Here is a 117844-nt window from a genome sequence, read left to right as displayed (position 1 = left end):
TGATTAAGTTAAGGTAATTAATAGCATTTTGTGTTTAAAATTATGATGAGAAAATAAATAATGGATTTATAATGTAAGATTCGTGTAACTTATATTTGCGATGGTCTCTCAGTGTTTATTTTAAATTTTTTTAATAAGAGTTTATCTATATCAATTATTCTATTTTGATTACTATTATTATATATAAGAGATCATGAAATTAAAACATTTTAATTTATAAAAAAATTTAATATGTAAAATAAAAATGTATTAAACAAATAAAAATTGTAACTTGCTCGGCAGATAAATTAGTTTTATAGTAATGCTCCCCAAATTGAAGGGGTCAAATGGGCAATAGAGTTGGGCTAAAAACACGTGTAATCATTTCCTTTTATTCATCTTCAAAGAAATGCATGTGTTTTGGAGCGATTGGTTATTTGTCACCAATAAAGGCTTATGACTATTTTGGCAATTGAATTGGACCATTTCCGCTGTTTGAAACTTGTGAACAGATCACAAGTTGCAAATTTTAAGTTACATTTTGATTTGATGCATAGACTACCTTTATGCTTTTGAAGAAATGTTAATCTTAGTTAATTTATTTTTGGGTTAAATATTTCTTTAATATATAAATTATATTTATTTTTCAAAATTATACCTTTTTTGATGAACTCCTATATATACATAAAACTTTACATATAACGTATTTTTAAAAAAATTAATTTTTAATTTATTTAAAGTATAATGATAAGATTAATCTTCATTGATTAGTTTTTAGTTTTATTTTTAAATTTAAAAAATAAATATTTATTTATCTTAAAAATTATTATTATGTATATGAAATGTGTTTGAAACCTTCTCGGGCGTACAATGTTTGTACCTTTAAAACCCTTCTTCTACCATGACGTTTAACTTTCATTTTCTTATTTTAGGTTTATGGCAGTGCTTTAGAACAATTGCTCCCATCTGTGTTATATCGCCCTGAGTAACGATCTTTAACGGTAAATGATCAATTTATTATAGATTAATATTGCTAGTGAATAAATCGTTAATTTTAAAACTTCAAACATTATTGATCATTTATATAATTTACTTGAGTAATATTAATATCGTGACATTTTCATCAAATCATTATTTTAAATGAAATTAAAGGGTCTTTTATTTTTATTTTGCTCTCAAATCAATTTATTTGTATAAAATTTAAATATTTTATAATTATTTATATGTATACAAGTTAAAATTTATTTTTTTTCCTTTTTAAACAAGCAAAGCCTTTTATTTAAATTGAATTTTATTAACCATATTGTTATAAATTATGATATTACATTTTTCATAAATAATAATTTTTCTTTCATAAATAATAATTTTGTTAATGCTAACATGGGTTTTAAAGAATTAATACTTGTTAACAAAATTCATTTGAATAATTACATTTACCATGAAAATTATGGAGCTCCAAAATATGTTAACTTTAACGAACAAAAGGACACTATCATAAAAAAAATGCATATTTAATCTTCAAAGTTGTTGATTCATTCCAATATAATTTTACCAATTGACAGTGAAACTTGAAAAAGAAAAGAACATAATACCTTTAAAATAATAATTGTAACTTGCATAAATAATAAAAATGATTAAACAACACGAAAATAGTCAGTAATCAATAGATAATAATATGTATTACTGTGGCAGTGAAATTTGAGTTAGACACATAAACGTATGAATACTCACAAGGGACATTTATAATGATTCAATTTCACCTGATCTGGGAGCTCAATCATTTGTCGGAAACATTTTACTTGATTTTGTTGTAGTTTTACGCTTGTTTAATCACAACGAGAATGAAAACGAAGGCTATAACATGTTTAGTATCATAATTATCAATTTTATTTTATTTTGGTTGTTTCGTTATTTTTTTCAAAATCATGCCTAACATTATGTTTGGTTTCATTTTGCTCACTTACAGTTAAAAAATTAATATAACTATTGATGTGATATTTTTAATTGTTTCAATGATGATGTGACGTTACCTTATAGTGACATATCAACATCACCATCACCATTAATATTTTAATGAGACGACTAGAATGAAACTAAAGCTAAATGTTAAGTATGATTTAAAAAAAAAAAGATTCGATGATCAAAACGGAATAAAAATGAGAGTCGGTGTACTAAACATGTAGTTTACCATATTTGTAGCCAATAATATAACAAATGAATTAGGAATATCTCTAAAATGGGCACATGAAAGGGAAATTAGCAGTGATGCACTGATAATACACATGAAAGAGGATGGGGGAAATGATGGAGGCAATAAGAAAAAACTTAATCTGGAGGAACGAGGATGGGACCATGGGTCCATGGGACAGTGTGGTCCTTGTTTGGCATATTTCGTAGAAAGGGGATTGCCGGACGTTTCAAATGCTCAAAGCCCATCATGGAATGCCTTTGGGCTGGTGCCTGCAATTCCAAATGGTGGGCTGGATTGGATACACTCCACCTATTGCTTTACAAGGAGTGTCGATTTCTTCATTAAAGATGGAAATTCCTTTCTAATGTTTCAGAGTGATGATTTTGTATGAGAGGAGACGTGTCCCACGAACTCTTCATTTCAGCCCTTTAATGTGGATACTTGATTTATTTTCGTGGAACAATATTCTCATTTTTCTATCAAAATCCGAACCAGATTGGGCTTCACTTATTGAACCCTTGAAGTTAGCAAGCTAGAGACTAATCGTACTCTGATTATTCATATGAAAAAAAAGGAACCCGCATTCTATAAAACGGTAGGGCGTACTGATTTAGTCATGTTGCATAGTATCTTATAAAATATTAACTTGATTTTGATCGAATTATATACATTAAATTCTAAATCCTTCTCAAATTAATGATTTAGTTTCTCTAAACCTAAGGAGTTGTTAAGTGAAAAAGGGTTTTTTTATCCTTGATTCAATAATCATGTTACCATATATCGTTATAAACAGCACAAATTATTGGAGGGAGAATGATTAATGTGAAATTTTCAGCCAGCCAGACCCACAACCACTCTAAAACAGTATAAAGAAGGTTAGAACCAAGGAATCCAAAGCCGCCTTCTTTATTATTTTATCACCCTCTTATTTTTGTTATATATATAAAAAAAGAATCCAAAGATATTTCCTCTCAAAAGCCAACAAACAGAGAATGGGAAAGTGGAGAAAGATCAACCTCCTCCTAACCCAGTGAAGGAGAGTGGACTTTGTTATATTATTTATAATACAGTTTCAAATCGTAACGTAATATTAACAATCTCGGATGTAGGTAGAGTTTAAGGTGGGTTAGTGTCCATATTAAAATTTGAATTTCTTTATATTAATTGTTTATTATTATTTTTTGTTTACTAGAGAAAGACAGATAGTGCCTAAGATACTGAACCATACAATAGAAGAGACAGAGATAGAGAAAAAATTACTATTTCCCACAACATTTGATTTATGTTTACGGTTAGGATTATAACCTTAAATTTGCAATGTTCATAATTAACTTCAAGATAACATGGAAATAGAGTCATTGTATTTATTTATTTACTTACTGTTTCCCCTTAATTTAATAACAATAACACAGTAATATGTACTGAAAGAACCCTTTTTGCATAAAAAAAGGAACGAGTAATGATATAATTCGTTAATTGCTTTTACATACTAACAGGAAATTTCCCCACAGAGTGGCGAGAACAGGGTATCCACAGGTAATGTCCCACTAAATACTTTATGATCGTACGATACTATTTGTTCCGTTGCTTTGCTTCAACACTCTTCAAATAGGTAAGGGAAGCTTCATTTTAGATAAGGCCCTCAAAACATATCGTGCCCATATTGAATAACGTATACAAATATATAGTATTTAAGTGCACAATTACGTTTAATTTATTAATTGAAACAAGCAAGGGAACAAACCAAATATATATAATATATATTTCAACTCAACCATATAAAGTTACTACAATAGACTTCACAAATACTATATATAATTATATTAATTAGCCTACTTAAACTATTTTTTTTACCGCGGGCTACATTACTGTGCAGCCGCGTCAGTCTTTGTCGCTTACATATTTGCCCCTTTTCTCTTTACCAGTAAAAGAGGGACCATAATGGCTAAAACTTAAAAATGGGAACCACATAAAGGGTAAAAATGGGGATGGATAATAGCTGGAAACATTCTATTTTTTTTTCAATTTTACTGCTGACTTTGGGGTAAATAACTTCTTTTGCTTTTGCAAATTGGTCCTTCCTCAGAATCATCAGAGAGGAAAATATAAATCAAACTCTGAAATTCTTGCCGGTGAATGTTTGACCAAACTGCCAATGGGCGGGGACGGTGTTCCAAGAGGTGGAAGTGCGCCTGTCACTGCCTGTGACTCTGAACGAGAGTGACTGACCAACCAGAACAGCGTTTGATTGCCAGTTTTGACCCCAGTTTCGGCTCATGCTCATCCAACCTGTCCTAGATCCTTTCACGCTAACCTTCACGATATCCCCTGCACCGGCCACGTTGGAGATCAAAACCAAGTTGAAGTAACGGAAACCGTTAATCGTGAACCGGATTCCTCCCCTCTTCCGGCATGGCACCCTACGTAATTTATTAAATGAAAAAAGGAGTGCGTTTAGCATAAAGCGCGGAGCATGATTGTATGTGTGGAACAGACATTTACTCAACAAGACAGGAGCTTGGGAACTTTACTGTCTGTCTGATTACATGGTAAAAGGGAGAGAAAAAAAACTAATAACAAGGACTTTATGCATTATTAATAATTAATCTACGTATGTTGATTTTTTTTTTTTAAATGCAGTAAACATTAAATTATTTAGTAGCAAATGTAGTGGGCTTTAAGGGGAAACGAAACAGAGTTAAACGGAAACGAAGGATATACCGGCGGTAAGAAATGGGGACAATCCCGGCACGGTACTCAGCAATCTTAAGGAACATGGGCATGGCGAGGTCAAAATGAGGGCGAGGAGGGTTGCACCAGCCGCCATTGTCGTTGGGGAGAGCGTAATTTGGCGGGCAAAAGTTGGTTGCTGTGATGAGGATGGAAGGGCTTCCTGAATGACACCATTTTGGATCAGTTGCACATTTTATCTCAAAGCAAGCGCCGCAGCTTAACCCATTGTTGAACAAAGCTGTGCTCAACGCCGCCGTGTTAACTCCGTAACCTTGGCTGTACAAGTTTCCATAGCCACAAGCTCCTCCTGCAAACCATTATTAGAACCAAAATAACAATAATAATAAGTGGAGAGATTAAGGTAATAATGTAGCTCAATTCGCGCCATTTAAAAGCCACGGACAAAAGACAGAAGTTGAAGGAAGAAGATACCCATGGTGCCAGATGCATCGGAGCCGCCATAGAAGGTTGCGTGGGCATTTTGCCATGCACCACCGGAGTAAACTCCTGGAATTCTTGCTTCACCCATCCAAATTAAGGATATTAAACCCACAATAATGCATACTGCACTCAAACTATTCATTTCCTTTTCCTTCAACTACTTTGGGTTAAATCCCACGACTCTAATAACCCTCTCTCTCTCTCTCTTTTCAAGGAAAGGTAAAGTAAGGCTTGATAGATTTAAGGGAGAGGGAAGGGAATGAGGGGGCACTTAAATAGATGGGTCTCAGCCTCTAAGGGATGATGGTAAGATAGAGAGGCCCATTATTTGGAAATTTCAAACAGGTCATCAGTAGCGTTGCTTTCTCGTGGGTTAATTTTCTAAATAGTGTTAAATAAAGGAAAATCGTTTTATTTAATAATAATAATATACAGAAATTCCAAAAGGGAGAAGCCTGATCTACTGCTATAATATGAGGCCAAGTGGAACAAGACAAAAGGATTTGGGTGGTATGAGCTGGACCCACTCAGATTTAAATGTAAGCCAACCGATAGACACTTAAAAAGGGAAAATAATCCAACGTGTGGGCTGTACCTACTTAATCCCGCATTCATCGGCCCTTATTACACTAAATCTCGAGCCACTCCCTCCCGCACTTGATTCCTGCTCCCCAATCCCCATGCATTATTTCGTCTCCCCCCTCCACAAAACAAATAATAAAAAATTAATTAATGAGTAAATTAAAATTTTCATAACTGAAATTTTATCATATTCCTATTTTACTCAATATACTTTAAAATTTTTTAATTTGCTCACTAAACTTTAAATATTGAATTTTTAGTCACTGTGCTGCTAAAAGTCTGACGCCGTGTTGACGTGGAATATTTTAATTGTTAATATACTACAGTGGATTTCCACAATAAAAATTATATTAAAATAGAAATAATTTTTAATTATACTTTGGTTCCATTTAAACCTTAGAAACAAAATCCCTAACCTTAAAAAACCATCGTGAAAAGGGGAAAATTGGGTGAAGAAGAAGATGGAATCAATGGGTGAGTCAAAGTCCATTCCGATATACAGGTGTGAAATTCCGACAGCGTTGAAGATGGCATGGTCGTATGACAATCATGGAAGGCGATTTTTCGACTGCAGTAACTATGACAATAGATGATGTAGATCGTGCAATTTTTTTCAATGGTATGAGCCACCAATGACTCTCGTGCGAAGATCATTGTGCTTGGTCTTTTAATAAGAATTCGAGCAGTTGAACAGGAAAGAAAAAAATGAGAGACTTATTTAGGTTTTTCCTATGATTTTTATTGTTTTTCTCACCTATATTTTGTCAAGGTGATTGACATTTTTGTCGCAACCGTCTTTCGGTTGGGCCCTGGAATTGGGCTTCGACGTGAATTAAATGAATTGGGTTGGAGTCGCCACCGACCACTTTAAAACGAATTTAGGTGGGCCAGACACCATCTTACCTGATCTGCGTTTCACCAGACATATGTTGGGCTCGGGAGTCGATTACGGTCAAGGAAGGATTAGCACCATTGAACCGCCCTTTCGGTACCAATTAATTTATTGATTGTCTTTATATGCGAAAATTAAAAATTTAAATTGAAATTTTTTTAAAAAAACTCGATTCGAATTGCTTACCTTTGATTGGCTGGAATTTCTAAAAAAATAGGTCGAAAATGTTAAATAAAAAAACTACTTAAATAAATCAGAAAAAAAAAAAAGGGAAAAAAAAAAAAAAAAAAAAAAAAAAAAAAAAAAAAAAAAAAAAAAAAAAAAAAAAAAAAAAAAAAAAAAAAAAAAAAAGAAAAAAAAAAAAAAAAAAAAAAATGCGAATATAAAAGTCAAATTCGAATATTAACACAAAAATATGCAATACAGAAAAAATCAGGGCTAAAATATAAATACTGGAAATTTAATGTTCAAAATAAAATAAATCAAAAGTTTAATCTATGACCAGAAAGCAACATTACAAGGGACGAAGGACCCGTGATGCGATAAACCCCTGAGCAAAATTACGAGGCACCCCCCCATCGAAACTACGTCGTTTCATGGGGTTATATAAGTTCCACATGAGATGAAAAAAAATCAAATCTCTCTCATTTTACACTTTCGTTCCTCTCTCTACCACAGAGAGACTTTTATTCTCTCATCTCTCTCTAGCCTTCCTACCGATGGGAGGTCGGCCACCATCTATAGCCCCCGCCGGCCGCCATTCGCGGCCGTCGGAAAAATCAAACACGCGTCCCCGGTTCCTCTCAACCTCGCAAGGTGAAATTCGAACCCAAAACCCCCTAAAAACGTCTTATTCGGTGCAAATCTAAAAAAGAAATTTCGGTTTTTACCCTTAAACCGTTCGGATTTCCGGTGACTCCTCCTCTTCCGACGAGCACCACGACCGGAGCCTTTCCTCTTGTGCGAATGGTTTGCTTTGTATCTTGTTTTTTTTTGTGATATGTTTAGTTTCGGCTTGTGTGGGTTTTTTTGTGGGTTGTGTTGTGTTTTCGAGTGGCTCTATTTGTGGTTCATGAATGTTGATGTTGGTTCTTTGGTCGTGTTTTGACTGTTGTGGTTTTGTGATTGATCGATTTCGTTGATGCCTCTCTGTGTATTCTCTATTTTCGGTGATGATGGCCCCTGTTTGGTCTCGATTGGAAACGGTTGATGTTTGGTGTACTGTCTTCAATGGTTCTTCGTTTCTAGGCTTCTGGGTTTACGGTTCTTTTGATGTGTGTCTGTCCCCCCTCCCTGATGGCCGTGGTGGGATTTATACCCACCCCACCGGGGGTCTGCTCCGATGATAACGGTAACGTGCTCGTGGTTAGTTGGCCGGGGATTTCGGGATGGGTCAGTCCCGATCTCCTCGGCCGGAAATCTCGGCGGCCGGTGTGACTGACCCTTGACCTCCTTGGCTTACGCGGCGCCTGTTTGAACATACGTTGGAACCCTAATCTGAGCTCTGGGCTGGGTCAGGCCCAACTTAGCTCACTTGGACCCAAAATAGACCTAGACAATTAAAATAAAATTAATAAAAATAAATAAAAAATAAATAAAAACGATAATAATAATAAAATATTTTCTAAAAACTATATAATATATATTTTCAAAAGTATTTTAAAAAACGTTTTCAAAATTATATAGTTTTCGAAAATGTTTTTTTTTAAATTATATATTATAAGTTTTCAAAATGATTTCAAAACTATATAATATATATATGTTTTCAAAATGTTTTTTTTAAAAATTATATTTATTTTCAAAATGTTTGAAAACCATATAATATATTTTCAAAAACGTTTTAAAAACTATATATTTATTTTCAAAGTGTTTTAAAAACTATATAATATATAAATGTTTCAAATATGTCTTCAAAACTATATATATATTATATATATGTATGTATATATAAAAAATAAAAAAATAAAAAAAATGAGACGAAAATGGGTGTCTACAGCTGCCCCTCTTTGTCCTTTTTCGTGGAACGAATTCGTGGAACGAAAAATAGGACAAAGAAATGAAAAAACACAAATTTTCGTCCGGTGGAGTTGAAGATTGAATAGAATAACTCCCTGTCGGATGGGGTTATGAATGGCTCATTCGTAGCGAAGTCGAGTCCATCTCGAAATGATATAGTAGTTCGGAATTTGAATCAGAACGTGGCTTCTCGTTGCCAAATTGTAGTCAACTTCGGTCTTCTTCTCGATTTAAAGATCTTGGTTCAAAAATTCGACAGGGAAAAAAAAATAATTCTTTGACTCCACCATGTGGTTGATAGGCCCTCGAGCTGAATGAAACCGAACTCACAAGGTCTTTGACAGATAACCCTTCTTGCCTTGAGCTATTCTGTAAGCTTGATTTGCCTCTAAGTTGATATAATCGAACTCAAAGGTCTTTAGCAGATAACCCTTCTTGACTTAAGCTATGCTGCAAATGATGTGCCTTGGAGCTGAGCGGAGTCGATCTCAAAGGTCTTTTGGTCACAGATAACCCTTCTGGCCTTGAGTTATGCTGTAAATGATGTGCCCTCGAAGCTGAGTGTAATCGAACTCGGGGGTCTTTGGCAGATAGCCCTTCTTGACTTAAGTTATTCTGCAAATGATGTGCCTTGGAGCTGAGCGTAGTCGAACTCAAAGGTCTTTGCTAACAGATAACCCTTCTAGCCTTGAGTTATGCTGTAAAGGTTATGCCCTTGAAGCTGAGTGTAATCGAACTTAAGGGTCTTTGGCAGATAGCCCTTCTCGACTTTAAGCTATTCTGCAAATGATGTGCCTTGGAGCTGAGCGTAGCGAACTCAAAGGTCTTTGCTAACAGATAACCCTTCTAGCCTTGAGTTATGCTGTAAAGGTTATGCCCTTGAAGCTGAGTGTAATCGAACTTAAGGGTCTTTGGCAGATAGCCCTTCTCGACTTTAAGCTATTCTGCAAATGATGTGCCTTGGAGCTGAGCGTAGTCGAACTCAAAGGTCTTTGCTAACAGATAACCCTTCTAGCCTTGAGTTATGCTGTAAAGGTTATGCCCTTGAAGTTGAGTGTAATCGAACTTAAGGGTCTTTGGCAGATAGCCCTTCTCGACTTTAAGCTATTCTGCAAATGATGTGCCTTGGAGCTGAGCGTAGTCGAACTCAAAGGTCTTTGCTAACAGATAACCCTTCTAGCCTTGAGTTATGCTGTAAAGGTTATGCCCTTGAAGCTGAGTGTAATCGAACTTAAGGGTCTTTGGCAGATAACCCTTCTCGACTTTAAGCTATTCTGCAAATGATGTGCCTTGGAGCTGAGCGTAGTCGAACTCGAAGGTCTTGGTGGCAGGTAGCCCTTCTGGCCTTGAGCTAAGCTGCAAATAGTTTGTTTAAAAATGGCTTCCCTTTACGGGTCGAAAACGGTCATGATTCTTCCGGTGGTTCCCCTAAGCTGGTCTGGGAAAACCTACTGATAAATTCTGACAGCCGGATATCTTCCGTCGTGGAATTGAAATCTGGCTTGGAAGTGTTAACATGTTGCTCCTGGTGGGTTTGAACCGAACTAGATTTGATCTGAACTGGTTCTCGAACCCATCTGAAATTGGTTCTGAGATCCGTATATATGTAAAGTCGGTTGAGGTGTAGTTTCTTGCTGCTGAGTTACACCATCGTTCTTTAAAGGTGCTTGCAAGTCGAGTATATCTTGAAATAGAATTGAAACCTGACTCAAAGGGCTGTAAAAAATGTATGCTAAAATGATGAATGTGATGCACCTAATTATGTCTAAGATGCATGCCACATGAATGAATTATGCTTTATCTCTTAGACTGGAGTCCCGTATTTTGCCTGCCAATTAGGTCCTTGGAATCGATCGTGCCCCCTTTGCTTCTCGGGCTTTGGCTTTATATTTCAAATCTGAGACTGTTCTGTTTGAAAATGTTTTTCTCCTTTTTCTTGTTTCAGGAGAGAGAAATGATAAAAATGTTGTAAAGTATTGTTCACAATTGAATCAAATTGTAAATGTGAGTTCAAAAAATATCAAAGGAATCAAGAGCTCTTTTAATGCTTTCAGAGTTACAAATCTTTGACAAATGTTCAAAGGGACGAGTCGGCTTTAGGTTGGCCTCCTTTCTAAGGTTTTTTGGTAAAAATGTCATTTTTTAAATATCGCAACATGCTTTGGCACTTTAATTGGGTGCGGACAAAATGACGCAACTAGCATGATCAATTACTAGACCTTTTATCTCAGTCCTCTGAAATCTTTCATTTGTTCAAGCTTTGTAGGCTCTTCCAACAAAGGCAGTGCAAAAAATATCGGTCTAAAAATGAAATTCTTGAGTGCTTGTGTGTAGTCAACTATAACAGGTGTTCCTTAACTCCCTTAGTCCAACATTACCGAAATTTTTTTAGATAAATTTCATTTACTTTGCCATTGTCTGGCTAGCAAAATCCATAAAGCCGGGGCGTTCAACCAATTGCTTTAGAGGGACAGCTTAGTATTATAATCACTTTTATCAGGTTTAACTGAAGGGTTCGTCTCATCACAAAGTCTTCAGCCTGACAAAAGCAGTGGAGCAAACACCGAATCGCCAAGTTTTCGAGCAATGTCATGGTTTGAACGTAATCTACTCATAAGGCCAGGGCCTTCAAGTTTCCTCTATAACCAATTGCCTTAGCGGAATAGCTCAGTTTTTACGGATTTAATTTCTTAAGATTGTCAAGAAGAACCTGTTATAGCCTAGGTGTTTTTGAAAGTCAAGGAATCTCATATTTAGAGTTCAATTTTCAAGCAACTGACCTAAACTGGATTCACTTACTCGACTCTTTCATTTGTAAAGATCATCATCGTCATTGAACGTCTTAAATAAAAAACATAGTAATTGTCATATGCAAATGATGCCCCATGTTGTCCGCACCTTATGAAAGGAAAAGGGTATATTGGTTAATTACAAGAGCGGGGTATGGTGTTTGAGGGTATATTCTGGATAAGGTCAAAGTCCTTGTTATTAAATCATGTTACTTCGTCAAAGATTCATAACTTTGAATCGTTTACAGAGTTTCTTAATTCAAATGATATGCAAAGAATTACAAATTTGCAAATATGATCCATTGCTTAACATCTTTTAAAGTAACATAAATTTGATTAAAATGTTCTTACAAAAACTTTGAGAGAGAAAAAAAAATGGAAGAAAAACAAAGTCAAACAGAATGCCTCAAATGATGAAATCATATTCCTCACTTGGATGCCCCCAAGTTGTTGAAGTCGATCCAGTTCTGGTTACGCATCTTTTGTACGACCCTCTTAAATGCGTAACAGTTCTCAATTGTGTGCCCTGGGACTCCGCCGTGATATTCACAATACGCATTCTCGTCATACCACTTGGGGTATGGGGGCTTCATGGGTTCTACTGGATATGGTGACACCACATGGGTGTCAAGAAGTTGCTGGTAAAGCTCTTTGTAGGTCATGGGAATAGGGTCGAAATGTTCCCTTTCCCTCCTGGACTCTTGTTTAGAAGTACCTAACGGTACAGCCGCAGTTGATTTTGGGTTGGAGATTGTAACACCTTTGCTGGAGTGTTTGATGTTGTTAACCTCTCCATCCTTCTCCCTCATAGGAGGCTTCTTACTGGCTTCCCCATCCTTAATCTTGCCTTGCTTTATGGCCGACTCAATCATTTCTCCGGCCATAACCAAGTCTGAAAAGCTTCCTGATGTGATCGCCACCAGATGCCCGAAGTATGGAGCTTTCAGAGTCTGTACGAAAAGTTTCCGGGTTTCTTTTTCATCTAACGGTGGATGAACTTGCACAGCCACGTCCCTCCATTTTTTGTGCGTACTGCCTGAAACTCTCGTTATGCTTCTTTTCCATGTTTTGTAGCATAACTCGATCTGGCCTTATGTCATTGTTATGCTTGTATTGTTCCAGAAATGACTTGGCCAGGTCCTTCCAGGTCTTGATATTTGATCGGCTTAGCTGGTTGTACCACCGAATGGCTGATCCCGACAAACTATCCTGAAAGCAGTGGATCAAGAGTTGGTCGTTTCCTCCATATCCTGTCATCTTTCGGCAGAACATGGTGATGTGAGCGGATGGGCAACTATTCCCGTCAAACTTCTCGAACTCCGGGGACTTAAATTTCGGGGGAAGAACCAAGTCCGGGACTAGACTAAGTTCCGTTGCATCGATTTCATGGTAGTCACGGTCTCCTTTGACTATATTCATTTGGTTCTCCAATTGTTTGATTTTTTCCTCCATCTTCCTCGCTTTTTCCTCTTCGTCCAAATCCGGTATATGGTAATAACCCGGATTGTTCCTAGGGTTAAATACAGAGGACAAGGGCTTTGATTTTGCAGCAGATGAGTCCCCTCGAAGTTCTGGTAGGATTTCAGGCGAGATAACCACTTGCGGGGTAGGTTGTATAGTTACCCCTTCCGGTGAACCTGCCCCGGGCGTACTGGTCTGTCGTAGGCCAACTAACTTGGCAACGATCTGATCAACCAAGGACTCTTGGTTCTTTGTGATTGTTTCCAGAGTATTTCGACTGTTCTGGTTTATTTTGTCTTCTAGCTCCCTTTGTAGTTTTAACATATTCTCCTCGATTTGTGTAATTCTGGCTTCCATCCTCTTCTTCTTCAAACGAGTGTTATGTGGAAGGGGTGTGTCCAATACTTGAGGTGGTGTATCCAGTATTTACTCTTTTTGATGAGACATGTATATATTAGTTAATGTGAATGCAAAGAAAATAACAAAATGCAAAGAAAATAAGAAATGAAAAATGTCTAAATATGTGATGCATGAAATGTCCGAGGCATTGATCCAAAAAATGTGCCTGTTATTCTGAATAACCCTTATTGGTGACAAAAGTGTTACGTCTGAAGAGACAAAAAACTCTTTTTGATGGTACAAATCTTATACAGCTTCTGACAAGTTAATTCGTCTTTTTCACTTAGTTGAATATCCTGTCGCACCATTCCGGCTCCTTTGGCTAAAATGTACAAATAATGAGATGCTTGCCCCAAAAAAAAAGATCTCGAAGGACTGCATCTCCGACTTTCACTTTCTACCGAGCTTGTTTCTAACGAAAGTGTCATTGGAGCCTTCCATCGAGAGAAACTATCCGAAGCTTGCTTCTTGAATTCGTCAGTAATGGCATCCAGCTCAGCTAGTGTTTTACCATCTTGTTCTTGTAGTTTTCGAAAGGATCGACCGGGTCAGTGACCTTTTCCTCGTATTGCCCCTATAACTTTGCCTTTGAGTATTCTTTGACCACGGTTGGACTTCTGAGTTTTTTGTTTTTTATCTCTTTGTATTATAACCCATTCGTCCATTAATGCAGATTATTCGTGTTTAATAAACACATTTTTGGTGGATCAACACATCGTTTTAAATGATGCAAACGATGAACACAAAATAAAATAGAACAAAAAATAAAAGGGTTAGTGAGGTAAATCAAAACAATAAAAAAAATGAAAAATCCTACCCCACATGATATCTACCCCACATGCTTTAATTCCTACCCGGACATGATCTCTATCCCGCATGCTAATTTCAAACAAATCCTAACCGTATATTTGTCTAGTTCGCATGCTTTTGAGCAGAAAATAAAGTAGGAAATAAAATAGCCTAAGGTTTGGAATGAGGTTTTGGGGTGGGCTTTAATTCCCTGCACTCTCCCGGTTTAGGTTCTAAAAAGGTACTCGAGTTCCCCTTGTCGGTGCCCCCTTGGGCTTGCCAGACCCTTAGTCCTAAGCCTATTACAGGCTTGCGTGGACTAAGTTAAACTCGAGAGGACACATTCCCTTATGCCCATACGGAGAATAAATTCACACGAAGACATAAGGTATATGAATCCCGAAGGTTACTTGCTAGGCCCATACGGTGAATAAATTCACACGAAGGCGTCGCTTTCACCCCCATATAAAAGGGTTCAGAGCTCGGGTATAGAGCTAGAGATGACAATTTTGAAAAATCTGAAATCATTAAAAAAAGTTAGTACAACTATTTATTTGAAAAAAATAATCAAAGATAAATAATAAGAATCGAATAAATAAATTAAAATTTAAACTTGTAATTTTCGCTAAAAAGACAACCAGAAATTAATTTCGGCCTGACTCACTTACCTGTCCCCAGCGGAGTCGCCAAGCTGTCGCAACCGTCTTTCGGTTGGGCCCTGGAATTGGGCTTCGACGTGAATTAAATGAATTGGGTTGGAGTCACCACCGACCACTTTAAAACGAATTTAGGTGGGCCAGACACCATCTTACCTGATCTGCGTTTCACCAGACATATGTTGGGCTCGGGAGTCGATTACGGTCAAGGAAGGATTAGCACCCTTGAACCGCCCTTTCGGTACCAATTAATTTATTGATTGTCTTTATATGCGAAAATTAAAAATTTAAATTGAAATTTTTTTTAAAAAACTCGATTCGAATTGCTTACCTTTGATTGGCTGGAATTTCTAAAAAAATAGGTCGAAAATGTTAAATAAAAAAAACTACTTAAATAAATCAGAAATAAAAGGGAAAAAAACAAATCAAAAGGAGAAAATAACAATAATAATAATAAATAATAATAAAAAATAAAAAATAATAATAAAAAATGAAATGTGTTTAAAAAAATAAATAGAAAAAAAGACAAGGAAAATATGGTAAAATAAAATGTGTAAGAACATGAAGGACTAAAAAATAGTTAACCCTAAACATACATGCCAAATTAGTGACCAGAATCGAAGATATGCGAATATAAAAGTCAAATTCGAATATTAACACAAAAATATGCAATACAGAAAAAATCAGGGCTAAAATATAAATACTGGAAATTTAATGTTCAAAATAAAATAAATCAAAAGTTTAATCTATGACCGGAAAGCAACATTACAAGGGACGAAGGACCCGTGATGCGATAAACCCCTGAGCAAAATTACGAGGCACCCCCCATCGAAACTACGTCGTTTCATGGGGTTATATAAGTTCCACATGAGATGAAAAAAAATCAAATCTCTCTCATTTTACACTTTCGTTCCTCTCTCTACCACAGAGAGACTTTTATTCTCTCATCTCTCTCTAGCCTTCCCACCGATGGGAGGTCGGCCACCATCTATAGCCCCCGCCGGCCGCCATTCGCGGCCGCCGGAAAAATCAAACACGCGTCCCCGGTTCCTCTCAACCTCGCAAGGTGAAATCCGAACCCAAAACCCCCTAAAAACGTCTTATTCGGTGCAAATCTAAAAAAGAAATTTCGGTTTTTACCCTTAAACCGTTCGGATTTCCGGTGACTCCTCCTTTTCCGACGAGCACCACAACCGGAGCCTTTCCTCTTGTGCGAATGGTTTGCTTTGTATCTTGTTTTTTTTGTGATATGTTTAGTTTCGGCTTGTGTGGGTTTTTTGTGGGTTGTGTTGTGTTTTCGAGTGGCTCTATTTGTGGTTCATGAATGTTGATGTTGGTTCTTTGGTCGTGTTTTGACTGTTGTGGTTTTGTGATTGATCGATTTCGTTGATGCCTCTCTGTGTACTGTTCTCTATTTTCGGTGATGATGGCCCCTGTTTGGTCTCGATTGGAAACGGTTGATGTTTGGTGTACTGTCTTCAATGGTTCTTCGTTTCTAGGCTTCTGGGTTTACGGTTCTTTTTGATGTGTGTGTCTGTCCCCCCTCCCTGATGGCCGTGGTGGGATATTTATACCCACCCCACCGGGGGTCTGCTCCGATGATAACGGTAACGTGCTCGTGGTTAGTTGGCCGGGGATTTCGGGATGGGTCAGTCCCGATCTCCTCGGCCGGAAATCTCGGCGGCCGGTGTGATTGACCCTTGACCTCCTTGGCTTACGCGGCGCCTGTTTGAACATACGTTGGAACCCTAATCTGAGCTCTGGGCTGGGTCAGGCCCAACTTAGCTCACTTGGACCCCAAAATAGACCTAGACAATTAAAATAAAAATAATAAAAATAAATAAAAAATAAATAAAAACGATAATAATAATAAAATATTTTCTAAAAACTATATAATATATATTTTCAAAAGTATTTTAAAAAACGTTTTCAAAATTATATAGTTTTCGAAAATGTTTTTTTTTTAAAATTATATATTATAAGTTTTCAAAATGATTTCAAAACTATATAATATATATATATGTTTTCAAAATGTTTCTTTTTAAAAATTATATTTATTTTCAAAATGTTTTGAAAACCATATAATATATATTTTCAAAAACGTTTTAAAAACTATATATTATATTTATTTTCAAAGTGTTTTAAAAACTATATAATATATAAATGTTTCAAATATGTCTTCAAAACTATATATATATTATATATATGTATGTATATATAAAAAATAAAAAAATAAAAAAAAATGAGACGAAAATGGGTGTCTACAATTTTGTTATGGGTTTTGAAATGTTAAAGATGATTTGATGATGTTTAAGTTAAGGATATTTTGTTAAGGGTATCAAACTTAGGTTAAGGGACATTGGCAGTTTGACGATGTTTTGTGAATTGGGTAGTAAAAGATGAAAATGGTCGAGGGTGTTCAAATGTTAAGGATGCTTTGTTAAGGATTTTGAAATGTGAATGATATATTGTTAAGTGCTTTGAATTGTTAAGGCTAGTTTAGATGAAAGTAATGTGTGAAATGTGTAGCATATTTTGTAACAACTAATGAACAAATGCAAAACAGTTTCATAAATACGCAAGCAAAAGCAAAAAATGGAACATTAATTGAACAGAAAACAACAATTGAACAAGATGTAAAACAGTTAAAATACAAGAACAAAGTGAAATATTTATAAAATGAATTTAAATCATATATAATAATTGAACAAAATAAACTATTGTTTGTATTGATTAATTTGAGCATTTGTTCATACATATCCAAGTCATATTTTGTACAAAAAGGAATCTTCACCAGCAATTTGTAACATTCTTACTATAACTTTGTGAAATAAAACTCAAAAAGACCAATCATTTTTTTATATAAAAAGTTATATTCACCAGCAGTACATTACCCTAAATCCTAAAAAGTTACATCAAATGATAATTGTTTGACAAATTGGTTATCACAAATCACAAAAGTTGTTTCAAAAAAAATCTTGGTTCATCTTCATGTCCATCTTGGCCTCTTTGAAGTAGGATTTTCTGTTTAAGGTTGGATGGTAGAGCTTTGTTGAGAAGGCATCATCCATCTAATTGTCATGCCCGAGCCTTGTGTGTTCTGGCTCCCTTAATGAAGTTGACTTGGACCTTTCAGATTGGATCTTATTGGTCTCTTAATCTACAAATAAAAAAAATGCATACATTATAATACCATAAATGACAAACCATAAACAGAAATAATAAATACTTATGTAAACCTTACAGGTAATTTGACAATTTTATTCACTTGTACTTGAGGTTGTGTGGCAGAAGACATAATCCATCTTAGTATGTTGATCGAGTCTTGTGTGTTTTGGCCCCCTTATTGTTGCTGGCTTGGACCTAATGGATTCGACTTATTGGTCTCATAACTTACAAACAATTAATGCAGTACATATTTAAATGATTATTCCAACCCAATTAATTAAATGTATAGAAATAATTATTAAAAACTTACAGGGTTGCTGGCTGGTACAACAGGTGTGTTGCCACCAATTGGTCCCCCTGTATGATCTCTAGTTGTGGTATGTGTTTCCACATTTTTTGAATCTCATGGTAACTCCTTTTTTGGTCATTTTTCTTGTTACCCCCAATTATTCACCAGCCTTTTTCATTATGCTCTTTTGAGGTCTACTAGGAGACATTCTTATTATAGGGGTAAATGTAAAAGTGACTTGGGTAAATAATAGTAACCCCATTTTTTGAATCATTTTTTTTAAATTTTTATGACCTGTCAATACACCCGTGGTATTTAACGATTAAAAAGCAATTTTTTATGTCAAATCATAACATCATCAGATTTTTAACCGCACAGTGACTAAAAAAATTAATTTTTAAAGTTGAGTGAGCAAATTGAATTTTTTTAAAGTACAGTGAGTAAAATAGAAATCGGACGAAAGTTCAATTGCAAAATTTGCAATTTACCCTAAATTAATTCATTCTCATTATTTTCTTTTAATCGACCTGCGTGTTAGCAACGAGATCAATTTCTTGCATTTTAACACCATTCAAAGCATGACAATAAATTAAAAAATTACTTTTTAAAAGATTTACTAATACAAAATAAATATAATTACAAATTAATATATATAGTAATTACATAATTTGAACTAAGAATGTAATATATTTAAAAATAATCGATATTGATAGATAATGAATGATTTGATAGTTTAGAACATTTTATACAAAGATTCAAATGATTTTATTGAAGATTGATAGTCCATCCTTTTAATAATAATGAATTGTAGATATAAAAAAAGTACAGACTCTAGATGAAAAAAAATCTCAATTATATACTTTAAATTTTCGATAGTCATTTGATCATTCATCCACGTGATAATATCTAAAAAGACTCGATACATGACCTCATTAAATTACATGAATTATTAATTATTAGATCGTAGAAAAACGTATTATATCATGGGTAACTTTGAAGTTGAATCTTTTGGAGTGACAGAGGATATAATAACTTATTAAAATTTTAAATTATAATAAATTTTTTAAAAATCTAAATATATTATATAAAATAAGATAGGCTCACATTAAATTAATCAAAGCTTAATGTAAGTATTCATGACTGCTTGATAAATTGTTTGTTCATATCTGATTAAATTATATATAATTTAAAATTTATATTAATTAAATGTATTTAAAAAATAAGATATATTTTTATAAGTTAAATTAAACAATTAGTATGTTAATTAAGCATGAAGACTTAACTTACTATTATTCTTAAAATTACATGTAGTTCATTTATATACCTTATATGGAGGGAGGAGAATTCGACAATATTTTATGACGACCACACACGAGATTGAAGTTTGTTATAAAATATAAAATGAATAATAAAATTTAAATTACAAGATAAACCTACAAATAATATCAAAACAGTAAATATTAATATTTAATAAAACATTATCTTATGTAATTACATTTATTTCTTATATAAATATTGATTATATATTTTTAATAGTTCACTGTTTTGTGAATAAATACAACTATATATTTATATAAAAAGTAATTCTCAACATTTGAATTTAAAGTACTTATCTAATATCAAATGACTTGACTTTCTTGTTTACATAAGACCAAATGTATAAGCACAATCAATTATATATATATAAATATATATATATATATATATATATATATATATATATATATATATATATATAAGATTTTTTTACCAAACATCTACGGATTCAATTACACGATCATATAATAAGAAGAAGAGATCATTCTGAATCAATCCCTTTGCCCTTTATTCTTCAAGAATCACAAAGATCATTTTCAAGTTTAAATTTGTTCATTTGGAATCTAGGTTCTTTTACTTCATTTTTATTTACTTATTTATTTTATTATTTTCCCCTCTTTTTTTAATTTCTTATATATATATATAACTGATTGCGCTTATATTTTTTTAAATTTTATATAAATTTTAAACTGTTAAATAAGTGAAAATAGACGAATGAGATTAATAGTAACAAATAATAAGATATTCACTGAAAAAAATAAGGAGATAATCTCAATCATTCATTTTTGCTTATCTAATGATCCTAATTTTGTATAAAATAAAAAAATTTACACTATGTAAGTGGATCATAACTAGGGGTGCTTATCGAGTGAGTTAATATCGAGTTAGGTAGTGTTTGACTCGTGCTCTTTAAATTTTTATTACTCGACTTGACTTGTTAGTCGTTAAAAATTTTTGTTGCTCAACTCAGCTCGATGCTCGTTGAGCTCGTTAAAAAATTTACCTTATAGTTTAACCATAGATAAAATCTACTAATACTATATAGAGCTTAATATAAACATAAAATAACAAATTTAACCAAGAAAATTATCAAAAGAGTGTATAAGACAATTTCAATGTATAAACTTTAAAGTGGCATTCCACAAATACACTAAACTAACATATTGAAACTAAAATAACAATTCACAAACATATTAAAAACATTATTTAAAAAAAGAAGTTCAACGATACATTATCAATCCTAAAATAAAATCAACAGTTATTCACTCCATTTTATTATTGCTTGCAATAACCAAACTACTAAAAATTATAAAAAAATAAGCCGCTTGCAAAATTTATCAAGTCAAGTTGAATTTTGTTTGACTCGACTTGTTAAGATATCTAGTTAAGTTCGAGTTGAGTCAACCCAGCTCAAACGTTAAAAAAATTTTAACTGAGTCAAATTCAAATGACTACAAGCTGCTCAACTTATTAAGTATCATTAATCATGACCCTCTATAAATAAAGACACATGGATTTAAACTTGAAAATAATAAATATTAAGTATATTAATAATAAGATACATTACATTCTTAAATAGATATATAAATTTTCAAAACAATATTATTAAGAGAGAAAAGTACAACCTCAAACGTAAATCCTAAAACAACCATCAACAATATAAAAAAACTCCAATCATTTTTTTTAGAGATTAGATTTTATATGAGTTTTTTAAAGTTAATAACGTATATTACATAAATCTTTATTCGTTTATACATATAATTATAATTATTTATAAAAAAAAAAATTTAACATAAGTGACATTATGAGGTACAAGTACACGAACAGAGGAGGTGTGGGGGCAAAATTGGGTGAAAAGTGAGAGACGCGTGAAGTGCAATTCTTGATAGGTGAGTCATTTATCAAACATGAGGCTCTTTCCCTGTTTTTCTTAGCTATGTTTGCCCCAAAAATGATCCATTTTCCCCTTTCCATAATTTACGTCACATACGTGGATCAATTATATTACCCACGTTCTGTACCAAAACTATTGTAGGATTTTATGCCAATAGTACCAGGCTGAGGTTTAGAGCGTGCACTCAGTCGCTACCCCCCGCCTTGCTAATCCTTTTTCCTTGCTTCTTTTGATACCCTTATGTCTAAGATGTAAAAATTACTCATAAAATTACGATTGATTATAATAATTAGTTTTAAAAACGATTTAAAATATTACGAGTTAAAGATATCAAAAAATGAAGTGATTTTTTTTATAATATCAGATGACCAATTTTTATTTTAAAACTTCAATAGAATTGCACGAACCAAGTGACCTATGTGGTAAATGAATTGTTGTTATTCATGAGACCTGAGTTCGAACACCATAGATACCAGGGGTGTAAGCGATTAATGTCGAAAGGTTGAGAGTTTATCTTTAAACATGTATTACCTTGTACTTACCCTAGACTAATAAAAAAAACTTCAATAGAATTATGTCATATGAATGGAAGAATTAGAATAAAATAATACTTATGATTTAAGAGTTCACCTAGAAATATTTTAAAATTTGAAGCTTAAATTATAATGAAAGTAACAGTTTGGGGATAACATGTACAATTATATGTTAATATATAGGCAAAATGAATTTTTGCACTTGTTAAATTTTATAAAATATATTGTTTTAACTCTATTTTCACCCTTGAACTTCAAAAATTGATCAAATTCGACCAAAAATGTTATGGAATTATTACGTTGACATTATCTATTGTCTATTTCTACCAGAATCAAGGTCCTTATTTTATTATTTTGCATAAAAAATGAGTTATTTAAAATCATAAAGATTGCAAAAATGTAAAATGTTAAAATAATATTAAAAATAAAATATTTTTGTGAACAAATGAGACATATATGAAGATTTATAAAAACAATTGAAATACTATAAAAAATAAAAACTGGAAATTGACCTATACAAATAAAATGATTTAGTTTACTGAAGCTGGAGGATAAAATTTACTTTTATGCCATAACGTCGTATGGGTCCAACTCCAACCAATTAGCTTACACCTTGAATGTTTAGGTGGGAATTTGGGTTACAGTATTATTATTATTATATGGGGGAGACGTCCCTTTAGCTGACTTTGATTTCCAATTTCCAATTTCCAGATTTTTGATTTTTTTTCTCTCATAATTATGCTGTTATACATATAATGCATTGGCTGCTGGAAAATTGGAGTGCCCTTGGTCAGGGTAAATTAGTGGCTTGCCATTTATTTGCAATTAATGGATTATAATTAAAAAACAAGGATACCCTTTTATTTGGGTGCATTGTTCCTTATGTAATTTCTGCATTAAATATATATAGATGCTGATATTTTTTTATTAAGCTAAAGTGATTACAAAATAATATCTGTTTTAAATATTCACAATTATTTTTCTTACCAAATCCTTCATTCCATTGGGCTCAATATGATGAAAACCACCCAATGAATCGGCAAAGTCACATTGGCGAGGTTCGGAGGAGAAGAGGTCACAAAAGAATTGCACCACATGTCATTGCAGCGTTGCTTGATCCTCGCACCATTCACCATTCCCGAACTTTAGCATGCGAATAGAGTTCCTCCTTCGTCTGTTAACCGTTGAGGCATAGAAGAATCTTGTATTCCGATCCCTCTTAGTTATCAATGTGCTTCTAGATTTTTGATGCCACAGTTTTTCCTCCTAATCCAACACTAACTCGAGTTCCTTCTTAAGAGAATCATAAAGATCCATAAGGTACACCGAATTGTAGCGCTCCAAAGCAAGTTCGATGCCCCGAATCCTTGCAAGGAGCAAAGACTTGTCTTCCAATGTGTCCAAAGACCTCTTTATTCCAGCGCCTACATTTATCCTGCACCTCAATCAGATTATCAAAAATAGGAACATTATTATTCCATACGCTAGCCATTAAGTTCTCAAAATCCGGGTGCTCATTCCAGGCTGCAACAAATCTAAAAGGGCGATTTCTCGAAACTGAAGAAGACGCATCAGTAGAAAGACTAATAGGTCGATGATCGAACCCCAGTCTCTGCAAATGGACAAAATAATTAAAGCGTTTGAACCAGTGATTATTACAAAGACACCTGTCAAGCCTCTGATTAAGATTACCACGCTGCCATGTATACATTGGCTCATTAAACCCCATGTCAACCAATCCAGAATTAAAAAGAAACAAAAGTTCGGACATCCACCTGATCTCCTATGAGAACCCCAATTCTCTCATGAGGTCCACTAATGGCATTGAAATCACCGCCTAGCACCCACGACTTGTCATCATCAGGTTCAAGAGCACGCAACTGATTCCATAGCTTATTACGAACACTTTACCTACACAACATTCTCTTTAGTATCAATAACAATAACCTCTTTGCTCCCTTTCTGTAGCTTCTTTTCCCTTCAACGTCATCTTTCCTTCCATTCTTACTCAACTCAACTCAGCATGCATTAGCCGGCCAACTTTGCTGCTCGAAGGGCCTGTGGTTGGTCAAGGTATGGTCCCCGTCCCCCGATCTTCACCAACAACTTCCTTACCCTTAGTTGTATCACTACCAACCACCCCGTTCTGATGATTTTTAGCTGCTCTCGATAACAAAGCCGCAAACCGAGTTCCTCCATTCTGATCCTCCTTACTTGGTATTACAAGGTCCGATTCTACCGTCTTTTTATTATGGAGGCCTTCTTCCTTCTCGGGGCCACTTGCATCCAAGGACCAAAGGGATCCTTAGGAGTGATCGCTTCAACTCTTTGTTCCTCTTGTTCGGCATGATTCACATTTTGACAAGCAATCGTCGTATGACCATACATTCCACACGCATAACAGATGGTAGGTAAACCTTCATACTCTACCACCTGATACCTACCATCTATCATCAACCCCGGAATTAAAGGCTTATCCAAGCTCACTACAATCGCCAATCTAGCAAACCGACCACGCCGTCCTTCAGTAGTGTTGTAATCGATCCTTACAACTACACCGCTTGATGGAATCTCTCGGAAAACCAAATATCTGGTATGATGCCCTCCTTTCCAATCTGCACATCACCCTCCAGCAACTCAATGTTCAAATCGGAGATCGGGTTATCACCTTGTGACACCATTCCCCGTCCAGCCGTTATATGACGAAACGAGGGTTTTCCCCTTAGAGCGTTCTCTCCAGCATCTTGGGCATCCTTCATCTCTTCGTCCAAACCCTCCAACCCTGGCCCCCAGCCCTTCGCAGGGATCCATGCCTCCTTAACAACCGGGAAAACATCTCCAACAGGTGTTGTCCCTGACCACTCGGGGGACGTCGGAGCAAAACCAGGATTAATCTCATCCGGCGGTTGTCCCGACGACTTGAAAAATTGCGTACCATTAGGGTTTCCAGAAAAGTCGGAGCTAACATAGGGTTCCATTAGTGAAGATAAAAAAAACCCTACTTATCTAAACCAAGTGAAGAGAAAAAAGACACGAAAATAATATCAGTAAATATAAATCATGATACATAAATTTAATAATATAGTCATAAATGTCAATAATCTTGAAAGCAATTGGTTAAAAGTTTTAAGTTGACTCTTTTTATACTCATAGGTTGAATTGTCCATTTAGCTCAGTTGATAGAGCACAATGTTTTTAATATTGTGGTCTTGAAATCGAGTCCCATTGAGGTTAACTCATAAAGAAGATCTTAATTCATAAAGAAGGTCTTCTATGAAAGTTGCTCTCAACCTGACGTTGGGGGCAGCATTCTACTATCCCACCCCCCTTACCCCATTACATATGGGAATAGAGTCAGCTAATTTTTATTTTTTATACCCATAGGTTGTGGGTTCAATGATTTTGTAAAGAAAAAATTGGTGAACGTGGCGACACAACTATTCTCTTAACCCTAAAAAAAGAAATAAGTAAAATCAGTATCTATTATTTTTCCTAAAACGAAGAACTTTCATCTATTGATCATACTTTTCGTGATTAAGAAATACACGATTAAAATTATACGAAACTGCGGATACATTCCCAATCTTGTGTGGATAAGGCTCGAAATAGAAGTTAGGAAGATTCATGTTCATCTTAACCAATAATATTATATACATATCATGTACGGACACGATCACATGGAGTATTTATTTCAATGCTTTAGAAGATAGCTTGAAAAGGGCATGGGAAGACAGTATCACATGCATTTTTGTCACATACAGATGAGAATGAAGCAATAGGAGATAGCTGCTTGGGGGTTGGAACTGTAGCAGTGATGGATAACAAAGGCCCTAATAAAAGAGACTTGGCAACATGTGATGTTCCATTGTCTAGCTAAATTGATTTTAAATCCATTTATTGTGTGCATAAACATCTTGTTATTGATTTGCATTGTGTCCCAAAACAACCAATGATTTTGTGTGTCACTGAAGCCGGCATGCATGGGATCATCATCAAGACTTACGCCTGCCTGGTCTTTGTCATATCGTTTTTTTTTTTGGGGGGGGGGGGCATATTATATAAATTTTCCTCCCAAAATCAATGCACCCTAACTACTAACTTAACTACCTGTTCATTATTGTAAGAATAGACGTGACTTCACTTCACATATAATCATGTTTCATGTGACTATTATACCGAAAAATCATACTATATAAAAAGAACACCATGATTTTATGTATATAATAATGTTCAAAACCACCATGATTTTGAATATCCTAAATCAGACAGTCCTTGTTCATTTGGACAAGTGTGAATAAATCGCAGCCACTAATACCTTTTCTTGCCAAATGCCAGGCTACACCAACTGGAAACATAATATTATACACCAGTCTTAATTGTTCCAACGTCTTGAGCTCTGTTGGAGAATATTTATAAGTTATTATATACCATGTTTGGTGAATTATTATTACTATTATTATTTATAGAAGCTAAAACTGCAATAAATGGTAGATTATCCTTTAGAGCAATCATTGCCGTTGCATACTATTTCATCCTCATAAACTGTAATGTATTCAACATCTACGACTACGTCGAGTTTTTAAACACTTCTTTACAAATTAATCTTCTCCTATACATGCTCAGTGCATCTATCGTTGACTATAGAGCTCAAAACATACCTGTTGAATATGAGAAGAGCTTTCAACTGATAGTGAGAAGTTTCCGGTTTTCCCGTTGCTTATGCATGTTAGGCTGAGTTGATTCCCGTATCCGATTGACTGCAAAAGAAACAGTGATTAAATGGATAAGACTTAATAAACAAGAGAGCAGCACAACTCACCTCACAATACGCTTCCTCTTGTGACTTGCAGCTCCATGATGAGGTCGGGACACAACTCGGATAATGACACCAAGAACAATGATCATTCAAATTAATCCCTTGAAGTAGCATGATTATGCCGGCTGTGAATCTGAAAAAAAGGGAAAAAGAGAGATCACGATGCCTAATAATACCAAACTCACATTAACTCGTAACTGGCAACAATTAATAGTCTTCCCCAGGGGACTGTTTGTCAACAGATGTATATTAAAGAACCACAGGTGTAAATCTATAGTTTCTGAGAAAAATCGTTTAAAAATCATGCATGCAAATTTTCAAGGCAATAGTCTAATAAGATCATGAAGAGTGATTAATATTTTTATATGCAAAGTTTCTTGAATTGAGGGAAAGGATTCCACAAACTTACCCGGCAATCAAGAGCATCAGAGAGATGAGCCAGAGGACATATTGGTATGGCTTGTGTTTAGGTTTACTAGAAGCCACAATGTGTCCAGAAGGAACATGTTTCTTGCTAACATATCCAAACTGGGGACGGATTAGAAACACAAATCCAAGGAGAAACCCAGAAAGAAATCCACCAATATGAGCAAAGTTATCCACATGTGGGAGGAGTCCCATAGCTAGATTTATTACAATAATGAAAATAAGAGACAGCAGTGCTGCTAACTGCAGAAAGAAAACCAAAACTCTAAGATAATTGTCTCCCATATGAAACAGATTAAAAAGAAAGAAATAACAGAGGGAACCTTACATGCCTTATTTGTGTAGATTGTCCAGTTTGTGATGAATTACGAAAGCATGCTACCTAGTAAACCAAAAAGTGCACCCGAGGAACCAACGGATATGCCGGTTTGAATGAAAAGAGATGACATCAAACTCCCACCAAAACCAGCAATTAGATAAAGCAACCCGATTCTCACTGCGGAAAGATAGCAAAGAAAAATTAGGCTTAAATACCTTTCAACTAGTAAAGTAACTTTTCGGCAGGTAGCATGGAGGTTCGCCAATCCTTATCTACCTATTATCCTAGAACAGTGTTGATTTCGGAAAATAAAAAGAAAGGACGCTTAGAAAGAATCACACATTGGAAAGCATACATATTCCTACTGAAGGTCAAAAAGCATTGAGAAAGGCCTGTCAGAAGGACATTTCTAGCCATTATGAACAAATCAAACACCAGTGAACTGCAATCAATAGTTCTTGGTCAAGCATCTCAAAATCCAAACTCATGGAAAACACATACTTAACCACTAGCGAGGGATTTGACCTTTAACAACGTGCAGAAAGTTCTTTCAATCACTAGGCACTAGCTTAGACTGCATTGTGTGTATTTGTCATCTACGTTTCTTTGTTCTCATCCTTCATTTCTAAAATTTTGCATTGTGAGTTGTGACCCCACGGGAACTAACAACAGTTACAAGCCAAAACAGGTATTTAGTCGACACCAGAATGTCGAATTGAATTTGCCATGGTTGTATTTATCGCAAAGGTAATTAACTCAATGCAGAAGATAAGAAAAAAAAGGATAATAAAGCCATGTAATGTAATATTTTGGAAGACCTAATACGACATGTGGTTATAAGAAAAATGAATTGAAATATATGACCAGTTTAGTGTGTTCTAGGAAAGTAGTTAGTCATAGAAACCACAAAGACACATCTCGGATTTGCAAAAACAATGATTATTAGCAATTGAAACAATAAATGCTACATCATGGACTGAACAGTTAGTTCAGAAAATATAATAAAGCTTGATGTCATCAACACAACATAGTTTCAGTTGGGAATAAGACGCATACCGAACCCAAATTCCTGCTCGAGCCGAATTCCAATGAATACGAGACTCAACATATTGGCAAGTATGTGGAAAACGCCAGCATGCAACCATATACAAGAAATCATACGCCACGCCTGATGTTCATGAACGATTTTGGTTACGTCCAGGGCACCCATTTCTCTAATCTGAAGAATGAAAACAGAAAAGAGCATATTAGGACATGTCAACAATGAGCTTGTACTAGCAACCCTATATATAATCTTCCCAGAGATCACCCAAAACAAATTTATTATATATTCTTCCAAGACCATATCCGAAGCAGAAAATTGTAAAAACTAATCATAAATTTCTTTTTAAAAGTAAATTATAATTATCATGATTGACCATAGATTTCTCATATTGATCTATACAAAATCAAAAATCCAGCTCTACCTATTTTAGAATTGACTGAGAAATTATGGCAGTCCCAAGAATCCAAATTCTTTACTTATTACAGTTTTCCCCCAAAATCATTTTCTAGATGCTAAACCAATCCTCATTTCAGCACAATAAATGTAAAAAAAAAAATCCCACCGTAAGAACATGATTTTCATCTGGTTTGAGAGAGAGAGAGAGACTTACGTAGAAGCAGAAGGGCCAAGGAGAGAGTTCTCTTTCATTGGCTGGAAAGAGAACCTTCCCAGGAACCGAGACACACAAGAACCGGAGTTCTTGGGGCAATTGTTAACAAACATGGAGATTAGAAAAAGGACTACGTTTGCCAAAACAAAGGCCGGAATAAGCCAAGGCACCCAATTTTTAAACGGCATGAAATTCATCGACCGTCGTCCTTGGTGTCCTCTCCGGCGGCTGTGACCCTGGCCCTCCTCCAGCAGCAGCCGCACATGGCCATCATGTGAAGGCGATGACACGGATGGTTGGGGCTCTGATGCCGCCGCCGGTTGCACCGCATTGTCTCCTTTCTTAGGATTCGTCGCCTTGATTTCTATCCTAGAATCCATCCCCACTTCAAAACAAACACACGTACGGGGGGTTTTGTTTGACACTATTTTGAGATTCTTGCGTTTGGTTTTAGTTAAAGGATGAACCAGAGACAAAGCAAAAGCAAACAAACATAACGGGACTTCCCAATGTGTTGTTTAGTATTTAGGTAAACCAAATCTAATATCACTTAATTATGATTTTTATTATAAATATGTTATTTTAAATAAAGTTTAAATTTACTTTTAAAGTAGAATAAAGTGATTTTTGTGGTAAAAGAATTATTGATATTTTTTTAAGCTTCGGACTCAGCATCGTAAATGTCAAGGGTATGAGCGCTGAGCATTCAATATCAAAATCAAAAAGCTTAAAAGTTATATTTGAATAGATATTATAAAATTTATTTTTAAAAAAAATTTATAATTTATCTTATCAATATGATAATAATATTAAATTTGAATTGAGATAATTGCGTCCCGTATATATATATATATAATTAATAACTAAAATTTTAAATAAACATTATTTTATAATTACTATAAATTATTTAATATATATACGATAATAATAGAGATGAATGATAATTAAAATAGAAAATAGACCAAGTCCAAAGGATTGGAAGTTGTTAACCAAATAGGGCCTTGTACCTAACCCGACCTTAGCAATTTTTGATGTAAACAAAGACCCAACCCAATACATCATAGTTTAGACCCCAATTTTTGATAGAATATTATATTGGTTATTTTTTAAAAAAAATTGGCCCATTCAATCCCCAAGTCCAACCCACAGTTTAATTGTTAGGTTTATAACACCAACATGAAAAAAAAAAGAATTAAAGAAAAATGATACATGAACAACCAAACGATTTCAGTAGTTAAGAGATAGTTGCTATGTGAGTTTGAATACGATGTCTATAAGGGTGTCTGAACGTTCAGTGTCAAATGGTTGAGATTCTTTCGAATAATTATTACCTTATAATAAATACTATAATTAAGTCAAGACTCTAGACTTATCTTAAACACATTTAAGATTCGTTTCAAAACTAATCGACCCAAAATACTTATTTTTACTAATTAAAACACATTTAAGATAGTTGTATTAATGATTTTGCAGGTTCAAATTGATAATCTCTAAGTGGTTCGGCTACTAAATGACTCCAATGCTGATGATGATTTATTTCCCCTGGTGCGTGCCATTTCACTGCTTCAAACCGGAATTAGTCTATGTTTCTTTGGGTTCCTCGTGAAGGGAACATGGTAGCAGATGGGTTGGCCAAGCTCATTCTTCCTCGACACTACTTGATGCATTCGTTTGCAACTGCTCGAGAGGACACTGCCCCATAGCTACGAGGGACATCTTAGGCTCTCTTTATGTCAGGTTATGTAAATTCTAGACTCACGCCTACTTTTCATTTAAAAAAATATAATTATGCCAGATAAAAAAAACTTTATAAGAAGAGAGAAATTTATTGAATAAAAGAAATGAAATCGTAAACCTATAAAATAAATGAAAGATATGATCAAATATACCGATCTCATTCGGTGAGGAATCAGCCCTCAAATTTTCTTTCCTTGAAGTTAATTCACAGTGACTGAGAATAAGCTAACCGATTCTCCTATTTGCCGGCAAAGGCGCATTTATATATATAGAAAATTTCCTTTAATAACATATAATTCAACGCACCCAAAAATCTTGAATGGTTCAAACATCTTTCCATTTTCCCCAAGCCTCAAAATTCCTTCATTTCTTCCCAAGCAAATCCCTTTAATGACTTTCCTGATTCTTTCATCCCTTTTTTTTTGTTCTGTAATACAATCTGCTCGTTGATTTCTATATATACATACACATGTATATGATATATGAATAAAATAAGATTTGCATTAATCATATTATTAGTATGAGCAGTGAAACGTTAATGGAGAAACCAACCAGTGGGAAATGTCGATGCAGAACCCAATCCTGGTACACTGTTTTCATCTCTTTCCTTTTATGGTTCACGCTCTACGTGATTTATTTGTATTCTTCGTCTGTGACGTTTAGCAAGAGGGAATATAGTTTAACTGTCAACAATGATACGGCTATTTTAGATTCATCCGAGTCTTTTCGCGGTGCTCTTAGAGATCACGAAACTGAGGATTTTTCTCGTGTTGGTGGTATTAATCTCGAAGATATTGTTGATGATGAGGATGAAACAGATTCTGAAACAGAGGAAAAACCTGTCGAGGAGTTGTCTGAGGATGATGAAGTTTATCAGGCGATTCAGTCGTTGTTGACTGAAGAACAAAATGAAACTGAACCCGTTGAGACCGAGACGAATTCCGGTAATGAAAACGAGGATGTGGCTGGTAGTAAAGGGGTTAAAAACATGGATGAAGATGATAGAACGGCGAAGGACAAAAGAAAGGAAAATCATGCGACCGAACAGAAGAAAGGGACAGCAAATGTTGCGAAACGAAAAAGGGAAGACAATGCCGAGGATCGGGAGAAAGGGAAGGAAGATCGTGTGGCAAAACGGGAAGGGGCTGCAAATCATTTAGAAAGACATATGGGAGAGAATGTTGAAGATCGAGCAGCTAAAGGAAAAGCGGCTGCAAATGTTTTGGAACAGCACATGGAAGACAATGCTGAGGATCGAGAGAAGAGGAATGAGGCAAGATTAAAAGAGACTGCAAATGTTTCAGAACGGCAGAAGGGAGAGAATGTCGAACATCGAGCGGCTAAAGGGAAAGGGACTGCAAATGTTTTGGAACAGCACATGGAAGACAATGCTGAAGATCGAGAGAAAAGGAATGGGGCAGGACGAAAAGAGACTGCAAATGATTCGGAACAGCAGAAGGGGGAGAATGTCGAACATCGAGTGGCTAAAGGAAACGGGACTGCAAATGTTCTGAAACTGCACATGGAAGACAATGCTGAGGGTCAAGAGAAAAGGAACGAGGCAAAACGAAAAGAGGCTGCAAATGTTGAAACACTACCGGTTATTAAGAATCGAAACGAGAGGACAGGGCACCCGAGGAGAGAAACCAGGAATAAACCTGGGGATTCATCTGATCATGTCATGGAGAAAAGGAACGAGAAAGCTGTTGTGTTGCTGAGAAGACCACGAGCTCGGTCGGATCCATGTTCAGGACGGTATATCTACATTCATAACCTTCCCAGGAAATTTAACCAAGATTTACTTGAAACTTGCCGGTCGCTTAGTTTCTGGACAGATATGTGCGAATGTGCATCAAATCTTGGTCTAGGTGCCCCTCTTCCTAGGGATGACAAACTTTATTCAGGAACAGGCTGGTTTAATACAAACCAGTTTTTGTTGGAAGTCATTTTCCATAACAAGATGAAGCAGTACAGGTGCTTAACTAAAGATCCATCGGTTGCTTCAGCGATCTATGTTCCGTATTATGCTGGCCTCGATGTTGGTCGTTACCTTTGGGATCCTGATGGGTTTATGAGAGACTATGATGCAGTTAATCTTGTCAAGTGGCTTGCATCTAGACCTGAATGGAAAAGAATGTGGGGTAGAGATCATTTCCTGGTTGCAGGAAGGATTAATTGGGATTTCAGGAGAGACCCCAGAAACGAATCTGATTGGGGCAATGAGCTTCTGAATTTTGATGAATCGAGGAACATGACATCGTTGGTACTCGAGTCATGTCCATGGAACTACAACGACTTTGCTATTCCTTATCCGACGTATTTCCATCCTTCAAGAGACAGTGAAGTGTTTCAATGGCAGGACAGGATGAGAAGACTGAAAAGACGATTCTTGTTCTCTTTTGCGGGTGCACGGAGACCTGGTCGCCATGAATCTATCCGCAACGAACTCATCGATCAATGTCTCGCTACTAGAAAGAGATGCAGGTTCCTAGAATGTGATAAAACACAGAAGTGCCACAAACCAGCATACTTGTTGAAATTATTTCAAAGTTCCATCTTCTGTTTACAACCTTCAGGGGATTCCTACACCAGGAGATCGATATTCGATTCAATTGTAGCTGGTTGTATCCCAGTTTTCTTCCATCCAGGTTCTGCTTACGTTCAGTATATATGGCATTTCCCCAAGGATTACAGGAAATACTCGGTGTTTATACCGGAAAGAGATGTTAAGTCCGGGAAAGCCAACATCGAAAGAATATTGCAAAGAGTTTCTAGAGAAAAAAGAGCAGCAATGAGGGATGAAGTCATAAACATGATTCCATCGGTGATATATGCAAACCCATCATCAAGATTGAGGAAAACTGAAGATGCATTTGATCTAACAGTTAAGGGTGTTCTTGACAGAATTGAGACAGTGAGGAATCAAATGAACGAGGGGAAAATAGTGAATTATGAATTTGATGAAGAGGAGTCTTGGAAGTATTTTGCATTTGGGAAACTTGGGCCCCATGAATGGGATATTTACTTCTCCAGAAAAAGTGGACAACATGGACCATAACTTTGATACAAATTTCCTTTTAAAAAAAAAAAAAAGTTGAAGGATGAATATCGAGTATGAAGAAGTATTAGCAAATGAAACTAGAAGAAGAAACATAAGGGTAATTTTTTTTAAAATTATTGTAATTGTAGTAGTACCATTTTAGATTATGTGCTTATTGGAGATAATTATGGTCTATGGACTCCAAAAAGTCTTTCTCCTTCCACTGATTAGAGATTTGAAAGTTACATATCATTAAAGCTTGTTTAATGAGGTAGAAAGTACATGGTATTGTGACCAAGAGGAACTCTTACAAGGTAAAATCGTTTGAATTCGGAGTTTAGCTCAATTGATTCATACAAGCTTTCTCAAACGGCCATGAAAATAATAAGAATCTTCCAGAAACGGTGGGAATTGCATGTCCAGCTCAGTTGATAGAGCATAAGGCTTTTAACCTTATGGTCGTGGGATCGAGTCCTATGGTGGGCAATTCATAATTCGGACATTATACAAATTTGCCCAAGTTTCACGCACTATCAAAGAGTTCATCAGCAACACATAATTTGAAGCAAAAAAAGCGTTTTAATTTAACATCAGATCCTTTGTACCCCAACCTGCTACATTCTGTAGCTACTTTATGAAAGTAAAACTTTAATCGAACATGTACTAACATGATAACGGAGAGAAAAAAATAAGCTTCATGGTCTGTGAAATCGGAATGCCGCACAGTGAAAAGTGAAAGGCAATTATAGGCATTTCTCAAGTAAGAGAGTTTTCCACTGTTTATCAAATCTAAAAGTTTCTCATTGTTTTCCGGAATAATGAATTGTTCCTCATCTAAAGAGTTGAATCCTTCGAATGTGACTTACAAACAGAGGACAGCCAAATCGATGATAAAATACATATCAAAAGTGAGCCAAGCTGTAGACGAGAATCCACGCCAACTGAATAGGAAAAAAGAGGGTTTAATTAAGCTATAAACATAGGAAAGCTCCTTCTGCAAATATTATGCTATACTGGCATTTGAACACGAAAGAAATAACAAAAATTTAATTGAGTACCAGAAAGAGAGTTATTGAAGCAAAAAGCCCTTCTTGTAGAAGGGCTGCATGGCCACCAAATTCTTCCTCGTCAATCTTTAGTATCATTGCATAATAACCATATATGATGCCAGTGGATATGGCCAGAAATCTGCAAGCAAATAACAACAAATATTTAACTAAAAGTTCAGAAAATAATAAGAATATATAAAAAAGGCAGGACAATGATGGTGCCAAGGTCAAATACTACTATTATTTGCTTATTGAACAAACACTAAGTGGATATCAGGACATTCAAGATAACTGAAGTTGGCAGCATAAACCCCTTGACATGATATGCATAAACCTCTTGATATGATATGCAGAAACCTCAAAAACTTGCATTTAATTTTAAAAATTGTTGGCACGTGAAGACTACACCATATTCCTTTCAAAGATTCAACGAAATGGGATGGTGACATGCAAGTCTGATTCTCAACAAATGCAAGTGTAAACATCATGTAATTTAACTTGTCAATTTCAAAACATCAATGACAGATACTGCATTCAAAATTGTTAATATCTCCGAGGAAATATACATTGAAGTTAGCAAATTGCGCCATCATAGAGATTAGCTGTTCCAGATATCTACTAAAACACGTTACACGTTTGCCAATGCTAAGATTTATTAGTGACTAGTCCACAGACAATCTAAGATTTTTCCAAACTTTAATCACCATAAATCAAGAGAGCTAGTTCCGGCCAATTGCACCAGTGTAAATTCCAAAAGCCCAACACACAAGGCTCCTGATATATGCAGGGTCATACCAAGTGCACACCTATCATCACAACAAAGCATCTACATAACTAGTGAGACTCACCAAACTTGGGACAGATTCAACCCATCCGATACAAATCAGAAAGCATTGCAATTTACTAATGTAGGCAACATGAATCTGAGAACTTACATGAAGATCCAAATGCCTCCAACCACTGGGATTGCTCCCCATAATAAACCACAGAAAAGAGCTACAACTTGTCGAATCCAATGCAATGCATCTCCTAATTGATCCTGCTTCAACAATGAACCAAAAATCTTTATAATTTTCGTTTTCCACAACTTACCCAATTCAAGTTCATTCATGATAATCCAATTACCCCCCCCCCAAATTTAACATGAAAAAAGAAACCCATTAAATTGAACTACTTCCAGAACTAAATAAGCACAATTAAGAGCATAATTGAAGTAAAAATGACTGTGATTGCAGTTGACCATTAGTTTATGTGACTCTAATTAATAGTAAAGCCTTCAAATAAACAAAATTAACGAATAAAAAGAAAAGCAGATTATTAACCTTGTCCCAAGAAGCTTCTGGATCTAATAACTTGGCGAATTTGAACGGAGAGAAATGACCGTTTTCGTGTTGTTGATGCTTCTGTGCATTCAATTTACCTGATTTCGCTTCTTTCATAGTCAATTTTTTCTTCAAAAAAGTTACAAATATAATATAAGTAAAACAAAGAATTCAGTATAAAATAAGAACTCGGATTTAGATTAATTTGAGGTTAGAATTGAATTAGGGTATCGGATGTGGAGAATATTAAAACTTTTTGAAATCCTTCGATGTCGATCTGAAAGGCAATGGATGGCCAGATGGGATGTCGTGAAGAAGAAAGACTGAAAGAGAATATTACTTTATGTTATTTCTTAAGTTTCATACAATATTTTATTTCTTATTAGTGCTCGGCACGTGATGCAATTTTCATCTCTTTTATTGGGTAAAGTACATATATATTCACTAAATTATAGGATATTTATTTTTTGATTCTCTTGACTATTAAAAATTATAAAATAGTCCTATTATTATAGGGCGACGTTTTATTGAGTTCTCGACTATTAAAAGTTAAAAAATTATCACTCAACTATTCATTTATTCTAAACTTATCATTATTCATTAAAAATTTAATGATCGTTTGAGTTGGACGTTAATATGTTGATTGAGATATGATAAAATATGATTTTGTAATTGTTAGAGCTATATTTTGTGGTTTGACTTTCCGTTTAAATTCTACCATCGAGTCAATGCATGAAACATTATGTTTTTGAGCTAGTGCTTGAAAGCAACATCGGCACTAGTAAACATCATTAAAATATGATTTTATCATATCAAAGTCAACAAGTTAACGTCCAATTCAAATAACTCTCAAATTTTTAACGGAAAATGACGAGTTTTAAACGTATGAATATTAGGATGACCATTTTAAAGTTTTAATAGGTGGGGGACTTAACAAAAAAATATCCTATAACCTTTTGACAATTTTATAAATTTTAATAGTCGATGGACTCAATAAAATAATATCTTATAGTTGGGGATCATTTGTGTACTTTACCCTTTTTCCTACTTGGGATTATGTGTAATTAATCAATCATAATTACAAATGATACAACAGAGTAAAAGGAAACCAATAATTATATGGTTAATGGTTACAATTAAATTAATAATTAACATTTATTTAAATAATATAGTAATATTTAATTAGAATAAATTTTAGAAACAATCAATATATGATATAAATGAGAATAAAAATACACAACTAATTTTTACTTAGAATGTGTATTTAAATTATATAAAATAATATTAAATCAAACTTGTTTCAACTAAAATATAATAATTAATTTTATGTACAATTGAACCAAATGAATAATTTGTTCACTTTTTAGTTAGTGTAGAATTTTTTTAATAATACGAGTGATTATAAGATAGTGTATATTAAGAAAATTGATAAACTATGTGAATAGTTCCCTTTGTTTTTGGTTTTGAACGTGTCGTTGGTTTAAAATTTAAATGTATTTAGTCTCTTACGTTATTGATCTGTTCAGTTTAAGTTCCTCAACTAGTAACTCTCGTTAACCCTCTAATAGAAATATTACATGACAATTACAAATTAAAGAAAATTCACATATTGTTGTGTTCGTCTTCTTCGTCACACCTTTAACCGGGGCTCTCCGTATAAAGCAATCAAAGAAATTCTCAACACATTGGCTGCTTCCATTTGCTTGGGTTTCTTCAGGAATCGTATCTGCATTAAAATGTGTGTTGGCAAATTGAATTCTTAAGGGAAAAAAACAATGAAGGTGAAAGCGGTGACAATTATCGGCAGAATATTAAAATCAAGGGCTGAAGCTCTTCCAATTCTTTCAGTCGGTTCTCCGCAAGTAAAGGGAATTTGGGACTTGATTCGATCTAAAGGGCAAAATATTTCATGGCATAAAATAATTTGGTTCCCATTGCATATTCCAAAGTTTAGTTTGATAGCTTGGATAGCTTTACTGAACAAATTGACAACTAGAGACAAGCTTCTTCAAATGGGAATTAGTACTGACGGTATTTGTGTTAATTGCAGCAACTCAAACGAGACAAGGGACCATCTTTTTTCGCACTGTTCACTAGCAACAGATCTCTGGAACTCAATTCTGAATCTTAATGGGATGAAGACTACTTATTTATCATGGGAAGATATGGTTTTGAAGGCATGTTCATCATGGAAAGGGAGGTCTCTTCTTACTACCATTCTTAAACTCTCTTGGACTGCTTTTATATACTCTTTGTGGCAGGAAAGAAATCAGAGAATATTTCAAGGACTACGTAGAACGATTGAATGCTTGCTCAAAGATGTTAAAGACGTTGTCGGAATCCGCCTCAGGAGAACTAATATTAATAGACTTGATAGTATGAACTTAAGGCTTTGTAAGGTTTGAGATATAGTCTAACCAATCATTTTGTAAGCTGTTTATTTGATTCTTTCGTTGTAGATTGGTGGATTGGTTGTATTTAAACCTTGAGTTGGGTAATAAAATCATAATTATCCAAAAAAAAAATCCGGAATAAGAGTGGAGAATGGAGGCAATCTCACTGCACCCACACTTAGGAGCGGATGTACTAAACCTCTTAGGGGTCAAGTCCATTCATATTATTTAGGAAAAAAGTAAAATTTAATATAATATATTAAAAAATAGAAAAAATAAAAATTTTGCACATATTATTTTTAATAAAAGAAAAATAAAATTTTGAACATTATTATTAAATTTCTAGATCTATCACCGTTTACACTTGTTATGAAAGAAGAGATTATTAAGGTTAAAGGAGGTGTTAATTATTTTTAGGGTCGACAAGGTTACTACCATGTTATGGTATGTGTTTTTCTTTAACAAAGTATATATATATATATTAAAAAAATTAAGCCTACGAGATAGTTTCTTTTATTTTTAGTCGATCGACTTTGATCATCAATTCAAAAATTAAACCCATTTAATCTCTTAAAATTAAAAAAAAAATCATGTCTCTCCTTACGGTTTCTTTATCTACAAAGTCATCGTTATGGTAGAACTCCCTTCTCCTTAAGCACCGCGTTTCTTTACTACACAGAAGAATATGTCTTTAACAAATTCTCAAAACTAGCTTTTAAAAGATGAGTGTTAGAAATGTTAGAAATAATCTTCTGTTATTCGATCCAGAAGTTTTTTCTTCAGGCATCTCTCCATGGCTCCGCATGTGGTACAGGAAAACCTACGAGATAAGGACTTTCCCCAACAGCCTAAACTCTGTTAAAAAATATAGTGAATTTAATTGATGGATTTAATATTTATATTAAATTTGTATTCTTTTTTATTATTACAAATTAGTGGGATAATTACTTTTTTAAAAAGTCAATTAAAAAAAGTAAATGTTATCTTTTTAATTTTGAATATTAAAAGATAATTATATATTTTTGCATATTTTAAATTAAAATAATATATGTTTAAGTTTGAATAATAAAAGGAGTTTAACTTTTAAGTATTGCAAATTAAATATATTATTTAATTTGAATATTAATAAGATAATTACTCTTTGAACATATCAACTTAAAAAGATATTTGTTATCTTTTTAACTTTGAATATCAAAGATAATTATATAATTTTGTATATTTCAAATTAAAATAATATATATTGAAATTTGAATGGTAAAATGAGTTGTATCTTTTGAATATTTCAAATTAAAAGATATTGTTATTTGTTTAATGTTGAATATTAGAAAATATTTAGTTGGATTAAATCTCTCTTGAAAATCTCCTATAAATAATGAGCAAACATGTTAGGTATTTCACATCTCAAATTCAGATTTTGAAGAACTTCTCTTATCTTGAAAAGTTATCTTCCTTAGTTTTTCTGGCGATAGTCGAAGGTAAGGATCGTTTGTGATATGTGCAGAAGTTTAACTTTTTTGGTTTATTTTCTCAGGATTGATTTTGTCTCAAATTAAATAACAATCTCAAGATAAGAGTAAACCCGTTCATCCTTTTTATCACTTTGTACTGTGGATATTTTATAATGATATTTATTCATGATTATTTTTCTATATATTCTCAAATTAATGCGTGCGTGTTTTCTCTAACAAACTCATATCTTATTCAAGTTTGAAATAATCTTCTGGAGGTATCTCTCCATGACTCCTCAAGCTCTAATGTTCTTCTGAGGAATCGTCAATTTTCGCAGGCAAATGGCATTTTGTAGTTTGAGATTAGAAAAATAATGAAAAAAAAGGAAAGAAAATGGACAAATAGAAAGAGATGCACGTGGGGTTGCATGCAGTTTACCACATTGCTCTCACCATTCACTTTCCTTCTTCTTACCTCTTCTCCTCATTAACTTTCTCTTTGTCTGCAAGTAAATGTTAATTGTTTTTCACTCCGAAAGCTTTTGAGTTTGTATTCGAGTTGATTCTCTGCGAGTTAAGTCTATCTTCATGTTATTCACTTGTTCTAACTTGCTTTGGAGGCCGTAAAAGTGTGTTTACCATTTGTTCTGAAGTTTTCAAGTATCTAGCCATTTATATTAATTCTGGAAAGAGAACTTCAATCCTACGCAAGCTTAGTTAACGCATCGACGATATGTACAATAGAGAAAGGAATGAAGGGTGAGACTTGAGAGTACTATTGTAAGAAGACGAAGAAGAAGCGGAAGAAGGCACGTTTAACCTATTCATTATTATTTTTCTATATCAGTTAACCTATTTTTCGTTAATAGGTTAATTGATATTATCGATTACGGGATTTAAATCGAACGGACCAATAACGTAAGACATCAAAAGCATTTAATTTTTTAATCGGTTATCAAGCCGATCAAATCGAAAACAAAAGTGCTATTCACATACTTTACCCATATATATATTATCAGGTTTTATAACATAACTGGGATTTTGCAATATTCTTTTACTGATTATGGATGTGCTTGGACCTAGCTTATGGGATGTTTAGAATAACAAACTACTCGAACTGAGATAAATAACTTTGGACTTGATCTTTTCTTTTTTCTAGACAACATATTTTGAGTGACTCTTTCTTGAAAGATAATGAAAGCAAGTTTAGGAATCAGAAATAGTAGCTGCGTCGGGATGAAGGAAAAAATGAATTCTCAAAGATATTATAAGACTGTTTAAGAAGAAAAAGAGAGAGAGATTGTAATAATTATGGTAGCGGTGATAAGAAAAGTGATGATATGTAGGTCGTTAATTACATCGAAGTCTTGAGGTCAAGTCCTCTTTGTCGCTTTAGGGGCGGTGGGTTTTTTGAATTGGAAAACAGAATCGAAGAATTTTTCCGATGCTAGGAGCTTCGTTTCGGCTGCTCGGAGCTCTGGTTTCAATGACGGTTCGTATTTAGATATTGAAAGTATAATTGTCAATGGTGGTTTAAATGGTGTAAAAACGTTGATGTTTTCACCCAAAAAAGAGTAAATTTACCAGTTATTTTATTGATTTACATGTTAATTTTAAAGTATAATTTAAGGGCCGTTTGATTCACGTCATACAACATTACCAGAGGAATGAAATCCTCATTCTTTCGTTTGGTTAGCTGGTAATCTTATTCTCGGTAATATTTTATTACCAACAGTGGATTTTTTAGGTATATTACCGGGAATATGATTATCCCCTTCCTTTAGGTATTGTTGGATTATCGGCGTTTTGGACTAAAACGCCTTTAAAAAAATTTCCTTTCAAAATTATCATTATTTTGTCGTTGAATAATAAAAATTTTACGAAAGTTAAATTACAAATTTATCCTTAAATTTTTTTAGATTTACAAAAAATTCCATAATTATAATTTTATATGAAGTTCATAGGTTAAAATAAAATTTTACCATTTCATTAATCTATTTATCTTTTAATTCTGGAAAAAAAGTTATATAAATTTTATGAATTTAAATTTTTTAAAGAATATATAAATTAATTATAGTAATATTATAATAGAATTCAACTTGTTAAAAAATAAATATATAATAAGTACAATTTAGTTAAATATACATTCTATTAATCTTTTATTTCTTTAACTAAATACGGTAATCTTACATTCCTACTAAATCAACCAAACACAAAATACAACATTCTCAGTAATCCTATTTCTTAATAATCTTTTATTCTCACTGATAATCTTATATTTTGTGAACCAAACACACCCTAGAAGGTATTTCCCTCAAAGTTCATGAATTTTAAAGGATGGCGATGGGTTTTCAAAGCATCGGGGGTCGGGGGGGGGGGGGGGATGGGTTTTCAAAGCATCGGGGGTCGGGGGGGGGGGATCTTACTTATTAATTAATGGGGTTGCCTAGCCTTTGAAATATTTTAATTTTTGTAAGAAGAAGAAGTGACACGTGGATTTTTTAATTATCAATTTAATTTTTTGTTAACGAGTTAATGAAAATTAACGATTAAGGAATTTAAACCGAACAGATCGATAACATAATGAATCAAACATACTTAATTTTTAAACAAATGATCAAAGTCGGCCAAACTGAAAAAAAAGAGATTATTTGTATAGTTTACCCAAAACAATATTCTATTTATAATATATAGAATTGCTCGAATCTAATCTAAATTCTCTATTTTGTGTCGAAGTTAAATATAAAATTAATAAATATATATTCTAAAAAATTTAATAATATTTTATTTATTGGACAACTAAAAATGATATTTTAAATTTCAATTTTGATTGTATTATATATTAGACTTAAAAAATTATTCTTTTATAAAATAAATTTGCAGTAGAAATATTTTCTTCACAAAAAATATTATAACAATAATATATATATATATATATATATATATATATATTAAAATTTTAAAGTTATTTAATAACAATTATTAAATTATTAACTTTATTTTTAAAAAAGTTCAATAACATACATTCATTTAATAGTTGAAAAAAAAACCATATCGAGGGGGTAAACTATACGTTTGATAATTAAACTTTATTCTCTCTCTTATTTCACTCAACGTATTTTAAATTTTTCTAATTTACTCACTGAACTTTATAGTTTGAATTTGTTTTAATCAAGACAACTTTGTTTTAATGTAAATTTTCATGTTATAACGCGTTTAATTATTTAATAACATAGTGACAAAAAAATTCAATTTACAAAATTTAGTGAGTAAATTAAAAAAATTAAAAATACTATAAATAAAAATTCAATTATTAAATGTATAATTTACCCAATCCACAGTTTAAATGGGCCAAATCCAGCCAAGTTTCTAGATGTGTACGGTCTACCCATTCAGGAAGTGAAGCGCAAACGGCAAAGCTCGGTAGTTTTGTCTTTCACAAAAAAATCAAATATATTTATCTCTGGATTGTCCCATGTTCTTCACGAAGAGCGTGACATTTTACTAGCATCGCATCCTATCAAAAACTAATTATAAAATAATAAAAAGGGACTGAATGTAAAAAATAGGGTAAAGATCTTAAATGACCACTAAATTATGAGATTGTTATTGATACGATCATCATACTTTTAATTTTATTAATATAATCACATAATTATTTAAATGGTTCTAATTAAACCACTCGTCATTAACATTTTAAAGAATTGCTTAGTAACAATTGACAAAATTGATATAATTATAAATTTCATCCTTAATACTTGTACATTCAATCAATGTGGTCTTAATTTTAATTTAGTAAATTAACCCTTCAATAATGAGGTGACACATGTCAACTTATGATATTATTTTATAATTAAATTAAATTTAACAATTTTATATCTTTAAATTAATTTCAATTATTTTTTCATATTTATTTTTATAATTTTATATTTACTTTTAGAAAAATGTTGACATGTGTCACCTCTTGATTGAAGTGTTAATTTATTAAATTAAATTAAAAATTAAATTAAATGAATGTATAAATATTTAGGATCAAATGTATAATTATATCAATTTTGTTAGCTACCATGTAAGTACTTTTGTTAATGTTAACGACAAGTGACTTGATTGAAACTACTTAAATAGTTATATACGATATTGATAAAATTAAAAGTATGATGGTCATATTGAAACTAATATCATAGTTTAGTGGTCATTTAAGTAGTTTAACCTAAAAAATACTTTGAATTCCGTCTGTTACCATCGATGTTTTACTAAAATTACAGATCCTATCCTCCTCTTCTTCTTCACTCCCAAATATTTTCTCAATTATCAAAATCCCGAATTCCCCTTATTATTTTCGTCCCTTTGCTTCGATTTACTTAATAATCAACAATTCAATTGAGCTTTTAAGTTTAATTTATGAACACATTTTAAAAAGGAATTTAAAGAAATGGGAAGTCCAAAGAAGGATCAGAATAAAGGGTTTTTCTCAGCGATGACCTCGGGTTTATCTCTGTTTGGAAACGCCATGCACAGATCTGTCAACGGGTAAATTTCCTTATTCGAATTTTCAGAATAGATAGTCGGCGGTTCCAATTATACGATTTTTTTTTAAAAAAAATCTAAATTTGTTCCATGATTTTTTAGTTTAAATGACTTAACATTTTCTTAATTGGTTAATTATTTTATTGAAATGTTCATCGGTTTTTAACCAATATATTGCTCTTCGTCTGGAAATAGTTAGCTGTTAATTTTAGGTTGACAAAGCGTGAAAAAAATTGTGGTTTTTTTGGCAATTAATTTTATTTTTTAGTTCATTTGAATACATAAAATTTCAAATTAAGATTCCTCATTCACACTTTACTTTTATAAGGAAAAAGGTGTGGGGGGTGAATTTAGATGCAATGTAATGTAATGTAATGCAATTCAATGGTTGTTGAAATCTACTCTACTTGTTTCAGACAATGTTTTTAAGCTCAATTCTACTACTTTTTCTTTAGGGAAGTCATTACATTAACGTTGTCATTTCATTTTAAACAAGAGTGCATGTCAAATATCATCTACTGACTACTTTCAACTTGAAGGCTTTGATTCCCTAGTTTCATCTAGTTACTTTATAGATAGGTTCGTGTCTTCTATAGGGAATAATATCTATTTATTTTTCAGGTTTCTTTCTCTGAAATTTTTTCTGTAAACGGTGTACTTTGCATGTTATTTATTTATTTTTTACTCACTTTTCCTGGCGTCCTGCTTTATGTGGAAACTCAATCTGTGTCATGCTTTTTATCAACCACCCTCCGTTCCTTTTCTCGTGGTAGCTTGTCAAATAGGCCGCTAAATTGTTGTTAGTGGAATTCGTGGTTGATTGGTAACTGCTCAGACAACTTGGATGGTTTTTGGGCAAATTGTCAGAATATCACTATAGTTTTCACTAATAATCAGTAACTTCATCATGGCTGTTAAAGACTGTTGATTGAATAAATCTTGTAGCTTAGGTGTAGAAGTTTTAGTTAGTAATTTACTGCTTCTTTTGTTTGCAAACTCCATTATTCATAATAGAGATTAATCATAAAGCACTCTTTTATGCACTTCTTGAGAAAGATGATCAGATCATAGGCTTGGATTATTTCGTAAGTTTTGAAATTCTTGCACATTGAATTTGCTTGCCACTTGTCATTTTGAATTATAGGGATAACTGATACAATTTGATTCCTTCACCTTTTAGTTACCATCATTTACCTGTTATAAAGGAAGCATTATATGTTTTTCTTTTATTATGTTTTCAGGTTACTTGGTTATGAAGGGGTGGAAGTCATAAATCCAGAAGGAGGAAAAGAAGATGCTGAGGAGGAAGCTCAGAGAGGAAGATGGAAGCAGGAGGTATGCATCATTATAGCCATGTTTTTAGATACAGATGATCCTATTCTTTCTTTGCTCTCTCTATCCTTGGGAATTTTTAGCAATGGTTGAGTTACTTTCTTTCTTGCCAATGTTTATTTGAGTATTAAACTGAGGTTTTATTTTAAAAACAGTATTTAGAGATGGAAAGAAATAGTTCTTTGTACTTGTATCTTTTTCTTTCTTTTGAGACATGAAGATAAAGACACACATTCTTTAATTTCATTAGTTATAGAAGCTGCTATTTTATTATTATTGTTAGGAGCGAGAGAGCTACTGGAGAATGATGCACAAATATATTGGTTCAGATGTTACGTCGATGGTGACACTTCCTGTCCTTCTATTTGAACCAATGACTATGCTTCAGAAAATGGCAGAGGTTTGTTTTACTTTGTATGCAGCATTTTTCTTTTTCAATTTGTGATGTGCTATGCCTTTTGCAGTTGATGGAATACTCCTACTTGTTGGACCAAGCAGACAAATGTGATAACCCCTATCTTCGGCTGGTATATGCATGTGAGTATTCTTCGGAAACTTTATTAATTAATGAAGCAAGTTCTAGTTTGTAATTAATGGGATTCACAATCCTGTACAGCATCATGGGCTATATCTGTGTACTATGCCTACCAACGTACATGGAAGCCTTTTAATCCTATTATTGGGGAAACATATGAGATGGTTAACCATGGAGGAATAACTTTCATTTCTGAACAGGTGACATTCAGCATGCTTTATTTCATTTTTATATATCTGTGCATGTTATGCCTTCCTTTCCACTCTCTTTCAAGTTCTGAAAGCAACACAGTGTCATGTACGTTCAATTTTATCAGTTTGAGTTCATCCAAAGGTTAGTTGTGTTATCATATCAGGTCAGTCATCATCCTCCAATGAGTGCTGGGCATGCTGAAAATGAACATTTTACTTATGATGTCACATCAAAGTTAAAGACAAAATTTTTGGGGAATTCTCTTGATGTTTATCCTGTTGGAAGGTAATATTAGTGTGCAGTTTTCTGTAAACTATCTTTACTCCTATGCTTTCTTCTTTCTCTGGTATAGTTATGGCTAATATCTGTTGGAAGGTAGTACTCATGTTGGCTATTCTTTCCAGAACACGTGTTACTCTTAAAAGAGATGGGGTGGTTTTAGATTTGGTGCCTCCTCCGACCGGTTAACAATTTGATTTTTGGACGAACTTGGGTTGATTCCTCTGGAGAGATGATCATGACAAATTTGACTACTGGGGACAAAGTTGTGTTATATTTTCAACCATGTGGCTGGTTTGGGTATTCTCCATAACTTAATATTATTTGATTTGAATGTCTGACTTGCATCATGTTGTGCTCCCTTGCCATCTATTCTTCTTCTGTCTGACTCTGATGAGGCTCTGTTGCCAGAAGTGCACTCTATTAATTAATTTGTATAATTCATACCAATCAGATACATATGTTTTATGTAATTTGATCGGTCGATTTCTCCCTAAATTTGTTTCCCTGATTGTCTGTGTTTCTAATATGCTCCACTTTACATCAGTTGCATCCTGGTGATTAATGTTGAATTGGAGTGATTTATGGCATTATTTCATTGCAGAGCTGGTCGCTATGAAGTGGATGGTTATGTTTATAATGCTTCTGAGGAACCAAAAATATTGATGACAGGGAAGTGGAATGAATCAATGAGCTATCAGCCATGTGACATGGAAGGGGAACCCCTTCAGGGCACGGAATTGAAAGAGGTTCTTTCTTATAATATTTTTCTTCACTGTACAATAGTAATCATATGCTTTATGTACCTATTCTTTATAATGTTAAATGGATGCATCTTTTTTCTTCTCCTAACTACTTACGGATTATGGCTTCAGGTTTTAGTTTTCCTCTATGGTGGTAGCTAGCCATCTTATAATGAATATATCCTTGAAATATTTTTCGATGCATTTCATGTTTAAATATTTGGTCGGTTGTCTTTTTGTCTTGTTAAAGCCTTGAGTCTTCCTAACCTAAATGTTATATGTGCAAAATGCAACCCTTTTGTTTATGTGGTTGTCTGATAATTTTACTTAAATTCCATCTCATCAACAATACTATTCACATTTGTGACCTCTTTATTGTTTTTGTTCTGCAGGTATGGCATGTTGCTGATATTCCGGAGAACGACTATTTTCAGTTTACATATTTTGCACATAAAATAAACAGCTTTGACACTGCCCCTAAAAAATTTTTAGCATCAGACTCTCGTCTGAGGCCTGATAGATTTGCACTTGAGAATGGTGATTTATCCAAGGCTGGTGCTGAGAAGAGCAGGTCTCTCTCTCTTCCCCCCCCCCCACCCCCCTTTCTCCAAAATGTTTAAAATGCAATGGAAGAATCTGTAGCAATTACTACGTGATGAATACAGGAAACTAGGTCTTAAATTCTAACCATGCACTATCCTTATTTAATCTCCCCTTGTCAATGCCGTTTAGAATATAAACCATGCTTGCTATGGTGATGCAAAAATACTTGCATTTATTGTTTTGCTGTTGAGACCTTGATCAACAGATGCATAAACTTCCTTATGGGTTGTAATTTTGAGAATTTTGAAAGATGAACCCTCCATCTTGATTGACTATTCTCAAATGTTCAAAGAAAACGAAGTATAGTGGTGGCTCCTCAATAGGGAGTTGCTTTCTTTGTATCTTGATCAGAAGAAATGAAAATAGAGAATTCAGTGGAAGATAATAAACTTGATTCTTAATTTTTCTTGCATGGTCAATTTAAAAGGAGATGCTAAAGATCAATGAATTACATATTTAGAATGTTTACTTGCCTCTTATGATTAACATGCACCTTTTGCTAATTTTTCCAGGTTGGAAGACCGACAGAGAGAGGAAAAGAGGACACGGGATGCCAAGGGGCATCAGTTTACCCCTAGATGGTTTGATTTGACAGATGAGGTATCGGCCACACCTTGGGGTGACTTGGAAATCTATCGCTACAATGACAAATACACTGAGCATCGGGCTACTGTAGATAGCTCAGACAGCATTGACGAGGCTGACATTGCTTCAATTGAGTTCAACCCATGGCAGTATGGTAACTTATCGACCGAATAGGTTTTTGGTGTTTTAATATATACCTTTTAAACTTTGCAGTTAGTAACATTTCGTTGTCATATATTAGAAGGAATATGTTTTCGGTGTCATGATAATCATGCTGATTTACATCTGTATATATTTACTATCAAGTGACTTCTACCATATGGCATTTTGAAGTGTTTACAGTTCCCAGTCCCTGGTATTGTGTTGTTTTCTTTAGTAATGACATGATGATACATCAACTTTACTCATTTACTTGGTTTAATTGCATACTGTAATTTGCCATTATCTAAGATTTGATTATAAACACCCAAGTCTCAGGAGAAATGCTAGTACAGTAGTAACTTTGAATATGTTTGTGTATGTTGTACCAAGATGAGGAGATCCGATCAATATGTACAATTAGCTTTTAGCTCCAATGCATTTATCTGCTCATGCAAAATCATTTGAATTCAAAGACGCCTTTAAACCCACAAATCACTCGACAAACCGGAATATGCATATCAATCTCTGTTCCTTCCAAATTCTATCCATATACACACGAACACATACTATTCTATAAAATCTAAGAAATATTAACGCAAAAAATGGGGAGTCAAAGCTTACTAGTTTTAAAACTAGTGGAGACCTATGAAATAATTAAATCAGAAACTGTAATTTTTGTTTTTTTTGGGTCTGCCTTACATAAAAAACTGGGTATTAATAAATAAATAAAAGGTACAATTGTGAGATTGACGTTTGGAATCAGTCTTTTTTAGAGTGATTAACTAAATTAATACTTGGATTTAAAAAAAAATTATGTATATTTTTAACAAACTTAACATTTATATGTTTCAATGAGGATTCCGCTTATATATTGGTGAAAGGTGCAATGGAACAGCAAAAGCTGCAAAACAAGATTTGTGAAGCAGTCGCAAAATTTTCATTGCTTTTATTTACGTCAAGAAATGCCAGAGTTTCTTCAACCCACGTCTCTTTATACGAAAACAATATTTCTGCGGGTTTTCTTCTATAAAGTTGTCATTCGATATGCTCCATTCCAACTAAACAACAAAAACTTATGTTCAGCCTTTTAACTTCTACTAATATTTTAGTATAAAATGGTCCCAGGTAAAAACAAAAGTTAAATGGCAATGCATGCCGCTTTTATCTTCGTTCCATCTTTATTTGATTATTAAAATTTTAATTTATGTTATTTTAATCTTTGTTATATTAATAAAAAAAATAATTTAATTTTAATTTTTATACAAAATATTAGTCAAACACTTAAACTTTTGATTTATTCATTTTTTTCTTCAACAACAAAAAAAAGTCCTAAAAATTTGTATTACGATTGAGATCATGTTTCCAATTAGGTTATATTTCTCGCGATTGCAGTGATAATGGGTGTTATTATGAACATTGTGGGTATGCAGTCATGCAATAATAATTTCAGACGTCACCGATGCTGTTATACAACAGTCGTTATTATGATACTAAATCGTTATTTAAATCTATGATTTCTATTATATTTACAGCGAATTAAATAGATAAATAAAATTAACTGAATAAAAGAAGGTGATACTGAAACAATAACAGGAGCCAAAGCTGAGCAAGTAAACCAAAAGCAACAGGAACAGAGTCAAGGCAAAGCGTGCATCTTCTGTGGCCGAACCAGAGTCCGAAACAACCATCGTCAAAAACAGATGCCAACTCCAAACAAGCGAGCAAAAATATAATGGACTCAAAACACTGCTTCGTCCAGCGGCAAAATATAAATTCCTTAAAAAACAAATAGGACTAAAACTATAATAGACTAAAATAAAACAGGGTTAATTATATGATTGACCACTTTCGTTTATGTTTTATCCACTTTTCTCATTGAATTTTTAAAAAAAAAATTTGGTCATTTTCGTTTTTATTAAGAGTAAAGTATATAAATAGTCCCCAAACTTTTAGAACGCTTGCAATTTGGTCACACAACTTTTAAAACTTGCAATACAATCATCAAACTTTTAGTTCGTTTTCACTAAGGTCCTTGCGGTTACCTCCCGTTAGTTTTTTTTGACGTAATAGTTAACTTCCATTAACCCCTTCTTCTTCTAAAATCCCACATCTCCAAACACTGCTCAAAGACTTCACTCCCACACTCAAATCCATCAGTCATGAGATATCCCATATTTTAAACGAAAGCAAACCAAGTGTAAAACGAAACGCAAACACAAAATCTTTTATCTTTTTAATGTTAAATAAAATTTATAAAATCTTTAGATTGTGACACGTGTTACTTAACATTAAAATTAATATCATTGACGACCTGGGCACTTAAATGGGTCAAAAAATAGTTTGTACACCTATTCAAGAATGTAGATATCATTTGGGCACTTATTTTGGTATGAAGCCAAATTTTTATGTTATTTATATATACGGTTGTTAAAAATACCCGATCTGGTTAACCTGACCAGTCGACCCGCCGACCTTAACTTAAAAAAATTGGATAATTTTCTAAAAACAAATTACCTAACTGGGCAGGGTGCCCGACCCATGATTTTTCCTGGGTAGTTGGGTCAGGTCTAGGCTGAATTTTTTTTATAACCGTATACCCAACCCGACTTGATAGTATTAATATATATATATATATATATATTATGTTCTTTAATATTTTTATCTTAAAATTAAATTTAAATCCCTAAATTTTTCTTGGGTTTGTATTATATACTTTTAAGTTTTGAATTTTTTTATTAATTTGTTAATATGACATTCAAAAGAAAAATCACGATCGATTTTAATACTTTTAATATTTTCTTTTGGAAATAAACTTTATATATATATATATATATATATATATATATATATATATTCTTAAAGCTAACTTCAACTCACTAATTTTTTAGTATGAATTATATATTATGAATTTTTAAATTTTTATATATTTTATATGTGAATTTTAAAAAAAAATTATACATGAACCAAATACATGTGACCTGAAAATACGGATACCCAACTATTAGACACTCGGATTTAACGTGCCCAGTCATGGACCGATAAATATACTACCTGAGAAACCGGATGGCTGATACTTCGGGTATCCGTATGTTTATATATGTGTTAATCTTAGAAAAAATTTAGATCCGTCATTGATAACATGGACCAAAAAGCGACCAATGGCTGTCTTCCTCTTTCCACGTAGGATCATTGTGCTTTCTTCTACGTGGCACTCGTGTTTATGTTTTGAATAATATGTTCACAGTTTTATTTTTAAAAAGTCGCATAACATTTTTATTGGTTAATATTGTTCTATATTTATATTCTAAAAGTTAATATATTTTTATTTTTTAAATTATTAATTTTAATACAGAAGTTTAAGATATAAAGCTTGCACTTAAATTGATAGATTAAAATGCTAAGAAGTCATTGCAGAGTAAGTAAATAAATAAAATATAAATATACGGTTTAGATCTATTGCCCACGTGATAATTAGCTGCTTCATCGTCTTCCTCTTTTTAACGATCCAGCGAGAATCTAAAAAGGCAAAATGGAATATTCTATAAATATATTTTCCATTTTTTTCCGGTACTTACAGATATTGCTGTTCATTTTTTAAAACTGTTATGAATATTAGCATAGTAAATATAGTTATAAGTGATCATGTAAGAATTTTTGTTCTGAAGTAAGTTGAGCCAAAAGTTATCAAAAATTGCATAATAATTTATTAACTATAACATATTAACTTTTTTTTTTTAAAAAAAGGAATCTAAGTGAACATGTCAATAGCTTACCGAACTTCAATTATTAAAGCCTCAATCCCAAGTATAAAATATAAATAAATCACTCTGTGTCACCTGCCAGTTTTATCTACTGTGTCATAGCCGCGGGTTTTACGTTTTCTCCACGTGTCAAAATTCGATAGGAACGAAAGCACTGGTGGGTCGTCCGATAAGGAAGAGCCGGGTCTTTAGGTGGTTCCTTCCTACCGGTTATAACCGGTGAGATTTATAGGGACTACCGATAGGTCCGGTAACAAGGGGTGAATGGTATATGGCCTGGGGTTTAAGCAAAAATTGGACGGTTTTCAGAGGGTTTTGGCGATCAGAGTGAGAAAAAGAAAGCTATTTTTTTTTGGTTTTTGGTGAGAAAAATTAATTGCCCATTTTCAGGGAAAATCCCGAATGGCTTTTGTTTGAAAAACACAGAGAAGATTTCCCTTTTGTCTTCTGGAGGAAAAATGGGGTAGAAAAACATAAGAATTGTTCTTTTTTCTTTCTTTTTCCCCGTCTGGGAAGAGAATTTTCATTTTTTACTCTTTCTGCGATCTTACGTTTGGTTGCGAATTTCATTTTTTTGAGCGAAGAGCTCATAGTTTGGAGGTGAGAATTTTATTTTTTTTTCCTTATTTTCCTTCCCCCGATAGTTTTCGGGTATCTTGCGTTTGGTTACCTCCTAGAAACGGGGAGAAAGGGGAAAGAAAGTTCGATTTCTGTTGTAATTCGAGGACAAAGTTTTTAAATGACCCCAGAGTTTTAATAATATTTTAAGCTCACAACTTTTAACCAATCAAATGCCTGTTCTTTTTCTCTTCTGTTTTCAGTGTTCTTCTGAAAATTCTTAAAATTTATTACCTTTTAAAATTTAACGTCAAATTCTTCTGTTTGTCGACGAATTTGGGTAATAAGGCATTTGATCTGGATTTTTTGACAATTTATTGGAAGAGTCGGGGACATGATATAAGATTCTGTTTTTTAACAGTCCCCCCCCCCACAAAAAAAAACAAGAAGAAGATAGATAATTTCTCCAGGGTTTTAGATCTTAAAAGCAAATTTTATCTAAATTATAAAGAATTTCTGGGATTGACATCTGAGTTGGTTATATGGTTTTTAATTATCTGTGTCGGGGTTTTGTTGTGGTTTAAGGGGTTTCCTTTCGTACTTAAATTTGTTAATTTCTCTTTACTTTCTCTGCAGCCCTCTTTTGAATTTGCAAAATTTTTATGTTTTTGAACAGAGAATTTGGAAGAAAGAAAAAAGAAATAAAGAAAAGAACTTCATGATTATATGCGTCTGAAGTTTGATGTATGGATTTTCCATTTCGAAGTGACATGGATTTTTGCTACGTCTTTATTATGTTTATTTACTTGTTTCTAAAATGGTACTGTTTTTTTGGTTTATTTAATTATATACGTCATTTAGATTAACTCTTACATTCATCTCGGATCAGGGTCTAAGTTTAGTCTAGAAACATTGATTGATTTTATTTTCTTATACATTCAGTCTCTTGGAAATTGATTCAAGAATGCTGTGAGTTGCATATGATGTGTTGGATGTGCTGCTATTATTGAGACATGGTGTTGCAGAAGAGGTTGGAATATGGATTCAGTGGGTATCAGATGCCTGCTATTCCTAGAGCAAGAAGATCAGCCAGGGTAAAACATTTACGTACGATAGTGTTGTATTTCATATTTACTTGTGAATATTCTGATCCGTTTTAAACCGCTACTGTTACTCCTCTTTAGAAAAGAGTTCCTTTTGTAAAGAAAGTTGAAGGCAACCAGATAAGTGCATTTGATTTGCTGGCCACTGTAGCTGGAAAGTTATTGCTAGATAAAGAAAGTGCTCTTGCTCCGAATCATGTATGGAGAGCTGAAGATCAGCATGCAGTTGAAACGAATACCGTGAAGAAGGAAAGGGTGGATGGAAATCAGTCGTTGAAGCTAGAAACTTCCAATCAAGACAGCGCTAATGCTGAATTCTTTGTTTCTGAACTTGTTCCCCAAACTAGTGACCCAAACTATAGTTCTAATGAATCCCCTAGTCTTCGAAACATTGGCCTTGTAGCAACTTCTAATTGCTTAGAAAGATTTGATGCTCAGGAGTTGATGAATGGAAACATCAAGAATGAAATGGGAGATTTGGCTAGTAATGTAGAGACATGTCCCTCTGTGCGTGGGACATCTGGTGATTGTATTAAACCAGTGTCTGAAAATAAAGTGTTAACGGATGAACTGTGTAGAATTGATAAGGCTTCCATTGAAGAAGTGGCTGATAAGTGTCCCTTAGAGTATGCACTGGTCTTGGATGTTAAACCCTTCAGAAACTAGTATTCAGGCACGTTCTTATGGGGACCACAATCCCTTTGTTCCTTTTCCCGCAAAACGGGATGATGTAAATGTAATTAGTAGAGATGATGATGAAAAATCTTTAGAGTGTACACATCCTAGCCCCCTAAGAGAACCATTTAGGTCAACCCCTCATATTGGAGACCGAAGAATAAGGAAGATTCTAGCTTCTAAATATTGGAAAGTAGCTCCAAGGTCGAAGAATGTGACATATTCCAATTACGGTATGTGGCTTCTTGTAATCAAAATCATCACAATCTTGGGTATATCATATGATACCATTTGTAGGATATTTACAAGTGTGTAATTTTTAATTAAATGGATATCTTGATTCTTCAGACAAGAACTTGAAGTTTGGTTACTGCCGTAGGAGTGGTTATAAGCGCTTAAGAGCTGGAAGGAACTATCCTTTCAAAAAACGGAAGTTTTCTTACTGTAGCTCAGAGTCGAATTCGGATGTAGGAACCGGCAGTGAGGGTATTTCTGATTCTCCTGAGAAGAACACTACCAAAAATGCTTCCATTCCATATTCAAATATGCATGGAGGTGACTGAAGTACTTTTCATCTCTAACTATTAGTTTCGTTTCTTGGTGTTTATTCCCAATTAAGCATTTTGCTTATTGGTTCTAAACCTTTTGCAGTCACCAGAGAATCATCTTCATTAGCAGACCTAAACAAATCATTCAACTCTAGGGATTCCCACGGTATGAGAGCGTCTGGTGGACTGGTTCATATGTAATTCTTTTCAGTTTTCACTTTACTATTGTCCGACATTGAAAGAGGTTCTTACATCAAGATGTCTTTTCCTTTACTCAGTGAAGCTCAGGATCAAATCTTTCAGGGTGCCTGAATTCTTTATTGAAATTCCAGAATCCGCAACTGTTGGTTCATTGAAGGTATAATGATCTATGATTCTGATCATTGTGGTAGAAGTAGAACATTTGACTGCTGTTCCGTAAATTAATGGTAGAATGCTTAGTGATATTTCTTGGATTTTTTTGGTACATTTGGACCTTGAAGAATTAAGTCTGTTCTATTAGTATCATTATCAGCATTTGTATTTCTTCCTTAGAGCACCATCTTACTTCAACCCGTGATGGATGCTTGGGCAATATCTTTCATAAATTGTAATTCCACTGTCTGATCTCATCTACCAGCTTGCTTGGTCATTACATTCCCTCTAATGATGTGAAATTGATCTGTAGAGGACTGTAATGGAGGCAGTGACAGCGATACTTGGAGATGGATTGTGTGTTGTTGTACTTCTTCAAGGAAAGAAGGTTAGGGATGACAATAAAACTTTGCTGCAGACAGGAATTTCTTGTGATAATCATATGGATGGTCTGGGTTTTCGTCTGGAGCCTAACCCTGGAGGTTCTCCCTTAAAACTTCCCCGTGACACTCCACTACTTCTAGCAAGGTAATCAAAATAGTTTTAGAAGATTAGCAGATATCTACATGTGTGTGATAGTTTAAGAAGTATGGTCCCATTTTGTTGTTTTCTAGCGCTAAACACAGAGAAAAGAAAAGTCTTTTTTAACTAAGTGATTTTTTTTTTTTTTTGGAAAAAAGGATAATGTTGCAATTACTGGAAACTATCAGAATCTTGATCTTCTAGGATCCTAATTTTCTCCTAAATGCTTCCTTGAAGAGGAGGTCGACTATTTGTCTAATAACAGTATTCTCATTCAAGAGGTGTTAGCCTTGAAGAGGTGGCTGATATTGTCTTCTTCAAGATTCTTATTCATATCTCTCACAAATACTCTTAATCATCAGATCAAATAAGAGTATTTGGCTAATTCGGTTTATGATTTAATACTGTTTTTGCCAGGTATCCAGCAAATCCTGGTTTAGTTAATCAGGTTTCCTGCGACCCCTCACCTGAGCTTCGCATGCCTAATTCGGGCAACTTTATTGAAAGCTATAATGATTGTGCATCCTCACCTACTGACATGTTTGACAAAAGCACAACTGAATATAAAGCATTGGTACCTGAAATGAGCATAGAGACATTAGCTGTGGGTCCAGCTCATAAGAAATCCAAGCAATCTGATGTTGCACAGCGAAGAATTCGTCGACCTTTCTCTATTTCTGAAGTTGAAGCCCTGGTTCAAGCTGTTGAGAAACTTGGAACTGGAAGGTATGTTTGAACCTAACAAAGAAACGATGAATAGTAGTTGAACTCTGCCCGAGTATTTGAAATTTGCTTCTTTGCTAATTTTCAATTGATTCATCATGCTACCCAATCAGAATTTTGCGTGAATGCTTGCTCCAAAGAAAAGTATGTAATCAGAACTCAGAAGATGCTTCAAATGCTGTTTTTTTCCCCACTTGCTCTTTACTTTACTTGCAGGAGTTTACTGGATATTACTTGGAAACTGTGGGCCTATTTATGTGGTTAGACATATGGTCATGGTTTTAATGGCTTTACTATTATGCAGGTGGCGTGATGTTAAATTAAGAGCTTTTGATAACGCGAAGCATCGCACTTATGTTGATTTGAAGGTAAGGACTTCCATAAAACCACTGCAAAACTGTTTTTGTCCATATTTTGGGCTAATCTCTTGACCTGCTGAGTGCTGATGAATCTGCTTCTCATTCATGTCTTGTTATCATGCCTTATATCGGATCATTTTTTGGTTTCCAGTGGTTCTTTGTTTAAATATTTTGTTTGAGACTCAAAAGGTCTGGTTTACAGCTCGGACCACCATAGCCCGTCCTTATACAACAGGTTCACGATTTGTGGCTTTTACAAGTTTTTATCAACTTTGTACCTTTAACTGTAAGATAACTATACTACAAGGGATCTTATGAATATTATATTGCATGATTTCTCACTATATATATATATATATTCCTTTTACCAAGTGACCTAATGCAACTTTATTTCTTTTGGGTTTATTTTAATGCAATTGTATGTTTATAATGTGGCTATTGGCTTGCTGGAACTTTCTGCTGCTTGTGGTCTTTTGGTTGGAAAAAGGAAACAAACAGCATGAGTAGTTGTTTCGTAGACATCCTGATAGGTAGATTGAGAGTATTTTCATGTGGTTGTGATGGTATTTATTGGGCTCGTGTAGGATAAGTGGAAAACACTACTGCACACGGCAAGGATATCCCCGCAGCAAAGGCGGGGAGAGCCAGTGCCACAAGAACTCTTGAACAGGGTCCTAAATGCACACACCCACTGGTCCCAGCAGCAGCCGTTGCCGGAGAGCTGCCTTGTCTATCATAATTCTACTATGATAGCTAGTAGCCAACGTGATGTTGATGAAAAAATCTTAGGTTGATGATGGGTTTAGGGAAACATTGTCCGTTAGTTTTCTTATTGATTTCTTGTATCTGTATTATGATTATAAAGAAGTTATCCACATAGAAGTAGCAAGAAATCTATGTAATATTTTATGGTCTGCTCTGGCAATGACGATACTTGTCCTTTTTGTAAATGGTTGATGAAATAAAAGCTTGGTGGCCTATGCATATGCCACTTTCATTTTCAAATCGAAACAAATAAATAGAATGATCGATTCTTGTATTAGCACTTGCAATGCCACCCTCAGTCTCTTTCACGAAGAGCTATTAATGCATTATTTTAGCTTGAAATTGCTAAAACAATAAAGATACCAGATGAGTAAATTGAAAGAAGATTCCTACTCTTATGGCTGAAAATAAAATGGGCTGGTTTTCTCTCGAAACTTTTTCCTTTTATTTTGACTCTGAAAATGCCTCATCCTTAAAAGGAGATGAAATGTTTAAAGGATAAATATTCTTTTGTTTTATTTAAGGATTACTTCTACAAATAAATTCGCACATTATTCAAGATTAAATATCATTAATATGAATTTATAAAAGCATATCATTCCACATCAAAGAAAAAAAAAGGATATGGATAAATCAGTTATGGGGTCTTTGCCCAAAGTATTAGTTCAAGTATTAAAAGTTTTTTCCCCAATACCCCATGTGGGTAAAATATTTAGGGTATTGGACCTACCCAAAATTTATTTAGCAAAATACGGTATTTGCTACAATTCAAACGGAACTCTAGGTGACGAGTTTTATGGGATATTATTTTTAATGGTCTAAGCGTAGTTAGTCCCACGTAAGCCATTGTTTTAATGGCGTTATAATGACTTGTCGCGCCGATGTGACGAGTCCATTAATTTTTTTATATATTTTAAAAAAAACAAAATTTAGAAAATAAAAAAAATTAGAACTTATCACATCAAGGTGACGAGTTCCTTCAAATTTAAAAAATACTAGCCATTGGCTAGTCGTTGTTCAACAGGCAGGCTGACAGCAACGATCAGTTGGAACTCGTCACCTCAAGGTGACGAGTTTGGCCGAGTATTTCAAAAAACTAGTTGTTTATGGTTATTGGGGGGAAGGCTATAAATAGGGGTTTGATTTTTCACCAAACCCTGAATCCAAAAAAATAGAAAAAAATATGTTATGTGAAAATCTCGAAAAATGGTAAACCGAGAATATATGTTGCACCTGGATAACGTCTATGTTTCGTCTATCGAATGCGGGTCGGACAACGAATGAAATATTCATAGTCGGGGGATGACAACCAGAGAGTCGAATCAGCGGATGATGACATATCTGCATCAATCCGGTCTATTTTTGGCTATATTTTTACGTGGCTTCAAGGTGTTCTGGCATTGATCGAGGCTCTAATTAAACGTTGACGCCTCGAGACGCACACGTTCCATTTCTCGAGTAGTGAAGTGACGAGTACTTTGGAAGACATCACTTACTAACTCGGTGTTCCTATGAATGGAGCCCCCGTGGTGAGATAGAACGTGTACGACCCCTCGACGTTGGTCTTTCAAGTTCTGGGAAAATGACCACCATCCGATGTCATAAGGGGATATCAGGTAATGATAACGTAGGTAGAGTCTGAATTCGAAGTGACTGCTGAGTCTACCAAGGCGGAGGTTGTTTTCGCATCCCGAGCATTTCTTCTCCAAGTGATCGAAGGGATATTATTACTGGATAAATCTGGTAATCTGGTGCACACTCAATATCTACAAATTTTGGAAGACTTCTGTAACATACCAAATCCAGGGTTATAAATTTTGGGCTAACCCGAGATGGGCCTTGGATTAAATCTCTAGCTTGTAGGAAGTCTTGACCTAAAAATAAGTGGAATTGGGCTTATATTAAGCCTAATTGTGGATAAAAATGGTATTGTTATCTTACAACTAAAATCAGAAGGACCAAGAAGCAAATATACCATTATTCAAAGTAAAGGCTGAAAACCAATTAAGATTGGTGATCTCACATCTAGTTTTCATCTTATATTTTTCTTCACTTCCCTTGTCTTATTCTCCCAAGTTATCTTCATCTTCTTCATCATTCTCTTGAGAAAAAATGGAGGCTTTGGTTTAGTTTCAATCTATTTCATCAAACCAAGGTAAGAACCAAAATCAACACCTCTTGAGCTTTCATTTGAGACCTTAATATCAAGTTTTGGCCATGGTTGTAAAAACGAGTTTTAGAAGGCTTTAAGAAACTAAATGGTTCCAACCTATTTTTCAGATATTTCTAGCCTTAGGAAGTGTTTTAAAACCCTCTTTAATCCCTAGAAACAGTTAGTAACCCTTGCATTTGGTTTTGTTTAGTGTAAGAGGTTGGAGAAGGCTTCAAAGCTAAGGGGAATAAAAAATCTGCTTTGGACTGAGTCTTTGACATTTTCAGCAGTATAGCATCAAAGGTAATTCACTCTTGACTCAACTATATCATATGTAAGTCATTTAGATAAAATGTAGTAGGTTTCATAAGCTTGAAGTATTCATATGGTAAATTTATGTTTTAGAGTTATAAACATGTTTAATGCCCTATTTATGCTCCTTTGTATCTTCATAAAACATTAATAATGTTTGGGGACCTCACTAAGGTCTTTGGGATAGTAGAATAGGAGTTTTTGCACATATTTTATGCTCTCTGCAGGTTGAGTTTTGATACTAAAGGGATAGTGTCGAAACTTGTTCTTCTTCTTAGGCAAACTCGTGAGTTTCTGGGCAAGAGTATTGATACTTTGGGTCACAGTTTCGAAACTCCCAGAAAGTTTCGAAACTAGGTAGAACAAAATGTTTAAAAGTAATTGTACTTGTATAAAGTATCAAAACTTTTTAGGAGTATTGATACTCTTGGGTTAGTATCGATACTTTCAGTCTGTTTTGGACAAAAAGGTTGTTTTTAAGGGAGTTAGACTCGAGGTACCCAACCCTTCAGTATATCCTCAAATAAGACTTCAAGCGAGAAAAATAATTAATATCAGAATAGTAGAAACATAACGCTCGAGAAATAATAAGGACACCTGAGTTCCTTTTAGCATAAATACGATAGTTAGTGGATCCAAGTTAGTGCCACATCACTATATCATCCGAATGGACGAAGATGTCCCAAGACTCGACAGAGTAAGTCAGTGGGTGTACGTTCCAATGTAGAATTCCGAAACTCACCCAAGAGTACTAGATGGTGCTTCGGCAGTGCTAGAAGAATACATGAGCTTCGAGATGTAGAATCCCTCAGCTGCACCATGATGCCAACCATAAATTAGCATTCCAATAGTTGTATACTCAGACCTGCGCCACTTGCTATTTCATGTAGTGAATGCATATAGTATAATACAGTTTTTAGTGAGACACTCAGCTCGTAAGCTCAGTGTTCAAAATGTGTTTCAGTGAGCAAGTTCTTAGGGGCAGATTGTGGGGAGCTATCATCATCAGATATTCCAGTGCAGCATATTCAGATTTCCAGAGACATTTCAGAGTACATCTTGAGTCATCTTTAGAGGGCATGTACTGTTATGGACCTTGTTATATATTCATTCATAACTTTTTTGAAATTCAGTATTTTGTATTATTTTATGAATGTATTTTGAGAGCTCTCCATTATTTGTAAACCCAAATTATTATTATATTTTTATATTACTTTATGGATGTCTAAATTTCATAGATTTACAAGCAGTTTTAAAAGAAAATTTTTGGGTCACTATTTCGGTAGTCTCGTGTAACATTGTAATCCATGGATATTCGAGTCTAATAGGGTGTTACAACTTCGTTGTGTGACATAATACCAATTGGGGTTTAACGATTCTAGCCTTTATGTATCGAGATCTTTGCAAGGTTGCAATTGTAACGCTGAGTCGAAAAGTCGATGTAGCATGCTGTCTGATATTGCTACTGTCATGAGCTTGGTATCGCTTCCCATTTTTTACGCCAATTACAGATTCCCCAGTCGAGTTTCCGCTGGCCGGAAGGTAATTGTTTAACTTCATTTATTTAATTTTTTTTAATTTCATAAATTTATTTATTTTTATTTGTTTATAATAATTTTTTTATTTTTAAATATTTTAGATAGTGTCATAAAATAACGGAGACGAAGTTGAAGGGTGCCATTACACGAGATACACGAATGAGGATCGACATTGTCGGTCGATTCGCGATATAACATACGAAATTATTATTATTTTTTGAATATTTTAAAATTTATATGTAATGCCTCAATTTTTGGGTTAGTAGCTTTGGTAAAACCCAAAAGCGTTTAACTAGGCTAAGGGAACTATTTATGAGTTTTGGGTTAATGCATAGTTGTTTTGGTGTGGGCTTGAGCCCAATAAGGCTTAAAAGGGTATTTTTAAAGTGTACATCAATTGTGGAGTACTAGGAGTGAAATTTTCCCCTAAATAGTTTTAAAGGTTGAAAACCTTTAATTACCATGAGATTACATGGGCAAATATCTCTTTTTTCTTCACCATCCTTTTTTCTTGTTCTTCCTCTCTTTTTGTATCTTCTTTGGTTATTAAGAAATTAAAGATGGAAACTTGTTGTTTAACAATTCCACTTCAAATTTGTGAAGGTAAGGGTTGAAATCACCTCTCGAAGAGCTTTAATTCAAGCTCTCAACTTGGTAGTTTGGCCATTGAAATGAGAGTTAAGTAGGGTTTTGAGTTCTAGAACCCCTTTGGACTTTGAATCCATTTTGAAAGCTTAAAGACCTTATTTTCAAACTTCTTAGATCTTTAAATGAGTTTATAACTTACTTCCTTGTTGTGTTCTAGTGAGAGAAGAATGTGAAAGCTCCAAGGGCAAAGGCAAGGAGAATGAAGTGTTTGGGTATTTTTAGGGTTGTTTTTACAACTATTAGGAGTGAAGTAACACATTTCTAACCTTTCTCTACTGTTGTAATTCAAAATGTGAAGCTTTGATGCATGTTATGTATAAGAGCCTTGTGTGCACTTGGGTGGGTTTCAAAGCATGAAAATGAGTTTTTGTTGTGTTCTTATGTAGAATAATAGTCCCTCATATGCCCGTTGTAGTTTGGATAAGCATTAAACATCAATTAATGACCCTTTTAGGGGTTTTGGAATAGAAAGTTAGGTTTTTTCGTGATAAAACAATGTGTTCTACAGGTTCAGTCTCGATACTAGAAGGTCGGTATCGAGACTGTTATTTATCTGGGAAAAAACCCATGATTTCTGAGTAGTGGTATTGATACCAAGTCAGGGATATTGATACCAGGGCCACGGTCTCGAGACCGACTAGCTTGGTATCGAGGCCCATATTCCAGTAACCATTTTTGGTTTTGAGACTCGCGTAAGGTACCGAGACCGGGTCATGGGTATCGATACTGGAGGATCATTATCAATACCAACTGTCAGATTTGGGACAGATGGGACTAAAATTTATGGAAACTGACTTGAGGGACCCAAAGAAAGCTAAGTGTTACCTTTGTATAAGATTACAGGAGAAAAACCATTACCAAATGTGTGATAACATAAGATCTTAATGAGGTAGAATTCCATAAGACTTATGCATTTGTTTGATGCTCGAGAAAACGATGAGGACACTCGAGTTACTTAATGACGTTAGTATCAATGTGTAAGGATTATTCGAATAATTCCAAGTTAGTGCTTAGGCACTCTAATTGCTAGTTTGACATTATTTCGATACTACATGACCCCAAACACATTCTGAGTACTCTAGAAGAGTATACTAGTCGGGTAAAGTACTAATGCTTCGTGACCCGGACTTGACCCGAAGTCAAGGAGACACTGATGCTATATGACACATGTCTTCCTTAAGTGTTGTTGTAAGTAAAGAAGGGTGTGAGTTTCGTGATGCTAAGTGACCCCGAACTACACCATGATACTTACTTGTTTGCTTGAGTGTTTGCAATTGTTCATGACCATAATGTATCATGCTTATATGTTGGATGCACGTTGTATAGTAGGGTTATTTATGTGGCACTAAGCTTGTGAGCTCAGGGTATGAAATGTGTTTTCGTGCGCAGGTCCTTAGGTGTCGGTTCAAGGAACACGTTGCCGATTCAGAGTTTTCCAAACTTGACTACTTTCAGAGTACGTCTCGAGTATTTAGTGGGCATGTATTGGTATTGACCTTTATTTGTATTTGAGTCGTAAACTCTGTATTTGTTTTACTAATATATTTTGGAGACATTTGTCGGGAGCTCCCCCGTATTTTAAATGTGTATATTTTGGTATCGTATGGTATTTGGATATTATTGCTACTTTTTTGGTAAAATGTTTAAAAAAAATGATTAGCTACTTACGTGGTTCCGGGTAACATCATAGTCCATCGGGTTCTGGGTCGGATCGGATTAGGGTGTTACATTATATATACTAACTTTGATATTTAATATTTACAGTTCTCTTGGCTTCCGTATGTCGAAGATGAGATCAACCATGTATTATCGGGGTGATTTTTTTGGGCTCCCACTGGTGTGTCGTGACGTTGTTATTGCACCAAGCGATTGTTGAGTGGCACACGACTAATAGAGTGATGCGCCAGTTTGCGGCGCACCAGCCAATTCTTAGGCAAATGGAGGTTGATATGGAAGCGCTTCATACAATCGATACGTGTGGGAAACATAATAAAAATTGATTGGTGTGATACACTTGCTACATCGACCTATGGAATCATTGTGAACTATCGCTCCCCTATCGTCAGGACATTAGACCGCTGGACTTATATTTCGACCATTCTCCCTATCTCCTGCTTTACAAAGAAAATGGCAAACCACATCTCACGACACCAGAAGAGATGGCAGAATGGAAACATCATCAGACTAAATTCACCAAGTCTATGTCCAAGAAGAAAACATCATCGTCATCGTCTTCCGCTTTAGCATCTGCGGCTGAAGAGTACTATTATTCATGCCAGGCAAGTTTCAATTTCTTTCCTCCATTTCATACTCCAGCCAAGACTCAACCGAATTGGGTTGGAGGTTCATGGGATGCACCTCAGTACACTGAAGCATCTTCGACAGAACATGCGGTTGCGGGTATCCGGGACCATATTCTATATTGTCAACAAAGTAACAGCCAATAACATCGATGATGGCGTCATATATCATAAATCCATCACCGTATTTCGAAGGTAGATCGTAGAGTGTGTTGGGTACACCTCCTCGGCAAGACGACGATCAAGGCCTATGACCCCGGCATACTCGACAACCCCCGCAACATTATCATTCGACCAATACGCAACATCGTCAAGAACTTAGAAGAGATAGATAAATTTTCTTTGTAATTTTCATGTAAAAGTTTAATTTCATCGTCAAGAACTTAGAATAAATAGATGAACAATATATTTCAAATTTAATTTCATCGAATGGTCGTCAAAAGAAATTGAAATATTAAAATATTAAAAATTTGGATAAATTTTATGAAAAATCATTTTAAAGCGATATTGTTGTGAATAATTACAGTTGACGATTGATCGATAGCCATAAAAGAGATGCTCCCTAAACAACTGTAAACTCCATTTGCAAAGCGTGGATCAGTATTAATCCGGATTGAATGATATCCATCCCCCACAACTTCGTCAAACGCAATAATTTTGCTGTCACCATTTTCCTCTTTTTATTATTCGGACATTTCTTCCCCTATCGCTTCGTGGCTATAGACCCATACATAATAAAGCTGTAATCTTTAAGGAAAGTGGTATGGTATCCACATCATTACAGTTGAAAACGAATATAAAAATTACCATGACTGAGACATCAATTACTCAAAAATCACTTTTTCCCATGTAGTCTGAAGTCGTTAATCGGATTGTATGTACATCTTTATTTGCTAAGATTATGTCCCCGTCAGCACATTAAAATATATCAAAATCTCATTATAAGCAATTAAAATCAGTGTAGTGGAAGTTGAATTAATAAGATATTTGAGATATAAAACCTATTTTATATAAGCTAATCATATGAATAATATATCCAACAGATTGTTGAACCAAAGAATTCAAACCGGGCGGTCATTTGCTTTTTCAAGTTCAGTTAACCTGGCAATTACCATTGTTGTATATAATAATTAATAATGAAGTGAGTGCTCGATATCTGATTCAAGACAATGAAATTAGGCGATCCTCAAAGTCAATTAAATAGCCTTCCTTTTGTACTTTAATACCTCCGTTGAATGTTCAGCTTGTTATTACCTGGCGGCTGTTGGGTCTGGCGTTATCTTGGACTTTCAAAGAAGCTTCACACAATTATTGCTTTTGTAGTAAAATCAGAGCCCTGAGTCGGCATCTTCATTCCAACATGGTTCAGAATCCTGTTAATGGAGCCAAATCAGAGCCCCGATTCAGAATCCTGTTAGTGCCGTTTATGACCAAAGAAGTGCAACCGAGCTACTCAGTAAGATCAGGCACTACTCTTCTCCTTACGGTGATGGAACCGAGAGGTTGGATTATTACTTTGCCAAGGGTCTCGAAATACGCTTGAATGGCATCAGGGCACCTCTATTTACCCACATTTCAACCAATGCCACATTGGCTGTTGAAAGCACACATTTTATGTTTCAATTTGCCCTTTCATAAGGGTATCGAATTTGTTTTCCACTCGAAACATTGCAAAGCTAGCAGAGAAGGCAACGACAATCCATGTTATTGATTTCGGCATTGGCTATGGTTTTCAGTGGCCTTGCCTTATCCAGCGCCTCTCAACAAGGACCAGTTTCCGTGCTGCGGAAATAATCAAAGTGACGGGCCGTCGTTTAAGATGTTGTGAGAGAATGTTAATGTCCCGTTCGAGTTCAATGCCATAGCAAAAAGATGGGAAACCATCCAAGTCGAGGAGCTAAAGATCGAGAGAGATGAGTTGATCGTTGTTAACTGAATGTACAGGCTGAGGAATCTCCCTGATGATTCAGTCATGTTAAACAGTCCAAGGAACATGGTGTTGAAGTTGATAAAGAAAATCAATCCGGACCTTTTCATCCACGGAGTTGTTAATGGTAATTACGATGTCACATTCTTTAACAATCGATTTAAAGAGGCGTTCTACCACTTCTCATCAATGTTCGACATCCTGGAAGCCAATGTAGCCAGAGAAGATCCGGATAGATTGCTAAATGAAAGAGAAATGTTTGGAAGGGACGGAGAGAATCGATAGACCAGAAACATACAAGCAGTGGCAGCTGAGGAACAAGAAAGCTGGTTTCAGACAGCTTCCATTAGAGCAGAAGATATTGAAAAGAGCAAGAACGGTGTTGAAATCAGACTACCATAAGGATTTTGATTTGGAAGTGGATGGACGATGGATGCTTCAAGGATGGAAAGGGAGAGTAATCCATGCACTTTCTTGCTGGAAACCTGTCCAGGACTAATCTGCTTTATTTCTTCTATTTCACTATTATATATATAAATAGCTAAATGGATAGATTAACGTTTCTGTACTGCCAATGAAATCTATGACATAAAAGTAAAATACTGCAAAAAGTTCAATCTAGCTGGTTCGTGTAGTCATGAAAAATCTAAAACTTGGGTTTTCAAGATTTGTTCTCGAGTTATGACCCATCCCAGATCTGTGATATGAGCTATTTTGTCCTTGCTTGGAGGCTATAAAGAAAAACTTTAAATCATTTCCTTATCAGCATCAAGCTACTGTCCAATGCAAAGTTGTTTTGTTGTTGGTTTTATAAATTATATACTAAATGCTTTGTTTGAACTTTGGAAAGAGTTTCTTTTTCTTTTTCACCCATAAAGATTCGATGGTGCTTTCAGTCTCTAATGGGATGAGATGTGACACCCTTTCTAATTTCAATGCCGCATTCAAATAAAGCATAAATCAAGTGGGTAAGATTCATTGAATCGAGATTTGAAATATTATTTTTCCACTTTTTCAACTTTGATTGAACTCAGATTAATCTGAAAAAATTACTGTGCTCATCCACCGAATATTTTCATTCCAGATGTACAAGTGGATCACCAGTCAGTCATTTGCTCATCAACTTATCAAATTCAAGCATAAATAGAATACAACTAGCCTATTTAAGCACCAAAGAATCACTGTCCCACTGGACAGTGAATCTATAGGCGTTCTTTCTCAGTTACCCCGCTCTTAAATAGGTAACGGGACTGAATAACGATTTTCAGACAAAAATATCCTTATACATGGACAAGATTTTATGTCATGTGCGAATTTAATAAGTTATATTATAAATTTAATTAATTAACTAGAAAAGTATATACAAATATAATAAAACACAACATTAGTTGCTGGATCAAATGAGCCTGTCTTCAACGAAGTCAATTTCCTCATTGATGACACACATAATCTGTCTCAAAACGGTGGGGACGAGGTGGCGGCTATTCTACCGTAATGGTAGTTTCCTCGAATGTTCACTCATAAAAGCTTATCAGCTTGAGCATTATAAGTGGAGAGAATTTTCAGTTCAATTACTTCAGACAAGGACATTATATAGCTTCTTTACTAGGCTGCCCATTGACTATTCTTGTCGGTTTTGGTTCCTTCATTTGATATATTTCCCTTCTTGAACCAACCTTCATTTTCTCTTCAAAATTTTACCTTCAAGATGAGTTTCCAACTTTATACGGATGGCCTTTTCCAAGATTTACTCGATTTCGAATTTGATCATGGCTCAATGCCAATGCTTACAAATCATGATGGTTCAGCTTCATCACCAGGCACGAGTTTCCAAGGACATCGGCTTGATAATGACCCTTTCGCCAATGAAATGCTTAAATACATAAACGAGATGCTAATGGAAGAAGATGTGCAAGAAAAGTCCTGCATGTTGCAGGATTGTTTAGCTCTCCAAGCTGCTGAGAAATCCTTCCATGAACTCCTCGGCTACCAATATCCACTTCCAGTCCAACCAACCTCTCTATTCCCAGACGATAATCCTACTCAAACCACACGTATTATTAGCATTAACAGCCATATTACTGGTACCGACTCAGTTACATGGAGAGACACCACGACTGAGTCATTTAGGGAGTCCTCTCTCGGGGGTGAATTGGCCCCACAAACCAGCCTATCACCATTAAGGTCGAAGAGAAGGAAAAATTATCAGCGCAAAGATGGTGACTATTTAGAAGAAGGTAGGAGCAGCAAGCAATCTGCGATTTCACTCGAAGATTCAGAACAGTTGGAGATGTTCGACGAGGTACTGCTTTGCAAAGGAGAAAGTGAGGACTACCCAAAGTTTTTTCTTCACGGGCTTAACAATGGTGCAAGAGTGTCACGCAGGAAGAACAGCAGGAAGAAGAGTGAAGTAGTGGATTTGTGGAGTCTCCTAACTCAGTGTGCACAATCTGTAGCCATCAATGACATACGAACTGCCAATGTGCTGCTGAAACAGATAAGTCAACACTCTTCTGATACCGGAGACGGAACCCAAAGATTGGCATATTACTTTGCTGATGCACTTAAAACTCGTTTGGCTGGCTTGGGTGCACCATCCTATTTACATTTGATAAGCAACAAGACTTCGGCAGCTGATGTCTTGAAAGCTTACAGCGTGTATGTTTCAGCTTGTCCTTTTAAGAAAATGTCGAATTTCTACGCAAATAAAAAGATCATGGAAGTTGCAGAAACGGCAATCACGCTCCACATCGTTGATTTCGGCATTTGCTATGGGTTCCAATGGCCTTGCCTTATACGGTGTCTCTCGGCAAAGTATGGTGGTCCTCCCAAGCTTCGTATTACTGGAATTGAGTTTCCCCAACCAGGTCTTCGACCTGCAGAAAGAGTCGAAGAGACGGGGCATCGCTTGAAAAGGTTTTGTGAGAGATTCAATGTTCCATTTGAGTACATCGTGATAGCAAAGAAATGGGAAACCATCCAGCTCAAACAACTAAAGATTAACAAAGGCGAAGTGGTTGTTGTTAACTGCATGTATCGGCTAAAGAACCTCCCGGATGACACAATGGCTTCGACCAGTGCAAGGGACACTGTTCTGAAGCTGATCAGAAGCATTAACCCGGAGTTATTCATCCATAGAATTGAAAGCGGGACATATAACGCTCCATTCTTTGTCACGAGATTCCGAGAAGCGCTCTTCCATTTCTCTGCTAAGTTCGATATATTTGAAGCTAATGTTTCTCAACAAGATCCAGGAAGGATGATGTTTGAGAAGGAAGTGCTTGGAAGGGACGTTATGAATGTCATTGCATGCGAGGGCAGTGAGAGGGTTGAAAGACCAGAAACGTACAAGCAATGGCAGGCGAGGACCGTTAGGGCAGGGTTCAAGCAGGTTCCTTTGGATCAGGAGCTGGTGAAGAAAGTGAGTCATTTGGTCCAATGTAATTATCATAGTGAATTTGGTTTAGATTTGGATGACCATTGGATGCTTCAGGGATGGAAGGGGAGAGTTATTTATGCCCTTTCTTGTTGGAAATCTGCTAGTGATGATTAGTTAAAAAGATGCAAGTTTAGCAATAAATAAACAAATCTCGAGATTGTCATATAACCATTACTTTCTTCAAAAGCTTATTAGATTCAGTTGAGTCACCATTCAAATTGGTGAAGTTCGTCAAATATTAACTGCTAAAACGAACAAATCTGAAAGTTAATAAGCTGGTCTTTAATAATATGACAACAAAGTTACAGACTTAGGGTGCATGAAAACAAATATTAAAGCACTGCTCTGTCGAAAACAATTTCAAAAATCGGATCACCGATTAGGCTTTGGTGCCTGAGAACATTCCAGTGAGCTTCTCATGCTTTGACTGCTTTGTGCAGACGGCTTAGCTGCTGCTTGGTGACGAGTGAACAGCATTACCATTTTTTTGGTGATTTATTCGGATAAGCTGATTTAGAAACCATGTCAGGCTGTTTTCTCTTAAGGTCTCCATTACCTGTGTGTTTATCAGTGCCAACTTTTGAGCAGTCGGTTGCTTCAGATGCAGATCCATTTTCACTGTCACGATTCAAGGACAAAAGGTCAGATAAACTACGCAACATGTGCAAACATGTCCCTGACGTGAACTACACCTACATGTGACTAGCATTTCCATCTCAACATGTCCGTATTTCTTCCATTGCAAGCCCCTTGCTAATATTTTTAATTAGGATTTTCGTTTAAGAATTAATCATTTGGATTAGCATCTTGCATTTAAGGCTTACAAATATGACACAAACAACATAATAATTATAAATTTTTTTAAGGAAATACTGGAACATTAACACCAACCCTGAAAAGGGAAAAAAGGAAAGCCGTACCTTGATGAAGCTCATCCACCACTGGCATCTGGTCTACAATCATTTGATGACGGTTCATTCAGTTTCTACCAGACAAGGCATTCAGATGAGGACAAGAGCAACAAGAGAACCACATTAAGTGAAAAGACATCATCAGACAATTCTTAGGTCACTTGACCTTTATACGCGCATCAATAGAGGGATTGAAACTTCGAAATGACATCCGCCCAACAGTTGCTCCTGGACTAGGATCTCCTTCCATAATGACCACACTGAATATTTGCAAAAAACGTTAAAACAAGTTGAAAATAGGAACAGTCAAGCAAGCAGATCCTGCAAGTAGTACAAGTTCAAGTATCAACTCTGACTATCAGCATTGAAAGAATCTTCAACTACCACGAAAAATATACATATATCAACCGTCCATTCTCTCTCTTGCCTTTAAGTATAAGTTCATGGAACATTCTAACTTCAAAGTATAAGCTATATGCAATCATATTGAAGTATAATAATGCCAAAGGCTTATATCTTATCATAACTAAATCTAAACAATTTCTGAGGAACGAATAATGTATGATAATAGAGATTTCAGATAATTTATAAACAAAGGGTTTTTAGTACCATTTTCTAGTAATACTACTAATTCCTTCAGGTTTAACCTCTTCTTCCTTTACCACTTTCTCCTATCTCTGAGCTGCCCTTTGCATGAACTATTATTGCATGAAATGGAAGAGAGAAAAAAAACCCAAACAAGTTAAAAGATAACATTTTTTCCACCTTGAAAAAAAAACAACAGAAACGAAATCCAGATGAATTAAACAAAGCCAAGTTCAAATTTCAAATAACTCCATAAGAGAAGACAGAATCTATAAATAAAAAGCTTTTTCTCTTTTGCAAATTCAATAGAAAATCAGCAAAAACAGTAATAGTATAAAACCAGATACATTAAAGAAAAACCCAAAAAGATCAAGGAACAAAACTACTGAAAAAGAAAAGAGTTTCGTGCTTTTAGGTTACCTTCAAGCCCCTCAAAGTACTGGAGAGCTCCCGCTTCGCCATTTAAGGAGCCAAGATTGGAATTAAGATTATTTGAATTACTTATTTTCTCTCTTATGGCCGCAAGTAGGGAAATATTTTCAGTATGTATTTTGAAAGAGGGAAATAGCAGGAAACGAAAACGAGGGTTTAGGATTAGGGAAGGGAAATCACTTTATGTTGAGTACTGCTTTTATCAGAATTAATCTTAGGGCTTCAACTTTTCTCAATCTGGGGATGATGAATTGAAACTTGGGGTCTCTGCAACACTAGTTGACCCAATATAAATGGGCCATTAATGGATTCGAGTTTTAGAAGGAAGGCCCTTCAAGTACTACTTTTGCATCCGAACTTAATTACGGATTATGTTTGATTAATGCGTTAATTGTGCATAGAAACTCAAATTTTATTTTAAATTTAATACAAATTTTACCTCCATACAACAAAAATGAGAAATCCCAAATCTTCTCACAAAAAATGTGTTATTGAATAATGATTCAAAAGATAATCTCATATACGTTACAAAAGTTGTGTTATTTTTAATAATTTAGAGTGATACCTACATACGCAACTGTTTGAATTTAATATTTCTAGAGAAAACAACACTCTCGTTAACCACAGAGACCATTTGATGAGTTCAAAAAATCTTGTTTTAACTTTAGGTTTAAATAACTAAAATAATAAAAAAAATATCTAAAGTATAAATATAATATAATAAAAAAAATTAAAATATAATTTATCTAAATCTTTTAATAAAAAACGTATATGAATTGACGTATCTTAAGATATATTAGAAAATTAGATAAATATTCGATCAATTGATAATAAAATATACCGATCCAAAAGTATATGAATCTCATCTGAATATTAAAATGCATCTTAAATAAACTGACGTTATATTTTTTAAGAAAAATATACAACAAATAATCTGGAACAAATTATTTTAACATTCCTATACATGTTAAAAGAAGTCCAGAATGGTCAGTAATGGCTATTGAATAAAACAGTTGCGGAAAATTGAACCAATTTATTGACTCAAATGTACAAAAATCAGGATAGCCTTCCATCAAGGATCAAGTTGGAACAACCTGAGGAACAAGTGGTGCAGATCCATCATCATCCGCAGCTCCACCCTCGGGGGTTTGCGTGCTCTTAGTTTCTTCCTCTTCAAACCCTTGCTTAAATCTGTCATAGTTTGTAGCTTCACTCGATTTAAATGGTCGTTCGCCCAAAACTCGAATCAGATCATCTTGGTGAAGAACTTCCTTTTCGAGCAACAATTCGGCAACTTCAGCTACTTGATCTTTGTGCTCCTCTATAAGTTCCATTGTTTTTTTATATGCCTTGGCCACGCACTTGAGCACTTCACTGTCGATGATAGCACCCGTCTTATTGCTATAAGGCTTCGACATCTCAAGCCCATCTTCTCTCTGAGGGAAAGAGAGGAGGCCTACCTTGTCACTAAAGCCATAAACCGCCACCTGGGCATAGGTCATCTTAGTCACCTTTTCCAAGTCATTTTGACCACCGGTTGATATCTTTCCCAACAAAACCTGAATCATGGGAAAAAATGGTTTAGTTTAATAGTTCTAGTCTGTGCCTCAGTGTTGGAATATTTCGGTATTTGGAATATAAAATATGACAAACCAAAAAGGAAGCATTCAAGCAAATATTTCGATGAGTTCGTGTTTCTATTTGCACTCGGCCATACATTGAAATAGAAAGTTTCAAACTTACCTGTTCAGCTGCTCGGCCACCGAGGGTCATGCACGTTATATCAAAAAGCTGCTCTTTTGTCATTAGAAGGTTTTCATTTGCAACGTACTGGGCAAATCCAAGTGCTTCTGTAGAAATCAAAGTAATTTTATGTAATTTCTTATTCTTTTCAATAGGACAGATTACATATTTATATACAAATCATCTCTCTAAAGTATGACACTCTAAGAAAGAAAAAATATTAATCCTAGGAGATATGATCCCTTAAAATAAGGGATTGTAGAATATTTACAGAATCCCTTAATTAAAGGATATTTACATAATCATATATTTCTATAATTCCTACACTCCCCCTCAAGCTGGAGAATATACATTGTATAATCCCAGCTTGAATAGGAATTTATTGAAAACAGGCTTTGGCAAAACTTTAGTAAGAATGTCTGCAACTTGTTCTTCTGAAGGAATGTATGAAAGTGTGGTTGTCTTTTTGTTAACTTGATCAGCAATAAAATGCCTATCAATCTCAACATGCTTTGTCCGATCATGTTGAACTGGGTTCTTGACAATTTGAATAGCAGATTGATTATCACACAAAACTTCAAAGTGATCCTCTTGATTAGTGACAAGTTCTTTCAGTAGTTTAAGTAGCCAAATTCCTTCGCATATTCCCAATGCTAGTGCTCTGAATTCAGCTTCAGCACTACTTGAAACGACAAATTGTTTCTTACTTCTCCAAGTTGTAAGGTTACCCCAAACAAAGGTGCAGTAGCCACTAGTAGATCTCCTTTCAGTAAGGTCTCCAGCCCAACTAGAATCTGTAAAGATCTTAACAGTTCTGCTTGTGTCTTCTTAAACATTAAACCGTGTCCTGGAGTTTTCTTCAAGTACTTGAGAATTCTATTTGCTGCTGCCATATGCTCTTCAGTAGGATTAGTCATGTGTTGACCTATCACATTTACAGGAAATGCTATATCTGGCCTTGTCAAGGATAAATAAATTAGTTTCTCAACTAATCTTTGAAATTTCTCTTTGTCTACTAATGACCCATCTTCTTTGTTAAATTTCAAGCTTGCCTCCATTAGTGTATCATTCGGCTTACAACCAAGAAAACTAGTTTCTTTGAGTAAATCAATTACATATTTTCTTTGATTGATCACAAGTCCTTCTTTTGACCTTGCCACCTCCATTCCTAGGAAATACCTTAGCTTTCCCAAGTCCTTGGTTTCGAATTCCTTATTTAACAACTTCTTCAAATTGCAAATCTCCTCTTCATCATCTCCGGTAAGAATTATGTCGTCCACGTACACAATAAAGATAACTTTTTTATTTGTAGAAGTTACCTTGATGAAAAGAGTGTGATCGGTGAGGGATTGCTTGTAGCCGTTTTTTAGGATGACTTTAGTGAACCTTTCGAACCAAGCTCTGGGTGATTGTTTTAACCCGTATAGAGACTTGTTGAGTTTGCACACCTTGTTACTTCCTTCAACAGACTTTAAGCCAGGTGGCAACTTCATATAGACTTCTTCTTCTAGCTTGCCATTAAGAAAAACGTTTTTTTACATAAAGTTGGTGTAATTTCCAATCGCAATTTATAGCCAAACTTAGGAGTACTCGAACAGTATTCAACTTCGCCACAGGTACAAAAGTTTCTGTGAAATCTATATCATATGTTTGTGTAAAGCCTCTGACCACTAGTCTCGCTTTGTATTGTTGGATGCTATCATTTGAGTTATATTTTACAGTAAAGATCCATTTACAGCCAACAGCCTTTTTTCCTTGAGGAAGATCCGTAACAGTCCAAGTAGCATTTTTCTCCAGTGCACAAATTTCCTCTTCAACAGCCCTTCTCCATTTTGAATCCTTTAGAGCTTCAGCTATGCTTGTGGGAACATGTTCTTTATCCAAGTTTGCTGTAAATGCTTGAAAAGACGGCATCAATGAATTATAACCAACAAATTTTTCAATAGGATGCTTGATGCACTGTCTAACCCCTTTTCTAATAGCAATAGGGAAGTCATCTAGAGTAGGAGAAGTAAACTTACTGATTTCTTCTTCTATTTCGGCAGCTGGACCCAAATCCAATTCTCGGCAAACATCAGATTGCAAAACAGCCTCAGGAATATGTTTTCTTTTCCTTGTATAGAAACGGAGTTGTTTGATTGGTGTTGTTTGTGGAATATTTTGAATAGGAGTACGTATATTTTCAAGAAGGGTATTTAAAGTGGGTATGGGTGAAGTAGTGATAGGTACTACCGGTGGATCAATGGGAGTAGTTACAGGTGACAAATCTGTAGGTAAGGACAAAATTGGTGGCAATTCTGAAGGTTGAGAATGAAAAATAGGAGGAGATACCTGATGTGGCTGAAAATCCTTCCATGTCTCCCCCTGAATTTCAGCCTGAGTGAAATAGGGATCCTGCTCATAAAATGTTATATCCATAGTGGTAAAAATCGTTTTGAATGAGGATGATAGCATTTATAACTCTTCTTAAGTGAAGAATACCAAACCAGTACACACTTTAATGATTTAGGATCTAACTTGGACTTATTAGGAGCAATGTTTTGGATAAAAACAGTACAACCAAATATTTTAAGTGGAAGAATGGAGGAGATAAGTTTAAAATGAGGAAAATATTGCAAAAATATAGATTGAGGTGTTTGAAATTGTAAAACCTTACTAGGCATTCAATTGATTAAATATGTGGCAGTTAATAAGGTTTCCCCCCACAAATATTTTGGAACATTAGTGGTAAATAGAAGAGAACGAGTAACTTCAAGGAGGTGTCTATTTTTTCTTTCAGCAATACCGTTTTGTTGTGGGGTGTCAACACAAGAACTAATCTGAACTATGCCCTTTTCCCTGAAAAATGCACCCAAAGACTTAGCAAAAAATTCACTGCCATTATCAGATTTAAAGAGCTGAATTTTAAACCCAAATTGAGTGAGAACCATGTTATAAAATTGGGTAAAAACACCAGCAGTTTCAGATTTATCTTTTAGCAAATAAGTCCAAGTTATCCTACTGTGATCATCAATGAAAGTGATAAACCACTTACAATTATCAGCATTCTTCACCCGAGAAGGACCCCAAATATCACTGTGGATCAAAGCAAAAGGGTGAGAAGGCTTATATATAGAAGGAGAATAAGTTGATTTAGTATGTTTGGCAAGAGAGCAAACTTTGCAAGAAAAAGAATTTGGCCTTTTATGAATGAATAGAGCTGGAAAAACTTTTGCAAGATAGTGAAAACTATGATGACCTAAACGATAGTGCCATAACATAACATTATCCACTTTTTCTAAAACGGTGAAAGATTTCGAGATTTCGGTTTTAGTAGAGGCAGGAAGAATGTAGAGACTATTCTGCAAGCTGACCTTACCAATCATCTTCTTCGAGTTCAGTGCCTGCAAAGTACAATCAATATCTTTAAAAATTGCAGAGCAGTGCAAGTCGGTGGAAAGTTTACTAACGGAAACGAGATTGCAAGCCATATTTGGTACGAAGAGGACATTTTTAAGTACAATCTGATTATTGAGAATAGCAGTGCCATGTCCTTCTATTTTGCACAAAGAACCATCAGCCGTTTTGACAACTTTACCAAATTTGGAAAAAAATTGCAAAATAAATCTTTATTACCAGTCATATGATCCGTAGCACCAGAATCGAGGATCCAATTAGGGGACGACTGGAGGAGAAAAAAATTGTAGCATGAGGTTTACCTTCTGGTTCTTTCATGACCAGATTACCTTCTGATTGAGCAGCAGAACCAGAAAAATTTTCTGGATTTGAAGTGATCTCCGGAGTAGGAGAAGAAGTTGTGGACATCGTCTAGGTTGGAAAGAAATAGTAACCTAAGCTGATACCATGTAGAAATCAGAGTAATTCTCTGTAATTTCTTATTCTTTTCAATAGGACAGATTACATATTTATATACAAATCATCTTTCTAAAGTATGAAACTCTAAGGAAAAATACTAATACTAGGAGATATGATCCCTTAAAATAAGGGTTTGTAGAATATTTACAGAATCCCTTAATTAAAGAATATTTACATAATCATATATTTCTATAATTCCTACAGTTTTCTAGTTCTAGTCTGTGCCTCAGTGTTGGAATATTTCGGTATTTGGAATATAAGATATGACAAACCAAAAAGGAAGCATTCAAGCAAATATTTCGATGAATTCGTGTTTCTATTTGCACTCGGCCATACATGGAAATAGAAAGTTTCAAACTTACCTGTTCAGCTGCTCGGCCACCGAGGGTCATGCACGTTATATCAAAAAGCTGCTCTTTTGTCATGAGAAGGTTTTCATTTGCAACGTACTGGCCAAATCCAAGTGCTGCTGTACCGCGAGGAACAATTGTAACTTTCAAGAGGGGTTCAGCATGTTCCAAAAACCAGCCTGCAACATGACCTGATTCATGATAAGCAACCGTCTTCCGCTCGAGTTTACTGATTACCTGATTGAGACCCAGAAGATTCTGGTTATTAGGGTGGATAGAAGAAAAATGGAGACGTAAAATAATGATGCAAAGTTATCAGTCACTACTCTGGACATAACATGCGATGCAACAATCACCATCTCATACTAATGTCTGATAAAAAGGGAATTTTAACTGAACGAAGACATAGGTTCTAATATCATTTTTATCAAGGGTAATATTTAATCATAGGAAAGAAAAACAACTATAAGATTATTACCCTGTTCTTCTTCTCAAGACCACCAATGATCTTGTCTATAGCAGCCTCGAAATGTTCCATTGTGACCTGTGCCCCTTCACTCCTTGCAGCAATTACAGCAACTTCATTACAAACATTTGCAATGTCTGCTCCAGCAAAGCCAGGAGTGAGTGCTGCAAGTCTTTGAGAGTAATATGATGGCTCATGATCAAGCTTTATCTTTCTCAAGTAGACCAGAAATATCTGTTCACGGCCTTTAATATCGGGTTTATCTATTGAAATCTGACGATCAAATCGCCCTGGTCTCAATAAAGCTTTGTCTAAGATATCAGGCCTATTAGTACCAGCAAGCACAACAACTCCCGAAGTAGTTCCAAATCCATCCATTTCTACTAGTAATTGATTAAGCGTACTTTCACGCTCGTCATTAGAACCTGAGAAATCGCCACGACCTCTTGCCCGACCAATTGCATCAATCTCATCAATAAATAATATACTAGGAGCACACTGCATTGCTTCTTGGAACAAGTTCCTCACCCTGGATGGTCCAACACCAACAAACATCTCCATGAAATCAGAACCTGATATTGATAGAAAAGGTACACCCGACTCGCCAGCAGTAGCTGTTGCTAGAAGGGTCTTTCCTGTACCTGGAGGACCCACCAACAGAGCACCTTTTGGAATTTTAGCTCCAAGGTCCTCGTATTTCTTTGGGTTCTTAAGAAAGAGCAAAAATTCCATGATCTCTTGTTTTGCCTCATCACAGCCAGCAACATCTTTGAAATAGACCTACAGATATCAGAAGCTGAAAATATTGGAAAATAATGACCGAGGACCTTCTCGTATTCTAGCAACACAAAGAAAAGCAGGTCAACGAGTTTAGGTAATAAAGACAAAGAAAGCTGAAATTTTCAGACTCTGGTTTTACTTTTACGTAACAGGAGTCGAAGCTTGATAGGGTTCTAATCAATACTACATGGGTGAAAAATTTTCAAAACTCATTTGTTGAATTCCTCGCTCCGGGTCCTTCAGATCATTGTATGGCCTTAGTTTGCCTCAACAAAGAAATTCAAGCAAATAAACCGAAGCCATTCAAATTCTTCAATTTTTGGGCTCTCCACCCCAATTATTTGGAAGAGGTATGGCATTCTTGGCAACCAACTATTCAGGGCAACCCTTTGCATGTTCTCTTTCACAAACTCAAACGCCTCAAAGTCTGCTTAAGGAAACTCAACAAGGAATGCTACAGTGACATAACAATTCGAGTTAAGCATAAGCGGAAGGAGCTGGAACAACACCAACTTTCTACTCTTAAAGGTGAAAACAATTGCGAGAAAGAGCTTATCTTACAAAAAGAGTTAAAAACTCTAGAAGAGGCTGAGCTTATGTTCTTAAAGCAAAAGGCTAAAACTCAATGGATAAAGGAGGGTGATAAATGCTCAAAAATTTTTCATTCGGCTGTGGAAGTTAAACAAAAGCGCGACACAATCAGGGTGCTTGTTGACGAGCAAGGAAGAAGACTTGAATCCTTTGACACGATGGCCTCTGAGGTGACTACTTTCTTCTCCAATCTAATAGGTACTTCAGATCCCAACGTAACCGAGTGCAACCCCACTCTTCTTAAAAGCCTGCTAATTTACGTTGCCTCCTGAAGCTTCATCTGATCTAATCAAGGAAGTATCAAGAGAGGAGATAAAAGAAGCCATTTTCAATCAAGGCAATGACAAAGCTCCTGACCCTGATGGATTCACACCTTTCTTTTTCAAAAAATCATGGGATGTGGTTGGAGACGATGTGGTAAATGCAATAAAATACTTCTTTCAACAAACATACTTGCTTCCAGCTTTCAATGCGACCACAATCGCATTGGTGCCTAAAGTGCCAAATCCAAGCAAGGTTAAAGACTTCCGGCCAATTTCATGTTGCTCTGTTGTCTATAAGACAATTACTAATATTTTAGTAAAACGACTGACCAATTTACTCCCAGGGATGATTACTCCAAATCAAACTGCCTTTGTAAAAGGTAGAAGTATCGTCGACAATACTCTCCTTGCTCAAGAAATGGTGAAAGGCTATGGAAGGAAATCAATTTCCCCACGATGTTATTTGAAGATTGACCTTCAAAAGGCCTTTGACACTCTTCACTGGGGCTTCATTTCATCAGTCCTAAATGCTATACAGCTACCAAAAACCTTCATTGACCGGATTGAAGCTTGTTTCTCAAATGCAAGATATTCCATCTGTTTCAATGGAAGCTTGATTGGATATTTCAAGGGTAAAAGTGGAATAAGGCAAGGTGACCCACTATCCCCTTTCTTATTCGTCCTTGCAATGAATGTATTGTCTAAAATTCTTAATTTGGCTGCTGCGAGAGGTATGGTTGGCTTCCACCCTAAATGTAAGAAGATAAGGCTCACTCACTTAATGTTTGCGGATGATCTTCTAATCTTTTGCAAAGGAAATTTGGAATCAGTTGTTGGAGTCACTATTGTTTTAGAAAAATTCTATGAAATGTCGGGCCTAAAGCTTAATGCGGCCAAATGCGAATTCTATGCAGCCGGAATATCTACTAATATCCTGGAGTCCAATAACAAAACTACGGGGTTCAAGCAAGGATGCCTGCCTGTGAGATACCTCGGAGTCCCTTTGGTCACTAGGAAACTCTCTGAAAAGGATTTTGTCGTTCTCATTGATAATATCAAGTCCAGGCTTTACCACTGGTCAGGTAAACTCTTGTCTTATGCAGAAAGACTCGAACTTATAAGAGCGGTCTTGTTCAGTGTTGCTAACTACTGGTGCAGACAACTTTTTCTGCCTCAATCTATCATTAAAAAGATTGAGCAACTCTGTTCTCGATTTTTCTGGAAAGGTTCGGATAAAGCAGCTACTGGAGCTAGAGTAAGCTGGAGAACTATATGCCACTCGAAACTTGAAGGAGGACTAGGTTTAAAGGACTTAAAAACGTGGAATAAGGCGTGTATGATCCAACTTATTCGAAGTATCCTAGCAAGTGAAGGCTCATTGTGGGTGGCATGGCTAAACAACTACGTCCTTAACGATAAAGACTTCTGGCACATCGATAGCGGTACTAATACCAGCTGGAGCTTCAGAAAATTACTAAAACTAAGGAGAGAAGCCAACGTTGTCTTCTCAACCGGAGCAACATCAATTCGTGCAATTTGGGAAGAGACTAGGGTTAAGAGAGACAAAGTTCACTGGCATTATCTGATATGGTTTCCCCTCCACATTCCTAAACATAGCATGATCGCTTGGATGGCTATTTTGGACAGACTCCCTACTAAAGTTAGACTACAACATATGGGTATTGTTACTGATGGTTTATGTGTTTTATGTAACGCGTTCCAGCAAACGAGAGATCACATTTTCATGGAATGCCCATTAGCAAGCTATCTCTGGAATGAAATCTTACTACTAACCGGCTTGCGGAGATCTTCATTGTCTTGGGATCAATTAATGTCTTGGACAAGTTAATATTCTGAAGCTTGCATGGACTGCATTTATTTATTCTATTTGGGAAGAAAGAAACAAGAGGCTATTCCGAAGAAACTCAAGAACAGGTGATGAAATTCTTAAGGCTATTAAGGAGTTTGTTAGAATTCAACTAAGAGATAGGATAATCAATAGAATAGATAGAGTCAATAACTCTCTTTGTATTCAATGGGGTATTGACTAACCTTATTGCTATGTTGGTTGTTCATGCTCCACGTTGGTTGCTTTGATGACTGTACTGTAGTTGTTCTGATGCTTGTACTATAGTTGTTCTGATGCTTGTACTGTAGCAGTTTACTGCTCCCTTTTGGGTAATAATATTCTTTTATTTATCCAAAAAAAAAAACTAACCTTATTCTTGGAATTTTTATCAACTTTGGTTATATGGGCTTTTCCTACGTTGAAAATTCCACGGCCACCCTTACCACCACCAACACCCAGTCCTTGCAATCTCCGGCCCATATAATAAGAGTTCCGAGAAGTAATAATGTGGGTGCAAACCTCATCAACTCCTGGTACCACATAACATCAGAGGCATATGTCACTGGAACATAATCATGTGGGTCAATCCCTAAAGCATCTTGGGCTTCTTCCAACTTCTCCTCAAAAGACTCAACACTTCCAATAGTGAAGAAGCATTTGTATTCACCTCCATGTCGTCTGACAGAAGTACCATTAGCAGGACCTTGGAGAACATCATCACTTGTTTGATTGTATGGTGTGTTCCTCGCATACACTTTTGCAACCGACTTATTAGAAACAACTATATGGTCAACTAAACCCGGTTCCAGAAGTTTGTTCTTGAACTCTTGGAAACTAATCTGCAAGAAAGATTTCCATAGCAATCAAAGCTTAGAAAATAGATTAACTTTTTTTGGTAAACAAGATAAATGAACTTTTCTTGTATTTAGAAGCCAAACAAATGTGGAAGTAAGAATACAATTTTCAAACTAGCAACGGTTCTGACTCTATATGCATTTTGATCCATTTAAATCTTTTATCTATCTAATACTAAATTCTAGATCCAGATTTAAAAACAAAATGTCACTTCACACAGAACTAACTAGTTACTTTGAACTGTGGATGGCATGGAATGCTAAAACCAGGGGAGAACACCCAATCAGAGATGGACATGCTTTAAAATATGAATCACTTGGAAAAGGAGGAAAATGCTTAAATGCAGCCAAAAAGTTACACAGTAAATACAAAGGAATATAAAGAGGCTTTCTACCATATGCTTATAAAATGATACAAATGACTCAACATTCTGGTAATATCTATTTTCTAACCTCAAAATAAGAATCCTAAAGCATTGAAAAAAGATCATTGTCAAATCAAAGTAAAAAATTAACCCGCTTAAATACGCAGAAAATAAACAAGGTGAAAACATTTAGGAGTTACTTGTTGCTGCTCAACAGTCCAGGGAAACATAGAAAGAAACAATGCAAGAACTAACGAAGGTACAACCAAATTTTGAAAAAGCCTCATGAAATTTTCCTGAAAGTTCCATTGGTCATCTGTGTTGGAATCCTCTGAAATTGAGAAAAAAGAAGTGAAAAATGTTAAAGTCTATACAAGCTATATCTTGCAGGCATTATAAGAGTATATTCATTGATGATACTTATATACATTAAAATAGTAAAAGTAAAGGTAGACACAGTGTTATACTTTAGTAAGCAACCTTAACATAGTAATAGTATAAGCCTACAGGGATAAGAAAATCATTCTACGAGATAATTTCAAAATCCTATCTTTCTGCTTCTCACACAAGAAGATTGCAAGAGGGTAATATCACATACTACGCTAACTGTTGCTATCAGAAATGATGTCAAACCGATATCTTCATGACATCTCTGAGGATTGATATTGATAGCATTGGAAAACTGGTTTGAAATAAAGGGGGAGGGAGATATGGACTCACCTTTCGAGTCAGGTTTCTGGTCATTTTGCTTTGGAATTTCCTTCTTTTTCTTTGGGTAAAAGTTTTCGTAATCAGCAAATAATAAAAGACAATAACAAAAGGTAAAATTATATGTCCAAACCAACACCAATATCCAAAATTTTCTAAAGTCAATTTCTTCATTAACTGCTCAAACTATCAATATGAAAAAACAATGTAAAATATCCTGAAAATGGTAAAACCTGAGCCTGTTTAGCTCCTAAAATTTAAGAACAGTACATTTCGTCTAGAACAAAATAAAACAGACTTAATTCCATTTCACTCACTCACCTCAAATTACTCGAGATAATTCAGTTTTTCTAATAACAAGTAATAAATGTGGCATTCATTAACACTTGATAACAAATTATATAACCAATAAAATTTGAAATAAATAAAAAGGATATATTTAGCTTACTCTTCTTCTTTGAAGTAAATTCCTTTGCAGCTCCTATTGAATCTATATATCCTCTCCAATACCCTGATTGCCCAATTAGTCGATCTACGTTTCCGCTCAAAAGCGGCAAGCTCGGCGACCTTCCTCCGGCAATGCCACCTCTGTCGCCACAATACACCAACTTCTATTTTTCAGGAAACAGATTATTAATCGTAAAAAAATAATAAATTAAAGTGAGAAAAATATAATAAGAAAAAGAATGAATTACCCTTGAATGAGAAGATCGGGAATATGATCGGCCAAGTTTAGAAAAAATATTTTATCTAAAATGTAATTTATATATCAAAATTTATAAAAAAAAATACGACATTTACATCAATATATAATTGTTTTTCTAAAAAGAGTTTTTCATCCAAAAAATAATAATAATTGGGTTTATTTTTAAGTATAATTTTTTGAAATATACTTAAAAGGATCATATATCAATTTTAATATATTATTGTTGTACTAATTAGAAAACTTATGAAACGTGTTCAATGATATGGCTTATTAGATTGTAAAAGAAAATTATAACCTCTCAAATCTCATGTATTTCAATGTACGTGGGTTCCGATTATTAAGAGAGAATTTTTCATTAATCAATAGCTTAAATCTATTTAATAGAAAATTCAGCCAATGGGGATTGGGATTGGGATTGGGATTGGTATACCGAAGGAAACATGTTGGACCATTGTTAAAGTGTTTGGGCTGAAGATCTGTCTTTACCAGCTACTAATCTGCGAATTGTCGATGGCTGCAGAAGAGATTTTTTTCATTTTATCTTTAAAGAAGACAACAAATGTTTCACCGTAGATTTCCATAACTGTTCTTTTTGCACATCTATTTGTTCAAGCAATCCATGGACACTGCCTCAGTGCTGTTGCAGTCGAGAACAGTCCCTTTTTGCTTCAATTTGAAAGGCAACCGAATAGTTTCTTGCAGGCATTTCAACAAACAATTTCAAAGCAAGGGCTGTTATTCTCAACAGAATCTCAAACCTACCCGAAACGCATCGAGTTTCAGTCTTTCACCGTCACCGCTTCGGAAAACAACAAGAACCCAGTTTTTGTCTCCTCTCAAATGCTCATTTTCCAACATTCCAAGCTCAGATTCTCGAAACCCTTTGCTTGAACCTTTCAAAAACCTCTCTTTTGATTCAGTCAAATCGGCTCTTTATGAGTTAACGCCTATAAAGTTTGTCAAATGGGCTGCTATTGTTTCCCTTGGAGTTGCAGCTACCAAATGGACTGGTAATGTGGTTTTTAATCCTTTCTTTTGGATGTACTTCAGCTGGAGTTGGTTGTTCTGGCCATGGTTTGTAGCTATAGCCCTTGCTTTATATGGTTTGTATGCTTTTCGAAAGCATTCAATTGGTGAAGCAAGCATTGTAGAGCAGCTTGCGATTGTTACTTCGGTATTCACTTGGCTAACTCTAGTACCCCCTGCTTATTTCAATGGCTATCTTGAAGGTTGGCCCTTTATCTTCTTCTTTGTATACCACTATTTCTTTTTCTTCAATGTTAGTGTAAGAAAACGATTGTACGGAGACTATTATGCCCGTCCACATGATCCTAAGTGGGATGTGAACCCACCCAAATGGTATCGCCTTTTGTTCTGTGTTGGAGTCATGGTTGGGCACTGGGTCGCCGCATTTGAAGCTCCAGAGCTGCATCGCGTCCCAGGAGGTTGGAGCAACATTGGAGTGTGGATACTGATTGTGATAACTCTTTTGATGCAATATAATTCGACATTGTATCTTGCGAAGTATTCAGAGAAGATAGTGGTGCCAACTGCTGTTGTCCAATTTGGGCCATACAGATGGGTTCGGCATCCGATATACGCATCTACAATGCTTTTATTTGCAACTTATTGCCTTGCACTTAGAGCACCTCTTAGCTTGTTATTCGTTGTGGCAGTTTGTTTGCTGTATTATGAGCAGAAAGCAAAATTGGAGGAGGTTCTAATGGTAGAGACTTTTGGAGAGAGTTACCTGGAGTATGCGAGTAAAGTTAGGTGCAAATTCATACCTTTTGTGTACTAGCGGCAAACAGGAATGCAATTGTTAATTGTGCAATGTAATGAAGTTACTGGACTGTTTGAGCTTTGGAGTTAGGGAAGTGCTAAACTGTGCTTGCTGAATTTTTTTTGTTGCTTTTTTTTGGTGATTCTCATATTGGGTGAAGCTCTCTTTGTTAATTGAATGTTAAGATCCCCGCCAAAACAAAACGTTTTGAATAAAATGAATTGACCATATTATGATTATTAATGGCACATGCTCAGTCACTTTTGCCAAGGTTGCAAGGTATCTGATTCAGTATTTGTCAAGGACAAATAATGGGTGATTTTGCTGTGCGGCACCTAAAAATCAGTTAAAAAACGGCGTGACCGGTTAAAGAAGTGATCGATTATGTTATATCATTTAACCGGAAATATTATCAAGCATAATAACATATTAGGTAGCGCTTATATAATAAAATAGGCATTGCAAATTTACTTATTGTATTATAATTATTGCTTTCGTTGATTTTTGGATCGATACAATTTTAAATGTATCGACAATTTAGGCTTGCACCTCGTTGGGCATTCCTAATTCATTCTGGAAAAAAGTATCGACACAAACTATAAAGGTGTCGATACATTATTTAGACATATTTTCTCATAAAACCGGTATATTTATATCGTGTACATTGTAAATTTACCTATAACATTGTAATTTTCGTTTCGATGTTTTTGGGATCGATACAATTTTAAATGTATCGACACGTTATTCTTGCACCTCGTTGGGCATTCATTATAGACAAAATGTATCGACACAAATTACACAAGTGTCGATACTTTATTCTGACCTATTTTCTCATAAAACCGGTAAATTTAAACCGGTTACATTGCAAATTTACCTATTGCATTGCAAATTTAAATGTATCGACACAAACTATAAAGGTGTCGATACATTATTTAGACTTATTTTCTCATAAAATCGGTATATTTATACCGGGTACATTGTAAATTTACCTATAACATTGTAATTTTCGTTTCGATGTTTTTGGGATCGATACAATTTTAAATGTATCGACATGTTATTTTTGCACCTCATTGGGCATTCATTATGGACAAAATGTATCGACACAAATTACACAAGTGTCGATACTTTATGCTGACCTATTTTCTCATAAAACCGGTAAATTTAAACCGGTTACATTGTAAATTGACCTATTACATTATAATTATCGGTTTCGATGTTTTTGTGGTCGATACAATTTTAAATGTATTGACACTTTATGCGTGAACCTGTTTGTGCTTTCTTTTGGAAAAAAATATCGACACAAACTTAAAAAGTGTCGATACTTTATGTTGACCTGTTTTATAATTAACCGGTATATGTATACTGGTTACATTGTTAATTTAAATATTACATTATAATTATTTGTTTCGATGTTTTTGGGGTCGATACTTTTTGAAAATGTATCGACACATATTCTTACATATGTATCAAAACAAATCTTTGTGTTTACTAATTTTGTCATTAAAAAAGTATATTTTTACCACATACATTGTAAATTTATCTATTACTTTAAAGTTATTGAATGTTGTAGTTATTGTACATACCTAAATATGTCCTGCAAATTTAATGTTGTACCCACCCTCCAACTACCACTACCAATATCACATCCCATTGAAAGCACCACTGAAAACATGTTGTTCAATGAACCTTTACTTACATCTCCATCAACTCCTGTTGGGACCACTGAAAATGCACAACAAAATTTTTGCCATGGATCATACTGATGCAGACAATGTTAAGCCAACCGATGAATGCCATGAAGTACATAATGTTGATGAATCTGACATATTGGTTGGTAAGCTCTTCTCTTCACGTGATCAAGCTTGGTACTTTTACAAGGGATTCGCACAAGAACACGGGTTTAGTGCACATCGGGGAACAACACGGCTTGACATGGAAGGGAATGTGAAGATACAAGAATTTTGTTGTTCAAAAGAAGGGTTTCGAGAATCAAAAGTCAATACCGTTGATCGTCAAACGTGCTCATACGTCAATCACAAGAACAAGATGCAAGGCTAGAGTCATAGTTACAACAACAAATACAAACGATCAGTGGGTTATAAGTAAGTCTTATCATAAACATAATCATGCATTGTGCACACCTACTATGACACCATTTATACGTTCTAATAGAGCTGTAAGTAAGGCTGATATCGATGAGGCAACATCATTGAAAGAGGTCGGTGTTGGCACGTCACAAGTAATGAACTATTTAACGCAGCATGCAGGGGGCTATCATAATGTTGGATTTACACATAAAGACTTCTACAATGCACTTCAAAGAGGTAAAGCAAAGGAAATCATCGATGGGGATGTGAATGCGCTTATTGCTTACTTTGATTATAAGAAACATGATGATCTCGAGTTTTTTGTGACATACTCGGTAGACGAATCAGGGGTGTTGCATAATCTTATTTGGTCGGATTCTACATCGAGATCAGATTACATATGCTTCGGTGATGTAATTGTGCTCGACACAACGTAAAAAGATAATTTGTATGGTCGACCAATTATGCCTATTGTCGGTGTCAATCATCATCATAACACAATTGTGTTTGCTACTGCCATAATCACTGACGAGACGTCCCAATCTTTCGAGTGGGTGCTACATAATTTTTTAGAAGCCATGATGAACAAATCGCCTATTTCAGTTGTCACCGATGGGGATAAGGCAATGCGGAGGGCTATCAAATCTGTTATCCCTAATGCTAAGCACATATTATATTCTTGGCATCTTTCTCGCAATGCACAAGCTAACATTGGTGACCCAAAATTTACAGCAGCATTCTAAAAATGCATGACTTCCTGGTGGACAACCGACGAATTTGATATTCAATGGCGTTCAGTTGTTTCAGAATTCAACGTTGAAAAGCATCCATGGGTGATTGAGAAGGGAAATACTCGGCATTTATGGGCACAAGCATATCTAACCGGTCATTTCTTTGCGTCTGAATGAGTTGAAAGTGGATTACTTAAGTTCCCAGACGAAGCTCTTCCAGATCACAAAACTAGTTGAATTTGAAAGTCATGCTTATGAGATTTTTACGCGCAAATCTTTTCATGCGTTCTAAGAAGAACTTCAACGGGAGACATTGTACCGGATTCAGGAAGAGATTCAGTCCTTATCAGATGAATGTCAATATTTTTATTTAAAAAAAGTACAAAGAAAAAAATAGGACATTTGAAATTAGTTTTGATTCTCGTACGGAAACTCTAAATTACTCATACAAAAAAATCGAGACCGTTGGACTTCCATGTCGCCATCAACTTCACGTTTTGAAGCACTTGGATTACACATATTTGCCCGGGTCTTTGATTCAAAGTAGGTGGACTAAGGATGTGAATGCTTCTGCACCCAGTTTTGTTTATTTGAATGTGCCTCAAGAAATAATGCAAATGGCAAGGTTTGCTTCTCTACGTGCAACAACAAGTTTGTTATGCTATGCTGCATCAAAGACAAACGCGTCTTTCAAAACCGCAAGAGATGAGAAAAAAAGACTAACAGAAAAATTTGAGAACTCGTTGGGTTTGAATGATTCAGTCAATCGAAGCAGTGTATTAAACAACGTTCGCGACCCTCAACGGAAACAACGCAAGCAAAAAGAAGTAACAAAGAACAAGGTCGAGAAGAAGATTAGGCGATGTGGGTTCTGCAACGGTGAGGGACATAACAAATTAACAGGTCCTCAAGTCAAGCTGGGTTTGAATACATGCACGCAGTCTACTTCAACTGATTTTTTTGAAGACGTAATGGAATAGTTATGAACCTCCAGCACATGATGCAAGAGACATTTGGTTATAATTATGTTTTTCGATGTTTTTGGGATCGACAATTGTTATAAATGTATCGAAACTTTGTTGTGCACTTGGTTTTTAAAATATAGTCTGGACAAAAATGTATCGAAACTTGATGTATTTGTGTCGATACTTCATGTATACATGTTTTCTCATAAGCCGGTACATTTAGACCGATTATATTGTTAATTTACCTATTACATTATAATTATGGTTTTCGATGTTTTTGGGATCGACACTTTTTATAAATGTATCGACACTTTTTAGTGCACTTGGTTTTGAAATAATTCTGGAGAAAAAGTATCGACACTTGTTATATTTGTGTCAATACTTTTTGTACACATGTTTTCTCAAAAACCGGTATATTTAGACCGTTTACATGAATAATTTACCTATTACATTATAATTATGTTTTTTGATGTTTTCAGGATCGACACTTGTTTTAAATGTATCGATACTTTTATGTGCACTTGGTTCTGAAATACATTCTGGACCAAAAGTATCGACACTTGTTCTATTTGTGTCAATACTTTTTGTACACATGTTTTCTCAAAAACCGATATATTTAGACCGATTATATTGCTAATTTACCTATTACATTATAATTATAGTTTTCGATGTTTTTGGGATCGAGACTTGTTATATATGTATCGACACTTTTTAGTGCACTTGGTTTTGAAATATAGTCTGGAGAAAAAGTATCGACACTTGTTAGATTTATGTCGATACTTTTTGTATACATGTTTTCTCAAAAACCGGTATATTTAGATTGTTTACATGAATAATTTACCTATTACATTATAATTATGTTTTTCGATGTTTTCGGGATCGACACTTGTTTTAAATGTATCGACACTTTTATGTGCACTTGGTTCTGAAATACATTCTAGACCAAAAGTATCGACACTTGTTCTATTTGTGTCGATACTTTTTGTACACCAGTTTTCTCAAAAACCGGTATATTTAGACCGGTTATATTTCTAATTTACCTATTACATTATAATTATGGTTTTCGATGTTTTTGGGATCGACACTTGTTATAAATGTATCGACACTTTTTAATGCACTTGGTTTTGAAATACATTTTGGACCAAAAGTATCGACACTTGTTTGATTTGTGTCGATACTTTTTTTACACTTGTTTTCTCAAAAATCGGTATATTTAGATCGTTTATATGAATAATTTACCTATTACATTATAATTATGTTTTTCGATGTTTTCGGGATCGACACTTGTTTTAAATGTATCGACACTTTTATGTGCACTTGGTTCTGAAATACATTCTGGACCAAAAGTATCGACACTTGTTCTATTTGTGTCGATACTGTTTGTACACCTATTTTCTCAAAAACCGGTATATTTAGACTGGTTATATTGCTAATTTATCTATTACATTATAATTATGGTTTTCGATGTTTTTGGGATCGACACTTGTTATATATGCATCGACACTTTTTAGTGCACTTGTTTTGAATTACAGTCTGGAGAAAAAGTATCGACACTTGTTAGATTTGTGTCGATACTTTTTGTACACTTGTTTTCTCAAAAACCGGTATATTTAGACCTTTTACATGAATAATTTACCTATTACAATATAATTATATTTTTTGATATTTTCGGGATCGACACTTGTTTTAAATGTATCGACATTTGTTTTATTTGTGTCGATACATTTTGTACATATGTTTTCTCAAAAACTCGTATATTTGAAAAAGGTAAGTAAGTGTTACCTTATAAATACATTATGGACAAATTCATTATGCACATTATCACTAATGTTGATATTTGAAAAATGTAAGTTGTTACCTTAGAAATGGAATTTGATGTTTTTTTCCCGATGCATCCATTGAGTAAGTTGTTTTTAGGATGGATGGAATTTCGGTTTAGGACTCAAATTTACATTTAAATTCAAACTCTAATTATAAATGAAATGAAAATGAAATGCCATGTTAAATTGAACATGGAAATTGCATAATTGATGCATACTGTGTAATCAAACCAAAACATACATACACAATAAATTTATAGATAACAATGTTCAAATAATGTACCTACAACGAAATTAATCCGATAGAAAAGGTTTATCGCTAACGATGTCCGGAACATTAGGCGCATTCAACAAAATTTTCAAATAATCGCGTATTTTACCACCTTTTGCTGAGGACATAAATAAATAATTTCAATTATCAAACTAATCAGGTGCAATTTTACTAACAAGAAACTAATTTTTTTATAAGGAACAAGAAACTAAATGAGCATAATCATGAATAAATTTGTGTCATAATTAGAGCATCGTCGTCCGAATGGGAAGCAGCGTCACAAGAATGTGGACATATGTAATTGTTTATCTAATAAAAAACATAAATTGTTAATCAATCAATCTATGAACAACTGTTTAACTATGAAAATATGGCATGAATGTAACTTACCGGATTATGAATCATTTTTCGCGGTGAATCATCGACCAACAGTGTATTTAGGGCGTTAAAATCAGTAAACTCGTTCCAAACATCATTGAGATCTTTACAGAAGGTAAACTTATCTTCTGTTTTGCACTTACTTTGATCCTGCTTACAAACAATCGAACATAAATATGTAGGAATCTTAGAGAAATTAAAGTTAGCAAAGCGTAATGACAATCATCTTACCCAAACGAATAGAAAGTGTTCACAGAACAAATGTAGTTTATCAAGTACACGGTCCATGTTATGCCTGAGATTGTAATCAAGTTTGAATGTTAACATTTAATTATATATTAATGATTTTGGCTATAGTAATTTGAATTGCTCAATAGTTCTAACCTCATCTTGGATGACCAAATGGCAACAACAAAATTCTGTAAACAAAATTGCATAAATTCATATCATCCATTTCTGAGGATAACATCAGTAACATGAAGAAAATAAGATTAAAGTTGTACGCTTATATATTAAAATAATGGATACAAATTAACAGAATTGAAACCTTCTGGATATCTTGGGATGTAGGCAAGGACACCATTGACATAAAAAATTACTAGTTTTCTTGCAAGCGGCGTTGCAGACACGATATACTTGTTTGGATCATCATCATCTTCATCGTTATCTTCATTGACCGCTTGGTTGTCCACATCTGTTAAAAGAAAAGAAAATACATTTCAGAACATGTAAATGTTTAGAAACATAAATAATTAATTATCTAACTCATTTGATGTTGTTGTCGTAATTCATCACGCAACATGGGAATCAATATGCTCCCGAAAATTGACCATGTATTCCATCATTGTCGTAATTGTGACATCCTTGTCGTAATTGTGACATCCTGTCCAACTTGAGCTTCTGTAGCTTCTTCTATCATTGCGTCTCCCATTGGTTGGTCATCTTCATGTCCTCCCTCTCTAGATCTAATCTGACATCCTTGACACGCTTCCAACCGACTTTTTCAATAAAATCATATCCCGCTTTTTTTAACAAATAACATGTCAATCTTGTGGGTTAATCGAACAGGGGAGTCAAACAAAAAATCAACTTCTTTCTTATTCAACATATGGGTGATGACACATCCATATGGTAGTGAAGTTGAAATTGATGTTCCCTTTGTGACTATATATACAATTGTATTAAAAATCAGTTTAGCAATGTTTGGAGCCGTTTTAGTTTTGGATTTATACTTTGCTATCCACCAATAATCGTTGTCTCGAAGCATTGAATGTTTCCCCCCACTAGGCCGAATAAACCAAGTCAGCATTTTGTGAAACACTCTGTACTCTAGATCTAGGTGAATTGGGCTATTTCTAGCAACTCGTTTAATTGTAGACCAATCTACATCATTTTCATCTGAATCCCCTTTATTCGCTACACCTAAACCCTTCGCAATAGTTTCCGGAGATATATATAAATCCTTCCCCATGACATGGGTATTAATTCCTATTATATTACTCTTATTAGGCTCATACTCGAAGAAAGCATTGTTGTAGAAGACTCTAACTAGGTTGGGGTAATATTTTGGTTATACACCAAGGAATTCAAGCCAACCCCAAGATGTAAACGTGGATTTAAAACTAAAAGCATATTTATCATCGAACAAGAAACCCAAGTCAATGAGACGTTCGGGACGAATCTTCCTTACTTTAAAACTCCTTTGCCATCTTTCTTTCTCTGCATCGGATCTAAAGTTGTCAGTTTCGAACGACCTGATTTCCTCAGAAGGGGCGATTGTTTGAGAATGACGTTGTGGTTGAGAAAAGTTGGGTTGGGAAGAGGTGGGTTGTGAAGAGATTTGAGAAAGACTCCGCTTCTGGCGCTGACGTTTTGGAGCCATTTTGGGTGTGGATGTTGTTACATTGGAACAAAAACACATTAAGGAAAAAAAGACCAATATACAAATCAAACAAACCCTAATTTATGAAAAATTATCAAAAAATCTACTTAAATATCTAATCATAACAGTTATGAACGCTGGTATTCGTCGGAGTCGATGAGTTCTTTTTTGCCTTTAGGTTTAGGGTTTTTCGATTTGGAGTTTGTATCATATTTATAATAAATGAAAAAAACGAGTAATTTAAAAAGGTATCGACACAAGTTAATAATGCGTCGATACATTATGGTAACCTGTTTTCAATTTAAACCGATATATTTAGACCAATTATATTGTTAATTTACCTATTATATTATAATTATGGTTTTCGGTTTTTTTGGGAGCGACACTTGTTATAAATGTATCGACACTTTTTAGTGCACTTGGTTTTGAAATACATTATGGACCAAAAGTATCGAAACTTGTTAGATTTGTGTCGATACTTTTTGTACATCGGTTTTCTCAAAAACCGGTACATTTAGACCGGTTATATTGCTAATTTACCTATTACATTATAATTATAGTTTTCGATATTTTTGGGATCGACACTTGTTACAAATCTATCGACACTTTTTAGTGCACTTGGTTTTGAAATACATTATGGACAAAAAGTATCGACACTTGTTCGATATGTGTCTATACTTTTTGTACACCTGTTTTCTCAAAAATCGGTATATTTAGACCGGTTATATTGCTAATTTACCTATTACATTATAATTATGGTTTTTGATGTTTTGGGATTGACACTTGTTATATATGTATCGACACTTTTTAGTGCACTTGGTTTTGAAATACAGTCTGGAGAAAAAGTATCGACACTTGTTAGATTTGTGTCGATACTTTTTGTACACCTGTTTTCTCAAAAACCGGTATATTTAGACCGTTTACATGAATAATTTACCTATTACATTATAATTATGTTTTTCGATATTTTTGGGATCGACACTTGTTTTAAATGTATCGACACTTTTATGTGCACTTGGTTTTGAAATACATTCTGGACCAAAAGTATCGACACTTGTTGAATTTGTGTCGATACTTTTTTATACCAGTTTTCTCAAAAACCGGTATATTTAGACTGGTTATATTGCTAATTTACCTATTACATTATAATTATAGTTTTCGATGTTTTTGGGATTGACACTTGTTACAAATGTATCGACACATTTTAGTGCACTTGGTTTTGAAATACATTCTGAACAAAAAGTATCGACACTTGTTCGATTTGTGTCGATACTTTTTGTACACCTGTTTTCTCAAAAACCGGTATATTTAGACCGATTATATTTCTAATTTACCTATTACATTATAATTATAGTTTTCAATGTTTTTGGGATCGACACTTGTTATAAATGTATCGACACTTTTATGTGCACTTGGTTCTTAAATACATTATGGACCAAAAATATCGACATTTGTTTGATTTGTGTCGATACTTTTTATACACATGTTTTCTCAAAAACCGGTATATTTAGACCGGTTATATTGCTAATTTACCTATTACATTATAATTATGGTTTTCGATGTTTTTGAGATCGACACTTGTTATAAATGTATCGACACATAAGTTTACCTATTCTCTCATTAAACCGGTATATTTTACCTATTAAGTTCTCAAACTTGGACAAAATGTTGGAATCAAATCTTTATGTTTATTAATTTTGTCATTATTATATTCTATTTTTGCCACCTACATTGTAAATTTACCTATTACTTTAAAGTTATTGCATTTTGTAGTTATTGAACATACCTAAATATGGAATGGCCATTCAATCCCGCACATGATGACAATTATGTTAGTGACATTTGGAATAATGCAGACAAAAAACATGACTCCTACTGTGTATAAGAAACGTGTACAAAAAACATTTGGATAACTTTTCTCATCTCATACATAATTACATTCACATACAAAATTATAAATCGTATACAAAATTAAAAATCTTATACAAATTAACCATGCATTTACATCATTCCTTCCTTTTGTTATTCTTGTGTAGCATGACAGCTTTTGTCATCTACTCTCATAGTTGATTTTGATTGTACCTTACGAGATCGTTTAATATTCGCATATGATTCCATTCTCCAACAACCTATATTCAAATTGTCAGTACGTTGAGTATTGTAGACCACAACATTCAATCTACGACTTTTAACAATTTAACCGCAAACAAATTTTTAATTCTACTTACAAAATCACAAGTAACCCCTCTAGAACCAATCGATTCCATCCACATCATCACATAAATGCCGCAATCATGTCCATCTGATTGCTCGTTCATCTTATGCTCCGCGAATTTGAATCTTTGCAAGGGGAAATTTCCTAGAGATCCACATGCTTCTACCTAGGGATGGCAAACGGGCGGGTCGGGTGCGGATACCCCCTCCCCCATCCCCATACCCACCTAATATTTTTCAATCCACTACCCGCCCACCACCCATAATGGGTACAAATTTTCAAATCCACACTCGCCCATGCGGGTACATTTTCAAATCCATCCCCACACCCACTACCCACTAGCGACATACCCATCTAGACCCGCCTGACAGCAAACTAATGGGATGTTGGAGTTGGTTCCCAAATAGTTCGTGATGGGGTAGCAGCGCATGCTTCAATTTGTCAGAGGAGTAGCTCTACGAATGTTATGGAGACAGATTGTAGGGAGCATGTAGTCGCAGAGCTAGATTGTTGTGTTGCTTTCGATGTTAATGCTCATAGTGTGCCTAATATGGGTTTTGAGGTGCTAAAGAACATGGAAACTGCTACTTTTGATGTTAATGCTTATAGTACGGCTAATTTGTGTTTGGATGGGCAGCATGGGCTAAAGAACATGGAAAGTGACTTGGTTAGTGGGATTATGGGTTTAATCAAAGAGCTGAATATTTTCCTAATTAAAGACCAGATTAAAGACTAAATATCCTTAATATTTGGATAAATTATATGTTATATATTATATAATATTAAAATTTATAAATTAGTCTCTAAAATTACACCTAAATTCATAATGGTCCAAAATTTAATAGATATTTAGCTCGGTGGGCGGATGTGGGGCGGGTAATCTCTCAAACCCATTATCCGCCCACCACCCACGATGGGTACCATTTTATAAATCCACACCCGCCCACTACCCGCTATAATTATACCCATCCCTGCTCCAATTGGAGCGGATGCGGTGCGGAATCCACAAAACTGTACCCGTTTGCCATCACTACTTCTACCCAAATGCGTTTCTTATTATAACTATCTAATATTTTCACCTGCATTAAAAAAACATGAAGTTATGATCCAAACAAATTATGCATTATAATTGACATAATTTCCTTTCATACATACCAATCTCTTAGCATCATTCACTCTCTGTTTAGCTGCTTCAGATGTAAACAGACTATCATATACAGTTGCAACACGATCTACCATATCCAACACCAACAGATACCAATGTGAATTATTGTGGTTTATTGTGATCATGATCTGTAACAAATTTCACACCCAATTTGACAAAATTCAACATTATATATCCAAAAACATCATTTATGCCTATTCGTATGGGACCCCAAAAACCACAAAATTTGACACCCAATTTCACACCCAATTTTGACAAAATGCAACATGTGACCCCAAAAACTCACAATACCCTCAATACAGTCGTTGTCTAATGGTTGTTGCTGCAATTACATGACAATCATTATTAATTTATCGTCTATAACATTACTTTTCAACATTTATTAATTTAACTCACCGCTAAGTGGTATGGAATGTAGCCAATCGTCCGACCTGACTTTTTAGAATCGTAGCATACTGTCCAGGCGAGCAAATCAATAACCTAACAAAATTAATTAAACAATCAGAATATATTCAGTAGGTTTTAACTTTTAATCGATGTCTACTTACCACATCGTCAACCCATTCACTAGGCTTCAACGTTGCAACGTCGGATACACTAGCGTATTAATTTCCCATTGAGATTACAGAACATCTATATGAATCATTAGGATTAATATATTGTCATGAAATATTTAAATATCACTCACAAAGCAATATATTTAACTTACCCCGATTCTAACCTACTATTCCATAAATAATCACAAATTGCAGCTTCGACCGGTTCAATTCCGCTTTGAATAACTGTTTTTTCAACCTACAGTTTTGCATACAAATTTTAGTCACAACAACATGATAAAAATCAAATTAAGTTTTCTTTTATTCAACTTACCTTCTGCTTCTTCTTATGGGGTGCAGGACATTCCGAATCCAAATCTGCATCTATAAAACTCTCCGGTGTATAGATGTTAGTGACATCCTTTCTCCTCATTTCCTCTATATTTTCTTCTTCCTCCATCTTCTCTTCTTCAAATTTTTTCAGTTCATCATATTTTTGCTCTACATAGCTCTTCATCTCTTTTATTTCACCCTTCATTTTCCCCCTTCATCCAAGTTTTCCTCAACCAACTCCTTCAGCCCCGTAAGTTCACTCCTCAATTCTACAACCTCTTTGACAACTACATCAATTTTTCCACCCATCAACATATTAAGTTCCCTCAACACCTCAACTTCATTAACCACTACATCTACATTTCCTTCCACTTCCCCCTTATGCCTCTAAAGTGTCTCTTCATATCTTGATTGTCTTTGATGAATATCAAAAAGGATTTTTTTAATATCAGCCAATTCAGACATCAAAATATCGAAGTTACTCTGTTTTCCCTCACCATAATCCCCCCGACTGTCATCCACCCCTCCAACCATCTCTTCTTCCTTCTCCACTGCCTCCTCTAACTCCTTGACAATAACCTTCAAAATTAAATTTGTATTAAGACATTGATTATATTCTTAATGTCATTTAATTACATTTATTACCATTTCTAGCTTCCTCGGTCTATCCAACTTCAACTTCGCCATCACTCTAACCACATCTTCCTTCCCCTATGCACGGATGCGTGCCACTCTGTTTCTTTCATAAGCTGACAAACTATCACAACCTGACCAAAAATCGAACAGTGCAACCTGCATTTATAATAAAAGTTATCATTTTATATAATAACTATACTATCATTTTATATAAAAACAAAAACATTCTTCAACTCAGTTACCTCTAAGATTGCTATGCACCCTTTGAGGTATCTCTGGTTGCCCTTTTGAAAGGTGATTATTGATTCAATCAATCTCGAATGGACATATTCAACCCAATTGATTTCACCCTTCAAGCCTTCATCGCAAATGAGCTTCATATCATCCTTGTTCGTTGACGTATCACCCGTTGGACAAAGAAATATCCCAACAAGGTACAATAGAACTCGGGCCTTTAGGTCATTCCCCCGTAAGATCCACTTTTGATATCCTCTTCAACTTCAGCATATGCACCTTCTGATTCAAACCATATTTGGAGGCAAGCGCTTTCCAGTTCTTACTCATACAGACTTCTACAACACTTTTGCCATTGTTTTGTACCCCAAGACAGCTGCAGCAGTCGATACCCCCAGAGGGAATGAATAATCACCATATTTAGCAATACATTGTTTGACATCAAATTGCTCCATCAAGGATCGACACAATTCCCTCTGAATTGGCCGATCTCCTACTCCTATCAATGATCCAAACCTTATTTCCCTCAGCACATTCAACTGATCATTCTCTTTAAGGTGTTCAATTAATGATTTCACCCTTTTTATGCTGCACCTTGTCGACACTTCCTACATTTTTTTAACAATATATAATGTTATTGTTCTTATATATCTTGTATCAGCGTATTTACAAGTTTAATGAATACCTTCTTTTCATGTGCTTTCATCCGTTATTTGTATTCTTTACTATCATTCATTGACTGTGTGATGTAAGGTTCCTTTTCGGCATCACTTATCGAATTTCATTTCAACATCACATCTTTTGTCACCTAATATTAAGCGTAAATGGTTGTTAATCAATACATTAACGCTAAATAATACTCAATGTCAATTTCATTTTACATACCGAACCGCTGTGTGTGCCATCTTCCTTCATCCTTTTGCATTCGGCCATACTGTCAACATTTAAAATTTGTAATCAATTTAAAGTTTTAATCCAATTACCATTTCAACAATAATAACAAAAAGACTGATACTTACTAGAAGTACATATATCCACCCTTTGGTTGCTTTCTTCCCATTGACTTCATTTTTCCTTCATATATCAGTTTTGTCAAATCAAATCAAATCAAATACTGCTTACATACACTTGATTCAATATACAAAAATCAATAACCACTATTTGTTGTAAAACGGTTGGTCTTCAAAAGAATTTGAATGGCCACTACAACAAGTGTCGGCACATTTATACAACCTAAAATATCATTTTCTACTTATAATATCATTTTTACCTATAAATATTAACTAAAAGTATCGATTCGGTCCCAAATGCTTCTTTACTTCGAAACCCCCCCAAACAACAACACATAAAAACTCTATTTCCCATTACTGTAATAATAAAAAACTAGGTTTCAACAACGTACCTTTCGATTCGACTGCAGCAACAAACAAACAAAATTTCAGGTAGAAACGCCTTCTGAAATGCAACAACAATTACGCTTCGATTTCAAAAACTCTATCTATTTTCAGAGGATAGCTATGCCTTTATATTTACACCTGATATTTTATTTATATTTAATCGATACAACTACATAAGTGTCGATACTTTTATGTCAAGTGTCGATATTTTCAATAGGATATTTACCTATTTCTTTGAAAGTATCGATAATTTATTAAGCGTACTTATTAAAGTATCAACACTTTCAACATATCCGGTATCTATTTACCGGTTTTGTCATTTTGAGACCGATTTTATCATATTTTTACCTGTTATATTGTTCTGGATCGATACATTTTCATAAAGTGTCGACACTTTTTAAGTGCTATAGCTTCTTCTCTTTTAAATTCAGAAAGTGTCAATACTTATATTAAATTATCGACACTTTCAACATATCCGATAATTTTTTTCGTTTTTGTCATTTTTAGACCTGTTTTATCATATTTTTACCTGTTATATTGGTAAGGATTGATACATTTTAATAAAGTGTCGACACTTTTTAAGCGCTATAACTTATTCTCTTTTAAATTCAGAAAGTGTCGATACTAATATTAAATTATCGACACTTTCAATATATCCGGTAACTTTTTCCGGTTGTCATTTTTTAGACTAGTTTTATCATATTTTTACCTGTTATATTGTTATGGATCGATACATTTTCATAAAGTGCTAACATTTTTTAGTTTAATTTCAGAAAGTGTCGATACTTATATTAAATTATCGACACTTTCAACATATCCGGTATCGTTTTACTGGTTTTGTCAATTTTGGGACATGTTTTATCATATTTTTACCTGTTATATTGTTGTGGATCGATATATTTTTTTAAAGTATCGACACTTTATAGGCGCTATAACTTATTCTCTTTTAAATTCAGAAAGTTTCGATACTTATATTAAATTATCGACACTTTCAATATATCCGATAGCGTTTTACTGGTTTTGTCAATTTTGAGACATGTTTTATCATATTTTTACCTGTTATATTGTTATGAATCGATACATTTTCATAAAGTGTCGACACTTTTTAAGCGCAATAACTTTTTCTCTTTTAAATTCAGAAAATGTCGATACATATATTAAACTATCGACACTTTTAACATATCCGGTAATTTTTACATGTTTTGTCATTTTTGAGACCTGTTTTATCATATTTTTACCAGTTATATTGGTAAGGATCGATACATTTTCATAAAGTGTCGACACTTTTTAGGCGTTATAACTTTTTCTCTTTTAAATTCAGAAAGTGTCGATACTTATATTAAATTATCGACACTTTTAACATATCCGGTAACTTTTTCCGGTTTTGTCATTTTTGAGATCTGTTTTATCATATTTTTACCCTTTATATTGGTAATGATCGATACATTTTCATAAAGTGTCGACAAATTTTAGGCGCTATAACTTCTTCTCTTTTAAATTAAGAAAGTGTCGATACTAATATTAAATTATCGACACTTTCAATATATCTGGTAGCGTTTTACTGGCTTTGTCATTTTGGGACAGATTTTGTCATATTTGTACCTGTAATATTGCTATGGAGCGATCCATTTTTCATTTGTATCGACACAAACCGACAAGCTAAGTTTACCCTTTGTCAATTTTTTTAATATTTCTTCGTGATTTAGACCTACTACATTATTATTATCAACATTTCCGGTAGTGCTAAACTAAATATTATAAATATATTATAATGTATCTAGTAACGCTGTATATTAATAATATATTAACCCGTCTTTTTTGGAGACAATCCCACAAATAATATCTTATTTCTTTTGAAATGTTCAGTGAGCTCTGGTGTCTTTTCAAGTTCATTATGCAGAGTTAAGTTCTGCACACTGATGTGATCTCTGGATTGTTCTTTAAGAAGGAATTCATATTGGAATAGTTACATCCTTAAATAAGGACTTTGGCAATGGCTGGATCCAGTGGATGTAGGAACTGGAGTCGTGCCCATGGTTGATTGGGTATATTCGTATACAAGGAAGAACAGAGAATCATTTGACGAAATCTAAACATACTGTCCGTTTAAAATCTTAGGCAATTACCAGTTTAAAATTACTTAAAGGTGCTTTAATTTGTGAAGCACTGAAGTATTGCCAGGCTATCTACTTTCCTAAGCTAACACTATCATACCACAATTTGAGCAATGAACAAATCTGGAATATAGATGTGCGTTAAAAGTTGGACTAAGGCAGGATAGCTCGCATTAGGTCATTTGCACTGTGTCACTGCTAATTCTTACCATATATTTACTACTCTCGTCTTTTCCATATGGTAGTAAGGAACCATAGAAATATCTAACATTGAAATGTGAAATTAGTTGGCATACAAATATAACCTCCTGAATCCCATGCTATGAAATTTGAACCATCTGTTTCTGACAATGGGCGATGATGCTGACTTTCCATGATTGTTGACTAGCTGACAAACCATTTACTCTTCTTGTCTCACAAGAATGTTGTTTCCAGATCATTTTGAATTCAACTGAACTTCCATCTTTATCCTTCCTAGACGCAAGCACTCTTAACTTTTTGTAATCCTGTGAGGATGATCTTACAAGGCCATTTTGCATCATGCCGTTGCCTTTTGTGAACCTATTAAAGGCACAGAGTTGATGCATGAACCAATTTGCTTAGATCATCCCTCTATGTTTGCAACTGGTGACCAACATTCCAATGATTGATAAGGTCTGCAGATAAACACTATGGGACATGTTCAGACATGGGAAAAGTTGACCACTTCGTACTAGTATGATGACCAACTCATCAAGATGTGAACTACATCAGCTAACCCTTGTTTTGCACAACATATTTTCCATCATACGTATGCAAACGCAAGATAGAAGCAATAACTTTATACGGTAAGAGTGCGTTTGGTTCATCGAATGTTAGATTACCAGTGGGAATAAAAGATTACCAAGAAATAGGATTACTGAGAATGTTGTATTTTGTGTTTGGTTGGTTTAACAGGAATGTAAGATTACTGTATTTGGTTAAATGAATAAAAGATTATTGGAATGTATATTTGACCAAATTGTCATTATTATATATTTTTATAATATTACAAGTTGAAAAAAATTTATATATTTTCTTTAAAAATTTTAAATTCATAAAATTTATATAATTTTTTTACAAAATCAAAAATATAAAAAATGTTTAATGAAAGGGTAAAATTTTATTTTAATCCCTGAACTTCATATAAAATTTTAATTATAGACTTTTTTTGTAAATCTAAAATAGTTTAAGGATAAATTTGTAATTTAACATTCGTAGAATTTTTATTATTCAATGACAGAAGAATGATATTTTTGAAAAAAAAAATTAAGGGTACTTTAGTCCAAAACGCCGGTAATGTTACAATACCTAAGAGAAATGAGGTAATGACATTCCCGGTAATATACCCCAAAAAATCTACTAATAAAACATTAGCGGGAATGACATTCCCGACCAACCAAACGTGAGAATGTAGATTCCATTCCCGGGGGAATCCCACATTCCCCCATTCAAACGACCCCTAAGGGTACTCGTGGATTCTTTATTCTGCAAATATTCTGGCCAAATTATTCACGTCTGAGTCCTTGCATGTTGCATTTTTCAAGCACATGAAGGCAATTGTAACTGGTCCTCGTATATATCTGGTTGCATATTGCTCAAATATTTTCTCAGGCTTGTATATTGCAACTCATAGGAGGGATTTTGATGCCCGATAAATTGCGTAACCAAGTTCATTGTATCTGGTTATGTCATCTCATAGATTTTTTAGTTCTTGGCTCAATTAGTTGGGGTTTTGCGATTTTGACATCTTTGTATAGAGAAATGTGTCGAGCAACTGATTATCAAAAAAATTATTAGGGATGTCTCCTTTTTCTGCAACATGGGCGTGGTATCGCATGCATTTTTTATGTCCGATTGTGAAAAATTTGTTAGTCTTCCCACTATTGTTGAGGTAATTTCAATACTGAGTTTGTATATAAATTATATTTTTGAGTATATAATGAAATGTTTTATACTGAATAAGTGGTAATCTATAAGGAAATATCATCGTGATATACCAGACGAATTGGAAGAAATTCGGTTGCTCATTGATCAAAAGGACGGTACAGAAGTATGTATTTAAATTTTATTATTTACATTTAATTATCATTATATAATTAGAATATTATTTTGATAAGAATTATATATATTTGTTTTAGTTTCAATGGGCTCGTTATTTTATGAAGAAATGAAGCGTTGCTTCCCACCTCACTTGAGTGGCCTATCAGATGTATGGATGGTGTTGGTTCCTCTGATATGTTATGCTATTGTTGAGTGGCATTCTATTGACCGCGTGCTCTACCAATTTGGTTTCGTATAATCTATTCTTGAAGAACCTAGGAATCTCGACAATATGCATAACATCGATAGACGGGGCAAAAAAGAAGTCAATTGGCTGATGAAGCACAGCGAGTAGGTAATGATCTGGGACGATGGACGTGGGCACATTCCCCGTAGAAAATTGATTTATGTGGATAATTATTCGGTTATGAATGATTATTATCAATAGTTCAACACAAACGAGAAGTTGCTCCTACTTTATGATGAAGTACGAGGCGGAAGCATTTGTCGGCATCGAGAAAAATATCCATTATCATAACATCATCGTCCCTCAACTCGTGAATAAAAAGCAAGCGCTCCCGGATCGTCCTCATATGCACTTTGGAACCATTACAACAACCTCTAATTTATATTATGTAACCGTCTCAGATGCCACCGCAGCTGTTTCTGATGTCGCCACATCCATTTTAGATACCACTATTACATGGTTTTATGATATCTCCTAGCGGATATACTCTCATTCTTATAGGTCCAATGTGGTCTTCATATGCTACTTATTTGGCGGGTGATGTTTCACCAATGACATAGACACATCCGGCTCAGTTTTTACATTCATCGACGTCGATGTTTTCGTAGTTTTCTATGAGCGATGGGATGGTTAGTTATACACCTCCAAGATCATTATTCTATGAAGAGTTACATCGTCATCCGTCCCTCGTCAAAAAAAATGTAGATGCTCCTGCTGATGATGATGATGACGATGAGAGTGAGGAGAAAGAGCAACTTATATTAATAAATCCTCATAGAAATTGACAACCACCGCCCTGTAGAACACATTCAAGACGCATGCACCGATATACTTGTTTTTATCTATTTTGTTTTTTAATGTTTTTATTTAATTATAAACTTTTTATTTATTTTGTTTCTTAATATTTTTATTTAATTATGGACTTCTTATTTATTTTCTTTCTTAATATTTTTCTTTATTTATGAACTTTTTATTTATTTTATTTCTTAATTTTTTTATTATTTAATTATGAACTTTTTATTTATTTTATTTCTTAATGTTTTTATTATTTAATTATTGACTTTTTATTTATTTTGTTTTTTAATATTTTTATTATTTAATTGTTTGACTTGAAACGTTTGTATTTAATGTTTATATTTAATTGTTTTTATTATTTAGTTTGTAATGTTTTTATTTAATTTTCACTTGAGTAGCACATTAATTAAAAGTAAACGAATACAAACTAAGGCTTCATAAACAACAATTACATCGTCACAACATCAACGGTTACATGATGATGAAAGAGATGACATTTTTTCCCTATTATGGCCTAGGTTTCTACAATGCTCACATCTTTTGTTTTCTTTGGACGTCTTTCAAATATCTATATCACAATGAATTCGAGTGGATTTTGGATGATTTGTCTCCTTTAATAAGGATGTATATGGTACAATCGGAAGCTAATTCTTAACCTTATCAGGGTCTTCCTCATTACTTATGGGGAGGAACTTAAATTCATATACCTTAAATACTTCTGAAAGTCGATATACTGGATCCAAAAAATGGTTATAGTCTTTATTGGTATAAGAGCAAGTTGCTATGACATGGGAGCATGGATACTTAACAGCTTGAAAAAACCCACAGTCATACCACCTGTCTTGTAGATTAATTCTGAATGAGTTATCTTCAATCTCTTGAAGAGGTTGTGGCATTTCTGTAACATACGATAATCCATGGGTTCGAGAGAAGCTTATTACAGACATTACATTTGATGCAGTAATTCTTTTTTGTAGATCTACAACTAATCTTGCGTAATAAGTATTACCGTTTTGCATCCAAGTTAGAGTTTATCCCCTGAGCTTTGAAAAAAAACACTCTCAAAAGAAAATAAGTCATTTTAACCAAAGTTGTTATTGGTAAATGACACACCCCTTTAAGGTTGAATTGATAGCCTCAGTCAAGTTGGTTGTTATGTGTTCATATCGATATCCACCATCATATGCATTTGTTCATATTTCTTTATTGATGAGGTTGATGTAATTGTACCCTTACTCGTATTTTCGTCGTAAATCTTGAAGTATGGACTCAAACGTTTGAGGTAATAGTTCATAATCTGAGCGTCAAATGTAGTACTTAATGTTAAGTTTCCATAAAAAATGAAAATGATTAAGAAATGAATTTAGACATTGTGACATACCCATGCGCACAAGTAATTGGCGCTCATCGTTCTTCTTGAACTTTCTATGATAATTTGCAACAATATATCGGATATAATACCGATGTTGGGCATAGGATGGCTGCTATATTGGACCCAAAGACTCAATTGATTCTTTGATTCCATCTCTGCAATATGAAATGACACAAAATTTTCCCCTCGTAACAACATGTAAGCATAAGTTTTTTAGGGAAAAAAGCCCAAGAATATATATCTTTTCCTTCAACATGGGAAAAAACAACTGGAAAAATATTGTGATTACTATCTTAGACAACTTCCAATAACAAAACTTGCTTGTATTTTCCATACAAGAATGTCCCATCAATTTGGACCACGGGCTCGCAGTATTTCACAACATTAAAACAATATGGGTAAGTCTAAAAAAGCCAGTATAATCGGTAACGATCGTGAAGCAATCAATCATTGTGGAATGCGTGGCAAGTTTCGAAGTCCATTATTTTCCCAATATTCAGTCTACTCACTACCCTAAACCAACTTGGTAGTTTGTTGAAAGATGAGTCCCACTTGCAGTGAAGTTTTTTAATGGCATTATACTTTGTCTTCCATGTTTCCCTGTAGGAAACGATGTACCCATATTTAGACTGTATAGCTGAAATCAACACCACAATAACTATATGAGAGCTTGCTTTAACCATGAGTATGATGGCTTGACAGATAATGTCAGAGTCCAATTTGGGATGGTCCTGGTTGATCACTCTAGCACAACATGTATACAGACCTTTGTATAATGTTAGTTCTCATATGTTATTTTTCTTATTCCTCTTCGATATATGGATCATCCAGTTGCATCCTTTACCACGTTGGACACAGTATCATATATATATTTTTGTGGTAGATCGGTTGACTCCGGAGTAAACATAATTATGAATATTGTAATTCTTAATTGCAATCATTACTTTATCTTTGGATGGAAACTTCATTCCGATGTATAACTCACCATCATTGACTGATGAGTTAAATCCGTAGTCACCAACATTTGGCATACCCGTCCGTAAACTATAGCCCGCACATTGCACCACATTCAGCTTCATGCATGTGTGCTGGAGGTTCCGTGTGTACTATATTTGTGGGAACTTCATATACATCATCATCATCGGAGTCCATGTTGAACTGCGGTGATTCTGGCTCAACGAATAGTCCAGTCTCAGCATCATCTGTAATTGGCTCACGAAGAGGTTCTTATGGTGTATATGATGGTTCCTCTATGATACCGATATTTAGGTCGAACAAGCTTGTAGTTGAATGTATTCCCCTTGAAATTGAAGACATCATGTCATACGGGTTTTAAATTGAGGTCGAAGAAGCTTGTAGTTGAATGACTTCCCTTGTAACTTATAGACATCATGTTAAATGAGTATTGAATAGATTATTCGTGGAGCCACCTCGGTGGAGATCGTAACAAGTTTCTGATGAATGTCTCTCCATTGAACTTGATGGGATGATACCAGGATGTGTATTTCCCATTAACGAGTTAAAATCATTACACATTACTTAAGTTGGGTTGTAAACTTGATCAACTTGTTAAGCCAACCCATAGTGGGAGCATAATGACATACCACGAACTCCATATAGTTTAACAAATATGACATACATTTGTGTATCAGCGTTTGAATTTTGATTCTGATCATCAACCATCATATCAACATCATCATCGTTGGAGAGTTCAAACGCTATATAAGTTAACGGAAATAGTGCAGTTAGAAATTTGTACTAAAGTGAGAACAATCTTCTAGTACTTCCAACATGCATCTTCCTTGAAATTTTAGTGATCAGCTCCTCAAGAGTAATGTTTCTCTTGAAAGATATTCTAACTGAATGATTTAATGCGAAGACAACGCCGGTTTCATCTTCCCGAATTTCTCCATCATAGTAAATAATAGCTTAAATAAGTCTCATTTTGAGAGTTTAAGAGTTTGAAAGATTGAGAGTCATATATATGCAAAAACAATAGTTGAAATACATCTAATTAAATAAATAATATACAAATTAAAATATAGACTAATGCTAAAAAATAAAAAAATCACAATAATTTAAATAACATAATTTAATATTGTTATAGTATCGATAAAATATCTCGAGATATGATTCCGCCTTCCATTTTTCAACCGAAAAAAATAATATAAAATAATTAGTACAATAACATTTGGTCAAATAATTAAATATAAAATAAATATAATATAATAAAAAATAATTTTACCTTTTAAAATCTATAACATAATCTATTTAGCTTGATAAAATGAAGAATGTGAAAGTAATTTTAATGTGGTTTGATATTTGTATTCGGGGATATTTATAGGGAAGGGGATGGCTGACCGAGAGAATTGGTTCAAGTAATAATGGAGTGCGCAATAATTCGTGAACAGTGGAAGGCGCGCCTCATGATTCGTGCATTCCCTGCACGTGTCAAATTTCCCATCGAATGTGCACTTCATGATCCACGTCTTTGCTACGTGACGTCAGCTCGGACAAAACCCCGCAAATGTGCACTTCAAGATCCGAGCTTTTCCACCGTGGCGCCAGCTTAGAGAAACCCTATAAAAACGCGCCTCATAATCCGCGCTTTGTCATGAAAGGTACTAGCTCGCTAATACTTGGAGAAATGATAACTTACAAGTAATATTTTGTTGTTAGAGTGTTATTTGGGTAAAAATGCCGACATCGAGAGATATTTTAATAAATATAAAATAATTAAATTAATATAAAATCAAAATTCCAATATAGTATTAAAGAATGCGAAAGCACTTAATTTAAAATTTTAAGTTACTATTAAAATTTAAGATTTGAAAAATGCACCGACCATTCATATTATTAATAGAGAAAATCGCCTCAGTGACCAAAAAAAAGTTATAATATACGATTTTAACCAACTTTTTTTGGATTTGCCAAAATGACCAACAAAATCGCAACGCGAAATAAAAATCGCAACGCGATCCCCAGAATCGCAAATCAGTTTCCAGAATCGCAACGCGATTCTTGAAAATCGCGATGCGATAGTACAAATTCGCATTGCGATTTTCCATAATCGCAACGCGAATATGAAAATCGCAACGCGAACACATAAATCGCAACGCGTATCCGTAAATCGCAACGTGTATCCGTAAATCGCAACGCGTATGGGTAAATCGCAATGCGTATCCGTATATCGCAACGCGTATCCGTAAATCGCAACGCGTATCCGTAAACCGCAACGTGTATCCGTAAATCGCAACGCGTATCCGTAAATCGCAATGCGTATCCGTAAATCGCAACGCGTATCCGTAAATCGCAACGATAATCCGTAAATCGCAACGCGTATCCGTAAATCGCAACGATAATCCGTAAATCGCAACGAGAATCTGTAAATCGCAACGATAATCCGTAAATCGCAACGAGAATCTGTAAATCACAACACTGAAATTTTGGGTATATAACACTGAAATCATAAACTAAATCCCTAAATCGCAACTCATTCCATCTCCATCTATCACTCTCTCCGGCGACATCCGTTCCTATATCCAACGACATCCTTCCCCATCCGGCAACAGGTCTTAGTTTCGCATCTCGTTTGTTTAGTTACAACCATGAAATCATCTAATGTTGATCATGTTTGGATAGATTTGTGTTTTGGAGGGTCATGGGATAATGTTAATGGTGTTTTACAATATATGCCTTTACCCATAAATCTTCAACTAAAATTGTCTTTACAAAAGTTAACTTATGAAACTCTAATGCTACGTGTTTCAAATAAATTGAATTTAGAGCCCCTAAGTGGATTTAGGCTATCTTATCAGAGAAATGGTAAAGTTTATTTGTTAACCGACAATGAAGATGTTGAACGATTCATTGCTTACATTAGTGTTTCACAAGATGATGTTACATTGTATGTTGTTGAACCTAGAAGTAGTATTGTTGGGTCAGTAGCGGGTAGTAATCAACTAAGTTTTTCTCAAAACCCACAACCTTTCTCTAATCCAAATCCCAATCAACTTTCAGCACCAAATTCCGGTTTTCGTATTGACCAGTTAGACGATGATGAGCCAACAGAAAAAATTGTGAGTACTAGTCAGTATTCGAAATTTGGTCTTGGTCAATATCCGGACTTTGATATTGGTCAATACACGGATTTTGATGATGTTTCAGAAGAAGAAACAGACCATGCGTGTAATGATATTGATATTGGTCAATACCCGAATTTTGATGATGAAACAGCCGTTGCCGAAGAATGTAATGTTGATGATAATGAGGAGGAAGTTACGACTGTGAATGAACATGTTGAACATCCATTCTGTAATTCATATAATCCTGAAGAAGAAAAAGAAGAAGAAAAAGTCCCCGAAGAAAAGAAAATGCCACGGGCGTATAACTGGAATATGCCAGAATTACTTCAGATACCGGAAGAAGAGTTGATAAAGAAAGCAGTTGATTGTTACACAAAAGTTATTCGTATCAAGAAAGATGATTGTTTTGATACAAAGGAAGACTTGAAGATAGCTTTATATACGAAATGTGTGGAAGATGGCTATCAACTAAAAGTTAACAAATCAAGCAAAGATCGTTTCGAAACAAGGTGTATGATTGACAAAAACTGTACGTGGCGTATGATTGCAAAGAGAATAAAAGATTGCAAAATGTTTCAAGTTAGGACTTTTATTGATAAACATACATGTTCAAGAACCCAAGTTTTTCCTCACCATAGACAGGCAAACAAAAAGGTGTTGGGTGGTTTTCTGGCTGAGTTAATGTTTTTGAATGGCAGGGTATATCGGGGACATGAAATTATGACTGACATGAATGCTCGGTTCAAGATTAGTATATCATATTCTCAAGCTTGGAGAGCCAAATGTTATGCCTTGGAATTGTTGAGGGGGTCGCCAGAAGCATCGTTTGCCCAACTGCCGGCTTATTGTCACAATTTAAAGCTGAAAAATCCTGGGTCGGTAACTCATATCAAAACAGATAGAGATGGACGCTTTGAGTTGCTGTTTATCGCCATTGGTGCTACGGTTAGTAAATCAATATAATTTTGTTGACTCATTTTTGTTAGTTACATGCATTTCACATTTAAATGATTATATTTCTTGTGTATATTATTTTGTAGATTCGTTCGTTTATTACTTGCATGCGCCCAGTTATTATAGTTGACGGAGCACATTTGAAAGGTCGATACCTTGGAGTAAACTTATTAGCAGTAGCCATGGATGCTAACAATGGGATATTGCCAATAGCTTACGGGGTTGGCAAATCTGAAACCTCTGATTCATGGACATGGTTTATGGGGCATCTTAGGGATTGCATAGGTCCTATTAGCAATCTGACAATCATATCCGATAGGGCAAACTCAATTGACAACGCTGTTAGAAGGTGTTTCCCAGATGCTTTTCATGGACTTGTGGTGTTCATTTGTATAGAAATCTAAAATCAAGGTCTGCTGGTATAAAAAAGCACAAATGGACATACTGGAAGGCTGTAAAAGCTTATCGGGAAGTGGATTTCAATAAGCATATAAATTGTTTAAGACGTGTTTTGCCTCAGTGTGCTCAAACACTAGAAGATGTCGGGTTTGAAAGATGGTCAAGAGTACATCAACTTGGAGCAAGATATGGTTTCATGACGTCTAATAGTGCAGAATCAATCAACGCTCTAAGTCGTCATTCCCGGAAATTACCCATTACTATGTTAATGGAGTTTTTTCGAGCCTCTATTCAACAGTGGTACTACAAGAAAAGAAACCATGCAGGTATTATTTCTTTGAATTCGTAACTTATCATATTTATATATTTTACTAAGTATTGTTTATTTAAATTTACAGGAACATTGGAACATCGTGTTACACCATGGACTGAAAAAAGATAACGAAACGTGTTGTGAAGTCAACGTCATGGAGAGTTGAACCATGTTCAAACACTTTGTTTCAAGTACTGGATAATAACTTAAATGGGCTAGTCGATCTAAATGCAAAGACGTGTAGTTGTATGAAATGGCAAACATCTGGTTATCCGTGTGGCCATGTTATAAAAGTTGCTCTTCATTTAAACCAAGATGATTCAAGCGCATACGCTATGGATTGCTACACTACAGAAGTTTATCGACAGACTTATGCCGAGATTGTCTACCCTATTCCACATCCTTCTGAGTGGGACATACCAGATGACTTACAAACAGTTTTGCCACCAGCCATGGACAGAAGGCTACCTGGCCGACCAAAAAGTCACGATCGTATACCGTCTAAGGGTGAAGAAGAAGAGATCGACATGTAGTCGGTGCAAGGAAAGTGGTCATACAAGGTTGACATGTGGATCACCAGTGCCATCAAAATCATCTTTTCCTCTACCAAAATATGGATCCTCATCAAAATCCAAAGCTCATATGGTGTGAACTTTGTATTATGTAAACGTTGTTATTCAGTTGTATTATGTAAACGTTTTAACATTTAACATTTTATGTGTATTATGTAAACGTTGCCATCAAAAGCTCATATGCAAACGTTGTATTATGTGGATTTTATGTGTGAACTTTTAACATTTTCAGTTGAATTAATGACTCAGGCCAACCATTTTGACTTAACCAACTCTTGTTATTCAGTTGTTATCACTATTAGGCATGCATTTGACTATCGCAACACGGAAAATACAATCGCAACGCGAAATGAAAATCCCAACATGAAAATCGCAACGCGAAATGAAAATCGCAACGAGAGAATCGCAATGCGAAATGAAAATCGCAATGCGAAATGAAAATCGCAACGAGAGAATCGCAATGCGAAATGAAAATCGCAATGCGAAATGAAATCGAACCGACATAATCGCAATGCGAAATTAAAATCGCAATACGAAATGAAAATCGCAATGCGAAATGAAAATCGCAATGCGAAATGAAAATCGCAACGAAAGAATCGCAATGCGAAATGAAAATCGCAATGCGAAATGAAAATCGCAACGAGATAATCGCAATGCGAAATTATAAACGCATTGCGATTTTCATTTCCGCATTGCGATTTTCATTTCGCATTGCGATTCTCTCGTTGCGATTTTCATTTCGCATTGCGATTTTCATTTCGCATTGCGATAGTCATTTTTGCCTTCAACATAATGCAGATTGAAATCAACAAAATCAACCATTACATTTCAATCAATTAAACAAGCACAAATAAGAATTATGTTCGCATCAATTACACAAATCAACTTTTACAAATCATCTTTTACAAATCAATTAAACAATCAAAAAATAAGCAATAATTCTTATTTCCGATCATCTACTATTGAATCAACTTTTACAAATCAATTAAACAATCAAAAAACAATCAATTAAACTATTGAATCAACTTTTGCAGCTCGACATCATTTTCACGCAGTTCACTTCTGAGATTAACCTGCAGAAACCAAACATTTGTTCAAACAACACTTTCTACGCAAATTATTGAATTCTAGTTACTTAACCAAACATTTTCATTTATAAGTATAAACTTACCAATTGTTTATGGACATTTTTATAACGCGGATGCAGGTAGGCAGCGTCTCGTATATATCGATTTAGCCATATAATGCCGAAACCACAAGCCTACTGCAGCTTTATCTCTATCGGTGGGAGGTAGATACTTGATGCTTCCCGTCGTCAAACGCTCCAACGCCAAGCATACGAGAGGACCACAATCTCCTCTGGCTCCGCTCGTTTGTTGTGGCGCGGTCTCGTCTCTAATAACTGTAATATTGAGCTTCTTTGGCTTCTTGTTTCCAGAACGAGTCCAATAATTGATCGCATCCAAGAATTTAGCCAAATGAGAGCTCCATCCCTTAATAACATCTCTTAAATCAGCCAATGATATGTAATTTATCATGCTGTCATACACTATTGTCTTAAGGGATGGGAGCTGAAGCTCGACGAGAATCCAATGTTTACGTTCCAAAACAGGGATAAACACCTGCAATCATAAGTAATAATTCATTCATTTGCGCACTTATTTCATAAAACCTTTAAACTCAATCTAAAATAAATACTAACCTTATCGACCTCCCACCATGCAGGATAAAGTTTAGCTTGTCCATTGCCCAAATCAAATGATTCATCTCGTGCATTCTTCAAGTGAACGGCGTGAAAAGACGTCGGCATTATTGTATATCGTATATTTTTATTTTTCTTAAGTTTTCTTATTATTAGAAGACGTGTCACCCACGCATCGATATGCTGTTTTACAAAAAAAGACATATATTAGTGACTTACATAAATTTAAAAAAAAATTAATCAAATTGAAATATAAGAAAAATATAAGACTTACCCCCCCATCGAAATAGCCATTGTCTTCGACCCCTAATAATACGCCCCACCAAGGCCGTTCAAGCAACAAAAAGATATCATCGGTGAGCTTGCATATGTCAGTGAAACACCCCTTGCTCCGCTCATGTAGATAAAAATCAACTGCGGTCTTAGCCCAAAGGGTGTTATCCAAAATTGTGTCCGGTAGTTGTTCCCTCTCCTCTTCAGATACCGGTATGGTACTGGCCGGTAACTCATACGAGAGCCAACTCTCATCCATCATGTCCGGAACCGGTGGGGGTTTCTCAATACTTCGATATATTACCCCATGTGAATCAGACTCTGGAATGGTGGGAGGGACCTCTTCAACGATGACAGTTGCCTCTTGAACGGTGGGAGGGGACTCTCGAGGAATGATATGGGGGGCCTCTTCAACGATAGGAGTGGACTCTTGAGGGATGACAGGCGAGTCGGGCTTCTTCTTGCGGTGTCTTCGCACTATTGGGGTGTACGGAGACTTAATAGCACGTGCACGCTGTCTGATGCGTGAACTCCGTCGTGCAAGCATAACCCGACGTAAAGCATCCACTCTATCGGGCCGCTAAATAATTAAATACAAAAATCAGTAAATAAACAGACATGATCTTTAAACAGTGAAAACAAAGACAAATATGTTTCAAACTTGCATTGTATTCACCCAAGTCATTATTCTATCATAGTTCACAAAATGCATCAGATAACAAAGAAAAATATGTTTCAAACTAATACCCTGAAGTTAGTATTTGTCTTTGTTTTGTCTATTGGTTGAAGTAATGCAATCCATTCAAGTTTCAATTTGCAGAAGAAGAAATAGTTTACTTTCGCAACACGAAACTTAAAATCGCAACGCGAAACCAAAATCGCAACGCGAAATGAAAATCGCAACGACAGAATCGCAATGCGAAATGAAAATCGCAACGAAAGAATCGCAACGCGAAATGAAAATCGCAATGCGATTTTGGTTTCGCGTTGCGATCTTGTCGTTGCGATTTTGGTTTCGCGTTGCGATTCTGTCGTTGCGATTTTCATTTCGCGTTGCGATTTTGGTTTCGCGTTGCGATTTTAAGTTTCGTGTTGCGAAAGTAAACTATTT

At 34.8% G+C, this 117844-nt stretch overlaps 5 protein-coding genes, 1 long non-coding RNA gene and 5 pseudogenes across 6 annotated transcripts; 6 read left to right on the top strand and 5 right to left on the bottom strand.

Annotated features, from left to right (window-relative positions):
• Positions 1-4233: 4233 nt before the first annotated feature.
• On the bottom strand, positions 4234-5581 carry LOC120193963 (expansin-A4-like). Its single transcript, XM_039196374.1, has 3 exons — positions 5336-5581; positions 4892-5210; positions 4234-4590 (listed from the first exon to the last, which is right to left on the bottom strand). The coding sequence occupies exons 1-3, from the start codon at positions 5484-5486 to the stop codon at positions 4281-4283; spliced, it is 780 nt and encodes a 259-aa protein (XP_039052305.1). The 5' UTR covers positions 5487-5581; the 3' UTR covers positions 4234-4280.
• A 21176-nt stretch (positions 5582-26757) lies between these two features.
• LOC120194123 lies at positions 26758-29638 on the bottom strand (annotated as a pseudogene).
• A 1964-nt stretch (positions 29639-31602) lies between these two features.
• LOC120194286 (xyloglucan galactosyltransferase KATAMARI1 homolog) lies at positions 31603-34140 on the top strand. Its single transcript, XM_039196634.1, has one exon. The coding sequence runs from the start codon at positions 31603-31605 to the stop codon at positions 34138-34140; it is 2538 nt and encodes an 845-aa protein (XP_039052565.1).
• Positions 34141-34841: 701 nt separating this feature from the next.
• LOC120193881 (respirasome Complex Assembly Factor 1-like) lies at positions 34842-36803 on the bottom strand. Its single transcript, XM_039196305.1, has 4 exons — positions 36494-36803; positions 36107-36210; positions 35181-35310; positions 34842-35063 (listed from the first exon to the last, which is right to left on the bottom strand). Exons 1-4 carry the CDS (start codon positions 36608-36610, stop codon positions 35025-35027), a joined length of 390 nt encoding a protein of 129 aa, XP_039052236.1. The 5' UTR covers positions 36611-36803; the 3' UTR covers positions 34842-35024.
• Positions 36804-44558: 7755 nt separating this feature from the next.
• Positions 44559-49546, top strand: LOC120194357 (annotated as a pseudogene).
• Positions 49547-53496: 3950 nt separating this feature from the next.
• Positions 53497-58776, top strand: LOC120194356 (annotated as a pseudogene).
• Positions 58777-65448: 6672 nt separating this feature from the next.
• Positions 65449-68050, top strand: LOC120194285 (annotated as a pseudogene).
• A 1144-nt stretch (positions 68051-69194) lies between these two features.
• On the top strand, positions 69195-71069 carry LOC120194284 (scarecrow-like protein 30). The gene has a single exon (XM_039196633.1). The coding sequence runs from the start codon at positions 69225-69227 to the stop codon at positions 71067-71069; it is 1845 nt and encodes a 614-aa protein (XP_039052564.1). The 5' UTR covers positions 69195-69224.
• Positions 71070-71445: 376 nt separating this feature from the next.
• Positions 71446-73063, bottom strand: LOC120194391. Its single transcript, XR_005522965.1, has 4 exons — positions 72872-73063; positions 72476-72564; positions 71876-72126; positions 71446-71573 (listed from the first exon to the last, which is right to left on the bottom strand). It is a non-coding gene; the product is annotated as an uncharacterized LOC120194391 (long non-coding RNA).
• A 795-nt stretch (positions 73064-73858) lies between these two features.
• On the bottom strand, positions 73859-85855 carry LOC120194283 (annotated as a pseudogene).
• A 22-nt stretch (positions 85856-85877) lies between these two features.
• Positions 85878-87349, top strand: LOC120193933. Its single transcript, XM_039196353.1, has one exon. It carries the CDS (start codon positions 86033-86035, stop codon positions 87212-87214), a length of 1182 nt encoding a protein of 393 aa, XP_039052284.1. The 5' UTR covers positions 85878-86032; the 3' UTR covers positions 87215-87349.
• The last annotated feature ends 30495 nt before the right edge of the window (positions 87350-117844 follow it).

The sequence above is a fragment of the Hibiscus syriacus genome, unplaced genomic scaffold (genome assembly GCF_006381635.1).
Source record: "Hibiscus syriacus cultivar Baekdansim isolate YM2019G1 unplaced genomic scaffold, ASM638163v2 tig00116997_pilon, whole genome shotgun sequence".
Lineage (NCBI taxonomy): Eukaryota > Viridiplantae > Streptophyta > Magnoliopsida > Malvales > Malvaceae > Hibiscus > Hibiscus syriacus.
Note: the sequence above shows the minus strand (reverse complement) of the source record. Positions and strands in the feature narration are given on the sequence as shown.

Coding starts and splice junctions, on each gene's coding strand:
- LOC120193963 (XM_039196374.1), bottom strand. CDS start 5,486: ATGAATAGTTTGAGTGCAGTATGCATTATTGTGGGTTTAATATCCTTA. Junction 5,211..5,335: donor CGATGCATCTGGCACCATGG/GTATCTTCTTCC, acceptor AATGGTTTGCAG/GAGGAGCTTGTGGCTATGGA. Junction 4,591..4,891: donor GTCCCCATTTCTTACCGCCG/GTATATCCTTCG, acceptor TAAATTACGTAG/GGTGCCATGCCGGAAGAGGG.
- LOC120194286 (XM_039196634.1), top strand. CDS start 31,603: ATGAGCAGTGAAACGTTAATGGAGAAACCAACCAGTGGGAAATGTCGA.
- LOC120193881 (XM_039196305.1), bottom strand. CDS start 36,610: ATGAAAGAAGCGAAATCAGGTAAATTGAATGCACAGAAGCATCAACAA. Junction 36,211..36,493: donor CAGAAGCTTCTTGGGACAAG/GTTAATAATCTG, acceptor TTGTTGAAGCAG/GATCAATTAGGAGATGCATT. Junction 35,311..36,106: donor GGAGGCATTTGGATCTTCAT/GTAAGTTCTCAG, acceptor ATTTGCTTGCAG/ATTTCTGGCCATATCCACTG.
- LOC120194284 (XM_039196633.1), top strand. CDS start 69,225: ATGAGTTTCCAACTTTATACGGATGGCCTTTTCCAAGATTTACTCGAT.
- LOC120193933 (XM_039196353.1), top strand. CDS start 86,033: ATGGACACTGCCTCAGTGCTGTTGCAGTCGAGAACAGTCCCTTTTTGC.